The 112,192-nt window shown below is 33.7% G+C and overlaps 10 protein-coding genes and 2 pseudogenes across 18 annotated transcripts; 7 read left to right on the plus strand and 5 right to left on the minus strand.

Annotated features, from left to right (window-relative positions):
• Positions 1-5,511: 5,511 nt before the first annotated feature.
• On the minus strand, positions 5,512-24,704 carry LOC128175890 (glycogen phosphorylase, muscle form-like). Of its 4 annotated transcripts, none has more exons than XM_052841753.1 (16): positions 24,364-24,704; positions 19,093-19,194; positions 17,376-17,558; positions 17,078-17,209; positions 16,401-16,512; positions 15,686-15,768; positions 15,133-15,276; positions 14,265-14,306; positions 12,287-12,526; positions 11,895-12,058; positions 11,336-11,552; positions 10,865-11,071; positions 10,103-10,452; positions 9,123-9,257; positions 7,862-7,928; positions 5,512-7,573 (listed from the first exon to the last, which is right to left on the minus strand). In XM_052841753.1, exons 1-16 carry the CDS (start codon positions 24,610-24,612, stop codon positions 7,391-7,393), a joined length of 2,610 nt encoding a protein of 869 aa, XP_052697713.1. In that variant the 5' UTR covers positions 24,613-24,704; the 3' UTR covers positions 5,512-7,390. The 4 variants fall into 4 exon arrangements, with proteins under 4 accessions (XP_052697713.1, XP_052697712.1, XP_052697715.1 ...); XM_052841752.1 differs by lacking the exon at positions 9,123-9,257 and adding an exon at positions 9,306-9,440 and having other exon boundaries at positions 24,364-24,703; XM_052841755.1 differs by lacking the exon at positions 14,265-14,306.
• On the plus strand, positions 24,680-29,315 carry LOC128175891 (prolyl-tRNA synthetase associated domain-containing protein 1-like). 2 transcript variants are annotated; one of them, XM_052841757.1, is made up of 3 exons: positions 24,680-24,810; positions 28,182-28,279; positions 28,751-29,315. In XM_052841757.1, the coding sequence occupies exons 2-3, from the start codon at positions 28,193-28,195 to the stop codon at positions 29,171-29,173; spliced, it is 510 nt and encodes a 169-aa protein (XP_052697717.1). In that variant the 5' UTR covers positions 24,680-24,810; positions 28,182-28,192; the 3' UTR covers positions 29,174-29,315. The 2 variants fall into 2 exon arrangements, with proteins under 2 accessions (XP_052697717.1, XP_052697716.1); XM_052841756.1 differs by having other exon boundaries at positions 24,752-24,892.
• Positions 29,316-31,570: 2,255 nt separating this feature from the next.
• LOC128176644 (ribosomal protein S6 kinase alpha-5-like) lies at positions 31,571-44,930 on the minus strand. The gene is made up of 16 exons (XM_052843111.1): positions 44,761-44,930; positions 43,945-44,013; positions 42,208-42,426; positions 40,660-40,775; positions 40,394-40,504; positions 39,283-39,366; positions 38,895-38,998; positions 38,302-38,446; positions 37,770-37,931; positions 37,389-37,511; positions 37,146-37,222; positions 36,900-37,044; positions 36,442-36,612; positions 35,997-36,200; positions 35,614-35,764; positions 31,571-35,341 (listed from the first exon to the last, which is right to left on the minus strand). The coding sequence occupies exons 1-16, from the start codon at positions 44,828-44,830 to the stop codon at positions 34,587-34,589; spliced, it is 2,706 nt and encodes a 901-aa protein (XP_052699071.1). The 5' UTR covers positions 44,831-44,930; the 3' UTR covers positions 31,571-34,586.
• Positions 44,931-51,841: 6,911 nt separating this feature from the next.
• Positions 51,842-54,551, minus strand: LOC128177587 (post-GPI attachment to proteins factor 4-like). The gene is made up of 2 exons (XM_052844354.1): positions 54,449-54,551; positions 51,842-53,364 (listed from the first exon to the last, which is right to left on the minus strand). Exon 2 carries the CDS (start codon positions 53,297-53,299, stop codon positions 52,094-52,096), a length of 1,206 nt encoding a protein of 401 aa, XP_052700314.1. The 5' UTR covers positions 53,300-53,364; positions 54,449-54,551; the 3' UTR covers positions 51,842-52,093.
• Positions 54,552-54,754: 203 nt separating this feature from the next.
• Positions 54,755-68,859, plus strand: LOC128175832 (ATP-binding cassette sub-family C member 10-like). Its single transcript, XM_052841676.1, has 18 exons — positions 54,755-54,875; positions 55,061-56,706; positions 56,883-57,110; positions 58,470-58,629; positions 59,654-59,823; positions 60,197-60,448; positions 60,562-60,660; positions 60,877-61,066; positions 61,358-61,594; positions 62,112-62,196; positions 62,441-62,603; positions 62,773-62,988; positions 63,473-63,600; positions 63,857-64,026; positions 64,264-64,421; positions 65,735-65,988; positions 66,334-66,577; positions 66,789-68,859. The coding sequence occupies exons 2-18, from the start codon at positions 55,150-55,152 to the stop codon at positions 67,032-67,034; spliced, it is 4,557 nt and encodes a 1,518-aa protein (XP_052697636.1). The 5' UTR covers positions 54,755-54,875; positions 55,061-55,149; the 3' UTR covers positions 67,035-68,859.
• Positions 67,101-72,431, minus strand: LOC128175836 (ergosterol biosynthetic protein 28 homolog). Its single transcript, XM_052841683.1, has 4 exons — positions 72,149-72,431; positions 70,899-70,989; positions 70,294-70,412; positions 67,101-70,129 (listed from the first exon to the last, which is right to left on the minus strand). Exons 1-4 carry the CDS (start codon positions 72,297-72,299, stop codon positions 70,023-70,025), a joined length of 468 nt encoding a protein of 155 aa, XP_052697643.1. The 5' UTR covers positions 72,300-72,431; the 3' UTR covers positions 67,101-70,022.
• Positions 72,432-72,542: 111 nt separating this feature from the next.
• LOC128175835 (tubulinyl-Tyr carboxypeptidase 2-like) lies at positions 72,543-78,144 on the plus strand. Of its 2 annotated transcripts, XM_052841680.1 has the most exons (11): positions 72,543-72,980; positions 73,148-73,239; positions 73,363-73,419; positions 73,777-73,851; positions 73,958-74,129; positions 74,465-74,510; positions 74,668-74,747; positions 75,147-75,230; positions 75,754-75,807; positions 76,461-76,564; positions 76,984-78,144. In XM_052841680.1, the coding sequence occupies exons 1-11, from the start codon at positions 72,684-72,686 to the stop codon at positions 77,093-77,095; spliced, it is 1,173 nt and encodes a 390-aa protein (XP_052697640.1). In that variant the 5' UTR covers positions 72,543-72,683; the 3' UTR covers positions 77,096-78,144. The 2 variants fall into 2 exon arrangements, with proteins under 2 accessions (XP_052697640.1, XP_052697641.1); XM_052841681.1 differs by lacking the exon at positions 75,754-75,807 and having other exon boundaries at positions 76,984-78,138.
• Positions 78,145-78,270: 126 nt separating this feature from the next.
• Positions 78,271-84,355, minus strand: LOC128175833 (protein angel homolog 2-like). 3 transcript variants are annotated; one of them, XM_052841678.1, is made up of 5 exons: positions 84,237-84,355; positions 83,332-83,801; positions 80,092-80,315; positions 79,609-79,678; positions 78,271-79,473 (listed from the first exon to the last, which is right to left on the minus strand). In XM_052841678.1, exons 2-5 carry the CDS (start codon positions 83,738-83,740, stop codon positions 78,542-78,544), a joined length of 1,635 nt encoding a protein of 544 aa, XP_052697638.1. In that variant the 5' UTR covers positions 83,741-83,801; positions 84,237-84,355; the 3' UTR covers positions 78,271-78,541. The 3 variants fall into 3 exon arrangements, with proteins under 3 accessions (XP_052697638.1, XP_052697639.1, XP_052697637.1); XM_052841679.1 differs by lacking the exon at positions 84,237-84,355 and adding an exon at positions 83,952-84,139; XM_052841677.1 differs by lacking the exon at positions 84,237-84,355 and having other exon boundaries at positions 83,332-84,141.
• Positions 84,356-86,444: 2,089 nt separating this feature from the next.
• LOC128177077 (DDB1- and CUL4-associated factor 4-like) lies at positions 86,445-90,547 on the plus strand. Its single transcript, XM_052843606.1, has 5 exons — positions 86,445-86,781; positions 87,461-88,254; positions 89,089-89,256; positions 89,365-89,479; positions 89,833-90,547. Exons 1-5 carry the CDS (start codon positions 86,460-86,462, stop codon positions 90,021-90,023), a joined length of 1,590 nt encoding a protein of 529 aa, XP_052699566.1. The 5' UTR covers positions 86,445-86,459; the 3' UTR covers positions 90,024-90,547.
• A 9,539-nt stretch (positions 90,548-100,086) lies between these two features.
• Positions 100,087-101,348, plus strand: LOC128178186 (uncharacterized; annotated as a pseudogene).
• Positions 101,349-101,479: 131 nt separating this feature from the next.
• Positions 101,480-109,337, plus strand: LOC128178187 (transmembrane protein 229B-like). 2 transcript variants are annotated; one of them, XM_052845231.1, is made up of 2 exons: positions 101,480-101,620; positions 108,715-109,337. In XM_052845231.1, the coding sequence occupies exon 2, from the start codon at positions 108,715-108,717 to the stop codon at positions 109,216-109,218; it is 504 nt and encodes a 167-aa protein (XP_052701191.1). In that variant the 5' UTR covers positions 101,480-101,620; the 3' UTR covers positions 109,219-109,337. The 2 variants fall into 2 exon arrangements, with proteins under 2 accessions (XP_052701191.1, XP_052701190.1); XM_052845230.1 differs by lacking the exon at positions 101,480-101,620 and adding an exon at positions 106,593-106,692.
• Positions 104,872-106,365, plus strand: LOC128178185 (uncharacterized; annotated as a pseudogene).
• Positions 109,338-112,192: the final 2,855 nt, after the last annotated feature.

Below are 112,192 nucleotides of genomic sequence, written 5' to 3' on the forward strand. Positions count from 1 at the left end.
GAGTGTTGTCATAATACTGGAAAAAAAAAACAACGAAGGTCGACAATCGATAACGTGATACACGATAATCGACAATTACTTCCACGATAATTGCCGACCGACACACAATAATTGATTACTTAATGCACGATAATCGGTGACTAGGTAGATTGCAGGGATGATATGTGCCAATCGCGTACATCCTCAGTAGCTATGGTATCATACCAAAAAGAATGCATGTTCTCTGCATGTATGCTGGTATAATTTGTTATGAAAATAGATAAATTGGCCTATGCTTTTTTCATTTTTTTTTAATAAACCGATTCAAATATATCATTACAGGTGCAGGTATACGCGTTTGGAATTGAGGTCATTGACCGATACCGACAGAACCACGAGTAACAAATATCGAGATTTGACAAGCTGTCACTAAATATCAAAGAAACGATAATATATATTCTATTGATGATAAAACCCCATCTTCAATCTGTCCAACTTTCCATCGTTTTACTAGTTGATGGCTTTAGGGTGTGCCATTCCAATAGCCATTAATTTATCAGGCGAAAGAAAAAAACCTGCGTTTTTTTTTTTAAAGAAAACCCTGTCTTTGTAGCATTCTTAAAGGTCGGCAAACCAACTACAAAAGCCTCCTGGTGCCTGTTGGTAGTAATGTCAAGGGAGCTAATTTACTTCGCTGTTTACCAATTTTGTAGGGATTTCAATGCCTCAGAGGAAGAAAACTGGGGGTATTATTTCGCAAGGATCATATATCTTGTAGTTTTGTTAGGAATTTTCTAATAACTGAACTGGCTTATTTTAAGAAGCCAAAATTCGTTAAAACAAAATAAATTAACAAAAATTTTAAGAAACATGATACGACGGTGCATGAAAAATCCAATAGTTTTCAAAGATATAGCTTTGATTTAAAATAAAAGTAAAATACACGACGAAAGAACTGCTTTTGGATGGGGGATATCACGGAAATTTCACTGATACCTTTAACTATTGGTTCTGAATTTCAAGCTTTAAAAAAAGAGAGTGTAAACGAGAATGTATATATGCCAAATTCAACTATGTTAAATTCAAGGGAATTTATTAATTCGCAATTTAATACAGAATGATTCAGCCATGCTAACCGAGAGGACAGCAGCAAAATGCGGGTACTTATGGTTTTCGGAATCTTTCATGAACCTGACCATGAAAACGTGTAGGTACATGGCAATTTTCCTGAGAATACGCCTTTGGGCCTGTCTTTCCGGAACTTAAATGGATCTAATTGCGGGACTTAGCAGAACAAAAACTGCTAGTCAATAGAAGGAAATCGCGTCACTGAGAGAAATGAGAGGCTGTCCAGAGACTTTGTAGCTATTTAAGAGTGAAGGAGCGAGAGACCCTATGCTTGAAGCCATCTAGGATACCTTTGACCTCCAAGGTAAGAAAGCATTTTGCAGCATTGCTAAATGCAAGTTAGTTCTGAAAGAATAATGGCATTGAATACTTTTTTTCAATTGGAAATAGTATGATAAAATTAAAAAAAAAAACGGGAATCTTTTGTAATGGTTTTCGTCCTATTAGATTGTTTTAATAGATTTATAAAAAGATGTGTGATTTTTTCTTCCAAATGAGATTTTTTTCAATATAATTATTCTACTACGTTTGTTTTTAATTGAGAAATAAAAACGGACAAAAGCTTTAAAAGTGGTAAGTCATCTTAGACGATTGAATTATCTAAACCCCCTTGAAAAAAGAAGTAATATAGATTTAAAGCTACAACATTTCCATTTATTCTTTATAATATATAAGATCATGGATACATGTATAAAGTTTAAGGTGGGTCTCGTGGTTTCCTTAATAAAAAAAATCCATCGCTCTTGTTATTTATTTCTAATATTGTAATAAAAATTGTAATATTACTAGTACAAAACAGTTGTATTTCAGCCAAAGGGACGGTTTAAGTTCCGGATTCTTGCGAAATTCATTATTTACATGTTTATTGAAAATCGTTACTAACCTGTGATAGAAACTGTGGAAATTAAATTGAAGTTAAAAAAACATTTATAAGAATTTTAACCTTTCCACTTTTTTCGGATAAAATAGAGGGAAATCGGTCGTGAAAATTTTAACCCCCCCCCCCATCTCCCGTTAGGCGATGCCACTACCCTTTTTGGGAGATAAGTTTTGCCACCCCCTCCCACCTCCCCTTCCTTTTGAAAAATGATTCTGCGTGTCTACAATATACTAAAACTATATACTGCCCCAGCCAAACTAATAGATAATTGGACATGAACCTTTGCAATATGTCATGTGTATAAATACACACACTATGGTGGTTGGATGAAAAAAAATTCTGAAAATATCGCACGCTTTAGTCACTACACACTGACTATTTTTCATTTATTCTTACTATTTCCAATACAACAGTAATTATTTTATTAAACCAGAGCAGAATCATATATATTATTTTATATTCAGTTCGACAATGACTATTCGCTATAAGTTTTGACAAATCTCCTGAGTGAGGCTGAAAGGAACAAAAAGTTAAGTCGCTGAGCGTTTTGAAAATAAGCTTCATACTGTTTTTCAGAAAAAAAAGGGGGGGGGGGGGGTTACTTTGTATTTGATATATTGTTACGAGCAGGACGCTTCAGGTTTAAACGTACAAGTTTTCGGTTCACTCCAAACCCTTGGGTTTATGGGGAGCGGAGTTTTACGTGTTGTTCTAGACCAGAACCGGGTACGCGATGTCATGAACTGTCATATTGTTGTTAAATTAAAGTAAAACCAAATCTAAAGAATTAATTTTATTTTATACCTTTAATGTTACATACCCCCTTTGCTCATTCAGCAATTGACCATTTGTATGATGAAGTGCATGGAACCTTGGCGACGTCTCCGTATCTGTCCAGTTTGGAACAGCATTTTCCTAACTTGGCAGGCACGTAGCATCGTTTTTGAAAGTGGAGGGGGGGGGGGGCCAGACTCATCCAAAAAATCTTAACAAGCAAAAAAGAAAAAAGAGAAATTTAAAGTTTCCCAAAATCTTCAAAATCCTAACCCGGGGGGGGGGGGGGCAACTACATGAAAATACAATTTTTTATATGTAAATTTTAAAAAAAATGTTGCTGCGAGAAAAAGTGGGAGGGGGGGGGGCTGATGCTACGTGCCTGCTTGGTCGCATCATTAAACTAAATTATCTAAAACTTTTTTTTCTTTGTCAAATTTCAAATCCCTTTTTCAAGATCTGATTGTCACATAAGGGCATTACAAGACTTTAATTGTTGCAATCATTGAAAAAAAAATACAAATGATTATCAAGTATATAATTTGTGTATTAAACAATGCGTCCTGTATTTTTATGAAACAACAAAACAAGTTTTAATTGTTAGTGTTTAAATATGTAAGAAGTTCTAAAACATTGCATTGTCCATCAAAATGTTACATTAATTAAGATGGAGTCACAACACATTTTTCCATATTTAGCAGTTGAACATGGCACGCCCAGTAACACGCTGATTCTGTTGTCATTGATTTATTACGGCAATAGAAAGTAAAGAAAAACTACTCAGTTGATATATATTGTAACTTTAGGGGGAGATGCTTTTTTATGATTTATTATTATCCAGTGTTGCTATAATATGAATTTCATATTTATTGGAGAAAAATTAATTCCAACAATTAAAGCATCTAAAGACAAGAAGTAAGACTAACGAAACTGTGATATCGTAACAACATGCACTGGTGAAAAATATAATACATGTTTATACATGTATTATATTTTTCACCAGTGCATACAATACACCCAATTATGTCTTCCCTCCTCGCAACCCACCTTGTATAACAACCCATTAACAAGACAACAGAATACCAATCAGTGACTCTATTTATTGGTAATTAAAGGAGCAAATACGATAGGCCCACTATTTTCACGTTCCTACTAGTTCAAACTAGTACACTAACCTTATCACTCAGTCGGTAGAGCGTATGTTTACAGTCAATCCCCTGCTTTGTATCACATATTTAGAACAAAGAAGATGGGGGAATAAGTTAGCGCAAATGTCCATTTATTGGTTTAGTCGTAAAATACACTTTCAAATTCATTTTTTTCCAATTCAATATACTAGTTCAAACTAGTACACTAACCTTATCACTCAGTCGGTAGAGCGTATGTTTACAGTCAATCCCCTGCTTTGTATCACATATTTAGAACAAAGAAGATGGGGGAATAAGTTAGCGCAAATGTCCATTTATTGGTTTAGTCGTAAAATACACTTTCAAATTCATTTTTTTCCAATTCAATATACTTGATAATATAATACAAATTTACACAAGGATAATTTAAAACTTTATTCAGTTTGGAATACTTTTAACAAACAATAAGAAAAAACAATTAAGTCATAACGTTTTGTTGGTATCAAACCAACAACCTAAAAACCCTAGTTCTATAAAGACACATATCGGTGTTCTTACCACTGAGCACTTTTAGTCATAAAACTACGTTGTTTAAATGCTTTACTAGTATGCGACTTTGGTCACGAATTTTCGGACTTGAATCATTTTCTAAAACATTCAATTGATGGGACACAAAATGACATTTTTAAAGTATAGTGGGTCATCTCTCCACGTTTTTGTTGATTGAAATCGGTTTGATTTCCATTAAACCTTATTGAGGTTATGATAAAAAATATGGAGCCCAGACCCACCCTAAGAAAAGGTACTGTACTTGAGTTCTTTGACACGCATACGCCAGTTTAAATCAATCTATTCAAAGTATTTAACATATCTAAAGGTTACAAATCGATGTTATGTTAAATATACATTGTTTTCAATAATTTAATTCAAAAAAATAAGATTTGCTAATATTTTGATTTTACAGTCTTATAACCTTCATTAGTAGTATTTTAGTAGGCATTTTACACGCCTTATTCACCGATCTTCTTTATATTTCTTTGCAGATGAACAACTTATACCGGTCCCAGCTAATTAGCATCATCTGCCTGATGATTGCAGTTGCCATGTGTTCACCATTAAATCTTGCCTGTGACCCCAGGTCAGCCCAAAGGACGTGCCTGATTGGTTGTTTGCGATGTTACGTAGCATACGGTCCAACCTTATACAATATGGAGGCCTGCTGCATCGACTGTAAGTTAACAGGTGCGCCTATTCTGGACGATGGACCAGACATTTGTTCCGATAAATATATTCAAGAAAGCTGGCTTAGAAGATATGGCTAATCAACCACTCGGACCGTATTGGACCCGGATATGTTTGCCAAAATGACAATTTTCAGTGTACTATATCAGTATTTAGTACATTCTGCGATTTCTTCCTTGAGGCAATGTACGGCACAAAGAGCAAATAACTCTTGAATTCCAACACATGGATAAACAAAGAGACATCATTCCAGATAAATGTTATTCATCTTGCACTATTTCATTCATTAAGAATTTAGTATGGACGCATATAATTCTAGTTGTCAAAGATAAATGCCACCAACCTCTCTACTCCATAGGGATGAATTATAAACAAGAAGTAATGCTTATATTATGCTTTTTCAAATATTGTATAATATTTCATTGTGAATGACAAAATGACTAATTGTACAACAATCCTTTTAAAAAAGAGACACAAAAAAATAACAAAATATATAAAAAGTTAAAAGCAAAGAAAGTTGTTTATAAAGTTGATTTGTTTTATCATAAATACACAGAGTACTTATGATGCATACATTGATTATTAAAAAAGTAAACTTTATAATGCCATACAGTATTTGTGTACATGCAGATAAATCGCCTTTACACCTTTACAAAATAAGAGGCATTGTCTATAGGTAGACATTGACTAAAACTTGTACACAGGTGAAGTTGATTAAAGACTTGATCTACAGGTAAATATTGACTTAAGGTGCATCTACAGGTAGATAATAACTTAAAACTGACTTAAGACTGGACTTACAGGTGGATATTGACTTAAAACTCAATCCACTGACTTAAATTCTGAGAGGTATCAAAAGGTTTATGTAAATATAGGCTATAAATATAAGACTTGAATTTAAGGAAGATAAAACAAATGCATCAGTCATACATGGTTGATAAACTTCCATCTAGAAAAAAAGCATTTTAAGGAAAACCAATAATATATACAGATTCAAGAAAAAGAAAAATACCAGAAACATAATATTACAGTCATGCAAGGAGAATGAATACAATGTGGACAGAATAGGTATTTACTGCAGTTCTCTGTATTAGATTCAAACCTTTTATAAAAAAAAAATGACCTGATCACTGTGCCTACCCTTTAACAATGCCAATGTGTAAAGAAACACACTGTAAACAATTCTATCTGAACTGCTGAAAAAAAGAAGTAAAGCATGGATTTGCGAAGAAAAGGAATGCTTAGCACCACAAACACTTTTTCATGAACATAAAAATAAGCAGATATCAAATATTTGACAATAGTTACTAAATACAACAAAAACTATATTTCCTATTCCCATAAATATCTACGAAGCTTGTGTTTCAGGGGACTGGCCATTTTCTTAGATATTTTTTTGTATTTGCTGCTTGCCGAATCAATAAAGAAAACATTAAAGCTTTGGATAACATACAGTGTCATAAACAAAAGTATTTATCAAATAACACAAAAATAGATATTTATAATATGTTTTAAACAAATTAAGCTACACAAGTGCGTTTTTTTTTTTAAATCTAATTTTTAGTGTTTATTTTGAGGTATTTAACCTTGGAATACATGTTTTTGATTTATATCATGCTCAATTATTTACAAGCTTAATGACTTTAAAGTCATATCTTTATAATGAAATGTTTAATTCTTGGAGAAAAATCATTAAAGGAGCAATTGTTTCACTAAACTGTACGCTATGGATTTAATGCATAAAATACCATTGATGTGCATTTTATGGGGTAGTGTGAAAAATACACTAGCCTAATAGATTTCAATTTAAAGATAAACTGAAATTTATAATCTTCAAAACCTATGATCATGCAAAGATGGAAATTCAATAATATCACACAAATTTTCTTAAATTTTATATAGATTTTGAATGAAACTGTTTAATACCATAGTTTGATTTACACACATAACGACACATCAATAAAAGCACTAAAAATGCTTAGACCAGGACAAGTCAAATGCTCTACAGACCAGCGAAATTTTAATTACAAGCTGATGCTTACAATGTGATGCTACCACAGAGCTGAGTTTGTCCAATGGCCTGACAACAATTTCACTTCAACTAAAACACCAGTATGTCAATCTCTACTGCAATTTTCCTCATCCAGTTACATGTAATATTGCTAAACTTTAATATAAGACCTATGTTAATAAATTCCACAACAAAGCAACAACAGAAGTTTAAAAGTTATATTGTTTCTAGTGGCTATCAGCTGAGATCTCATTTCTTCTGTGGTGGTTTGCTATCCATTGAGTCTAGGCCCTCGTGTGGGGGCGGCAGCTTAATATCATTGGGTTCCACTCCCCAGATGTCCCTTGCATATTCAGAAATTGTTCTGTCGCTGGAAAATTTACCCGACGATGCAATGTTGAGGACACACATCTTGGCCCATTGCAGAGGATCCTGAGGAAAAGAATATTTATTTAGATTGAGCATGTATCATCCCCATTGCTCTATATCAAGCAGTAAATAAGTAAACATAAGTGTATAGTTGTTTATAAATAGGCAAAAAAGTGGCAATTTTTGAATAAACATCATATTCTCTCCCATGTTCTCATGAGTTTGATATACCAGGAAATAAATACAGAAAGCAGTTACTTGGGTGGGATTGTTAATTCACCTTAAGTATTAGTTCCTCAGCTAAAGATTTTAAAAAAATGGGATGAATATTGTGAATTCAAACCAACATACCTTGAATACTTCACTGACGCTGTCTTGGCACTTGATGTAATCTTCATAATCTTTTAGAAGGCAGAACCTAACATGGAACAATAATTAGGTGGTAAACATTTCTTGCTGATAAATCTAACAAACCTCAATAGCAGTAGCACATTGTAGAAAGTTAACATATACATGTATTGCTAAGGTACAATTTCATGGTTAAAACATTATGGAAGGGTGCAAGATGTTTTCGAAGCAAGAATTGAGGATTTCGCAGGCTGAAATATGAAAAAACCTGCAGTGTGTATCAATCAGTAAGTCAAATTCAATATAATACCTTGGGTCAAAGAACACATGTGCATTGTAATAGCTCTCAGTTTCACACAAAAGTAAATCACCATCAGACTCCACTAGTAAGTATAGACATTGTCAATTAACACTTGGAACTAGAGATTGCACTCATCTATTATCAGTTTGTTGGAGGTACATGTAATCCAGAATCATATAATTGCATTAACTGTGTCATGCTCTTTCCAAAATTGCTAATAGATCCGTGCAAAATTACATTTCGGTATATACATGTATGTTTTCTGCAGCACCGTGCTATGATAAATGCTATACAGGCTGTAATCTTTATAGTACCTGGAACCTAATAAACACATTTTGTTTAGTTCTCTGCCCACAGGATTTATAAAATGAAGAAATTTTGATTAAAGAAAAAACTTTTCTTGCAGCTTTTGAACACATAAAATCTAAACTAAAGAAATCTTTTATGCTTCATAACTTGGAACTTGATGATCTCATCTTCACAAACCAAAGACACTCTCAACATGCCCATAAGACTGTAGTGTAACATAAGAGGTAGCAGTTGACATAAATTTCAGGTATATGCTATGGTATATTATTTTTCACTTAACAACTGGATTGAGTGGCACTGAGGTGAAAAATAGGAGAAATAGTTCTCTTAGAAATGGGACCACCCAGTTTAGCAAAAGCATGCAAGCAATTAAAAAATAAGCAAATAAAAATCAGTCTTGTAAGAAACATATTCATATTGATTTACATACACCTCACATCTCACCAAAAACATCTATTTTGCCACTTAAGATGTGGTTGTTGATTCACTTCTTTAAAATTGTTCTTCACCTTCTTCACATGAACATACAAGAAGGTACTTCAAATCTCACAGCAATAAGATAAAATAGCTATTGCATAAATATACTCCAACTTGAGTTTTGATCATGCTATTGACAAGCCACTAACAAAACCACACAAAGCCAGCCCAGGCTACCTGTCCGGCCCCATGACCGAGTTGTACAGGTCCCGGAACAACCCCGGCTTGTCCGGCGAAAAGAACCCCGTGTACAGCTGATCAAGTACCAACCGCAGGTCAGGGTTTGTCTCGTAATAATGGCGGGGGTTGTAGCTGAAAACAAGAGGACGAGATAGAGTCGAGATCTAGAGAATATGTTACCTGTCGTTGTACATCACAGAGTTGTATATATCAGTGAACATGCCGGGCTCCTCGGGAGAGAAGAAGCCCCCCTTGATCTGGTCAAGCACCTGCTTTAAGTCCCTGTTACGCTCGTAGTATTCTTGTGGGTGGTACCTTTGAAATAAGTTAATAAAAAAATTGTGAAATTAAACCTTCCTCCTAGTGGTTTTGTCAGAATCTTTATAGGGACACAATACTCCAAACATGAAATTCAATATGAGCAATGGAATTAAAAAAACCCGGACAATGTTCCTTTCTTGAACTTTTGTAAGAAAAAATTATCAAAATCTTATCCAAATTTTACATACGGTTATAGAAGTCTTTGACAACATCAAGAACTAGGTACTTTTTATAATACATGCATATGTTCCCCCCCCCCCTTTCTTGTTAAAAAAGTTGTTTTCCAAGATAGTTCAAGTGATAAAATTCTAAATCTGCCATATAAGCTCATTTCATTTGGTAGATATGAAACTTTGAGCAAATTATCATGCTACATCAACACATTCATGCTTGGGTAATTTTGGGAGGAGCTCTTTATTCTAGACAATCATAGGACATTAACTCACTTCCTGTCAAGTTTGCAGTATTTAAATTGTAAATAAATATATAAGAAACCATTCTTAAAAATAAAAGTGACATTACAGTTAAATCAAAAATATTCATGGCAACAAATGTTCAACTTTGAAATATCTACATGACTTTGAAGAAATAAAAAGAATGCATGTAGTAATTAACAACAAAACAAACCAGATAAAGTGTGTTCAACAGCTACTTACCCACTGCGCTTTAGTTCCTCTACTTCATTAACCTTCATTCCAAAGATAAAGATATTTTCATCCCCCATCTCCTCTCTCATCTCTACATTAGCACCGTCCAGAGTTCCGATAGTCAGTGCCCCGTTCAACATGAACTTCATGTTTCCTGTCCCAGAAGCCTCGGTTCCTGCTGTCGAGATCTGTTCGCTGAGGTCAGCTGCCGGAATGATCTTCTCAGCCAGCGAGACACGGTAGTTCTCCAGATACACCACCTTGAGACGGTCCCCGATGATTGGATCGTTGTTGATGACCTTGGCTACACTGTTGATCAGCTTGATGATCAGTTTGGCCATGTGATAGCCAGGAGCTGCCTGTAATATCATAATGTCAATACATAAGCAAATCTCATTTATATACTTCTACACAAGAAGTAAAATAATAAGTATGCTTCACATGAATATATTATGGCTTAAAATCATATTTAAAAAGAATGTTTTTTCTTAGCGCAGAGCCCATAAGCTTTACACCAGAATGCAACTACTTATAGGATATACATGTACATGTTTGCAGTTTCATTTCACAGTTCATTTGACACAAACAGTGCCAACCTTCCAAGCTACCAATGCATGGTATCTCCCATTCCAGTAACTTGCCAGACAACCAATAAGGAATTCAAGCTAATTGTTTCATTAGCAAATGAGAAAACTAGAGCACAAACTTGGTTGAAATCATCTCTTAACGAAGATACAAGTATATCTTAAATATATCTGGAGACAACCTTACCTTTCCTCCGACCATGATAGTCCTGGGAACAAAGGCCTGGTTTGGGTCACGCTTGAGGCGGTTGTAGAGCGTGATGATGTGGAAGCAGTTGAGCAGCTGTCTCTTGTACTCGTGGATCCGCTTGACATGGATGTCAAAGATGGAGGACGTGTTGACCTTGATGTTGTAGTTCTCCTGGATGTACTCGGCCAACTTCATTTTGTTTTCCTGGTGACGAAAATGAAAACTAATTGCTCAACAGTCTGATACTAGAACCTGCATGAAAATTCAGGTGGGATGCACTGTGTTCTAACACACTTCATTACATCCAAAGATAAAATATGGTGCAAATATCAAATTCAAGATCTTACAACCTGTTCCACAAAAAGAAATATGCAATTACATGTATTGTTATCTCGTAATCAGTATTGTTAATTAGTTTCTTTGATTTAAGTGGCAACGTCTTGTTAACAAATGAAAATAAATCAAGACCTGTTTGACTTTGATGATGTTCCTCAGGAAGTTCTCATCATCAGCAAACTTTTTGAGATTCTGTAGTTGGTACAAGTCTGTGACCCATTCCTCCCCGATTTTCTCTGCGATAATGTCTGACAGTCCAGGATTGCACAGTAACAACCAACGACGTGGCGTGATCCCGTTTGTTTTGTTTTGGAAGCGCTCTGGATACATCTCGTAAAACTCACGGAACCTAATTCAAAATCAATAATTTGATAAACAATTTCAAAATTGTTTGTAAAGCTTCACTGATACTGTGGTTTCATCAATATTTGTCGAATGCCAATTTCGTTGATTTTGTTGTTAACTTGATCCACGAGAATAAATGTTCCTTAATTGAAGTGTAATTTATCCTAACATTTTGAATTATAAGGATCATTGGCCACAAATTTACATATCCTTCAATATGTGATTTCATTGAATCCACGAAAATTGATACCCACGAATATGCACGAAACCACATTAAAAATTTTCAAATCTAATTTCAAATCAGTATTGTGAGGCTGATTATCTGTAATTTTTTTTCATTGCTTACGTTTCGCTCTTGATGATTTCTGAGTGTAAGGCTGCCACTCCATTGACAGCGTGCGAGCCGACGATGCTGAGATACGCCATATTGATCCTCTTCTCTCCATCCTCCTCTACAATGGACATTCGTCGCATTCTGCCTGCATCACCTGGATATTTTTTTGCTACTTCCTAAATTGTCAAATTTATCTTAATTAAAATGAATTTTATATCAATTTACATGTAAATGTCAATGAAGAATAAGCTATGACATACATGTGCTATAATAATGTTTGGAGAAATATGACATATTGGCAATCATCTCTTTTATGTCATTTAATTATCTACTTGCTAAAACCATATCAATAGGCCCTGCGATAGAGGCTGAGCAGTTCTGCAGCTACTGGAAAAGCAGTGTACCTGGAGGAAGTTGTGGTTGATCAGGTAGATAATCTGCAGGTGGCGGGGAAGGATCTTCTCGAGCATGGACACCGGCCACCTCTCCAAGGCCTCAGGGAGGACCGTGTGGTTTGTGTAGGCAAATGTCTTCACCGTGATTCCCCAGGCCTTGTCCCATGGGAGTCCCTCAACGTCCACAAAGATCCTCAGTAACTCGGGGATAGCCATGGACGGGTGGGTATCATTCAGCTGAATGGCCACCTACAACAGATATTTTACTAATGTACATAACATAGACGTCTGCTACCAGGAATCTGACCATTATATCTACCCAATACATGTATATGGAAAAGGATATCTGCTAGAGAAGTAACAGTTTAGAAAATTACTTCATTAATTTGATTTTTTCCCTATATTGAAGGCTATGTCAATAATATTTTTGATTGTTATATAATTTGATAAATATTTTTTGAAATATGAGAGAATTATATGTAGTTTCTTTGTTAGTAGAGATTGATAAGACCACATAAAATTGAAATTTAAGTTCCGTTTTGAGGGAGCCGCATTGCAAATTTTATTGTATTTTTAAAGGCAGGATCTAGCAAACGAGAGATGTCTACAGGCTTATGAAATTCACTATATAAATTTTTTTCAATGATGCTTTACAACATTAGCTTTGTTTGATAGGGTGTACCAGGGCTTAAATTTCTGGTAAACACAAAGAAAAATCATGTTTTTAGCAGTTAGTTTCTATGTGATATGAAGGAAATAAGTACCATAACAAATCTTCGAGTTTTGTCCATTTTTACTAATGAAATGCATATTTAAAATGTTTAAGTCTCTTCAAAAACAGCATTGAACATGCTCTTGACCTCCCCTTTAAAAAGTTTGTAATGCCGCTCCCTATTCAGAAAAAAGATTCTGCTTCCATTTTTGCATTATTTGGAGCATCTTGTGTCTATTATCTATTGCATTATCATCAAGAGAATACAGATTAGTTTCACTTTTGCTTTCATTTCCTCTAGTCCTGTCATGCAAAGTAAAGTCTTCCGATAATACCGGAATGTATGAATTTAAACTAAACCATATCTGCAGTATTGATATAAGCATTCCAGAACAAGCGAAAGTTATGCTACCATTGACAATGATAGAAGGGTACTCTGAGGATTGTACATTCCTTGGCTGTTTACAAGGGCGTGGAATCATTGAAATTTGATTTAGAAGGTTGGACATTCCTTCTCTGTCGCCGTAAGAACAACATTGTATAGCTGCTGCGATAAATAACAAAGATGCATCAACGATACATGTTTTTGAACATTTTGTAAGATATACACTTTGGAACCTAAGATTGCCAATGTTTACTTAAATAAATGCCTCCCTTATCTATTTTATTACCAATAAAAAAGGGGGAAAAAAGCTACCTGGCGGCCCTCATCTATTTTTGAGAAATTTGGCTTAAGAACCATTATTTCAATTTTATGTGGCCTAAATCAATACTGAATATACATATATATATATATATATATTTATATGCTAGTTCTCATGCAAACATCTCAAATGTGAATCTGTTTTCACATCAGGTGACACCATCATAATTGTCATACTTTTGTCTAAAATTGAAGATTTGAGGTTTTGGCTTTAATTTTAAAATAAAGTACATGTATGTAATATTTAAATTTTCACATCACTCTTTTCAACATATAATGCATGCCAAACATATACAAATATAGGATTAAATGATTCAAATCAAACAAATGTTATACTGAAAAAAAAGATCAGCATATCGAATTAACATTATAAATAGCCAAGAAACAAACTGTAAATGATTTTTTTGAATGCAATCATACAGATCATAAAAAGGCAGACATGTACTGTAAAATCAAAGTTAAATATACAAGATCCTCAAATTCAAAATCTGTAGTTTGCTTCATGATGAATGCAATCGAATCACTCAAAATTAGCGCAAAGGGTGTTAGTATAAAATGTGAAGTCGACGAACCTTCTCTGCAAATCCATACAGAGTATCGTTTGACTCATTGTCCTACAGAACACAATGTTAAGGCATGCGCTATTATATGGCATATTAATTGCTAGAACAAACTAAAGAAATATTAGTTGATTATTCTTTATGGAAGGGGAGGGGGTATACTGTTAATCATTACTATTTTAAGGCATATCAAGTACTAGCTATTTAGTACAATTCAAAGAAATATTAGTCAATATTATATTTAATGGGGGTGGGGGCATAAATCAGTAACTCGCAAGCATTAGATTTAAAGTATTGGTAGCTTAAAAACACATGTGCAACTATTAATTCAAAAATAAACTCCATGTATTAATTCATCTTTCTTTTAAAAAATAAAGGTGAGGTATTGATTCACCTTTCTTTTCAAAAATAAAGGCGATGTATTAATTCATCTTTCTTTTCAAATCAAAGTTCTCCACTTTTGGCCTATACATGTAGGTATGGTTCTAGTAAGTACATGTTTGTATATGAATTTTTTCAATAAGGGGTTGGTTTTTCTCTTTTATTTTGGCATGGGTCTAGAATATGCAATACATGTACTTTCAGAGAAAAAGAGCTCTTTTATTTTTGTTGAACTCCTTTGGGGCTCATAGACTAAAATTAAAAGACAATCCCCATCCCCTCTCCACTGAGATGCACCTTTAAGGACTTGATTGCTTAACAGTGTTAATGTGGTTGATGCACTTTTAACAAATCTGTTAGTGTCTTGTTTTGGAATAAACATTTTTCCCAGTAATATAGCAAAACAACAATGTTAGGTTATACATGAACTACTTGTAACGGTACATGTATCTTCAAGCAAGCATTAATTTTTATCAAAACATTAAAATATCTATCTGACCTTGTCTGGAAACGACTCGAAGGACCTGCGGACCGGATCCCGACTACCAAACTTGGACGACTTGAATCTTCTGAGGATGTCCTGGAGAGTGGCTGCTACCAGGAAGTACTCCTGCTTCAGGCGGAGCTCTTTGCCAGAAAAGAACTGTCAACAACAAAAAAATCCACACACGCCTGCACAATGTACTGTACAAAAACTTATCTTGAACACAATATTTGCCAGAGAGGAACTTATCAACACAATACAGTGGTCTGCACAATACTTTGAAATCATGTAAGAGGGGGTCCATTTTTATGAAAGTTAGACATTTCAATTCTTTAAGAGGGAGATATATTATGGTATTGCTTGTACATGTAATGTATATAGACGTTAATTAACATTTCGCTGGGTATGTTATTCATTGGTTCATATCAGGAGGTATAAACAAAATTTTGTAATTATATCAAACATACCATCTTCGATTTTTTTATACAGCATAGCAGCTCTAAATCTGGACAGATACATACAAAATATGTACTTCACACAAAACTTAACATTTCAATATGCTACTTACGTTATCATTGGGGTAGAGAACTCTGGAGATGTTTTCCGCCTGGTTTCTGTCACAGACAGCATTGATATACTCGCCATTGTTGACTGAAAGTACATTTCAGCTACGTGTAATTTGACTTACCATAAGGTATAAGTGTATGAACTAGGTAATACCTAATCAATAATATAATTATATGTGAGGGAGTTATGAGATTTTGCTTGTTTAATATTTTGGCGTGGAAGATGGGGAAGGGGCAAAGGATAAACTAAGTATATCTTTGCTGCACATATTTTGATATATGCTCATACCTGTATTTCACTGCATCCCTTAATTTTTACATTTTGCAAACAAAACATACCAGATGTTATCCACTGTTTATCTTTCAAAATTTCTTTTTTTTTTTTAACAATCATATTACCTGGTAGATATTTGAAGAGCTAGAAACTTAAACAAATGCATATACAGTTATGAATTATGATACTACATGTACATGAGTAATTGCCCATGAATCATTTTTGCTGTTGAAAAATCAACAGGAAGTCTGATTGAAAATTACTCATGTCATTTCCTCTAACGTGTGCATTTTTTTAATGTGTTCCGACAATCTTCCTCACTTCCTTGGTCTCTAACATCCTGCACTTACTTCCTGAAGAAGCCCTTAGCCAACCTATGTTACTCTGACAAGATGAAATGTTAAACAATCTGCTTTATACAGAGTACTGGTATATATACTTACAGAAGTGTAGATTGAAGCTGTTGGGAGCTTTAGCTGACCACAGACGCATGGTGTTGACCGTGTTGTTGCCGTACCCCGGTATAGGACTGTCAAAGGGCATCGCAAACACAACCTGTTAATACACACAGGCTCGTACAACTAGGCCAAATGTCTTCTCTCATAACATGTAGTGATCACATTATAATGTTACAGTAATATTGTTGAAATAGAAATATTTGATTTAATTCCAATTACTTTCAAGAACCATGTTGAATTCAATAGCTAGATTTGTTGCACTTAGAGTGAACAGTCAAGGATAGCTTTAATTATTAAACTGTGTGTGAAGTAAGACAAATGATAGGCTAAGTACTGAAATTGCAAGGGTCAATCTGCATCATAAGAAAAATCATTAAACACTGTGTTTTCTCGTGTAATATTTTGATCAGTTGTTAGTTTACACAGCCTGTTTGATTTATAGAAGATTCTCTTTACTTATATCTTGTAGTGCATTATGCATGCATATAATTTTTTATATACTGGCATTCCTAGATATTACATAATTTCTACTTTGAACTACTGGTAATTTCATTACACACAAAGCCCCAAAGCACATGTATCTACATACATGTACTGTATCTGTTGAATTCAGACTTTCTATACAGATCAACAATGTTGAAGTGAGCAGTAAGTCCTCCTACCTGAGTGTCCACCCACTTGACCCCTGAGCCAGTGTCCTCTGTCCGTCCATAGAAGTTGACCGGTAGTACGTACTCTGGTCTCGACTTCTCCCATGGATTTCCATATCTCAACCACTCATCAGGTTCCTCAACCTACCAGTATTAAAGTACAAATTATTAATAAGAATATTTCATCAAGTGACTATCCCAGAATATCATAAAGAAATCTGTTTGTGTCTCTAACTGTTCTGCATTGGTATAAATACATAGACATTGCATGTGCATGCTTAATGCAGATCTACGTTCATTAAATAATTACCTGCCAACCATCTTCAATTTTCTGGGCAAAGATTCCATAGTCGTATCTGATACCATATCCATATGCCGCTAGTCCGAGCGTTGCCATGGAGTCCAGGAAGCAGGCTGCCAGCCGACCCAGTCCTCCATTACCCAGACCAGCATCCTCCTCGATCTCCTCCAACTCCTCAATGTCAAGGCCAATCTATGACAGAAATACTGCATCAATGATACCCCTCCCAACAGTCATTCTGCAAACATCAATGAAGCTGCCTGTATCAGTCATACTGCTTTACCAAAAATTCTTGTAAGGCCCCTTAAAATTAATTTTTAGATTCTCATCCCTGCCCGCCCCTCTGAAAATGGGCCGCCCCAATGCATTTTATTTTATTTTGGAAAAAATTGTGTGGAAAAAAATTGGGGGGGGGGGGGGGGGGGGGGGGGGAAATCGTGCTTGGTATACAAAAAATTCCAAAACATTTTAATGGCTGCCTAAACATGTGGATTCCAGTCATGTTTCTTATCATATTAAGGATACAAATGTCTTCATGCATTAACAGTTAAGTCGAAATAAAATGGAATTAAAAGATTACAAGTGGGTTTGTGTACTCACATTAGCATTAACAATGGTGAAAAAGGTGTTTTTAAAAAAATAATAAATAAAATCCATCCACCCACCACATATTTTTTGCAAATCAGGATGAGAATCTAAATTTATATTAATTTTTATTAATTTTATATGGCCTAAAGCAATTCTTTTTAAAAAATAAACCTCAATGTCAAAGCCAATTTGTGACAGAAAGCACTTATAACTTTCAACACTAGCTGTCATAAATGCAGTAAAGCACACTTATAATGAAGGGCCATAACCTTTCAGTTTTGGTTCATTAAAAACATCATTTGTTATGTTCATTTAGATAGTTAGAGATAAAATGTAATAATGAGTTTTAGACAAAAGGCAATGTGAAACTAACTTTGCTCCAAGCACTGAAAAATAGCTTCCCTGATTGAAAATGGTTTAAATTCCTTTCTATAACACCTTGAAGATAGGATTGAACAGGAAATAAACAGCACACTTTACAAAACTAAGACAATGATCTCACTACATCTATAGTATCATTCAATTTTTCAAAAATTCAATTGAAGTAAATTAAAGACAGTATATTTTTTCTTAGAGTATAATGGTGGGTTTTTTTTTAAATCAACAAACAATGAACATGATGAGAACAGAGATCTAAAACAGATATCATTTGATAGCATTATAATCCCTTTATGTCGCCTTGTATTTATACCCGGCCTGCTCTTCACAATGCTCAATACAATAAAACTCTTAAAATATTTAGTCTTCATTAAACACCTCAAGGTTCCTGATATGCTTTGTACATGCATTACAAATTCAAAAGTAGATTTTAAATATATATACAGCAGTTGAAGCCAAAATCTAAACTCCCATGATCAATGGAGTAAATGCATACTTCTCCTAAAATCAATGTAAATATAATACCACTGCTTTAACAATTGTCAACAAAGGTCAGTCTGTTGCATGAAAGATTAAAGCTTGCATTGTGTTTGTAAACACTGTCTTAAACCCATCGCTCGTGAACATTTTGCAAAATATTCAATAAGGCACACAAAAGTTCAGATTTTAAAACTGGCCCAAGAATCATTTTGAGGGAATCTCAAATGACAAGAAAAAAACCCTCTTTAAATGTCTGAGGTCTATAAAGATGATTACTGACCTGATAGAGGGCCTCATCGCAGGCGCTCTGAATGCCCAGGTTCACCATGGTGTTGGACAGGGTCCTGCCCATGTAAAACTCCAGGGACAGATAGTACACTCTCTAAAATTACAAACAAGTATCTCATTAAAGCAAAGAGTAATTATTAGAGCTCAATATTCTATATTTATAAGTTAGTTAAAAGAAAAGAAATATTTTAAACAATTCTTATTTTTAATTTGACAAGTCTCTAAATGTTGTATATATGACCATCTAATAAGTAAACATAATTATACAATATGTATTGCCATGATGTACAGCCATGATGCATAGCATGCAGTTCTGGGCCAAGTTCCAATAATTGGTACAACCTGCTGAGCTAAATACCCAAATTAAACTGCAAGTTTTATTTTTCGTATCTTATGCCCTCAGTCTGACTGTCAACACAGAAATCTTTGATGTCATTTATTTCATCAAATCAACTTAAATTAAAAAGAACCAACAAAGAGCTAAATATCCTAAAACTTAAAATGTTTTAAACAGATTTCCATTCAAAAAATTAATTATCAAAAAGCGGAATATTCTTGCTATGACTTCTTACAAACAGATATCACTTTAATTTGGTTTACTAATAACATAATTTCTATGAAGTGCTGTGTGTGACCATCTAATATAAACATAGTATCTGAACTGCCATGATGCATAGCATGCAGTTCTGGGCCCAGTTCCAATAATTGGTACAACCTGCTGCGCTTAAATAAACTGCAAGTTTCATTTTAGTCCTATATCTTTTGAACTAGCCGTCAGCTTGCAAATCTTTGTTTGCATGGTGTGATTTTTTTATTTGCTTTGTGCAGTAGTAAACATTCTATTCAAAATTTATGTCTTCAGTAGACCTATTAAAAAACAATACTTGTGAGCTGGTATTTATCTACCACTTGTTATTTCTCTGACAACTTCGTATCCATATATACAAGAATACCACTGAGCATAAATGTCCAGCTAAAAGTAATTTATAATGCTAATATATTTTTAACAACAAAAGACACATAAAAACAGAGAGGTCAATGTACAGATTTACATATTGTGTGCATGTTCTAAACAAATTGGTCATTTGTCCACACTGTCATCTCCTGTGGTCCCTAACATAATGTAGAGGAAGATAATTTTATTAAATAAGTTTTCTTATATCCCCCCTTCCATAAATCAAAGGCGCCTTTTTGGACTAATTTAGATATATCAAGCAGTTTTTTAAGTGACATGCATGTATGACCCTAGTTTATTGTGCAACTAGTAGAGCAATGTTACTTGCCCACTCTGTATGTAGTACACCTGACTCCCAAACCTATCTGTCAGATGCGGGCACTTGAAGAAGTACACTATCATTAATTACACTCTGGTTTATCAGTTTCTTCACACACTGTTTTGTTCAGCCACTTTATATCACAGCTCTTGTAAAATACTGATATTATTAAATGCTTATGGATTTTGCAATCTAATTAAAATTAGACTTGTAATTCCGCTCCTCTACGAGTCTAATTTTAATTAGATTGATGGACTTTGATGATGGATTTTTTAAATGTTTTATTCTAAAAGCAACAAACAAACAATGTACAATAAAACAGTTACGATGTATTTGACAAGTAGCAATTTAAAATCTACAAGAAAAACTGATCTTTCATTATCAAATTTATTTAAAAAAAAAAAATGACTTTCATTTTCTGTAAATATATAATGCTTTGAGAATCAGTTTCAGGGAAATCTGATAAAATGATTTACATGTACCACCGTCCACCTAGTCTCTGTATAAGTTAACATTGAGTTCCTCTTCCCCATTTACATATATATAGGTTCCCAGACCATTTGCAATTTTCTAAATACATGTAATAATAACCAGTGTTTGCCTACATCTTTGTCAGTATTCTTGCCATTCATTGTAAAAGTTATATTGCTTTGAGACTAAAGAATGTCACAACCTATTTTTCACTTGTATTCCCAATGCAATATTTGAGAGCATTGTCTTCGAAGTAATCCTTTATAAGCCTTCCCATATTAAGGAGTACCGGTATTTAAAATCTCATCTAAAAGGCAAAGGGAAAAGGACAAAATCATAACAACATACATGTTTTATACTTTTAATATTAAAGATGAGATTTATTTCATATTAAGAATACATGCACCAATAAAAATTCCATGCACCAAATAAATGCAAGTTTAATATCATATGTATTGGTACATTAACTAATGTGGGTTTATACTGAAGAAAACCAGATATGGGCTGAAAATCTTATAGTCTTAAAATAATATAAATAGAGAAGACTAAATGTTAAGTACTTTAAAAACAGTAAGTTTACTTTCAGAGTCTCTATTTAGCATTGCAAATTTGGAATGTTTTCAAAAAATTGGTTTAAATAGCTGATCTTTGTCCACTGTAAACATTACCTATATCTTTTTTTTAAATTTTACATGTTTTAATATGTATTGGTTCTGCATTGTGTGTGTGTGAAATTTACTTATTTACTATTCCTGTCTATACAAATAAATAAATCTTAAAATTGATTTGAATCTAGATTGACAGGATTTTCAACAGACAACTTTCTCTCCATGAAAAAATTCAAGCATATGACATAAAATCAGCAAAACTGGTCATTTTTGTTAACCTGAGTGACTTTGGTGACATAGTAAATCACTAGCAAAAAGCTGAGAAATTGACGCATTAGAAATTGTAAAATAAATTATACTAGATGACTTGGTTGCCACTTTGTAATAAAGCTGAAAATGTCAAGTTTTCTGATAATCAATCTGTGTCGGAAACTGGAGTATTGATTTCCCTTCCAATACAACCTTACAATTACTGAATTCCTAGTTTTCTCATTCAATACCACACATACATGTAACATTCATTTCTACATAACTTGCAGTCATCTGACCAAATGCCTAACATTTATTGATGCCACTCAAATTGAAGTCCATCTAATTATAAACTTTATATCAAAACCTAATATGCTTTATTGAAAGCTCTAAATCAACATTTTCTTAGATAATTTCCCAGCAGCCAAATTTGATACAATTTATCTTTACCTACTTGTACATAAATTTTAGTTTGATTAAATTTCTACTGTGATTGTAAGCTCATTTATTTAACATTATTTGTACAGTTACACTGCATGATTTTTACAAATCGCAGGGCTTTCGTACCCTATTTAGGGTAGTCTAAAATATCTGACGTTTACCGGGCTTTTTTAACAATTCTTATATATAATTTCACATGCCAGGAAAATGTCAGAACCGGCGCCATTTCAAAAACTGGGAATTGGCAGCCTCTAACTGGAGGGGGCATTCTCGGCTCAATTTTAATGTTTCACTTGCAACTGATTAATAAAAGGCCGATTTTACTACTCAGTTATATAACTTTTATGGTTCCTTACATCCCATAAACAGGCTGTTGAACACATTCTATCAAACTATTGAGATTTTTTTAAATTTTTGTTTTTGAAATCTTGCAAGAAAAAATGTCATCTTCATCAACACTATTGTTTATCAGTGTGGTTATCAAATTGTGCAGTAAAATTATATTTTAAGCTGTATTAATTATTGAGTTAAAATATATATTTATTTTAAATCAAGCCTGTTCTGATGTTTTCCTGGCAATGCCATGTAAAATATCAAAATTGTAAAAAAAAAAAGTCAGGAAAACAATGGATATAATTATTTCAGACTAGGAATGGGGCTGTGGCCATGATGATGTGGAAAATAGCAACCTTTTTGTGAACTTTTTGGATAATCATCATACTTTAAAGTCATGATATATTGGGTTACTGGTCTTTCTAATCAACTAATTTTTTGTTTTGCAATACAGAAGAATATAAATAGCAAGTTTAGTTATTATACATACATCTAGCTATACTGTAAATTCATTATTTTATGCGAGTACTTAATTCCGCTGTTTTTGTATCAAATCATGAGAATATAAAATTGTGATCTCCAATTTTTTGTTATAATTTCCTATAGTTCAAAATTGTCTGAAAATTTTTTTTAAAATAAAAGCTAGAGTTTAAGGTAGTCCTATACTCGGCACTAAATGGGCTCAATCATTACAAGCTTAGCTTTAAATGATAAATATACATTCTAGCAATACATATACACAAGACAATATGTATGTTTACATGCTAGTTTGTTTGTTATCACCTCTCAGACGGGTGTACCCCCTTGCGAAAATTATTGACAATTATGAAATTTGCCAGACGTCCGTTTTTCCTAAAAATAATTACCAATTTTGGGAAAATTAAAACTGAACATGCAAAATAGAGTATAAATATTCATTTAAGCCATATCTCATCAATAATTTTGCGCAAATTTTTGTAAGTAAGTACGCTTTAATGACCTGATGTATCAGAATACAAAAAATGCAATGCTAGTATCGCGTTTGGTAATTTTTTAACTATTTTATGGACTCAAACTTAAATTCATGGTGTTTATTCTATAGATTGACATCTTAGAAAAAAGATTTGGTAAAATAAATTATATGTTGACGGATTACTTTTCACGCTATAAGCTCTAAACCAAGTAGACCCTGACGAAAAAATCCGTAAAAATCACATTTTGCTACAGTTTTCTGCCTAGATCTGTCAACAATGTTAGATATCATTTAAACATTAATTGATTGACGATTGATTAAATGCGAAATAGCTTCTGTCTCTAAATTTAAACCGGTTTTAGTGAAAGAAAAAGAAAAATTCGGGGGGGGGGGGGGGGTCAAAACAAAGAAGATATAAGCATACCTGAGATCCTGGTAAATCAGAAACTTCGTTTTTCATTTTACTTTAACAGAATCGAGTTTCTCAACATTATTCATTTCTATCTCTCATATAATACATATATTACCGTTCTAATTGCTTATTATTGCCATTGTTTACAACAGCGATGTAGAGCAAAATCAATACCGGGTATCAAAAACGCTTTGTAAAAGTCGAACCAATATTGTAAAATCCGTCTTATGACGTAGTGCGATACTCGGACTACTTTAAAATCTCTGAAAGTTGCTTCTCGATCATCGAGATTTAATTTGTTAAATCCATTAGTCGGCCATCTTCTTATATATGTCTTGCAGGTCTAGAATGAGTTGATGAATTTGAACTGATTTAAATATAAACATGCATTTGGAATCAAACTGCATTGCTTGCACTTGTTTCACACATGTAAGCAGGTGCGTGCTATACTCAGATACTGCTGTTCCATATATCCATACAAAAACCGACAAAAACATAAATGAAAAAGTTTGCTACAACTCACCTTTGGGTCCTTCTCATAGTAATGCTGCTGGGTACGGATCCAACGCCCCACCAAATAATCTCGCACGGTGTGGGCAAGAGAGAGGTAGTAGTCTCGCGGTGTCGCCACATTTCTATCTTTCACAATCGTGTAATGCAAATGGCGATTAAAAGCCTTTTTGAATTCGACAACATTTTCCACGGGAGCAATACCACGAATACTGATTTGCTTTCGCTTCTCGTGGTCAGTTTGTGGTTTATAAGTGGCCATGGTCCGATGCACGAAATCTACTTCTTTGGCTGTCTGCTTCCTTCTCGTCCCTTCGTCCTTGGCCTACCGATTGCACTCAAGGTTGTTGTAAAATACAAAGCAAGCCGTAAAGAACAATCCGGATAAACAAATGTGCACGTAATCCCTCTGACTGTGTGGTTGTGCTTATTAACAAAGTTTACACTATATATCCTAAAGGTACGTTAGATCAAGAGCATCCTACTGTATAATGTGTAAAAGAAGGTCTCAGAAATGAATAGTTCAACCAGTGAATTCACAGGTATACAATCGTCTACCAACTAATGTAAACAAAAACACAAGGGGTACAGTAAGGTTAATCAGTTAATAAGCACAGTTATGGAGGTTGTCTTGGATAGTTGACCAAAGTTTATGCCTTTAATGTTCCCCACTATATAGCCTAAATTAATATATATTTCTTGAACCAGCTGGATTTTTAAACCAGTGGATTCTTTGTAAATTCATAAAAACCAGAAATAACCAGTTATATATTAATTCTATTGAACTACTGATTTGCATGCTTCTTAATTTAATGACTATAAGACTTTAGGTGCTAGCCACTATGTAAGATATATGGAATAAAACAATGAAAATCCATGCACCCACAATGTATAAATAATACAATATATGTCATATATAACAAACTCATTTATCTATGATGGATCATCATGATCATATAAAAAGATAGTAACAATTATATAACCATGCATTGTCATTAATAGCTGAAACACTTATTATATTCAGTCCCAAGATATTTATACAGCACCTTTGGACAAAATTTAATCAAATAAACATACCTGTGAAAGAAGTGCAATTGAAATCAATAAAAGGGAAAATTTCCAAGATCTTTATCAGTTTATTGACACATTATCATTTTTCACCCAGAAAAATTCGCAGGAAAGAAAACAGATTTCTTACAGAGATTTATATTGGGGAATGCTAATATCTTTTCTCCATTCAGAAGTCACTAGCGCTCGGAAAGCCTCGCGTAATTTTTTTCAAAGTTATCATCCGGGTCTGCTGCCAATGGCGTAGCTTTCATATTTTGTAGTACGGAAGCACATGCTTCCACATTGTTTTGTAAAAAAAAAAAAAAAAAGGCAAATAAAAAAAAAAAGAAAAAAAAGGCAAATAAAAAAAATAATTAAAGTATTTTAAACATTAATATGAATATTGAACACAAATAAATTAATATAAAAAAGTACCTTTTTAGCCGCATACAACGTTGTCGAAAAACAGGGCGAGGCCCAGGTCTTACGTTTGTTCAATTACAAAGTTTTATTTTATTGTTTCGCTTGTCGCTTTGTTTTATCCTAATATTTTCAAATGTTTGGAATTGCTTGCATGTATGCCCGTAACTTCAGCAACCGCAGAACACTATTTCAGTGTCATGCGTCGCTTAAATACATACATCAGGTCAACAATGACGGGACAAAGAATGTCGTTTTTAGCAACTATACACATTTACAGGCAAACCAGTCAATGTAGCAGCTGTTATCTCAGGTTTTGCTGAGAAAAAGCAAAAACGACTTGCCTTTTTTTTCAATAAATGAAAAAAAATATAAATTGTTCTTCTGATATTTGTATATTATTATTTGCATACAATTCCATAACCTTAGTGACAGGTTGACAATGGTTATGAATAGATTATCGAGAATTAACGGAATCTTAAAGTTTAAATATATAATTATTTTTTGTATTATAAGAGTATTTTTGTAGACAAAAATGTTAAAGACCAGTAGGAGAGAAAGCACAAGACTTATTAGATAAAAATTAAATTAATCTCGCCATAAATCAGACACTACTTCACCTTTATCATTCATTTTATGATGATGATGAAGAAAGCATTTTAAACATAAAAAATGGGGTTATTTTGATGAAACTCCTTTATCTGGATACTCAAATTTAAGTGTCTGAAATGCTGAAAACACGCCAGCTTCCGGGGCCTTTGCCATTTGTCAACCCTAAATTGATAATCATAGTACACTAGTAATTCACGACTATCCAGAGAAATGGGGTAATCTATTTGCAATATTTTGCCAAAAAATAACTAAGTTCAAAAGGTGGTTTTTTGTTTAATTAATTATCAAAATTCTAAATCGAAGTAATATGCACATCTCTTATATTTGTACAATTGATCTGCAAAACTGTAGGAGAAGTTATCAGTACAGTAGGGGTACCCTTTTTGCACCCATCCACCATTTTCACCATTTCAAAACCAGATTTTTCTTTCAGAAAAGCCGGTTAACAAGTACCATGTATTTAGAGAGAATATAAGACAACGAATCGCGTCAATTTTAAAATAACTAATGTATGGTGTTCATCAGAGAAGAGAGCAATGTCTGTTGTGGGTCCCCACAAGGTTCATGTTCCCACTGTTTGTACACTCAGCCTCCACAATACTTCCTCCTGACTACAAGCTAGCCTTATTATTGTGTGACCCAATTTGTAAAAAAGCAATTTTTCTGTATTAATGTACTATTGCAGTAAAAGCACAGTTTACCAATTTATTACAAGGCTGTATGTGTAGAATAAAGAATGTTCCTCTATTCCCTGCCTTCTCGCTCTTCGTGACGTAAAACAAGAAATTTTAATTATTTTATGGTTATATACTGGTAATTACAATGAAAATACCTACATCTACAACATATTGTACCTCACAAAATTTTTTAGAGAAATTCTCTGGCAACCTTGGGAGTTTACCTTATTGCTGAATAGATCTATCCTATGAATTTAACAATTATGTAGCCCGTACAGCAGTACATGCATTTTCTTGTATCAAGATTTTTTTTTATCTCAAATATATGAGTCTTTGCCAGTTATTATTATGACGTTGTGTATTACGAATGTGTACCAGGTTGGACTACATTGACTGTGGATATTGGCCTGGGTAGCTCAGTAGTAGAGCTGCGTCTGATTTGGAATGCAGATTGAGATCTAAGGCTCGGTTCCTGCATGGATCTATGCATGGTATACCTTCCTCCTATATACCTTTGTATTAAAGAAGAAGGATTTTTGTTGAAAACTCTTCGACCTATTGCATGACATATTTTGAGGTATACCACATCACAAAGTGTGGTTTATAAACAAACAGCATCCAGAACAAACAATCAGATGAATGAATATTGTGTAATAGAAAAGGAGGAATATTGAAAACATATGGCTGGACAGGGAATCGAACCCGGGACCCCTGTAACTCTAGTCAGAAGCTCTACCACTGAGCTACCCAGGCCAATACCCACCATCCATATAGCCCCAACTACTACAATTGAATAGATAGTCAATTCTTTGAAAAGACATGGACTCTTAATTGCATTTTATGCAGGGCTTCAATACCACTTATTTCTACCACATGACATGAACCCATCCAGGCCTTTGCCTTTTTTCCCCAAAACTTTATCATAGATGTGTATGCCACCTGATAAAATACTGCGCCACACAAGGATGATGAAAAAAATACATTAAAGTTTGCATTGATTAACAAGCAATTTAGCCCTTTTTATTGCAAAGAAAAATTGTGTGTGCAATAAAACTCCCCTTTTCTTTTAAAGCTACAAGGCCAATGTCCTCTGCAAAGATAGGTAAAGAGGAACTGCTGAGCAAGCTTGCTGAGTGGAATATAGAGACAGAGACAGTAGAGCATCCCCAGGTATGACCAGGTAGATACAGGTGAAAAGAGTCAGGTGACTAAAGGTTATACTTGAACTAATATCAGGGTCTTAAAAGTCAGCTTTATGCAAATTGAAAATTCAGGCTGTCCAATAAAGGTTAAATGTTGGGAAATTTAATTTCAAAAGAATTTATCTTGTGTGTGACCATATAAAAGATCTTGGGATTTTATGAGATGTTACATTTGAATTTTATAAATTTAGAAGCTGTATAATCTGAACTAAAGATCTTCTGTTATCTACCATCAAACTTTGGCTTTGGACGACTGATGATCATATATAATGGGGGAAATGAAATTGTATTATTTGTTTCTTTAGAAAGGAAATAAATACAAAATGGCAGAAAAGTTTAAGGGAATTGACACACTTTGACTTTATATACACATAGAAAAAAGGACACATTGGCTTGAAAAAAAGAAAGAAATAATTCTGCTTTAATTTTCAATTTACAGGTATTTACTGTTGAACAAGCTTTACCACACCTTGAAAACACAGAGGGTAAATTTGCGAAAAACTTGTTTCTGAAAGACAAAAAAAAGAGACTCTATCTTTTCTGTGCACCCCACGATGCAGACATTAAACTAAATGACCTTGCCAAATTGGTTGGGGCCACAGGAGGGTTAAGATTTGCTGATGCCAGCATCTTAGAAGAGAAGCTCGGAATCCAGGAAGGGTCTGTCTCTGTATTTGGAATCATAAATGACACTGAAAATGAGGTTAAACTTGTCTTAGACCAACGCCTGCTTGATGAGACATACACCAAACTGGGATTCCATCCAATGGTGAACAGTGCCACCACCAGTATATCGCCTTGTGATCTTAAAATTTTTATTGACAAGACAAACCATGAACCTCTCATTGTGACCATCAACTAAATAAATGTGTAGTAAATGTTTTTAACTAAATTACATTTGTAATAAAAAAATGTCATTGTCTTTACAGATTTAAAAAAGATGTCAATACTTAGATTTTTATAATTTTCACCAGTTGTTCAATTAAATATTTAATTACATGTAATGAATTTTTTGCATTTTTCATTTTTGGGAGTTGATTTTAATCAACTCTCCTATGCAGTTACTCTGGCAAACCGGAAGTGAAACAGTGTTTGGACCTAAGCACAAATCATCACCGCTGACAAGATTTAGTTCTTGAAAATAATCGATAAATTCGATGTAATGTATCTTGAAGCATTGGTTTTTAAGGAAACTTATTTATGAATACCTTGAAAATAGTCAGATGTTAAATAGTACAAACAATTTAGATATTTTTTGCAGTCGTATGTATTCATACGCCAGAGTTCAATAAAGTCTCGTTCAACCATCGGCTGTCTCTGTAAATCTCCGAAAAGCAGAGAGTCATTCTATATATAGAGGTCGCATCATCAAGCTATCACGTGACCCGGTGGACACATTCTCTAGCTTGTTGGAGATTAACGGAGACAGCCGAGCATCTGGTTGAACGAGACTAGAGTTCATTATTGCTTGGATCCATACAATTTTTGGAATATTTCGATTACTTATACATAGTTTGATGGAATCAATTCTATCTTTAATCATTACACAACACGATTCATACGGGGTTTTTGTCAAAATTCTTGTTAGAAAAGTCCGAGAATTCATATTATAAAAATGTGCATAATTCAAAGACAGATTATAAACTAAATTGCCAAGCAAAGTAACATGTCATTGATTTTAAAATGAATAATAATCGATAAAATCAACTCCCGTCAGTACTTCAGTACTTTGATTTAACTAGGCAACATTGACATGGTGACCATCTAAAAGGGCCTCACTTAAATAATGGACAACAGGATGAAAAGAATTTCAGAGAATTTTGCTTTGACCTTTACCTATAACTTCAAAATTTTCCAGCTGGATATGTACTTCTAATTCAGTCTCATAACCCCTTACATACAGGCATTTTTTTAAAATCTGAACAAGATTAAGCAAATGGGAGATAATCTAATATGGTCCACAACTGATTATAAATATATCTGCTATGACCTTCACATTGACTTGGTTCAAGCCATTCACGCCATTAACTGTTTTAAAGTAAAGTATAAGCCAAATAGGCTAATGAAGAGTATATATATGCTTAAAAAAACAATTTTTGTCTGATACGATATGACCTTGACACTTGATCTACTAACATTATTCAAGATTACTGCACACCCTTTAATCAAACGTACCATGTTGGTGAAGTATGAGCCAGATTAGAGCAAAGGGAGAGAAGATATGCTCCAGACAAGAATTTTTCATATAATTCTGGTATGACCTTCCCATTTGACCTTGAAAATTGGTTCAAGGTCACAATACACCCTTTACTCAAATGCTCTGTTTATGTGAAGTATGAGTCAAATAGGGCGAAATAGAATAATATATGTTCTGAAAAATTATTTTTGTGATGTCGAATATGACCTTGACCCTTGACTTACATACTTCACTCAAGGTCACTGCATACTCTTTCATCATAGACACTCTGTGAGTGAAGTATGGGCTAGATTGGACCAAGGGGATAAAAGATATACCCTAGACAAGAATTTTATTTATTATTCTGCTATGACCTTAACCTTAGACCTAGCAACATGGTTCAAGGTCACTGCACACCCTTTACCCAAATGCACTCTGGGGGTTAAGTATTGATTATGTGATTATGAGCCAGATTAGGCCAAGGGGAGAGAAGATATGCTCTGGAGAAACGATATCAGATGGACAGGCTGATCACTATGTAGGGCCCCTGCAGAGCGGGGCCCTAATAATTATGTAAACCCTGCTTGCACCCAAGCAATACAATATTTACGTCATTGATGAAATGTATAATTAGAATATACATTACACACTTAAATCGTTGTCACATACAAAGACCTGAAAAAGGTTTCTATATAACCATAAATTCCTTTTATAAGTGTTATCTATACGCAATTATTTTTCAAAGGTTTATGTTAAAATTTTGGTGGGACATAAATTGAAATTCTTTATGGCCATAAAATTGATATAAATCTACGTTCATCAAATTTGAATTTTGCTGTACCAGTTTATTATACAAAAATTAAACATTCAAACCATTTAAAGAAAAGTCTTAGTTTGTAAAATCACAATAGAAGCTAGCTGTTTGTATTAGCTCAAATTCCTTGGAATCTAAGATTGTTGTCTGTTTGTTGGTCACTAAAAATATAGAACATCAAACTTACACATTTAATGTGAAGCAACATGGATATCAACTAGGAAATGGGATAAATTCCAGTTATAAAAATATAATTAACAGTCTGAAAGTGTCAATTTTTGAAATTTATTCATTTATTTTTTATATCCTTAAAAATACAAGAGTGAGAAGATACATCTATAACAAAGACTTTTTTCAACAATGATATTGTAATGAACTACACAAAACATACATACAACATGAGAAATATACAAATCATTCGACATTGCAGGACAAAACCTCGGCAAAACAAACAAAATAAAGATTCTATAATGACTGCCTATGACAGGAAATCAAGCTCCTTAATTTAATCCAAATATCACAGAAAACACAGACTTGCCTCCATTTCTAACAAACATAAAATCATATACCAATATAACAATAACAATTCACCACTTCAGAAATAATCTATATGGTAATTATAATAATAATATTATAATAATTAGACAAGGTATAAAAATAAGTTTCCATTATAAACAGTAAAACACAATCTGCAAAGCTCTCTACATCTCCAAGTAGACTGAATGTGCATTTTTTAACTAGAAATTTTGAGCCCTGTATATATCAAAAGAAGAGAATTAAAATATAAATATGTATCTTAAGACATGCAATATTCTATGCGTTTTCTTTTCCAGACTTCAACAATAAACATGAATAAAAACTAACAATATACTATTCCAAATAGAACAACATTCTATACCAGATAAAACAACATTCATACATTGATAAATTTCACCAACAACTCGATCAGTCCACTCCTATTAATGCTTCATATTAACACTGTAGGGAATTATCAATCTACACATAACTTTGTTCAAGCAATGGAAGAAGGCGATTTCATTGATATGACTGCTACAATTTCATCCAGAGAAAAAGTTTAATTCAAGATATTGGTAAAAAGCTGTTCAAATACAAGCTCAGTCACCACAACTTTCAGAGAAGTCTTCTGTACATAGAATCAATATATACCAGTACCTCGGAGAGAAGTACATGGACCAAAAAACAACACTCTAATAATGCACCAATTCTTTCTCAGCACTGCATGTAGTCTCACTAATTTACTAACATTACGATGTTCAACTACAAAATGATTTGTATTGCACAGAATGAAAGAAGGTTACAAGTTATACAATAAACATATCAATACATATGACTTTAAATTCCTTCAAAAAGAGTAACAAATTTTACAATTAAATTTTCTCTCTCAATCAAAACCTAACAACACAAAATGGCAATTGAAACACAATGAGTTGCTATCACTGCTACTGTGTGGACCCTATATTTCTTTTACATGTAAACCTCCAAAATTCACTGAACTAATAGTGCAAATTTCCATTAAGATTTGAAATTCATTCTAAATACTGTAAATATGTACATCAATTAAGGGAGAATAAACAACTAAACAACAGTAATTTTTTTTCACACAAGGTATGAAATACAGAAAATGTTCTGCTCATTAGAATCTCAAAAAAGCTTTCAAAAATTTTGATTAAGAATTCCAATTTGGATCCCCAATTCTTCCATCAAAATTTTTTCAGATAGTACAGTTTTGAAGATAAATAATAAAACACTGAAAAAAGAAAATATTGTAAGAAATCATATACATACATAAAAATAGATGTGCTTCTTAAAACAAAGGAGAAAAGTTGTCTGCCCTTAAAAAGCCATATATTCACAGAAGAGGTATGAAGGAAAATGCTAATGCAAAGCTGCCATTTGGGATAACAGTCTTAAATTGGTTTGAGCAACTTTATTGGAATTACACAGAAGCATCATTTCATTTTGATGTATTTTGTCAAAATACATAGCATTACTAGCATAACATGCAAAAGAGTATGAAATTTCAACTCAAATTCAGAAATGTTTGATTCCGTTAAAACAAAATTTATGAAAACTTGCATGATACCTCCTTATAAAGATGTACTTGTATACAAATGTAATTGTTTTGCTTTTTTAAAAAGCAAATCTTCAATGCTTTCATTAGCGGTATTTTTCTTCAATCTGACAATACAAATATGCTGATATATGTACATTGGAAGATCATTTGTTGTTTAAAATAACTAAGTATGCATCAACTCATTTTCTTTGTAAAAGCAAAATTTCTTCCAAAAATGATTCAAGTATGCACAAATATGAAAGTGAAAATGTATAGTAAATCCTTTGTACAGTATAAAAGTGAAAATTCATGTACAAGAAATTCATATTCTTAAAACTATGGTAGTGCCATTTTTCATTGCAGGATTTTATAAGTACTGAAACAAGTTACATGTACAAAGAAATATATATACATGTAATAACCATGGGAAAAAATAATGCTCAAAATCATATCAATATAAAAACTTTTTTTACTGTACCAGACTGAGAAAAATATTGGCAATTCCACAATTTTAAACCTTCCAAAAAAATATCTTACAAATGAGTCAAAATTCTTCTTTTTTGATACCCCATCACTACCATTTGGGTATGTGTGTTCTCAAGCCATCAGAATCAATATGTGGATTATCAGTACCTTTGTAAATTGGAAAATGGGTTTTTTTCTAAACACGAGATTATCATTTACTGTATTTGAAATCAAGAATGAGGTACACATTCCAAAACGTCAGGTAATGAAGAATGGAGATCCAATTACATACATTAATGATCAGTTTAATCATATCGTAAATATAATAAACCTCAAACACATCAAAATCCATTCCAATGATGACTTCTATTTCATTATACATGCACAACTGTATAATCAAAAAGAGTATTTCTAAATTGATTATTGTATTCTATAAACTTTTCATGTATACCCTTGGTATTATGACAGTTCATAAAAAGTCATAGTTATTTTCCAATTCAAGCCTCTGACAGTTTTTTTTTCTAAAACCAAAACAAGTACTAAGATGACTCAAACTGTATTCCAATCATTAAAACCTGTATCAATTATATATTAGTAAAACCAATATAAAAGTCTCAACAAAATCTAAACATATATCTCAAAATAACAAGTTGTTCAAAACATTCTCCATGTAAATGTGGTAAAAGAATCACATCTCAAGGCAAGAAAAAGAGAATAATTCTATTCTAACCCACCCAATGAAATGATCAGTCATCGGGGATAACGATAGTGTCCGTTCGGGGTCTTTTAACATTCAAATGAGGGCCATCTCCATCTGAGTCATCATCAGACACAACAATGACACTTTCATCATTTCCGTCTTCATCTTCATCATCATCTATATCATCATCATTGTCTCCATCATCCGACTCCACACTCTCTAACAGCTCGCTGTGGACTCTTTTTGTGCCCCGGGGGAGAGGGGTGAGAGTTTTCTCTCCCGGATCGGAGTCTCCCAGAGAGAACTTTGGAGTACTGATGCTCTGACTATTCTCAAATATGTCAAACTGGCCAGAGTCGTCTAAATTAACGTCCTGAGGTATTTTGGGAACAAAGCCCATGCTACAGGTAGAACTGTGAGAAGTGCTAGAGGTACTGGACAGGTGTCGCACAGAGATTGGTGAGGACGCACTGTTCTGGGTTCCCCCTCCTGTGCTGGAATTGGAATTGGAGGAATCAGTCGAGTTATTTCTTCCCTCCCCTGAGTTGCGTTTCTCCTTTCGCCTTTTATACAGAGGAGCCCCTTCCACATTCTGCAGTCTGAAACCCTCCATGGTTGCCTTTTTGAAGGCATCCATTGTGGCGGAGAGTTGAGAATGAACCACTGTGTTACTGTGACACAACACCCCTGGGGTCCTGAGAGGGGTCACTGAGTACACTTGACTGTCACTTCCCATCAACCACTCACTATTCTTCACAGCTTGCATTGTCATTCTTTCACTGGCTTCAACAGTTAGCAAACCTGATAAATCACACAATGAAGTTTATTAGACATTACTATGTTTATCTCTTCCTTTAATAAGTTGAGATAAATGGCATATTTCTTTTTAGACAAGACCATTTTCATCTTTGCTCTTGATCAGTTGTAAAATATCAAGAACAGTTCAACAGTTGGAAGGAATGTTTAATTTTACTCAGATACTCAGATATCAACAATGTTCCATCCTAAATATGAGGGTGAGGGTGTAGTGCCAGAGCAGAAAAATGTCTCTAAACATTTTAATATTAATGTACCTTGAATCAGGTCCTTTGCTTTCTGGGACACATCCTTCCACTCTGAGCTTGAGAAATCAAACTGCCCATCTTTTATTCTCCTCATGATGGTAGAGGCACTGTCATTTTTGCTCTTGGTTTGAAATGGAACTTTTCCAGATAACATTGTGTACTGCAAGTAAATTTATAAATTTCAGTCAAAATAAGTCAAAGATAAGAATGCAACTTTCATATCTTTGAAATTATTGTTCATCCACACATGCGTGAAGGAAACACTCTATATCCTGTGTTTTTTTTTCTTTTTTAGGTTAAATCAAACTGCATGTTCAAAGAGCAGGAAAAGAGTATACATAAAATTTCTTCAATAAATCAGGTATGTATTGTTGTAAACAAAATTTACTGACTAGAATAACACCAAGACTCCATAGATCACAGGCCTCATCATAGCCATCCTTGGTTCCTGACATCTGTTTCATGACCTCCGGAGCTCCATATGGCAAGGTAAAACATGGTGTCTCCAACTTCTTCATCTCTGGTTTCAGGCGAGCAAATCCAAAATCGACAATCTTGATCTCTGCATCCTCAGATTCATCAACAAAGAGCAGGTTCTGGAACAAGAATTGATACACTCTAGTATGTCTTACAACTGTTTTCACTGATTTTATAAAAAGAATGCAACCAGACAGTGACTGTACACATATTTTGGACTTTATGTGAATCAAATATTGATAATTGTTGATATAACTGTACATGTATCTGTTATTCTTTTTTAAACAACAATTTATGACCTTGTTAATCTTAACTATTCTCATGTATTAATGAAATGTTTGATGCCGACATCCTTCTTACCTCTGGTTTTAAATCCCTGTGAACAATCCCTTTAGAGTGCATGAAGTCTACAGCATTGACTAATTTGAGCATGATATTACTAGCCTCTGGTTCAGTGAAACTTTTCTTTTTCCTGATTCTGTCTAACAATTCTCCTCCCTTTAGTAGTTCCAGGACAATATAAGTATGGAACTGAAAAACCAAGAACACTAGTAAGCACAAGAATAAACTGTAAATGCAAATAGAATAAAACTGTCACCTGAGCATCTTTTAAAGATGGTTGGTTGATAAAAGATGGACATGCTAAGCATTGACAAAAATGGTACTTGTGGACCAAGTGTGATGTGAAAATCAACCTATTAAATTCTAACACTGTAATTGGTTCTACCAGTCGTTTACACACTGCAATTTGATGAGAAATTTTATGTGTGAAATAAACATAATTCAATACTGGGTGTGTCTGGACTTCCAGTATTTACCTCATCAACCATGCTTTCCTGAAGAGTGACTATGTTTGGATGACCCTGGCACTTTCTTAAGAGGTTGACTTCCCGAGTGCAATCCAACCGACGAGAGACTATTTTCACTGCATATTGTTTCTGAGTAGCCTTGTGGAGACATTTACTGCAATAGAGTTACACCCATGTATAATATCCACTTCTTCAAAATATAACTTAACACTATCTGTTTGGATGAAAAACATGTAATACTCAATGATGTCTTACCGACATATAGAGAAGCTTCCATCTCCTATTGGCTTCTCAGACAAATCAATTTCATAATTTTGAAAAAATGCGGAGTTCTATAAAAATGAAGAAAAAAACCACTTGGTCATGTTAATGCTTCAAATTGTTTTACTTCAAAAATAGAATATTCATTTGATTGAATTACAAAATATGGGCATGAAAAATAGAGCTTTTACATAACTAGTGTCAAATATAATCGACTAAATAGTTAGATCTGGTTACCTTAAAATGACTAGCATATCTGATTTGAATATCTCTTGGTTGGTTTGAATTGTCATGACACAGTAAATTATTACTGATGGTATTCTCACTAAATATGACTGAAGGAGCCACATAAGAATAACCCTGCAAATAAATATCAAAGACATTAGAAACACATCGGTTATTTGCAGTCTAAAAGTCTTTTTTAAAGAAATGATCTATTAGAAATATCATTTATAGTACACGTAATATATAATTAATGTTTTGAAAATGATGATATATGTTTTAAAGAATAACATTGATAAAGCAAAAAACACATAAGATTCTGGTCCCTTCAATGGAAATGTCAGTAATCAAACTCTAATCAAGCTGTAACAAAACGGAAAAGACATTTTGAATTACCTTAAACATTTTCTCCACATTCATTGGAACAGCTGCAGGGGAGTCTTGGGGAGCCATATTTGTGAATTCAGTGGCAAAGTTACCAACATCAAGCTCGTGGGAAATTTTTGGCACAAATGGGGGAGGCACTTTCCTCTCTGCAAGATGCTTCCAGTTGAGACCCTTCAAATATACAATACAACAAACTTACATGTAATTACATGTACAAAGATTCTCGTGGTCCCTATTCATAAAATTGAGTTTTTAATAAGAGTTTTGTTTTAAAATGCAGATTTTTTTAGCTTCGAAACTTAATTTGATTTATAAAAACAAAGATCCTGTCCTTTCTACTAACACTCAAACATACACATATACATATTCACCGCGTAATTCTTATACAACACAAAATCAAAGAAAGTTAATGGTATCCAATTGTTTTTGCAATCCTCTTGTATGTCTTTTAGCTGTTCCTGTACTTATAGGCATTCTTGAAAAATATTACGAGGAGACATGGTAGACCTTAAATTTGTTCTTAATGTAAATTCAGTCTAACCTTGAAGAATTTGTGTTTTTTGACTTCCTCAGCACTTTTTGCACCAAGCCGATTTTCTGGGTTTTTAGTAAGTAACCGTCTGATGAAATCTTTCACTTCTGCAGAAAACTCCCGTGGCATAGGGGGCTCTGCTTTCAAGATTCGTCTGAAATGTTTAGTCAAAATTGTTTACAAGTAATCAGCTTATAAATGCCTAGCACTCAACTGATACAGCATAAATTTTGAATTGGAGAAGACGGCTGACTTAAGACTCCAGACTTACAACCATCTCACAAAATAAATCCAGATTTTACAGCACATACTTATTTTTGGAGGTTTATTTTAAAAGTAAGTAAAATGCTCCACTGTTGAAGACTTCTAGATTACAAAAGCCTATATCTAACAACCATAGATTTGATATGGCAGAGAATTTATCCAATTTTGGAATCTTTACATTAAATTTTACCATTTCAAGATCAAATAACAGTATTTCATCATCATTAAATTTTCTCAACTACATGTACCGATAAAATGCAAAAAATAGAAGAAGTGATAAAATCAAATGGTGAAAATGTTAAAAATTAAGTTTTAATGTGTAGAGTTTGATGCCATACTTTGATATTTCCGATTGTGTATTTCTTTCGCCATCCACTGTGAACGGTGAAGCACCAGTTAACAACTCATAGGTCAGAACACCGAGAGACCACCAGTCAACTGCCTGCAAACAGATCCCAGAACAAAAAAATTACATATCTATTCAATGAATTTTTCCTTAAAGCAAATGAATATCGAATTTATACATGTACTGTCATAAATATGAGGTGGTTTAAATTTAATATGTATAAAACCAAAAAAGAAATGAAAAACTTGTGAACATGAAGCTTCAATACAATTTTTAAAACATGAAATAACTCTATATGGAGTGTTGCATTAAAAAATTTATGCAACGACAAAAGTTCACCAGTCTTCTGTACTATACATATAGAATAGAAAAGTACTTACAAAGTCATGGCCAGAGCTGCCCCCTTCTACTACTTCAGGGGCCATGTATTCGATGGTGCCACAGAAAGAGTAAGCCCTATAGTTCTGGAGAACATATTTCACAAAATAAACAAAAGTAAATCACATCCATGTATTTTATTAACAGTATTTTCTGAAGAATTTTTTTTTAAGGTTTCTCCACCCTCGATGTTTTTATGGTTTAATCTGTGTAATTTTTGTTTAAATTTGATGATTAATATGCAAACAATCAAATTAAAGTTAAATATTGGTATGTTGCAAATATTTTGTTCATGCTGTAGGAGCTAACACAAGTACACTATCAGGACAGTTATAGCAACGACTGCTCTCTTATCAAACATCACATTTATTTTAACTAATTTCGATATAATAAAGCAATTTTTAAAAGAAATTAATCGCAATCCTTTATTTTAAGTATTTTAACATTTTAAGGCCATTTAAAATTGCCAGTATGAAAGCTATCACATTTACAGTGCATTTTGATACGATTTTTCAACCATGAATAAGTACAGTTTAGCAACATCAAACGTCTATAACTTTTGAAATAATGGTTCAAACTCACTGAAAATTGGTACATTTGTAATTCATTATATATCCTATCGAAATCTGCAAAGAAATGTTTACCTTGCCTGGTAAAAAATTATGAATTGTGGTCTCTGTCAAGTTTGCCAATATACGGTTTTATCAGTTTTTCACTGAATTCAGCGATTTCAACTCAAACTACTCTCAATGAATTGTTAAACATTGGTGTCATTTCACTATACATAGCTTAAAATGGGTTAAACACAGGTATAAATCAAGAAATATTGGCAAAACTATGCACCACATAACACTATTATTATAACCGATAACGGTAAAATATTCCGGATTGCTCACAATGACGTCACACGACAATCGAAAGACCTTAAGTAGAAAGCTAATTTGAATTGATTTTCCTCTTGGTGGACAATGATTAATTTGAAAGAATGCTGTAACAAAATAATATCAAAATAATTCCATCTGCTTTGTTTTATCACTTACTATGCTTTTACTTCAATTTATAGTGAATCTTTAATAAGTACATAAATCCAAATATATGTTTTGATAAACTTACTTTGTCCGAGGGTAAAAACTCTTTACTCAGGCCAAAGTCTGTCAGTACAATGTGACCCTCCGAGTCCAACAAAATATTCTCTAGTTTGATATCTCTATAGATAATGCCCAACTAAAAAAAAAAAATAAACCAAGATGTACATATGTAATATCCTTATACAGTAATTCATAGAAAGACTCAAGACAAATCAAAATCTAAAAACACTTCTAAGTTATAACCTCAAGTAAATTTTTTCCATTCTGAGACAGGAAAAAAACCCATCTTACTTTGTGAAGATTTTCCAGTGCTAGTACAATTTCTCCAATGTACACACGGACCTGGTCTTCAGTAAACTGCTCGTGTTGATTCAGATGTGTAAACAACTCTCCTCCATTTACATAGTCTACAGTTAGAGAAGGGATTCATACATTACAATAATTAAGTACTTGCAGCATTTGTAATTACAGTTGTTGTTATTACACTAAATTAACAGCATACATACCGAACATAAAAGCATTGCAAATTTACTTGAGTTGAAAAGATTTACAGTTTAATTAGATTAGAATGTTGGTAATTTTTCTTATAGAAATTTCCACGCTATTCATTCTTTACTATTTCAAATACTTTTGAGGCATGTTCAACAGAGCAGGTGTTCACAAGTACTATTAAAAATTCCCTGTACCTGCAGCACAAATTTTGGCAAGCACTTGTAAGCGCTTGCTCTGCTGAACACATCTCTTGTCTTATTGATGTTCATGGGAATCAATTTTTTGTGGATTTAGTAAAATTCAGTTCTGAGGATTATTAACGAGGCCGGGTCTAATTTGTTCTGCCCTAGATTTTTGGACGAAATTTTTTACATGAATTTCTGCTGATATAATTATTATTTTAAGATTAAAAAATAAGACATTTACCACACCGTTTGTTTAGGGGGTCATCTCAAAGTTTGTTAATCTTTAACATAGGACCCTATGGGATTTTGCTTGAAATGTATCAATTTTACATTTTTTTTAAACTTCTGCCCTAGGGATTCCTTTCCCTGCTCTACGTGTTTAAGTTATTGCTAAAAGACATCAAATGGTCAAATAAAAAAACCCGTTTCCCTCCTGGTTTGTTCCAGGGGTCTTATCAAAGTTGATTTTTGTATGCCAAATTTCCCAGATTTGTCAAAGAATGGCTATTTTTTTTTTACAAAGGCGGAAAAGATGATCTATATAGTATAATTAAAACATTCAGACATATTTAAGTAATAAAAGAATATATAACATCACATATTAAGGGTCATTAATATAAAATACATGGTTACTGTTTTGAAATATATGAATTAAGCTATACTTAGGCGGGTTAAGAAAACGCAACAGAAGGCTAGGCTTACTGAAACCACTTCACGTTTTCGACCCGAGCCCAAATATAGCTTATACTTCGAGACATTTATGTTTATTCCACAATATAACATTAATTTTACGCATCAAACGAGCTATTTTCATCAAACTTCGCTGAATATCTGCAGTTGAAACTATCACGCCATGGCGTCAACCAAGCAAAAAGATGACGTCACAATACAAATGAAACGCTGCGCGAAAGCGTGCGTACTCGTTCTGTACTCGGCCTCGTTAAATTGAGGGAGAAGAGTCCAACCAATAAAATTTGTTAATACAAATCTCTCTTTGACAACTCAGAAAAGATACCCATGAAAATTGGGGTTCAATGAATTTTGTGGAAACCACAATTACCAGTTGTTTATAAAAACTGACTTTCAGTCAACACTTGATTTCTTGCAATGCTGTAAGTTACTACCAACAGAGCAGGTGTTTGCAAGCACTCTCCAAAATTACCTAGGATGAGGTGCAATTTGGCCTCTGTCTGGAAGGCATAGTGGAGGCGGACTAGGAATGGGGCCTGCCTTATGGCCTCGAGGACCTGCCTCTCTGTCTTGGTGTGTTCTGTCGTCTTGGTTTTCTGAACGATGGAGGCCTTCTTCAAGACTTTCATGGCATACAGTTTTCCCTGGTCCTTTCCTGTTGTTTTTCTGACTAGGAAAACTTTGCCATATGCTTTGAAAAGAATATAATGGTGTAACAATACAATAATGGCTGATAGGTAGCAGGTATAATTGTAAATTGATAGAAATCACTAACACAATGAGGGAACATGTTGCTTGTGACATTAAGAAATGCTTGTAGATGTGTTGTAAATCTATTTAAATCATTTGTTCTATTGTTAACATATATGAATAACTCATACATAAAAGAGTTGTATGTACTAAAAAAATATCTTATATCTAGAGATTGAAATAATTCACCAGCAACTTTTGAAATTAATAATTAGCAATGCTATCACCCCACTGCTCGAGAGAATAAAAAATATATTAAAATTGTTTCACAGAATTCATCATTATTGCGGATCAGATTATCAATGAATTTCATGGTTTATAATTTGGAAGTACATGTATCTTAAAATTTGATATTGTTATGCACATGCATGTAATTGTAAAAGGGTATTCATAATTTTTTTTTAAAAATCCACACATAGATTTCTTTTTTTAAAAAGCATTATAGACTCTTATGGGTTAGAAATATTCATTGTATATTTTCTGAAGCATAAAAGTCCCCATGCTAACATGTTACCTGTACTAACCCTGTCTCGCCAAGTACCAGTTCATGCTATTGCACAACTTCACAATTGAAATGCAACATTAAAGGCCAAACATTTTTACCATGTGGTAAATTTCTGGTGAGGGAAAGGTGTAACTACTACAGGTGTGAATGCCTCCAGGACGTATAGTCCTCCTGCAGTTGCGAATGCTGCTAATCCATTTACCGGTACACAGGAAGCAAATTGATACACAGGAAAATAATAATTATAGTTATATTAATCCTAGTTGAACTTATTTAATTGTTTTGTTTTAAATGTTGCTGGTAAATCATGCAAAGTCATGATCCCCCCCCCCTTCCACCTCAGAAAATTTTAACTTATTCACTCTGTAGTAGAGCAATCAAAACTATATAGGCCTTCCATCCCACACCCCTGGCAAAACATTTCTGGATCCAAAGGCTTAGCCTGATATAATTTTAAAATGTACACATGGCTTAATTACGATGGAGCTATGGAAGCTTCTGTCTTCCCCATGGAAAGACCTTTAGTTAATTATTTCAAGATGCTCAGGGGCTACTGGTAATTATTCCCCTTTAATTAATATGTCATGCTAAGTTATATATATAATCAAGTTTATACTTTTGACTTATAAATGATTCTACATATATATATTTTTTTAAGTCTAATTCTAAAATTCCCCTTTTTACTACATGGCAGAGGATATCAAAAAGATTAATGTTGTTTATTGCTAGTAAACAGCATTCCACAATCCTGGGCAGAGCACACACTAAAATCATGTCAAAATGTCAATTTGAGTGCTATCATTTCAAACTGGATTAAAAAATATTAATATTTTGAAATTTGAACAAGTAACAAAAAAGGACAGTTGTGTGGCCTTTAATTGATTGTGAGAATAGGTACTTGGTGAGAATTGCATGGTCTTGGACCAGTAGTGATTTGGAATTAAATTCACTTACCACCTGTTCCTAAAACTTTCAAAAGGTCAAAATCTTTCATTCCGACTTTGTCACGTCCCTCCATGTTTACTACAATTGATATAAACCATGCTTTATGAAGATAAACTTCTTATGGATGCTCAAGTTCATTCAATTCGCCTAATAAAAACAAGTCACTTGGTGGATATGAACATTGCATAACATACTGAATTTAGTTTATAGATTGAGTGCCAACGTTTACACAAATATAGATTACAATTTTCTTGTAAAGTTTACTTTCACTTTCTATGTGCTCAAAATAACTTTTTGTTTATTAATTTATAAGCAAAATTTCAACCAAATTAGATTTAGAAATGCCACAAAAATTTGAAAGGTTAATCAACAAATAAAAAAACTGGATTTCTTACTAAAAAAATAATATTTAATTTTTTTTCAGCAATATAAAATACATTATTCTGTCAATGTAAAATGTTGATATCATTGTTCATTACACTAAATCGGCTTTCGCATTGCATTGGTTTTGCATTCAAATGCCCCAATGGCAATGACCAAGAGCAAGTGTCAATAACCGCTCATAGAATCTATAAATCCCTTGCTCTTTCGTGATGCAACAAAGATATTTAAATGCGATTTCACAACCAGCTGATGTCAATTTCCTCATTTGCAATTAAAACAAACAGAAATTTACCTTCAATGCATATATTCAGCATCCATATGCAAAAACGCACATGCAAAACAGTGCAAATTACGTAATAATAAGTTGTTTTGTTTTCAATCGAGCAAGTTGTAGTAAACAACTGAGTCAGGGGGGCATTTGCGCTCTAATTTTTCACCTACCGTTAACCAGCTCGTGGGTAACTGTTCCTCCCCCATTCCGGGTGTCTGACTGGGAATTAGCGGCCTCCATCTTCTTACGTTTAGCCGATCTTGTCCTGTTTACAACCCACAGGTGTTTACGTTAGTCCATGATCATCAGCTCGTTTTCGTCGTTTTTACCCACAATCCTACGCACTAAACGGAAGTTTATGGAATTTTTTTTATAAATAGAAAAGCACGTGGTAAAATGTCAACACACGATTAAAAGCTATTTAGCAATGACATGTAAATCTACCCTTTTGTGCAACTTACCTGGTACCTTTTCATTGGACAATTATACATGTAACTGCATGTCACTCGGTAAAACATATTCCCTCCAATGTTATTTTGTGGGTTTTTTTCTAATATCAATTAAACTTTTACATAGTTGAGATTCACCGAGAGACCAATGAAATGTTTTTTTTCTTTCTTTTGTTGATACTCTTACCCTTTATCTAGTGCGATTCCCTACAACCGGCCAAATTTGCATTCATACCACCATGAACGCATTCCACCTTTTCAGTTTACCATTACTAATGTTCACCATTTTGAGTGCTGTGCATATTTTACATTATTTATTTGCAATATATACGGCTGGCGTTCATGTACGTGGAAATGCATCAAATGATGCATCAAACCCCCGACCCCCTCCCCCCGATCCGTGTATGCGTTTTTTCTCTAAATTGGTCACATCACATGCATCATTGTCATGTATTATAGAAGAAAAAATACTTTTGACGGCTGGCCTTGCCACACAATCTTTGAAGTTGTCGTTCATTGATTAGTGTTAATTTAGGAACATGCAATCAAGTTCAAGTCAAGTTCAACCCCAACGATAACAACAAATTTTAAGTAAATGCAACGTGACTTTAAATACTCGATTAATTGATCACTGGCACATCAACTGGCTATTAATTTTCCATCCGAACCGACGACAATATGAGACAATGTGCAGTTGAGAGACCCCCCCCCCCCCCGCATTAACACGGTCATATAAGGACATACAGGGGCGATCGACTGCATACACATATTGCAGATTTATCTGATTCATCTTGCACTGCCTAGGGCAGATAATGATTCCCCTATGAAATCCTTGGAATCGTTTTACCCGTATATACAGCAATATAAAAAAACATTTTATTCAGACATGTAGCATAAGGGGAGTCAGTATGAGAACTGCCAGCCCACCCCCCGCCCCACTTACTCTCTTATTTTAAGGAAAATAAAAATATTAGAAAATTAACACCGAAATAACATTTTGAGGTGCTACGCACCCCTCTCTTCGGATTAGGACTTAGATTGGCGATTTTTTTCTCTGGAATGTTTAACCCACCAGCCCCAACTTTTCAAGATGACGCTATGTGCATGCCTGTTAATGTAAAAAATACAATCACATACTTTACATCAAATTAATTTACTTTTAATTAGGCCTATACTATTATGCGTTGTTTATTATTGATCTGATGACTATCCATCGGGTTTACTATGTATCCGTTTCACTGCTTTCAGTGTAAAATCACAGTGATTGGAAACCCATGAGTTCCGACGATGATCACCAACTCATAGTTCAAATTATTTATGTTCAGTACATGGGGATAAAATCAACTGAAAGAGACTATATTCCTTTGTCTATAAATTCATCTGAAATTCAAATTATAATTACCACACAAGCCAAGTAGCTAGTTATAATATTTCTGGAAGTGTTGTGGTTCTAATTATAAGCAAATTTATGATCGACTTTATAAATGTACGTTAATATATAAATAATCAACTTGAACAAATGTAGTAGTCTTGACATGCAACAATCAAAATGAAAAATAAATGATTTTATTAAATATAATTGTTATCACAAAACTACGCAACATGAATAATGTCCCTAAATCCATTTAATTTGAAATAAATATTTCCACGAAAATAAATTGTTATAATATCTTAAGTTTTGATGCAAGGCAATCTAATTAAAATTAGACGTTCTGAATCAGAACGTCTAATTTTAATTAGATTGGGATGCAAGGCTACGAACATTGAGGAAAGAGGAAATAGTTCGACGATGCATTTGCTCCTTAATATTTAACGGAAGCGAGTTCCTCGGTCGAATTTCCCCTTTAATGGAACAATGCCCTCTTTATTCCAAAAAAGAGGAAAGAAGATGGGTGAATAAGGCGTGTAAAATGCCCATATGAGGAATGATTATATACTGCAAAATTAAAATATCAATAAATCTGATAATTTTTTTTAAAAAATGATTAAAAACAATGTATATTTAATGTAACATCGGTTTGTAACCCTTAAATATTTCAAATACTTGCAATAGGTTGATTTAAACTGGCGTATGCGTGTCAAAACCTCCAAATAATGTCATTTTTATAACTTCAATGCCTTTTCTTTTATAGACTGGTTCTGAGCTCCATATTTTTATCATAGTCTAAATGCGGTTTAATGAAATTTAAACCGATTGTTTAATAAACAAAAATGTGGAGAGATGACCCACTATACATTAAAAATACCATTTTGTTGCCCAACAATTTAACGTTTTAGAAATATAATACAAGCCCGTAATGTCGTGGCCAACGTCTCATATAGAATTTAAACAACGCACTTTGTTGTGAATGAAATGGCTCAGTGGTTAGAGCACCAGCCACTATGTAACTTTATATAACTTATGTTTTAAGGTTGTGGGTTCGATACCACCAAAATTAAAGAATTTATAAAAAAAATTCTTATCGTTTTTTGAAATATTTCAAACTGAATATAGTTAGAAATTACCCTTTTATAAACTTGTATTATAACATATCAAATATATTTAATTGAAAAATATTAAATTTGAAATTGTATTTTACGACTAAACCAAATGGGCAGTTGCCCCATCTTATTCCCCCATCTTCTTTTTAATTGTTAGATATTTTAGTGACTTGGAATGCCATATAACAAACATGTATGTATGCGCGGATCCAGAACGATTTTCCAAGGGAGGAGAATATCACATAAACAAGCACCTGTGCAATGCATGTATCATTTAACCGATTGAACGTATATCGTATATCCAGAGTAATCGATCACCCCCTCCCCCATCCGGAAAAAAGATTTCCGTTTTAGATCAGTCACAAACTTTTTAATGCGATCAGATAAACGTTTTATACAAGGCAATTTTCTATGCATGCCATAAAGATACAAAAGCATCCAGACTAAGGACGCTAATACATAGCAACGATTTTTTGCTTGAAAACTTCTATCGAATTTGAAGATGTCTGGTGGAAAACAATTATCAAAAGCAGAAATGCTTGCAATTGGAGAGTCCAGAGAATCTTGGTGCGCAGTTGAAATGAAAAAAGAGCAGGACTGGTGTCGCAAACAGCGCCAGCATTACCCAGAGCAATTCAGCAGTACAGTGTTTGAGCAGCAAATTCCAGGATATGAACCACGATGTACATTTGAAGTAGATGCACCAACACACAGAGAAAGGAGGCATTACAAAGATAAATGTACGTGAAAGTTTATTTAAAAGAAATAAGATTTGCAAATAATTCTGTAAAATATCTTTCAAGTTTTAAATGAAAATATAATGATCATCTAAAAGAAACACCTATTATAAAAGATATAGATTTGAAGAAGAAAACATATAAATGCCACTACACTTTTGATGTCAGTATTCCTTACAATCTGATAAATGTATAACTTTATTCTAGGTTATTTGTAGCCACTTGGTAATGGTAATACATATTCACGGTGACAGACAACAAATGCTTTTTGTATAATGGCATTACAGCAAAATTTAAATGTATAAGACATAGTATATAGAAAGAAATATGTCAAAACATAACCATACATTAAGCATTAACAGGGACATATATATATATATCTGGAATTTTCTTAAAACTAAGAATTAATTGGCCATTTTTCAGTAACATTATATATATATATATATATATATATATATATATATATATATATATATATATATATATATATATATATATATATATATATATATATATATATATATATATATATATATAGAGTCTATTGATAAATCAAATAGAAAACATAATTTTTTTTCCAGAAAATTACACACGTACTTGTTATATATGTCTCTGGCATGAAATATTCCTTGAAAATGATACCTATGATAGAATAAATTTTTATTTAATATGTTTAGTTTAGAGGTATATAATTGCATGCATTGATATGTAAATTAAATTATTTATAGTGGACGCAACTATATTTGCAATTTTTTAATTTTGAAGGAATGGGAGAATTATTCAACAATAATAATAACATGTTAGATGAAACTAACACAGTAATTGCTTGATATATAGAATGTAAAAATTTAAAACCTAAGAAGGTTAATCAATAGCTTTTAGTTATTAATGAAACATAATTACAATGGAATGACAGGTATACATGGTCTATACATTTGCTTTATAATAGAGAGGTTGAGATTTAAAACGTGTACGGGTACGCGTACGTGTGTTAAAACTACACGTACACGTACACATTTTTGTAATTTATCAGTTGAGATTTCTTAACTTGTAGGATATAAATGTGTACGTAAATCGACGCAGTTTTGTGACATGAATTTATTTAGTTAATTCCAAATAAATGGTAAATTTCTTATCAAATTTCATGCAAATGAAGCTTAAAAATCTATATAATGTATCACAAGAATACATTCACTCATCAATAAGATTTTATTTGTTGTAAAAAGCTACACGTTTGTACTTACGTGTAGACGACACTCTACAAGTTTAGAGAACGTGTAGAAACCATGTCGTCACAAAAACTGATGACGTAATTCGCGAAGAATTTAGGTGGTTCCCCTAGTTCACGTACACGTACCCGTACACGTTTGAAATCTCAACCTCTCTATTATGACAATGCCTAACACATTTATTACATGTTTATTATCTATAAATCAATTAGATTTATAATAGAGATCTTATAAATAAACGTAAATTGCTTAAGTACATGTATTATCTAGTGTATTTTTTTTTGTATTTATACTGTAAACTGTATTTTGGAAATGTATTGATAATATATTTTACACAAAACATTAATAATAGATTAAATTTTGTGATATATCTTTCATGATAAATATGTCAACATATATAGTCATACATAGCCATAATAAGTCTATAGTCTTGCAAATAAAAACATCTCTAAAACATGTATTATATGCTTATAGTTGAAACATAATATTGATTTGTAATATTTATATTTAAAAACATAATTTTGAAACACCTTTTCATTACTATGTATTTAAAGCCTACTCTCTCTCTCTTTCTCTCTCACTCTCTTTCTCTGATCTCTCTCTATAGAATTCCACTGATGTGTAACTACATGTATATACTTATTGCTTTTCCAGATGAATGCCAGTTAAAAATTTAAAAATAATTCAACAATGAAGAAGGAAAGGACTCCACACCATAACTAAACAGACAAATATATATGACTTATTCATAATCAATAAGCAATTTGGCTGCTTTTTTTTGTTATGGATCAAAGATTTTAAAAAAAATTATAGATTGAAGGTTGATTGTCATTTATGTTATTGATCACAGAAGTCAGATTTTTTGATAAGTTGAAGCATTCATCATTTTGTTAATTAATATACAATGGAACGGATAATGTTTGTGAATGACTCAATATCTTATTATTAAGATAAGGCAATTTAATTATTCTGTTAAGAAGATTTGAATAAACAAGAGTATTATCATAGAAATGCACATATATGTATTGCACCAGTATTATTATACCTTTTTATATTGTGCTGTTTTACACCTTTCAGTATTACTTGTACAACTGTAATATAAAGTTTATACACCATGCTCTTTATACATTTCCATTCATTGTTATCAATTTTTGTTCTACACCTCTATTTAAAGTGTTTGCTCACAGCTCATATTTAATTAATCTAAAAATAAAATTTTGAAATTTGAGATATTGTTCATGTTCTGTATTAGATTTTTTTTTACAGTTGTTACCATAGATAAAAACCTTAAAAGATGTATTTAGTTGTTCATGCAGTCTCAATGCAATAACAATTTTGATAATTTAATTATATTACATTGTGATTTCAAATATTAAAAAAAACTAAATTCTGCATTTGATAGGAAATACATACATGTATGTATGCATGTTTAAAGAATACATGCATTATTGTGTAAAGTAAATTATTTCTGGCTTAGTACGCTTACTTATAAGTTGTTAAAACTTTCATGGTAGTCATTGAGATATTTCTGTTAGTGTTAACCCTATTCTCCTCCTTGAAATTAAGAATGTTTTTATAATGGCTGTTGCATTGTAACAATATTAATTACTTCTTCATACAACAAAAATTTTTACAAAATACACATGTATCTCTAAACTTGAAAATGTTATATATTCCAAAGCATAAGATTCAAAATAAAACAATCAAAGTTTTCGATTCCATTGATATGGTTTTTTTTATTGCACAAAAGTACATCTTAGATAGGATAAGTTCTTGTTTATACAACCAACAGATAATATCATTTATAAATGCATGATATGTAGTTAAACAATTTCTAATAAATGACAAGGATAACCATATACAATTTAATTACATAGTATTGTTTTAGCTTTGATATTCAATACTGCGATAGTATCACAATGCATAAGACAACAATACAGGGTTTATTAAAATTGCAGTCAGGTAGATTACTGTCAGACATCTTCTAAATGAACCAAAATCAATCAACTATACTGTTCACGATATACATCAAGAATACTAGTATATAGCACCCCCCTTGTTTATACAACCAACAGATAATATCATTTATAAATGCATGATATTGAGTTAAACAATTTCTAATAAATGACAAGGATAACCATATACAATTTAATTACATAGTATTGTTTTAGCTTTGATATTCAATACAGCGATAGTATCACAATGCACAAGACAACAATACAGGGTTTATAAAAAATGCAGTCAGATAGATTACTGTCAGACATCTTCTAAATGAACCAAAATCAATCAACTATACTTCTCACGATATACATCAAGAATATATAGCACCCCCCCCCCCACCCCCCCCCCCCCCCCCCCCGAAGAAAAAAAAAAAAAACCTGCAAATTTATCTTATGTACACATTTAAAGTTTCTTTACAAGCAGTCAAGCACCACAGAAAAATAATGCTTTGAAAAATTTTGTTAACAAATACAAAAGCAGCTATAAATATCTGCTTTAGGAAGCACCATAAAATTTTGAAACACATTATCAATTACAATCTTATGGAAAGTGTTTATTATGACTTCCATTTTTATCACTCATCAAATCATGATTGTTCATCCACTATCAAGTACCAAAAAATATGAACTCTTGTGGATCCTTTCGAGAATTTTTATGAATAGAAGTGTACATACCTATATGTACAAACAAGTTTGGCTCTATTTGATATGCTGTAAGATTTTGACTAGTGATGAAATTATAAATTGCTATGTCTGTATGATACTTATTATTTGCACCAGCTAAGTACTTCAACAATTCAGGAATGACCCATTTGGGATAAAACATGGCTGGTGTGCAGCACCCAGGTGATATGTTGAGGGAGTAAAACTGAGAAGCTAATCTACGCAACTCAAGAATATTTTGACGATCTAACAGCAGAGAAATTAATACAAAATAAATGGCACCAAAAACTGCAAATAAATGCTGAACAGATCTCTTTTTCCTAAAGGCAAAAACCAAAACAAAGCACCCCATTCCAACCATTCCAATTGCCACAACTTCCAAAATTCTTTTCACTTCATTGGCAAATCCTTGCCACTTAGGTGGATAGTAAAGCTTAATGTAAGCAAAATCTTTAATGGGGGGATTTCTGAATGAAGTAAGCCACTTTACTTTAAAGTTTACAACCTCCAGTGACTGTGGGAGAGGTAGAGTATCATCCTCCATCATCAACACATAATCTGGATTCATGGAATGTGCCAATTCTAAACAGAACATGTAGTCTATGGTTTCCTTTTGGTAAGTATCAAAACTGTGCTGTTGGTACAAAGACTTGTGAGGACTCTTTTCTAGATATGTTGTAAAATTATGAAAGCGATGTGTCACTGGTATATACTTTTCTAGTTTCTTTGCTTCTTCGTGGCCATATGGATTTTGATCAACGTTGCATATGAACAAGAATTTTCGTTTGAAAAAAGTATCTTCTTTCAATAATTTATCCATTCTTGCCACAGCCTGAGTAAGATACCCTAAGTTTTCATGATCCTTTCTCTTTACACTAACAATAGTCACAACTAGGTCAAGTTGGCCTGATTTCTCCATATCAAGGTAGAATTGCCTGGATGAATCTGGTTGTAATGCCCCAAAATAGGAGAGAGACCTATCATATCGCTTTGTATTGAGTAATTCCGCTTTCTTTGAGACATCATCCTTTTTGTTGTATACATAGTAAAATTTGGAGAATGGCAATTTGATACACAAAGGAGGAATTATCAATATGAAAGTGGTCACAAATAGAAGGAGCTGTAAGATAAGGACTTTGAATGGCCTCATCACCAGATCTCTGCATCCCTTATGTTGATTGAGCTGCAAGTCTCAAAGCCAAGGTAGTAATAAAGCTGAAATTGATTCAACAAAAATAAGAAAAGTTCAAGATCCGGCTGCAAGAAACAAACATGATCGACATATGAGAAACAGGATATATCTGTGTACATCCATAAATTTAATTATAAAAGGGGAGGCATTACATATTTATTTATAGCGAGCGAAGCAAGCTCTAAGAACCAGTGTGCGCGGGAAAAAGAACGAGCTAAACCTACAGTTCATCAAACAAAATTTTTTGTCTACGTCCCATAATGCTCTCTAATGTTTTCACCCGTGGTGCTATGCCAAAAATGGCCGACTTTTAACTCGTAATTTACGGTGACTTAAAGTTTGAAGACACGTTTTGAGTACCGCATATGCTTTGGCGAGACTCAGAAGATTTGTTACATGCTTCCATATCTCCGTATTGAGTCGAGAAACGTAAACGTCATGGATGACGTCACAGTGCAATCGCGCTATATTTCCCGCGATAAATTTAGAGGTGGATCAAACATCTGTAATGAGTGTACTGACTATTTCAGTATAGACTGCGATACCTGCCTCATTAACATATGATTTGTTTTTAATTCTTTTTAATATAGAGATTTTATGTGTATATACTAGCAAGAGCCATACTTTACTGTCATATCGATCCATTTTTAAGCTAATTGTGCATGCATGTACAGTAGGCAGGTAAGTATATGAGTAGGGAGGAAATAAACAATAGGACATTTTGAACTAAATAAAAAGGAATGAAATGAAAAAATAAACAGTTAAAAAAATTATGTAGATATTGCATATAGTCAGACCATTAAATTTAAAAGTGGGAAATTACACACCTACAAACAGGAACCGGGCTCTCTCTCTCTCTCTCTCTCTCTCGCGGGGTAGGGGGTTGTGCTGTATGCATCATAACCATTAAAATTAGTACCTTTGGCATACTCTCTTAAAAATTCTTTGACGTTCGTTGATACCTAAATAAAACTATAAGTTGACAATGATGCAAGGTGTGTAATTCTTGCTGCGCTCGCCAGAACGGTAGCACAGTAAAACATATTATTTTTATGATATGCATTAAAGGTCGAGATCAGAGACATGCTGAGATATATACAAACTTACAATGCAATGTATATTAGCAAATTTTTGATAATTTTGCTACTGATTTTCCCCCCACCAATTTGGGCTGTCTTGCCTGTACTAAAAATAAATACATCGGGCTTGTCATTCCGTTTTTTCAATAATTTTCCCTCTCATAAAATAAATCTAAATATATGGTAAATAATCGTTTAGCAGATTTGAAATAGTAAGATATTTTAAATATATTTGATATTTTTGTAAATATATTTGTAAATATATTTATCTTATGTAAATCTTATGACACCTTATATTTTCATGATTTCCGGGTTTTAGTGATATCTCGTTTTGGTATACCGAACCCGAGTTGAGAATGTAAGTAGATCAGACCGGTTGATGAAAGTAGAAGATGCAAGCACATGCGTTTATGTCTGGTATGCAGTATGACAAGTAGTAATTCTGCAAATTTGTCGTAGGTAACATATTTTTGCAAATGTTGGTGCATTAAATTTTAAGATATTTTTGTAGGATTCAATAATAAATCACGAAACATGTGCATGTAGCCTATTTCATTACTTATTGTAATTACTGGTACTGTATGCATGTAAGGTAATGGAATTTTGTTGTTTCTTTAGTACTTGTTTTTCTGCTTTTTAGGATTTCATCTAAGACACTATAATGAGTCGTTCGTGACCTTTAACAGTGTTAAATGGTTTATCACTAACTGATTTGCTCCAGATCAAAGGATGGAATTTTGGGAGGAAATTTGCAGACCTCACCTAAACACATTACCCTGGTATGGCCAGGATTTTGGATTCTGTTTTGAAGAGCTAGTGGTGATTTTACCTCCTCACGTCATTTTGTTAACTGTTAGTGTCTATCATATAGCGATTGCCAGAGGAGCAAGCATCGACAGCCATGTATACCCATTTCCTGCAGCACTGAAGCTGAGATTTTTATGTTCGTTATTATTAATGTTATCGGCCATTGCTGCTCCAACATTGACGAGAGTATTGACTGGAAATTTACTCAGTGCTGTAGACATTGTTATCTCAGGTGCTGTTTCCATTTGTTGGTTTATCCATTCGTTTTATGTGTGGAATCTGAAATATTTTATATGGAGAACATATAGAGGCCCTTTAATTAATATTTTGACCTATACTTTAACATTCATATCTGCTGGTTTTTTGTTACATACTGCCATTTTATCATGGATCCATAGACCTGTACTATTTAATCCCTACTTTTGTGTATGTGTATTTGTGTATTTTGGTTTACACTGTGTGTATTTATTATCACTGCTGCCTAATTCTCAAGATGGAATCAAAGTGCAATTGCATAGTCATAACTTAAACATTAATACATTAGAAGAGGAATCTGAAGAATCATTATTAGGAAGCTCAAGGACAAATTATGGTGCCATTACACGTGATCATAGTCTGTTAGTTGGAGAAGATAACAAATCATGGATTTCTAGAATAACCTTCAACTGGGTAAATCCATTGATGGTGAAAGGATCAAAACATGACATATATACAGCTGATGATCTCTTTAAGTTACCGCACAGATTAAATACTAATGATATTGAGAAAAAAATTAGTTTGAAGTTAGATGCCACATCTAATTCTATAAACCAAGAAGAGAAGGAGAGAAATATTAATGGAAATCTTTTAGGAAATGATTCTGGAATTCCTGACGTAAAAATTAAGTCTAAATCGGCAGAAAGAACGTTATTAAAAGCCCTTAACAGTATATTTGGATGGGAATACTACTCTTTAGGACTTCTGAAACTGACCGCTGATCTTGCTGGATTTGCTGGTCCTATCTTGCTCAATCTCCTTGTGTCATTTGTAGAAAACAAAAATGAGCCCGAATTGCATGGTGTTTATTATGCATTGGGACTCCTGCTTTCAACATTTATTGGGTCTATCTGTTCAACGCAGTTTGATTACAACATGCAAGTAGTTGGACTCAAAATCAGATGCTCAATAATCACAACAGTGTACAATAAAGCTCTCCGAGTCAGCAGTGTGTCATCATCAAAATTCAGTACAGGGGAGATAGTCAACTTCATGAGTACAGACACTGACCGGGTTGTGAATTTCTGTCCCAGTTTCCATGCATTTTGGAGCCTCCCATTCCAAGTGGGAGTATCCCTGTATTTGTTACACATGCAGGTCGGTTTGGCATTTCTAGCTGGCTTAGGATTTGCCATTCTCCTAATTCCTATCAATAAATGGCTGGCCAGCAAAATTGGACAACTTAGTACAGAGATGATGCTCCAAAAGGACTCAAGAGTTAAGGTCAGTAGAGCTCTCTAATGATAAAAAAAAACACCAAAATACAATGTTCTGAATATATTATCTGTGTAAAAAAAGAAAAAAGTTCTTTTTTCCATCTCAGACTCCATTAAAATTTGGGGCTTAATTGATCAGAGAATTTTTATTCTTTCATTTATCCAAAATACTACTCCTTACAGCTAATGACAGAAATTCTAAGAGGAATTCGTGTAGTCAAACTTTATGCATGGGAGGATACATTTCAAACTAAAATTGAGAAGCTTCGTAGTGCTGAGCTGAAGAGTTTAAAGGGAAGGAAGTATCTGGATGCAATGTGCGTTTATTTCTGGGCCACGACACCAGTCCTTATTTCAATTCTGACCTTCACTACCTACTCACTTCTGGGAAACACACTGACTGCTGCCAAGGTACAGCTCAAATAATTGCATTAAAAAATACAGATATACTGTAAACCAAGTTTTATTCCTGCCAAATTTATTTTGCAATTTACCAGCGATAAACTGGTTTGTGGCGACCTATATGTGTGAGTAAGATGTAGGTTATTTTTAAAATAAAATACCACGTACATTTGAGGACTTGTTAGCGGAGAGAAATTTAGTGAGGATGAGGCTATCACTGATCTTGCAACAATATCTTGCACATGAAAAAAAGTTAGTTTAGTATATAATTTTTCATATTTTGAGTACATTTTGCGTGATATATATATACATGTATGTGGTATTGGTACACCTGTCTTTACCTTAAGAACTTAACATAGCAATCCAGGTAAGACCAGAAACATTCCAAAATTAAACGCTAGGGAAATCGAATGCCACCTGTGAACAGTTTTGATGACTATTCACTATGAGCATGGTCATGGTAAATGTTGCTTAGATAAAATAGCAGGTTTTTTTGTCAAAATATTAAATTGATAAAATACACTGACAGAGGTATAACAATTAAAGATATCTCAAATTTCAAGATCATAAGACACATACCTTAAAGTTGTTATAAACCCCCAAGATCTAATATAACAGTTAGTAAGTACATGTACTGCAATATTTGAATCCAAGTTTTTATTGATGTTTGTGTTTCTATTACCGGTTGTATAAAAATGCAAACATTAATAAAAAATAGGAAATGGAAGAATCCTTTTGACAATATGTATATACATACACATATTGTCTGTATTTTATTTTAAAAAAGAATAAAGTCTTCATCAAGATTGACCTATCTACCGGGGTATTCGGATTCTTGAAAATTGCCTACTGACATAATATACTCTGCTCTAGATTTTCTTCAGAGTTTTTAGGTAACAGTAAGCCTAGTGACTTCATTTATCATGAATACAATATATAGTAACCTTTGTATGACATTTAATTCTGTTGTTGAATAGCAGAGAAAATTACAGTAGTTGTGTTAGGCATGCAGACAACTTAATTAATGTCTCACATTAACTCACTTTATATAATTTGTTTTATTCAGAGAGAGAGAGAGAGAGAGAGAGAGAGAGAGAGAGATATTGGCAAGAATGAAGGGTTATTTTTTTTCTCCTTGTCACATATTAACACACTTTATATGATTCATCTTGGTGGTGTTGATGATGATAATGACAATGATCACGATGATTTTCTGCTCTGGTTGTTGTAGATGTTCACCAGGCTTTCCCAAAATTGTTCAGTTAATTCACCTATGAGTTGATTATGCATGTAACAAACAGGACATCTCAATGATGACAATGTCAGATGATGATGGTAATGATGATGATTTTGTGTTCCTTGTTGTAGGTGTTCACCAGTCTGTCCCTGTTCCTGATGTTGATCAGCCCCCTCAATGCCTTCCCCTGGGTCCTGAACGGGCTGATGGAGGCCTGGGTCTCCCTCAAGAGACTCCAGTCCTTTGTGTCCCTCTCAGAGGTTGATCTCAGTTTATACTACTCTCAAGATGGTGAGTTTATGCATATAATAGTTCATGTTGAAGGGTTCAGAATAAAGTGAGTTGTGACCCAAATTTTTCAGTGTCAGGCAAGACTGGCAAGGCTTATGATGTATTAAAATTTTAGCACAGTGCACATCTATGTAATTTTGTTATCTGTATGGTATTGGCTAGCTGCAGATTAGCTTAATGGAAAAAAATTATCTGCAGCATGTATAACCAAATTTTTCCTACTAGCTACTAACATCAGCATTTCAAGATCAATGTTGCTTCATAAAAAATTAAGGAGAATTATGTAATGTTTGATTTGAATACATGTTTAAATGTATTTTGTAGTTTATATGCGTTTCTCTTAGTATGAATATATTTCATCCTTAACTGATAGTTCAGATATTGTCCAAGACTGAGTTGTTATGATCTTGGACTGATGAACTGTTGAACCAAAGTTACTTTAAAAAGTTGGAATATATTGTGATTGTCTTGCTCAGATCCTTGATCTGCTCCTCTTTTTTATCATCGCTACATAAGGATTTGAAGAAACACAGCTTGAGGTCACCTCCTGGTAAACTTTGTTCTGACCAATCACATCGTCAGTTCCATTCCTCAGCTACGTCTTTTGAAAGTTATGCCAATACGATCTTTGGATTCCATTAGGGCATCTAATATTAACTTTTGCTCCATCTTTATCTTGATGATATCGTGGGGTTTTTTTTTCAACCCAAAATTACTGATTGGCTAAAATAACTCAGGAATATTCTTAAACCAAAGTTCACCAGGAGGTGACCTCAAGCGCAATTTCTTCAGATCTTTGTGTATCGACAATAGAGTGGATCAAGGATCTGCTTTTAATCAGATTAAATGTCTTGAAAATTGAGTTGAGGGGTCTGAAGTACATGTTGCTATGATGCATCTATATGTCTTCATGTTAAGTACTTATACATCAACCCATTATTGAGAAGTAAAATGCATGATGAAAAAAATTTGACAAACTATCACATCATAACCTTTATGCTAGATAACTTTTAAATGGTTTCAGATAATTATCGTGGTAAAAAAGTACTGTGCATCAGAAATGGAACTTTTTCATGGGAGGAAGAACCGAACACAATGCAGTCAGTCAATAGCATAGAAAGCCGGAATGATAACCAAGATGAAGATTCTAAAGGAGCTCTGCTTTTGAAAAATATTAATCTTCAGGTTGAAAAGGTAACAGTTCATAGGTTAATATACTGAATCATGCCATTGAAGCTCAAGAAGCTGAATAATGTATTAGCAGCCTTTAAAAGAAAATGATTAAAATTACACTATAGTGGGAGCAAGGACTGCATTAAGACTAACAAAAGTGTAATATTTATTATATAAAACTAACATAGTCAGCATGGCAATACAACACTGCAGCATCATAATTTACATTTCAAAATATCAGGTAGCTGTAGAATATGATTCATCTACGGAAAAGTTGTCTCTTCCCTCTATGCAAGGTATTGTTTGACACTCAGTATAGTTTACCGGTAAGTATTTTTGTAGTTTTTGTATACTATACCCATGAATCATTTATGATGTTTGTATGTTTATTAAGGGTCAGTTTATTGGAGTAGTAGGAAAGGTTGGGTCTGGGAAAAGCTCCTTGCTAAACGCCATCCTTGCAGAAATGCAGCGAATAGGAGGTCAGATCTGGATCCAGAATCTGGAGGAGGGCTTTGCCCTGGTCAGCCAGGAGTCCTGGATACAGCAGTGTACCATCAGGGACAACATTCTGTTTGGGAAGCCATGTGATTACAGGAGGTATGAAAAGGTACTGGAGGCTTCAACGCTCGCTGACGATCTAAAGGTAAAATTACTAAATTTTCTGGGGTTTTTGGGGTTTTTTTTTTTACAATTGTTGCATCTTTCTATTTGATATGCAGACAATGTCCTTTACTTAATATGGCAATGCTTTTGTAGGTCTTTTCTGCTGGAGATAAAACAATGGTTGGTGAGAATGGTGTGACCTTAAGTGGTGGACAAAAAGCCAGAGTGGCCTTAGCAAGGGCATTGTACCAGGTAATTCAACAAATGGATTTTTTGGTAACTTTCTGACAACTATGTAGTTTGATACATTGTTCATTAAAAAAAGATAAAAAGATTTTTTTCTTTTCTGTTCTGTTAATTTAAATAAAAGTCTTTAGGATCTATGTAATACAGATCTTAATTATTCAGTTAAATGTACTCCAGCCTTTTTGTGATACATTCAATTTGCATAATATTTGTTTGTGGTAGGATAAAGATGTATATTTACTGGACGACCCCCTTGCAGCCGTAGATGCTTATGTTGCTCAACAGTTGTATGACAAATGCATCATGGGTATGCTCCGAAGGAAGACCAGAATCCTTTGCACTCATCATATCAAATTCTTGGCTGCAGCTGATGTCGTTGTTGTAATGGAGGATGGTAGAATTTCCATGATTGGTAAGATTATGTTTCTTTTGTAGTTGTCTTTAATGAGTTCAGTCTACAATATGTATACTCTGTACTTATGTACAGAGTTATTTAAGCCCAATTTTATACTTTTTATAATATAATTTCACCTCAATTTAAATTCACCCGGACACTTTATGTTTAATTTATTTCTCTATTTCTCAGTAAGCCTTGCCATTTTAAAATTCGGCCACTGGCAATAGGAGTTGAATTAAAATTTCTTTGAATACCAGTACAATGTGCACAGCAATAAAGAGGAAAAAATTTTTAATTTTATGAAAGGAAGTCCTTCTGATGTACTGGATGAAGACTTTCTGACAGAAAACAAAGTGACTGATCAGGTTACAGAGGAACGTGTGGGAGCTAGCGATGTGACAGAAGAGGAAATGGAAGATGAGCAAGTGGAGGAAGAAGGCATGGAGAAAGGAGTTCTCAGTCTGTCGGTCTACAAAGCGTACTGGTCAGCCGTAGGAGTGTGTCTGGCACCCAGCATACTGACTGCTCTGTTTCTCATGCAAGGTAATTGTAACATCTCAAGACACTCAGTGAATACATTTCTTTAATTTGTTACCCATATTATGAGTTGTTCACGTTAGTGGTACATGCCACCATAGATTTTCCTTAATTATGTTGATGACTTTAGAACTTTATAAAAACTTTTGCACCTCATACCCCTGGCTACGACAAAAAGATGAAAGATTAAAAAAAAAGATGAAATAATATTCTAGTACATGTATCATTTAAGATATGTCTGATTTTTCCCCCAGTTTTCTACAACTCTTAAAGATTGGGAATAGAAAAAGTAAACAACATGTTGAATGATAATCATATCCCATCACTGATAGATTGGTGGGATTTCTGCTGAATATATTGGTACTTGCACTAGCTAGGTACTTGGTAAAGCAATGTGAAAAAAAAATGGGGGGGGGGGATTTGTTCAGTTTGTCTGTACAAAATCTGAATTCATCATTTATGGTAGTTAAAAAATACAGTAGAGTTTGTGTGTGATATATTAGAGCATCCTGTCTCCTTGTAGCATCCAGAAATGTGAATGATTGGTGGTTGTCTTACTGGGTGTCTCACTCTCATGGAGCCAGTAACAGCAGTGCCAATCACACAGGGTAGGTAGATGCATGTATCCCCAACAAGATAAGTACAGAGCATTAGATCTGAACAGTGCAAGCCATATACAAAAAGTTCTGCTCACCAGTCCATAATTCTTGTCTCTCTCAAAAACCATTGGCTTGTTGGATTTTATTGACAATCAGTATCATGAAGTGGGTCATTTTGATGAATTATAAAATGTTTAGGTACCTATTACCAGGTATTTATGGATTGATTGACTTATGCTTTCACTGTTTTCAGAAACACTACGGACTCTGATGACATCCAGTTCTACCTGACAGTGTATGGGGCTCTGGCGGGTGCTAACTCTCTCTTTACGCTGATGAGAGCTTTCCTATTTGCTTATGGAGGTATCTGTGCTGCACAGTATCTCCATACAAAACTTCTATCTGTGATATTAAAGGTCAGTAAATTAAGCTTAAATTATGTTTATTTTGAACATGAAAGTAATTCATTTATGCAGGCCAAATTAATGTTAAACTTTGTAAATATTACTATAATTCTTTTTTATTTATTGACACAAAGCTGGATATTTTTATTTTATCAGCTGATTTTACTTGCATGTATTCCAGGCTCCAGTATCTTTTTTCGACACTAATCCAATGGGCAGAATCATCAACAGGTTTTCTTCAGACCTCTATACAATTGACGATTCCTTGCCATTCATATTAAACATATTCTTGGCGCAGCTGTTTGGAATTCTGGGTACAATTGTTGTCATCTGTTATGGATTACCATGGTTCACTCTTCTTCTCCTGCCTCTGGGAGTTGTATATTATAAAATTCAGGTAAATGTTAAAAATTCACTATACAATGAATCGTGTAAGTTTTATTCAATCGGAAACACTTGCTGAATTTCGCTACAGTCCAAAGAATGTCATCTTATCTCATTATTGATTGTTGGAGACAAGTGCATACCAAACTTCCTGAATTGTAATGTTATTTCTTGACGTGTCTTTATTATTTGCCAGTTATGAGTCATAACCAGCTTGTACTGGTGCATAAAGTCTAAAAAAATACTAATAAAAGCAATTCTTTAATGAAGAAAGGATCATGATTTAAACAATCAGATACATGTACATGTACTGGTATATACCCTTCTCTTAATTCAAGGCTAGAAGGTCTTACATTGATAAGATATCTGATATAGCTCACTTTTCACAATGTAGTTTCACTGTTTCAAAAAAACTTGTGCATTTACTAAAGTTCCATAGAAATCCAAACTTTCAGGCTATCAAAAGAAATCAGACATTTGAATTTCTTTGATTTCAGCATTACTACCGACACACCTCCAGGGAAGTGAAGAGGATTTCCAGTGTTTCTCTGTCCCCGGTGTATGCACATTTCTCAGAGACTGTTACTGGACTGACCACTATCAGAGCATTCAGAGAGAATGACAGGTCAGTTACAGGGATTCTGATGAATTCAAACAATTTACAAACTATTTAAAGGACGGTAAATTGCTGTAACGTTAACATGCTGGGACATTTTGATGAATCAAAGGAAGTTTTTAGGGATGAATTGAGTGAATGTTTAAAAACAAAACAAAAATACCAGAAATTTAGGTTTAAGATATTTTAAAATGCTTGTGTTATACATCTGTATGCATATAATTTGTCATAAAAATGTTTTTAGTCATTTCCTTTGAAAACCCAGGTTTAGGAAAGAGAATCTGGAAAAGTTGGATTTGAACCTGAGAGCACAGTACAGTGGGCAAGCGGTGGCAAGCTGGTTAGGCTTCCGACTTCAGATGATGGGTGTTGTCATGGTGACAGGAATTGCATTTATTTCTGTTCTTCAGCACCAGTTTCAGGCTGTTAATGCAGGTTTGTGACTACTGGTCCATGCAAAGCAAAGTTGGAATTCTAGTCATATAGGCCTTTGTCACCTTGTAACAATCAATTTATTAACATCATGAACAAAAAATATTTGACAGTTTTCCATTAAATGTTCACAATTCAACACATTATATTTTTGGAAAATATTTCAGAATTCAATTTACTTGACAGACTTTGTAAGATGTGGCTTTAATTCACCCACTTTGTTCTCCCATTCTTGCCCAGGTCTGGTTGGTTTGGCGCTGTCCTATGCATTGTCAGTGACCAATCTACTTAGTGGAGTTGTGAGTTCATTCACGGAGACTGAGAAACAGCTGGTCAGTGTAGAGAGGGCCCAGCAGTACCTCAACATTCCGTCGGAAAACCTGCAGGGCTCACTCCTGGTAAACTAATCTTTTCCACCCCTGCGAATGTTATTGTCATTTAAATTTTAGACCACGTGGTTTTATTTGACCCTTTCAGTTTCGCAGTAAAAATCATGCCTCGTGTTTATAGTCTATTTCATAGAATCTAGGTATTTGTAATCAAATATGAAATCTAGAGGTTTATTGATTTTAAACTTTATCTTCATTAGTTGGTGGATAAAATGTGTTCTAGAATTAAATGTGACAATACAAAAATATAGTTTTTGTCTGCTGTTACAATAATTAACATGCTTTAGTAGAGATCCCCCATAGGATTAATTTTCAATCAGCGCCTGACCTAGTAATAGCATCAATAGTGAAACAGACTATACTATTTTATGCAGAATGTTCCTTGAAAATGGCTCGATAAACTAGGTTTTTTTGCAAAACAGACACCCATTATTTTTCTAAAAACATGGTATTGCACACTACAAGCATCAAACATGGCTACGATTTTAATAAGCAACCCAATGTTTATATTTTCAACCACTCTACACGTGGTTGAACACGGACGATAACTCTGTTCTGAATATAATCGTTTTATATAAATAACCTCTAGACGATGAAATAAGACATGCATCTTAAAAGATTTTCATGTTTTAACATAAATCAAAGTAGGATATGATATGAAAAACAACCAGTACTTAAGTATTTTGAGAATATTATCTGAACACTTATACTTACGCTCGAAATTTCACAGGAACTGAACAAATCTCGGTGAAGTCCCGTGAACTTTCATTCGAGCACCTCTGGATTTATTACATACTTAGCAACGATAAAGAAAACATTCCGAACACATTCGCAGAGGTGTTTTCTGTGCCATCTGAATTAAATGATCAATGACCTAAATAATACACAGTTACAATGTAGTTTTGCTTTACAGAAAATTTACCAGTATGTAAAAAGGGCATACATTTGAAAAGATTACAAGATATTTTTATAGTGAAGATAGATTATTGTACTATATTTCACGAAATTAATATTCTATAAACATACCTAATATGAAACTCCAACTGAGTGTTCTTTTTCCATTTGAAATTACTTTGAGGAGAAATTACCTGTTTAAATTACATCATTCAGAATGTACTGTATACTTGTGTTAGTTGAGTGGAAGAGAATTAGAATGTTGTAAGAGAGTAGGGAAGCAAAATTTTAAAAATTTTCAAATAAAAAAAAAAAAAATAAGAAATAAATACATTTTTTTAATTTTTTTTACACCTGTTAATAATGAACTTTGTTTTACGCCCACTCTAAATAAGTGATAATTAAGTGCATGTTTTTCATTATTATAGGTTTCACCATTTTGGCCAACCATTGGTGTAGTTTCCTTTAGAAATGTGTACCTGAGATACAGGAGGGACCTATCAGATGCCCTGTGTGGGGTTACATTCTGCACCCAGCCCAGGGAGAAAGTGGGCATTGTGGGCAGGACTGGGTCGGGCAAGTCCAGTCTTTTCCTGGCTCTGTTCCGTATTGTAGAGATACACCAGGGGGATATCAAAGTGGATGGAAACTGCATCAAGTATCTTGACCTTAAGGATATAAGGTAATACTTTGCGAGGTTGTGGGATGAGATCAAATTCATTAAAATGAATGGAAATGGGAGATAAAGAGACCCACAAGTTTATATAACTTCCTAGAGAAGTTCATGTATCTTTTATATGTTGGACTTTATATAAGTATTTGAATATTGAGTTAGGATATATGTTTATCCCATTTAGTTTGGAAAGGGAGAGGGAAGTCTTTATTAAACCAATGTGAATTTAGTTTTTGTGAAACATTTAACTTTTGTCCTTTCCACTTAGGTTCATCTAAACTTACAGTGGTAATGTTTTTTTTTTTGATACAAAAGAAAAATTTAGGTATGATGCTTTTTTATTCTCTTTCCTAGGAGTCGCTTTGCTGTCATTCCACAAGACCCCTTCCTCTTCAGTGGGTCAGTGAGAGAAAACTTGGACCCTGCCAGTGTTTATGGAGATGAGGAAATCTGGAACTCTCTAGGTAGATGTCATCTTGTGTCAGCTGTGGAGAAACTGGGCGGACTGGAGGCTGACGTGGGGGAGAGGGGCAAAATGTTTTCTGTGGGACAGAAACAGCTGATGTGTTTGGCAAGGGCCATATTAACAAAAACGAAGGTACACTGAGCAGTTTTCTGCAAAAATCTTGCATATAATAATTGGACCAAATTTGAAGTACATATACATGTACTTCTATGAAACTTGACTTTTCCCCCAATAGTATCATTTCTCTAAAACATAAAATGAAATGTAGTTTTGTCCACTGTGAAATGATAAGATGGCATATTTTTAATGTTATGAAATAGAAAACAAATATTTTATTTTTTAGATACTCTGTATTGATGAAGCTACAGCAAGTGTTGATATGAAAACAGATGCCTTGATTCAGGATACAATACGAGAGGAATTCAAGGACAGCACTGTGCTTACGATAGCACATCGTCTGGACACCATCATGGACAGTGATCGCGTGCTGGTCATGAAGGAGGGAAAAGTGGCCGAGTTCAACTCCCCATCAGTGCTGCTAAAGGATTCACACTCTCTCTTCTCTAAACTGGTGTCTGGTAAAAATTGAAGACTGTGATCAAATACAGAAGGTCTTGTCTTTAAGTCATTATGTCTCAATATATCTGGTTTTAACTTTTTTTCACATACCTAAGTTTCTTTTATTAATTGGTCATGTGATTAAATACACAAGGCTTTGTTTTAAAGTCACTATGTATGAATTTATCCGGTTTGGACTTTATTTTTTTGCACATACCGATGTTTCAATTATCAATGGATCATGCAATTAAATACAGATGGATTTGGTATTAATTAAGTCTGCCTGTCTGAATTTATCTGGTTTGAACTTATTCTTTTTGCATACTGGTGTCAAATTGTTAAATTCATCATTTGATATTTCTTTTAAAGTATTTTTACATCACTATTTGCATATTATAAATGAAGAAGCAAGAGGTATATGTAATTTCTGTACTTTTCTTCCACCTTTCCATGCACGATTTTTATACAATGTACATATATACAACTTTATTCTGGGCATGCAAGATACACGTACCTGAGAGGTCACTTTATTGACCCCTTGCAACTGAGTCGTTTTCATGTATCTTAAAGAAAAGGGTGCATGCATAAATTTAAAGAAGTAATAAGGTCCCATGCAGTGTAATACCTAGCTGTGTGCAATATGATTGAAATTTCTTTCATTCTGTTCATCCTTTCAGACTTTTAGACACCCACGTTCTCTGGATGAGGTTGCTCTGCTTTGTAGTGTCCTCAACTCCTCCTTATTATCAGCGTTTACATCAATATCTATACTTACCTGCATCAACTTTTTGCACTAAAGCATAGATTGCTTACCGCTGGTTGGAGCAATCAATCAGCAAATTTTGATACGGTACTTGTTTTTTGCTGCGAGTTATTTCATGCTAGACATTGATTTCAAAATCAGATGTAAATGCTAGTTCTTGTAAATGTATTCTTACCTATCTATTCAGGTGGAAACTAGTCATTACCACTGGAGTATAAAATATGTGGTACTAGTATTTTACACATTTTGTTTACGTTGTACAGTGTCAATTAAAAGAATGGAACAAATTTGTCCTTATACATGGGGCAATGAACATCAGCCATTTTGTATCCTTAGCTTCATTACTTTCAAGGAATGGAGTGGTTTTAAGGCAATACTGGGTTCACATGTGATATCCATGTTCTAATTCAAGATGTGCATTTGTTTCATTTGAAACACATTATTCTTTCATTGTTTTAAGGCAGTGATGTCAGGAGATATAAATGTGGAAACAGCTTGGAGTTAATTACAGTACACTTTAACCCTAGCTGTTATGATGTACAACTGTGATATTTTCAATTAATCATGATCAATCTGTATAGAGTGTGGTGGGACATATTCAGAGAACTCAGTATTCCTATTTTTTTATTTCTTTTATTACCAGTTACTAGTTTTGTTTTAATACAATGCCTTTGTGATATTTTCATTTGTTTTCTGTCAATTTATAGCATCCAGTTTTTACTGTGTGCTGTTGTGTATGTTATATATACACTATATATACATTGTATGGATACTTATTTAAATGGGTATAAAATGAATGTAAAGGTTTGTATACTTTTTTTAAGTTGTCCATAGAGTTTCCTTAGTATGTTTGCTAAATATTAGCTTATTTTTGCAAAGAAACGCGTGTTTCAAACAAATGTGAACGTATTGTCATGAAGCTTTTACATAGGTATTGTTAGTTTCAAAAACACTTTGTCTATCTCTTGTTTAAAGACGTGGGTATAGCGCTTTGTTTCTTCCTTCTAAATGAAGGGATTCTGTAGGGTTCGAAACACTTCAAAATATAACTGTGTTTTAGACATATACATTGTATAAACTTTAAAAAAAATCAGTCTCAGTTTTATCATATATTTTCTTTCCAAGAGTATTATAAAGAAGGAGTTAAGATACTCTTCAATGATTTTCAAACAAGAGTGGGCGATTTTGACAAAGTCGGGTTTTTTTTATGTAATGATTGACGTATTGTCGATTGATTGGGGTTTCATTTTGAACTATATAATACAAATGTAGTAACGTTTTTGATAGTGGCACCTTTTGTTTTAATGAATGGAAGTGAATATTAGTATGTGGGCCTTAGTATAGTAGACGATAGGAATATGAAGAAATTAAATAGAAAAGAAAGGACTCGTTCACATATCACGTGACATTTTTAATATATCACCCTTTAAAATGCATGTATGCATTAGTATATAAATAGTGCCTGTTTGGGAGGGTAACAGTTGAAATTGACACCCCGAGGAAACCATTGTCAACCGACGCGAAGCGGAGATTGACACCCCGAGGAAACCATTGTCAACCGACGCGAAGCGGAGGTTGACAATGGTTTACTCGGGGTGTCAATTTCAACTGTTATCCTCCCAAACAGGCAATGTTAATTTTATTATACTGAATGTCTTAATTTTACAGTTTATTTTTACTGCTTTTATATAGAAATGACGTGTATTCTACGGCGAACCGTACGCGCATAATTTACGCGCATGTAACAATTCGTTGTTACCCGTTGCTAAGTGTGTTGCTAACGCTGAGGGTAATAGGCTGAGGGTAATAGAACGGATTATCGACTGCGTCTAAACCAATCAGATTTCAGTATTTAACATGAAAGTATAATAATGAATAATATGTCATAGACAATCAGGTCGAATGTATATCACGTGACCAGACAAGTAACATTATGAATGGTAATGCGAGTTCACACAAAATCCATTTATAAAGAGGACGGCCAACTGGACTTTTGCATCTTTTAAAAAGTTACATATAAGCGCAGTGGGGTACATTGTTTTCCTTTAACATATAGATTAATAACTGCATTGACCAGCTGAAGAAAAAAAATGTACACAATTGCGCTCATGTTTTTAAGGGCTTTCAAATATGGCTAAGCACATTTTTATTTTTAGACATTTACTTCAAAGAAATACTAATTGTCACATGCAGTTTTAACCACAACTATTCGAATTTTTACAACAATAAAATCCGTGGCATTTACACGAATCACAGTCAATACTTTTTCTTCCGTTCATGTTTTTCTTGTTCTGTCCTATCCGATGAGGATGGTTCTAGGCGCACAAAGTAAAACCCCAGCAACAACAATATGATTGATACACCTTGCAAAAAACAAAAATACGAAACTCAAAACAGTATGGCAACTAGCAGGCTTTTTATAGATAGTTTTTTTTAATTTTCATACAATAGTTTGGCCTGTTTGATACGTAGGTACGTCCGTCTGTTGATCCGTCTGCTCGAGAATATGAAATAATAAAGAACTTACCAGATAAGAAAAGATTAAGAAGAATGTAGAAGTTCACACTTGCTGATTTGAATACAAATAGTTCCAGAAGAATGTTCCCAAACAATAATGTAAACGACAGCAATGTCAAGTTGTAAATGCTGTGAATAATGAAATTTTGTTTATTGGAATTAAATTACACATGTTTATTGGAATTAAAATACGGATACTTCAGGCACGTAACACCAGAATGCTGGATGGTGGGCCTCGACCTTATCAACCGTCCGTATTCTTTCAATCATATAGAGGGACGAAGTTTTAACGAATTGCATTCTACGTAGTCCCGCCATTTTTATTTTGACAAAAAACTCATAGAAAATTCATAGGAAGATCTATGCATGAATTCAGAAAACTTCATAAAATGGGCGAATCTAAAAATTAAAGGTTGTTTTTAAAACTGCAAAAAAAAATAAATAAATCCTAGTCACTTGTGACATTTCGCCATCAGTTATTAAGGGGGTTATTTCATTTATATTTCATTGAATGCATGGATTTGAAACATCGATGATATATACTAAGAATTCAATTAGATGTTTCCGTTCACAAGTTTGAAATACAAGTGGATGCAAAAGAACTTGGTATCGAACCTTTTATTGTGAATATTAATCGCACACGAGAATCTTAAAGCTGCCAACAAAAAGAGGAGTATTCCGTAGATCCGTCCAAAGGCAGGATTAGCTACAAAAAAACATTTAGAAAATATTTGTTTACACACAAGAAAAATACACAATGTAAAGAATTGTTTCATGTCAATGTATTATTTTACATGCGGTATATATATAATACATCCTGTATATATTATATTTACGCAGATTCAGCGGTAATTCGCAGAATTTTTAACCAGCGCGTTTCTTTAGTCAATTATACAAGAACAATTATAGGGAATCAACGCATGAACAAGAGGTACCCAGTCTCTTACTGGTACATGTATATTGTCATCTTCCCACGTCAAGGGTTTCTGAACCGCCCCGCTTCTCATCAGAGACCCTTGACTTGGGAAGATGGTATAAGCTGTTGTTCGAAAACTTTTTTTGACTTTCATCTGTAACCACATTGTAACATATCAGTAGCATTATCGCGATCTAAAATTTTGATTCTTGCATTTTCAAATTGTTTTAAATAGTGTCTTTGTGAAATTCTTGAATCTTGCAAACTGATATGATCCTTACATAACTGGCGCACCATCCAGTATTTTATACTTGACAATTAATGTTTAATTAAATCGTGTCGGGAAATCATAACTAATCTTTGGATTTATATAGCCCTTCGATCTCCCCCCCCCCCCCCCCCCCCAACAACCAAATGTAAAATTCCAGTCTATGTCATCAGAATCAATCTAACTATTAATACAGGAATCATGCAAGTCTTATTATTGCTGAACAATTATAATGTATATAGCCCCAATGTAACTTTTTAAAGTGTTAGAACCATTTTAACAAGTCCTTGGACTTTCAGTAGGATGTAACTATCTATTTCTTGCGTCCAAACAAGTTAAAATGACGCTGGTTTCAAGCGAAATATACACCGATTGCGTAGCCTTAGCTCAAAAGCCAGACAAATCTTGTTGATTTCAAAGAGCCATGATTGAGTGGCCTACAATAAAATAGACAGGCCTACGTCACAAACTATACCCAAAGTCCAAGCTCCTGTTAAAATGGTTCTAATTAGGTTAAAAAATTGAGGGGTGGCTACATTTCATGCTGATTTTATTGTAGCTATTTTTTCCGGGTGTCCTCAGCTTCTCATAATATAAAAATCTATTAAATAAATGACAATTATATCCCACATTTAAATAGACACCATTGTAGGCCCCTACATGTACTTCAGGCAGTCTTACCGTAATGTTGCGATAAAGTATAAAATTGCGTTGATAACAAAGAGTGGTTAAGAAAAAACTGAAATGAATCTCCAAGATTTACAATCGACATGACTGCAAACCATATACGAACAATATATGTGAAGTTAAACTTCTTCACATTTTCATTCATTGTTTACACTGACTACAAAACTGAGTTATTTCCCCCTGTCATTCACTTTACGTTAATCGTAAAAACTATCACTGATAATAGTAATTTATTGTAAATATATAACGTGTTCAAAACTTTAAGAGCTGAAGCCTTGTAAGTAACATAACGATATTTAGTAGCTTAAGATCAAGATAAAATGTTAAAGACGGAACAGAGGCAATTTACGATACCTTCGTAGTCATCAAGACGTTTATTTGATGCAATCGACAAATTAAAGGTGCAAGTGTATTTACAACCTAGACGAACACTAACGACGACGTAAACAATATTTTGACAGCTGTCAGCGTCTTTTAAATTTAATGATATGGGATTAAAAAATTTCGTAAGATAACTAACAGTTCATTGATGGCATCTGGAAAATCTAAATCTGCAAAAGAAGTAACATCGGTATTTGGAACACTGGTGCGCGTTGCAGAACCAGAAGATACAGGGGGGCCGACGTGTGTGCGGGTTAAAACCGTTAAGAAATCCGGGAAAGAAGAGGATGTGCAAGAGGAAAATGGAGTGTTATTTTGGGTGAATAAAAGTGGATTTCCAATTGACGATAAAACATGGGATAGAATGTGGGATCATGTGGCTCGCATACACCCAGACGGGTATGATGTTATACACAAAGTGCGCGACAAAAAAGACTTGCCTTCAGTAAGTAAAAATCATGCCAATTTGCATGCACTTTTGGGGTTTAAATTCAAAGAACACATTATTTGTTTATTGTCAATAAAATTTCATTTCATCGCAATGATGTGAACAGAACAATATTTCTTTATCAATAATAATATGTTCATGGTTCTGTAATTTTTATTTTGAAGGTTCCTATTCCACAAGCCCCTACAAATTTCTCTGCATCAGTTCCAATTTCAGAGCGACTGGACAGAATTCAAAACTACATGAGGACCCTTCAGTGTGTATATCCTTATACATGCAGTTATATAGTGATATTAAAATGACCTTTTAAAACTGAAAAAGGTCTTTTATTGTTGCTTTTAATTAATTAGCTGAAAACCATTTAAAAAACTTTATGCAGGTATAACCACACAGGAACACAGTTTTTTGAAATACGAAAAAACAGACCTCTCTCAGGGTAGGTATAACCTTTTTGAAATCACAGATACTTGTTTCTCTGATGAAGTTTACCTAATATATAGTACATGTATAATAATGTATACAGGGAATTATTTGCCCTCATTTTATTTTTGCCCTTTTGCCCTCGTTGTCGGCAGGCAAATTTAAGCCTGGGTCAATTCCAATGTCCCATATAATCTCTCTTTAAACACAACTATGTCTGGGCGAATTCAAAACCAGACGAAACTGTTTGCAAGTGCATGAAGGGCTAAAATAACACAAGGCGAAAATAACCCTGATTACACTAGTACCTGCCCATTGATGATGAAACAATTCAATAACTTTTTAAATATGGTATATTTTTCTTCATTTATAGATTGCTAGAATCTGCAAAAGAAATGATCAAAGAAGCTTTGCCCATCAAATGTCTAGAAGCTGTGATTTTAGGAATGTATCTTTTGCGGAAAATAAATCAACAGTAAATTTTTTTCTTTAGTCTGGTAACAGTGTAGATAACATGTATATACTATATAGAAATATTTCCTTAGTTTAATCAGATATCTAAGTAATGGATTTCTAGGTGTGGAGAGATTTCCTCTTAGTTTTAAGAGTGTGTTTGGAGGAAATGTACACAGGCACGTTGTGTTAGGGATTTACTATGCCGGCAGCTATGGAACAATTGGCATGAGTCGGCGAGAGGACCTCATGTACAAACCAGTAACATTTAAAGTAATGTTAATATTCTTGTAAACATGTTATTAAAGAATTGATAATTATAGTATTTTGAATAGCATTGATATTTAATGGTTTCTTCAAGCAATATGTTGTGGGTTTTTTTTTGGTGGTTTTTTTTAAATTTATCAAAAGAGCATATATAAATTTGCAAAATTATCAAATCTATTTGGGAAATATATACTTATGTAATTCATTTAAAAAAAAAATAATTTCACTTTTGACCAAAGTAATTGGTATTGATTCAAAGAAATGAATTATTAACAGCAAGGAGATCTGAACTCTGTCTTGTACAATATATATACATGTATAATGTTCATTTTTTTTTCCAGAGTCTTTCTGATCTTGTGTTTGATTATGAAAAGTCATATAACAAATGTAAGATCTCTCTCTCTCTCTCTCTCTCTCTCTCTCTCTCTCTCTCTCATAACTCCTTGACCACAAACTTTTCAAATTACATAAAATTATGATAAATTGTTTTAAATTTTAAAATAATATACTTAATTATGTTTAAATGCACATCTATTCATTTCAGTTATGCATGATGTGAAGAAGGTTAAAGTTGGTATGCCTATTCCACATGACCCCCACAGTTATGAATTCATTAATTGGAAGGTATTTATCAAAATTGTATCATCAAATGAAGAAAAAACTACTTGTATTAGATCTTAGTTATCATTTTTGTGAGTGTTTTGATTATTGATATATGATATGGCTTTATAATATGATCTTGATATGACTGAAAACTTGAAAATATGTCCCATTAGACAGATATGTCATCTTTCTGTGTACACATGCATGCATAGCTAAAATTAAGCATCTTTATCATTTCCAATCCAAATACATTGTGCAAAAGATATATTTTAAAGGTAGTTGATATATTTTAACCTGGATATCTAGAATCTTAAGATAAGTTAATCTTTCAGTCAACCCCATCAAGTTAAAGATAAGGAGGTTTGACTGTATATGCATGTAATTGCTCCAAGATTTACAATGTTTTCATCTATATCATAGGCAGTTACCGTCAGCCCAAACAAAATGACAAAGAAGGAAATGACCAAAGATCTCGAGTTCATGGCCAAGGAGATAAGAACAAGGGTAATTTTTGTTACAAATTGAAAATGCATATTTTTTCCTCCTTTCAATTCAAGAATTTCAAATTCCAGCTGTTATGAAAATTTATTATTCAATCTACTGCACTGCCCCATCCCCCTCCACTTCCAACAAAAAAATAATGCTCAAAACATTTAATTAATAGTGCATGCTTTATAAAGTGCTTAATAGTTAAAACATAAAAATAAGGAAAATGGCATTTCAAACAAATCTAATCCAATGCATGAAGGCCTAATGAAAAAAGGGTTAAGGTCTTTACTACTACAAGTACCAGTATTTTCTGCATTTAAAATAAAAGGATACTTGCAATAAAATCAATACAAGAATTTAAATTAACAATGTGTAATCTTTTACGGTAAATTAGAATACAAAGATGAATATCCAGTATCATAATCAATTGTCACAGACACTTTCAAGCCAAATATGCCAGCAATTGTCAAAAATTTGCATTGATACCATTATAACAGCATGCATGATTCAATATTTCACATTTTATCCATGATTATAGTGTCAGGCTAACTGTGACCTTCCTCAGGTCAAACTTTACTCGTCTAGATCTCAGGTAATCGAGCGTACGTCTGAAATAGATTTGCTGCTTCATTTTTTTAAATATGAAGTGAAGGGTTTTTTTTTTTCGTGAACAGTCTGTATAATCATGTCATTTCTTATACATTATATCACCTATATTTAACAATACATGTAGCTTTTAAATAATTTTTTTTTTAATTACATGCTAATCAATTTGCTTTGATGAGTGAAAATGTTTGTTAATGTTTCTAATCATAAATTAGGAGTGTTGTCTGAAAAAATTGGTAACATCTTATAGATTTTGTTATTAGGTGATTGAAGTTTGGCAAATTATTTATGGAACCTTTCCAATTTACTTAATTTGATCATGCTGAAAAAGTACTTTAACTCACTGGTAGTTCTTAATCTTATAGTTATACCGATTGTACAGAATATATGTGCATATAAAATTTAGTATTTTAAAAAAATCATTGATTTAACTTTGCTCTATTTTCATCTTGATACATTCTTTTCTTACATTTCTTCTCCACATAATTACGTAGATTTAATTTTAATTTGCATATTATTATTACGTATTAACTAAAAGAAAAATGTCAGAAAATCAATCAACCAATTATGTAACAACTTGCATAATTAAAATTTCAAATACTTGAGGTAAAATTTCATGGATTAATTTCTATTTTACAGGCTAAATCTTGGACCATTACGCTCCATTCTCCTCGGAAATCTTCCGTTGAAGCACCAAGAGATACTCGCACTAGTCTACAGCAAGCAACTAAAATATATAGGGCGTAAGTCAAATGACTATTAATTCTGCATCCCGCAGACACTTTCATTAAACCTAATGGGTATAGCATATTAATCCATGTCCCAGATTTTTAAATGAAAATTCTCATCAACAGGTTTCATTAAATTGTATTTTCCTCTTTTACACCGCTAAATATTTTTGAATTTTAAATTCCCCTCCTTTGCAGATATAAAATAATATAATTTCAGTATGAACTTGGTGTTATTTATAGAAGGAACTCAGATAAAAAAAAAAAAAAACCATCCTCTTTTTATCAATTAGGATGTCAAATCTTTTCCTTAATTCCTGATATCTTAACACACTCTTTATGATATACCCCCAAGAAATTCCTTTGTAAGCAAGTTTTCAATACTATAGTGTATACAAATTTGCTTAAATTGAGGTTTTTCTCCCATAAAATAGGCATACTTCCATCCCTGCTGAATCTGGGACCAAGAAGAAACCACAGAGCACTGGTTCATCCCAGACAACCTCTACAGTGGCAGACTCCTCAGACTACCAGCTTCGTATTTAGTTTTACAAGCTTTGAATTTAGACCTTCCAAAACATTGTTGTAGATATGTTTACCCAAAACATTAGCTTAAAATTTACTATCTACTGTACAATACTTTTACAAGCTTTAATGAATTTAATTTCTACAAAAGATTCAACTTTACATATTAATCTGTTTTGACCAGATTAATTTGGGTTTTTTTTTTTTTATTGACAAACAATCATCTTGGATGTGTTTTACTATACAAAAGATTTTAATTGTATATATAATTTAATAAATCTTTGTCTGTAGCTTAATTTGAACGACGGTAAATCTTAGACAGAATTTGCAAGTACATGTATTTTTTACATCCTCATTCAACTTTCTAAATTTTGATCAGACTTTTATGTTTGGCATAGCGCCAGAAGAACAAGTTAAATGGACTAAAGAACCTATTGCTCATAAAGCGGATCAGTCTTTACTACGGAATAAGCTAATAAAATTAAATTTGTTGAATAATAAACATATTTTTTAACTCACATGTATTAGTAATTTTGTTGGTATACTAGATCTAGGTGATCTGCAATATTTTGTACATTTCCATGACTACGATTTGCAAGCAATAGGTATTTCAGATCACAAGACCTCATATAAGAAAGTCTTCAAATTCAATGATTGATAATAAGTGCCAAATAAATATACAGCTTCTTGCTATTAACTGTGATGCATGTGAATATCAAATGAAATATTGTGTGAAGTGTTCGTAATGATTAAAGTAAATTAAGGGAGATGATCCATGTATACCAAGGCCCATCCTAGCCCAGTCAATGCCCCCCTACCCCATTCCAACAAACTACTAAGGAGAGTGAATACTTTAACTTATTCAAAATGAGAGTGAATCCTAATTTTTCAATTGAAACTAAAAGGAGGTATTTTTTACCATCTAATCTTGCCACAAAATAATATATTTTTATAATATCAGTTTATGGTATTTTTTTTAACCATGCGAGGTATTTTGAAAAAGCAATTTATACCCATGTAGATATAATCTTAATTGTTCTGATTAACCATACTGTGTGTTAATTTGTTAAAATTCAAAATATTGAATTGTATGTATAAACAAACAACACATTGTCTAGTTTTATCGTATTTTTATGTTGTTTATCTTTTGGTGAATATTTTTGTCAGATATCAATAAAATTATAAAAATCAAACTGTATAGTTGATTCTCTCTTTAAATTTTCAGATCACTCAAAGTACAATGTACCAGTAGTAAAAACATCTTTTTATGTGATTATTTTTTAACATCACAGAGTTGTACAGAATGTATCAAAATCTAACACTGCATATTAATAATCAATAAAATAAATATGATATTGGTTCTAAATTTGAACCTCTTTCTTCTGTTCGTAGGAATTTATTCACTATTATTTTACACATTGTCACTTTTGGGAAATCTAATTGAATATTCAGAGTTTTTTTTTTTGGTCACGTGAGAAGAAATTTCACCATTAATGGCATATGATCGGATGGATTTTGAAAATTTGGTAAATTTCCGACGGAACTGATCTCCCCTTGAGACAGTAAGCCCAAACGGCCCAACAGTTTGATCCTGCCTTCTTGGACATTCCTATTACAGAAATTTCCCCTTCTAGATTTACTCTCCCTTCCGTCCACTGTATAAAACACATAGTCTACGACGGAACTATCAAAAGGACTAGTTTGTGTTGTCACCTCTGGCTCTCCTGTCCTTTCGATGAAATGTTTGTAAGCAGAGATCAGATGAAATTTATGCCACAAAAAGCCAGAATTCTGAGACACCTGGGGAAAGTGGAAATGGTGATAGGGTGAGCTATGATAAGTGTGGAACTGTCCTTCCAACACTGGACTTTCCCTCAACATTTTCACATGCTGTTCTTCTAGATAGTGACACTGGTCAGAGATTGTTAGATTTGAAGGAATCAAGCCCATGTCCAATAGCTTTCTACCTTTACCGTACCTTTGGGCAGAGATACCTTCTATTGGTAAGCCATGGTACCTCAGATATCCCTGTGAAATGAATTTGTACATGAAGCTATGTGGACGAGCATTGAAATCTCCACACAGTATAACAGGTACACTCCGAAAGTCGGGTATCATGTGGTCTAACTCTGCCAAGAGTTTCACTAATTGTAAAAGTTTAATGTCCCCTCGTTTAGGGTTGTAAAGCAGGTGTGTATTTGCCACACAGAATCCTTCCTGTCCGTTTAGAGGTATGAGTCTTAGAATTAGACCTACATTATCTCTGTTGGTAAGTGAAGAGCCTTCTTGGAAGTAGTGGACATGCCTTGCTTCTTCAACACTGAATTTGTCTTTCTTGTAAAATGTAGCACAGCCATCCACCTTTCCCCCCGTTCTTCGAAGATACTCGCCTTCATATCCTGCAATAACGATACCAGTTTAACACAGTGTCAATCATATATCATGTACTGTATTATTGAATAGATAAGAAAAATGATTCACAATATATTTAACATATATATCTTTTTATATCATTAATATTGTACTCTACATACCTAAGGCCTTGAGTTGTGGTATGTAAAATTCTTCTAGATGAGACTCTTGGACCTCTTGCATACATAAAATCTGAAATGTTGAAGATAAATGGTGATAAATAATTGCTGCTTGAGCTAGCATGTCTGCTACATGTACATATAGTACATGTACCAAACAGGTATTATTTGAAGTACAATTCATTTATTCTATCCCTAATGGACATCGGCAGGTACCATTATTTTTTACGGTACATGATTTTTTTTATAGATGAAAGATGTATTTTCTATCCCAAATTGTGGAAATGCATAGTTCTTGTCCTTCTGCTCTTTATATTCTTGTTGATAAGTTGCATAAAAATTGAATCCATATCAAATGCATCTCATTTGAATAGTTAATAAATTTTGTTTACAAACATTTTCCAATTTGAAATGATCCCATTTGATAAATATTACCAGACCAACATCTGGGAGACCGAAGGCCATGAACTGATTTGTTTAACTTACGTCGGGTTGATGGACACTAAACTCCTGCAAAAGTTTCTGTTTGCGGTACTCCCAGTCCAGAACTTGTGTGGGGTGGTCCCGGTACAGGTACTGGTTGTCCAGGAGAAGATCCTGGGCCAGCACATTGTAAGACATCAGAGAGAAGGGAAGCCCGTGATGACCCCTTGTTTGGCATACCTTACCAAAGGGAGTTAACTCCCACTCTCTATTTCTAGGTAAGGAATCTGCAAAAAACAATTACCGGTAAACTTAATTCAAGATGCTTCATTTTTAGCTCACCTGAGCTGAAAGCTCAAGTGAGCTATTCTGATCACATTTTGTCCGTCGTCCGTCTGTCCATCCGTCTGTCTGTCCGTCTGTAAAATTTTTACATTTTGAACTTCTTCTCTAAAACTGCTTATCCAATTTCAACCAAATTTGGCACAAAGCATCCTTATGGGAGGGCGAATATAAATTGCAGAAATAAAAGTCCGATCTGTATTCAAAGCGGAGAAAACCTTGAAACTGTAGAAAAAGGGGGTGCATTTTTAAAAATCTTCTTCTCAAGAACTACCGAGTTCAATTCAACGTAGTTTAGCATAAAGTATCCTTATGGGAAGGAAAATATAAATTGCAAAAATTAAGTGCTAATTCTGTTTCAAATCTGAGTTATTACGAAAATAATAATAAAGGAAAGGCGTGTTTCAATCAGTTTAATAGCTTCGGGCTCGGCATACGATAAAATGGGTAGGCAAGACTTGGCCTGAGCAAAACAAAAGATTGGCAGGTATTAATCTGCCAATCTCATTAAAATTTCGGGATATTACATGGACCAGTATATTTGTATTCGCTGTAAATATTGCTGCAAAATAATGCGTATTTGAAATTGACAATTGCCGATCTGCCCCGGCTTTTATTTTGCCACGGCCCGGGTTTGCATACCCATTTTACCAAGACTCGTATTCCATACTTCTAAAACGAGGCTCTTTGTTTAAAGCAGCCATGACATTATACGAAAAAGGGTCGATCTGACTATGATGAATTTGCTTGCTATGCAACCGTTCACGTATGAAGGGAAATTTTTGAAACATGCAAAATATATTGGTGCCAATTTTGTGAAGTAAATTAAGGCTAAATATTTCAATGCGTTGACCGTTTTCACACATGACGTTGGTGTTAGCTAGTTCTGATTTTCGTTTCGTTTTCATTATTTATGCTTTGTAACCTGGGAACTATCGTCTGTATTTCGTGATTTTTACGTATCAAATCAAACAGAGACTTCGGTAAATCAAACAGTTAACTGTTTACCTGCGCAAATTAAGCAAAATCTGATGTAGGGGTACTGAAATACAATTCATTCTATCGGTAATTCGGCATTATCTTTTGCGTAATGGTAAATTAATGCAATGGGTTTTGTTGAGATGCTCGGCATTTTCTCGAGTTTATTCAGTTTAAATAGAGTTTGATATCGCTGACAGAAATATGTAGGTATATACATGTATATATATATGATTCATTTCGAAAAAATAAATTGTGTTCTTTAAATTATTTGTTATACATGTAGTGCATGTTTCTTGTGTTTAATTGTTACCCTACAATATCTATTTACTAACCATATTTTAGTGTAAAGCTTCGAATTATAAGCAAGATACAGAGATTTTCTCACAATTCTATGTTTGTACACAGATCTTAAAAGCTAAAGATTAAAAAAGTAAAAAATTTGTCAATATTTATTACGAAAATTTCAAAGTCTGTTCTTCCAGAAACCAACTTATTGAATTGTAAACTTAACCTTTTAGCTCACCTGAGGGTGGGGCCACAATGGGGGGTCGAAGTTTAACAAATGAATTATAGAGTAAATCTTTAAAAATCTTCTACTCAGAAACTAATCGGCCAGGAAAGCTGAAACTTGTGTGGAAGCATCCTCAGGTAGTGTAGATTCAAAGTTGTGAAAATCATGACCCCCGGGGGTAGGGTGGGGCCACAATGGGGGGTCGAAGGTTAACATATGAATATAAAAAGTAAATCTTTAAAAATCTTCTTCTCAGAAAATAATCGGCCAGGAAAGCTGAGACTTGTGTGGAAGCATCCTCAGGTAGTGTAGATTCAAAGTTGTGAAAATCATGACCCCTGGGGGTAGGTTTGGGCCACAATGGGAGGTCGATGTTTTACATAGGAATAAACAGTAAATCTTTAAAAATCTTCTTCTCAGAAACTAATCAGCCAGGAAAGCTGAAACTTGTGTGAAAGCATCCTCAGGTAGTGTAGATTCAAAGTTGTGAAAATAATGATCCCCAGGGGTAGGGTGGGGCCTCAACAGGGGGGGGGGGGGGTCAAAGTTTAACAAAGGAATATATAGGGTAAATCTTTAAAAATCTTCTCAGAAACTAATCAGCCAGATGATTCTTTATAATTGTTAAGACTTTAGCCCCAGGCTCACGAGAAGGTTCAGAGTTTGATGTACGTTTATATCCCATATATAAACTATTGTTAGGGATCTTTTTGAGAACTGCAATACTCAACATACGATATGACTATAAAATCATCCTGTTAGAAAAGGGACTAATGATTATAAACATGAGAATATCCAGGGGAAAATGGATTTTATTTATACAGGATCTACATTTATTATTGTACATTGTCCAGATAGTTTGTATTATGACTCCATTGAGCTGATTTTATCATACCTATTGTTCCTCAGGTGAGCGATGTGGCCCATGGGCCTCTTGTTATTGTTTGCCGATATCTATTTTTATAAATAAACAATGTGGTGCTAGTAATCTGATATTTTTTCAATTTGTCTTGCAATGCAATCTCTTACACATGTACATAATATAATAAGATAAGCAAATGTCCAAATTGTAACTTTTCCCATTCTATGCTTTCTATGGTTCAACTGTCTGTACACAGTCTCTGAGTGCAAAGAAACCGGTAAATCAAGCATCATAATAACATCCACAAACAAGTGTGATCCAGTTCAAGCCTGCAGCTGCATGCTGTACCAAGCTCTGACACTGCACACTGCTTGCAGTTATTTCAATGACAAAGGTAGTGAATGAAACATTATATATGTTATATTTTGGGTATTTGTACCGGTATTCATTTACTGCCTAAACCTCTATATATTTCAAATTCAAATACAAACTGTCAGTCTTACTACTCTAGTAATCTGAGGGATAAAAATGTGAATTAAAAAAAATTGCTACCTTTCAAATTAAGAATAGTTAAAAAAATAGATAAAGAATGAAGAAATTGATATACCTCTTGGTTCAATGGCAGGTTCACTCCGCGACCTCTTCACATGGCTTTGTGGTTCATTTCTCTCTACCTCTGCATCTAATCCAACTCTCTGTTTACTTCCAGGTGCTAGTGGTCCCTTCTCCAGAGTCTGCACTGGTTTGTTGGTTCGCTTGAAATGTCTAATTACACCTTGCCCCGCCTGTTTTAATGGACCGAATGGTCGAAACATTGCATCAGAGAGCCAGTTTTCTCCACCATTCACTCCACGTGAGGAACCACTGTGAACCAGATTACTATCTAACTGTGGCCCTTTCGAAATCTCATTTATACTCCTCTTATTGTCTGTATGGGTTGGTGGGGGTGTATTGGCTGGTTGGTCATCTGTAGTCAAATCAATGACATCCACTTTTTTTGGCCTGATGGACGACATATGGGCTACTCTCAACCGACACCAGCTTCCTTGTAAACAATTCACATATCCCACTGTGTTTCTACAGTTCAAATAAAATATTCGTAATTTCATGATGTAAGTTTTTTCTTTAAACACTGAACAGCTTATAGGGCCTAACTATATTTAAATGTCATTTCAATTCCTTGCATCACACTTTGAAGTTACATAAACACTATAATTTTCTAATTACTATATCCACTATTAACACTGATTAGTCCTTCCAATTTGCTAGTCTCAGGGGGTATGAATGATTGTGTATTCCTTCTCGTTTCGAAAGAACATGTAAACATGGTGAACAGCTGATTACCGCATGTTAATTTCCTGACTGTCAAGGTCTAAATTCACGAGGTCATCGACTGAACTATGAGTGTCAATGAACAAAAACTGATTTGCTCAGTGAAGGAATTGTTCAATGAGGATTTCAAAATAATTTGAAATTCTTTTTTTTTATAGGAGAGAGAATGTTTTTGCTAACCTTTAGGATGCATGAAGACTGTTTGTTTTGTTTCTTCTTGTCGTTCTTCTGAATATTTTCCCTCCGAACTGAAGGGTACGGTTAATGACCGACAATGACCCTGAGTAGAGAAAAGAATAAAAGATAGGACAATTATATTGTGAACTTTTTAATGAATGGAATAATAATGTCAAATTGTTATCATGTACGCATGTAGCACAACTTTAATTTATTTAAGCATTTAATTTATTACAGTGTGTATCCATGCGAGAGAAAAAATTTAAAGGTTGGTCTAATTACAGAAAATGTACAGTTTGACTTTGTTGTCATTTCTTCGCTCACCCTGAGAGAGAGAGAGAGAGAGAGAGAGAGAGAGAGAGAGAGAGAGAGAGAGAGAGAGATGAGAGAAGAGAGAGAGCATATGCGAATATCATATATGCACACTGACGTCACTATAGTAAACACCTACTTTCTTAAATTTTCGGGGGGGGGGGGGGGGGACATCTTCCCAAGAGTTTCTGATCCGATCCGCTCTACGTTTATGTAGAGCGGAGCGGATCAGAAACTTTTGACTTGGGAAGATGGGGGGGGGGGGGGGTATAATTATTTTTCATAATATTTTACTTTTACCCTCTGACCATCGATCTAGACCCGCACCTCGACATGTTGTATTAAATTGGGAGCGGGGACAGACCCTCTCCCTTAATATCATGACAAGCGCATAAAAAATAATCGTAATATTTCGCCAAACATCAATTACAAAAACTTGGGGAGGGTAGGAGGTAGGTCGTTTCGTAAGTCAAATGATACGCCCCCACGTCCCAAAATTATATAAATATTGATTAAATATTTTTTATTAAATGCAATAAAAATCTGCTGATATAAATTACACTAAAACACATGTAAACTTTATACAAATGTAACAGAGACAGTTATTGCCTCTGCTGGGGTTTGAACCCGGGTCCTCTGGCACGCCAGTCCAGCACTCTACCGATCGAGGTAAAGGGTTAACCCGCTAGCCAGAGCTAGTAGGAATGCCATATACCTGACTCTACCACACAAAGTTATGTTTTTTTTTTTTAATTGAAGGAGCTTAGATTTTTACAGCATTGATATAATTTACATTTTTTGACAAATAGGGCCTTTTAGAAAAAAATTCTGACAACTTGATACTTCAAACCCATATTAAAATGAGTTCATCGGCGTAGCTAAGAGTTAGAATTTGTTAATGTATAAGCATTTTCTTTTCTTTTAATGTCTTTTCTTTTTTGCCGATCAATGGGTCTAGGGACGGGTCAAGGACCACATTTAGTTTGGGAGTTCAGGAGCAACACCCTATAATCCACCCCTCCGACGGAAGGCTAGTGTGTTTGCGATTTGAAAACCATATTTAACATAAAGGAACTTCTGAGTCTCTCTAAAAATGAAATTCATTTTGAAGATGACTTTTGCCTACCTTCTTAATGAGTCCTGAATGTTGATTTCGAATGCCATAATTTTAAACTATTGCAGATTATTACTTTTGTCAGTTTAGTGGTATAACACATGCATTGATAACACACGCCGGCACCTGCCGTTATTTATTTTTCTCGTAATCATCTCCTAATACTTAGTAATAATTGGGGTAGGGGTATTTTTGTATTCTTTTATTGCGACAAAAATAAAAAATGATAGGTGCCCGTGATTTTGTACTCTGTTAATGTTAATAGCGAAAATGATTTCATCATTTATTTTTCTCTTTTTTTTTTTTTTAAAAATTTACACTTTTATTTCTAAAATTAATTTCGTGGAGAAAAAAAAATGAAATTTTTCTTTATATCCTGTGAAATAATTTTGCAAGCTGAAAAACTTACTTGGCTTTTTAACATCAAATGCAGGAATTATTTTTAAATCAGTAATTTTATCAATTTACATATTGAGACAATGCTTTGAAAATGCTTGTTTTCAATTAATTATTTTGCGGAAAAAAACAATGTACATACACTGTATATGCTTGTGATATACTAAAAAGAGTGAATTAGAAATATAGATTATACATATATTTTTGTACCCATATATTGCAGCTTTTTAAATATTGAATCGAAGTAAAGTTAGTGAAAATACCCCCCCCCCCCCCGCAAGACAATTAGAACGCTCACTTTAATTTTCTTTTAGGAGCCAATATGTACACTGTTGTGCAACATTTATCAACTTTTTAAACAACAACACAACAACAACAAACAGAATAATATCTGAGACGGGCTCATGTGTCCCTTTTCGTCATGCGCGCACAGAAATAAAAAAAATATTTATGCGAAACTGCAAAATTTAGGAATGAAAGTGAAAGTAGAACATGTTTTAAACTTCGAATTGCCAATTGGTATGAAACCACGACACTCTCAACCTGGGTGGAATAAAACTGGAGGTAGGGGTCAAGATGCAAGGGAGCAAAATCCAACCCACGGTCGCAGAGGAAAGAGACGATGGCGGAAAAAACGAGATTTCAGACCATCTTCCGGAGAATCATCGGGTAGTGGCGAACATCTGGCAGAGGGAACCTCTAGCTCCAGTACAAGAACAGACCATGATATCCTTTAAATGGTTACTGACTTATCAATACATGTAGCCTACGTGGCATATTTACACCAGTGCATGCATGAGTATATGCATTCTTGGTTAATAGCATGCAGGTCCAGTACAATCACTAGATTTATCTGTTTATAGCTACGTACATGTGTAGCTTGAATTACCTACATAGCTTTATTTACATACCTAAAGTAGGTTTATTTAGGTACTCTCTTACTTTTATCTTAATTTAGCATTTGTACAAAAAGTCACACTTAGCATGCTTAGGTCCATCAATAATTTTCAACTTTGAACTCATGATCTTAAAAAAAATTAAGAACAAATCACTCTTGAAAATGTTGCAGCTCTTTCAGCACAATTGCAGTAAAAGTAAAAGTAAAGGTTTTGAAGCTATGTATAACTTTTTGTGTGACCAAATGAAACAACAAAGGAACAGTACTGGTTAACATGATAATTGATTAAGAAATAAAGTAAAAGTGGGTCATTGAAATGAATTGCAAATATCATGTTATGATCAAACTGTTAGGTAAAACTGGGGGGTTTTTTTCAACCAACACATAAAAAAGTGTTGAAAAGTTTCCAGGGGTATGAACTTTGATGATCAAGTAATCAAGTTGTAGAAAAACCATAGAAAATGCATATGTATTCCTCTCTTCGTAGATTTTTCTTAACATTCATACAAATACCAGGGTTCTATTATGACCCCGAGAAGAAAAGATATTTCAAAATCCAGCCCAATCAATTCTCTAGCTTGGGACATACAATAACAAAACAAAACATAGAAAAGAAGGCACTGGAAACAGAAAGAATTAGGAATCTCACAAAACAAACAGATAAAGTGCACTCGCACCATTTCCTAGAACTGATGAGCAAACAGGAGATGGGAAGTGTAACAAGGCTTCAGTTTCAAAGATATTTCATCCATAAGAGAATATCATGCATTGAAAATCATCCTAGTCAGACTTTAAGTGCTTCATCGATTCATGGGACTCTGGAGCATCCAAAAGTGATAGGACTTAACTCTAGCCATGATAAACTCATATCAATGTGGAGTCTTTCTAGTAGTCTAGCCAAATGTATTAATATGGTTGACATTGATGTGAGTAATACTGGAGATATAGTGATAGATTTTGACAAACCCAGTCTCAATTTGTGCAATAGTGCTTCAAGCATGTACTGGACAGAGAGGAAAAAGTCCCTGCCTTTACATTTACTGTATACAACAGGGCCGTATTTTGGGAATGAAAGCTGTACAGCTCATATTTGTCAGGTTTCAAATGAAGGTTTGTGTGGGACAACAAATTCCTACAGCATCGGCCAGCAGTATGTGTGGTGTTGTGCCCTGGATCCAGACTATAGGAAGTTCAGTATTGGTTGTGAAAAAGGTGCTCTTCTTATAGAGGTGGAAACAAGACGACTTTGGGAGATCTCGACTCACAGAGGTGACGTCTCCAGTATAGTCTTCAGTCATAAGGTACAATATATTCAACTTAAATGAGATACTCTAAATTGTATCAAAGTTCATGTTTTATACCATTCATTATATGATATGATGATATGTCAGATTTATTGATATATTGATAGATTGCATCTGAATTTTAATGTCCCATTATTTAGGAAATTTTGAATTGTAACATAAAAGTTCTTTCATAAAATCACAAATTGATTTTCTCTTTTATTAAGAGTTAGCTGAAATTTCATTGACCTGTTAAAGAAAATGCGATACCTAGCTGGGGCAAAAAAGTATTTAATTAATATTTGACAAATTGCTGTCTGCAATGGCATATCAAAAGAATGTTTTTACAGCTTTTTATTTCATTCTGAGTATTTATTACCCCATGGATACTGTCCACACAAAAGAAAATCAGGTTTGCTGTCACATTGAGAGCTTTCACTTGTTAGTATGTAATTCAGTGACGCATTGATATGGTACTTGAAAACATTTTAACTGATATAAATTAAAATTATGTGCAGCATGGTTTACAGGTTATAAGTGTTAAATTCAGTTAGATTTGATTCACATGATCTAAATTTATATACTTAGCCAGCCTCCCCTCCCCCCCCCCCCCCCCAAGAAATAGGATTTTGAAGATTTTGGGAAACTCTAAATTTTCCTTTTTTTTTTTTTACTTGTCAAGATTTTTTGGATGAGTCTGGCCCCCCCACTTTCAAAAACGATGCTACGTGCCTGTATGTTTAATGAAAGCAGCAGTCCTACGTAAATAATTGTAGTTGTTGTTCATTTTAGTACTTTATTGTTTTATATTTAATGAATGAAGTAAGGGAGAATATAAAATTTTGTCTTTAGATCCCAAGCACCCTCTACTGTGGGAACACAAAGGGATCTATTTTTACCCATGACACTCGCAGTCATACTAATCAGACGCTGAGCCAGCCGAAAATGACAGGAATCGTAACAAGTTTGCAGTTAACATGGGATGACATCCATCTTCTAGCCAGTGATGCTCTTGGAAAAGTGTGTATTAATTAATTGGCAGATGTATTTCTCAAGAATTTGATAAAGTACGTAACACATTGTAAATCTGTAATTTTGTTTGTAAAAAAAAATTTTGTTTCATTGAAGGCCTTTTTATGGGACCTGAGAATGAAGAGAGTTCTAGTTGAGTACACAGGAATGAAGAATAAGGGAACAAGAATCCCAGTTTACATGGATGATGCAGAGAAACTAGTGTATGGATGTAAGTTCATTTTTATTCTTCAATGTACATTGTAGACAGTAAACTCTAGCCTAAGATGATATATACTGTAGAAGCACATATTTCGTTGGGTTAAAATTTCGTTGTTTTAAAACAAAATTTCATTGGCATTAAATTTTGTTATATCGCATCAACATTGTATTTATTAATATTTGGGTTAAATATTCGTCATGGATTTAATTTCATTGATTTATACTGACAACGAAAGTAACAAAATTGAATCCCCAACCAATATTTCTGCTCCTACAGTAGTATGACATCCTTTCTTGTATATAGAGTAAGTACGAAAAATATACTTTTAAGTGTACTTTTAAATTATTTCTTGATTTTTTCAGGTGATTTAGAAGGGTACACCAGATTTTGGTGTAAAAATTCCGGGAAACTCCTAAGGACCATTCCCTCCCCGGTGCAGTGTTCATCAACGAGTGTACCAGTTGTGTTGTATTCTGAGACCTGGGGCAACAGAACAGGAAACTCAGCCCTGCTGTTAGGGGCTGGAAATAAACTATATGTTTATAAAGTTTAAACAAATGCCCTGTGTAAAGTTCAAATCCATCTTACATGTACATGTATAAGGCATTTGTATGAATAAGCAACAGTTCTGATTTGAGTTGAAGAGCAGAATTTGAATCCTTGTTATGCCTGACACAAGATATCAGTGAAACTTCAGCATTATTTCAATCTGGGACCAATTTTTTATTCTTTAAATTTTGAGAAAAATTAAACTCTCATTTGTGCAATTCTAGATGACCTTACCTTAAGATAATGCATATATTTTAGCATGACTGATAATGGTAAATGCACCAACATACCACTATATTTATATTGAATATCATTTTCAGGAAAAATGAAAAATTCAAAAGAATTGCAAATAAGTAAAAAGGTGTTTGTATGTTTATACCAGTGTAATCTTATAAAGGTTATCTATGGCATATTTTTTCACTTTAATTTAATATCAATACTTCGGTAAAGATATAACGTTTCTTCAAGGTTTCTGCAAATTACACAATTGAACTTATTCTCGTTACAATGAAATTCTTTTTGACCTGGGGGGGGGGGGGGGGGGGGGGGGAGAGAAAACGAATCTTTCGATAACCCCATATAAATTTGGTCAAATGATTCTCTTTTTGGGTTATGGAAGACAAAGGAGGAGACAGGTTGAGAGATTCAGATACAAGTTAATTTATGGAATCACAAAAATATGCCGTAAGTGCAGGTTTAAATTACAAAATTACAAACAAAATACCAGATTTTGAAATTTTATTGCACGTGAGTATTTGCTGTCTTTCTGCGCTCACTTCCAGCATGATTGTAAACGCCTTGTCTTGTGTGAATAATTACAGAAATACATAGATTTATGTAATATACTTTTGTAGTGGACGTTACTTAATTTCATAATATTTAAGGAATAAGGAATCATTCTTTGGGTATTATGAGGTGATAATTTCGGTCGGGGCGTGATCAAATCCAATAAAGCCCGAAGGGCTTTATGATTGATTTGATCATGCCCCGACCGAAATTAGCACCTCATAATATTCAAAGAATGATTCCTTATTACTTATATTTGCATGTACATGTATATAATTTTAATCCATTGTACGATTATTGATTATAAGTAAGCAAATCTCGCTGGTGCCCCAATTATACGCCATTGCACTTATGAGTTATATAGTACAAAATCGATACGTAGTGTTATCACAGGCAAAGGCACTGAAAAATGTAAATAATTAAAAATAAATTAGCCCCGATACTCCATCAAAGAACATTGATGCTTTTGTTTGTTTAAGTTTTATTCTTATTAAAAATCAATATCAATATAGAAATGTATATAGACCTAGTAGCCTTTTTCCTGGGAAACTGGTTACAACTGGTTAAAAAGTGCCCCCCCCCCCCCAATTCTGGAGAAAGAATCAAACATCATTTATTGTTTTTTGCAATTTTTTGCAAAATTACATTATGATAATGGTGTGTACACGTAAATTTTAAGTATCCTGTACTACCGGTGATTGACTTAAAACTTGAAAGTTCAATGGATGGAATCCATGCCCTGCACCCCAGACTTCCCATTGGAAGGGGGGAGGGGGTTCAGAGTTGAGAGAGTCGGAAACCAGGTCAGGCATATTAAAAAAAAATCAATCCCAAAACAGAAAGGATTTTCTTGCATATAATGACTGGGGGTTTTTAAGGTTTCGGTAGCAGTTTCATTGTTCACGCTGTCACTATCCTATTGATCTTGTATCAATGGGGTGTAAAATGATATCTCAAATGCATGTGTAATTATAGAGACGTCTCAGTTGTTCTATTTTTATGCGTGTATTTTCCAAAAAATAAAAATGTAATGTAAAATGTGGCTTAGGAAGGCTTTGCAAATATCAATTATGAATAAACATATTATATACAATATTAACACACGTTGAAGAGACAGATATGTCAAAGAAAATTGTTTTCAAGATAATAAAATGACAATACGTACAGGCAATGGTGGTCCTGTACCACTTACTTTTGATTGGTAACCGGTGTACCAAAATGTCCATCAAAAGTTACCAATCGAACAAAAATTATTTAATCCACCGAAATCTTAACCTTTTTTTAGCTCAAATATTTAGGGCCGGGTTATCTATGGGTATTTGACTACCATGTGACATTGTTTATCCATCAAATATTTTTAAATTTAGATTTGATGTGTACTGACCAACGAATACAAACAATGAATGCATGATAAACAATATCTTACTTTTAAATAAGAAAAATGAAAATAAATTGAAAAATCGATGTTATAAAGGTGGCGCAATACGAAAACCCATCGATTTTCTTTATATTGAATACATAAATAAAACTTGATTTAAAAAGTATCAAAGTACTATGAATAAGTTGCTTATGATATCCAAAACCATGGTAACAAAAAATTAATTAAGATATTAAACATCACCAAATTTAGCCTCTTGAAGTCATGTAGAAAATTATTTAGGTGTATTAAAGATATAAAAAGTAAAAATTTATCACGGTACGTAATATTAATTTTCAATTTGTTACCTCGATAATATATATACCAAACAAATTATAAAAAAAACAAAAAAACCACGCTGATTTGTCTTTGAAAAAAGTCTTTAAAATTTTCAATGGGTTATTTTAACTTATTTATGAAAAATATATATAAAAGGCCTTAAGGTTGCTCTATACACCAACAGTTTATTCCAATTTTCAAAAGAAGACCACAAAACATATACTTATCAAATATTAAAATGATAGGGATACTACATTGGCGGATCCAGAGGGGGAGGGGTTCCGGGGGTCGGACCCCCCCCCTTTTTTTCTGGGACATAATTTTTTTTTTTATCGAAATAAAGTAATCCTCTAGTGATCTTCAGCATCCGGTGTTTACTACACTGAGTAAACGTGTGGAAAATAAAAAAAAATTAAGCAGTATCTTTAAAAACACAGATTTATAATAACATCTACAATGTATTTAATACTCTATTTCTTAAAAAAATCGATTATAGTTCATACAGTTTTGAACTTACAGACCAGCGAGTAAAACGACGTTTAAGTACGCGTACGAGTACACGCATTCGTTTTACTTATAAAAGCCGCTTTCAAATGTATTGTTTAATTAATTAACTTAAGTAATCATAATAGATAAGTTTTAATTCGTTTTATACAAAAATACAAAGAAAAATACAAATGAAATTACATGATTACGTTACTTATGCGGATTATGCCATTTTTCTGGAATGCTAGCTACCTTCCTAACCACATGAAACGCAATAGAAAGCTTTTTTTTTTGTTTCCAACAATCGGAAATTCTGTCACAAAAATACCGTGAAAAGGGTTTATATGTAAACCATTATGAAAATGCACAACTTTTCAAAACTCTCCTAAATAATTATATGATCGCATCTGTACTAGTGCCGGATAATGTAGCGCACCCACTACAGACATCACATCAAGTTCCCTGGGACGAAAATTGCTTGTACCATTGTATTACACATGTACAATCTATTCAGCAGATAAATTATCCCCATTCTTTTGTCATATCCTATCATTTAGACCTTTATTTAAAAAGGCAATCGATAGAAATCAAAATCGATAAATAGTTCAGAATCTTAACATTAAAGACACACTTGCATAAGAAAAATTACTAAAAAAATCCATTTTTATAATAGTTTGTCGTAATTAGTCTGAATTATTTTTTGTTTCTTAGTGTTTCTTTTCTATTAAGCATAGACGCACGTTCTCAATGCTGGAGACTTGTTTTTTTTTAAGGCTAGAAATTATGCAAATCTTCCTTTCCTAAACCAAAACTGTAAAACGCTCAATAATGCAGTGCACTCTGATGTTAGAATAGCAATGAAATAGATAGTGACGAGATAAATGTTTATTTTAACGCACGGAATACGTTCAAAAAGTCCTTGTTATTGACAAATAATGAATTTTGCACGTATTGATTTTCATCAACTGGACCTCCCCCCTTTTCCAAATTGCTGGATCCGCCTCTGTACTGTAGGGTTTTTTTTAAAGATTTTTTTAATGTTTTTTATTTGTGTTTTTGTAAAATAATTTGTAAACATTTCACTATTAACAAACTAAGAATTTTTTTTGTCATATGATGGATATATCCTTCGGACATATACCACATTACTCGTAAGTAATGAATTTTCCAATTAAATTAAATATATTCATTTAACAATTTTTTCAAAAGAGCGGTCCCCATACAATTCGCCTCAGGTTAAATCAGCCAGTACCGGAATATTTCATGCTTCCAAATATACTTTTTTGCGTACTGTGTCATCAAAAGTGGTGTATAGAGCCGGCTTAAATTTGAATGTCTTTACAAAATACACACCATATATGAACATGGAAATCCCTTACTAAGGTAGAAAATGAAATTTTATTGGAATTCTAAAAGTTTTTAGCACAATTCAGCTCTATTATTTGTTGATAAATCATTAAAATGTATTTATAGAATAGTACTAGTATACCTGTTCACAAACTTTCATGTATAAAAACTTTAAGCATTCTTAAGCAACATTAAACGCTGTTAATATGAAAAAAATGAAAATCGAGTAGTAAACATGGTTATTGAGAAATGTGTGCTCTCTGAAAACGTCATAGCAATGGCAACCTTCTCATGCAGCGATTTTTACTTATTACAGTAAAACTCGTGTAGATCGTAAGCAGACACAGCGAAATAATGGATAGATTGAAGTTTTGCAGATTCCTCGGTAAAATTCTTTTAAAACACAACATCAATTAAACTTTTGCGGTTATATCGAGCTCTGATAGAACAAGTTTTTGTATTAAATTAAAATGTTGCTCAATTTTTTAGCTCACCGAGACGAAGTCAAGGGGAGCTTATGCTATACCCCCGGCGTCGGCGGTGGCGTCGGCGTCAGCGTCCGGACCTGGTTAAAGTTTTTGTTGCAGGTCCTGTATCTAAGCCATTACTTGTCCTATCTTCACCAAACTTGCATGGATGATGCATCTGGACCTAATTATGGACTTGAAAGACTTGGATGCTGAATCTGAGTCCTAAATTTCAGATGCTGGAGGAGGTTAAGGTTGTTGGACCAGGTTAAAGTTTTTGTTGCTGGTGCCCTTTGATAGCAATATCTAAGTTACTGCAGGTCCGTACTTCACCAAACTTGCATGGATGGTGTGTCTTATGATACTGATGCACCAGACAGGCTTGAGTGCTGAATCTGAGCTATAGGTTTCGGATGCTGGAGGATGTTAAGGTTTTTGGAGCAGGTTAAAGTTTTTGTTGCAGGTGCCCTTTGATAGCAATATCTAAGTTACTACTGGTCCGTACTTCACCAAACTTGCATTGATGGTGTGTCTTATGATACTGATGCACCAGACAGGCTTGGGTGCTGAATCTGAGCTATAGGTTACAGATGCCTAAGGAGATTAAGGATTTTAGAGCTGGTTAAAGTTTTTGTTGCAGGTGCCCTCTGATGATTATTATATCTTAGTTACTACTTGTCCTAACTTCACCAAACTTCCATGGATGGTGGGTCTTATGATACTGATGGACCAGACAGGCTTGAATGCTGAATCTGAGCCATAGGTTTCGGATGCTGGAGGAGGTTAAGGGTGTTTAGAGCTGGTTAAAGTTTTTGAAACAGGTGCCCTCTGATGATTACATCTTAGTTATTAATTGTCCTAACTTCACACAACTTCCATGGATGTTGCGTCTTATGATACTGATGCACCTGACAGGCTTGAATCTGAGCTATAGGTTTCAGATGCTGGATAAGGTTAAGTTTTTTGGAACAGGTCACATCTTTAATAGATAATAGTACTATTTCAAACTTGCATAGTTGATTAAACTGTAATATGAATGAATCGCAGAGGAAGCTTCAGATGCAGAGCTTGATCTCCATTATCAAGGATGCTAAAAAATATATCTTAGTTATTACAGGTCCTTACTTCACCAAACTTGAATGGATGGTGTGTCTTATGATACAGATGAACCTGACAGGCATGGATGTTGAATCTGAGCCATAGGTTGCGGATGCTGGAGCAGGTTAAGGTTTTAATTGCTAGTGCCCTCTGATGATGATATCTTAGTTATTTCTGGTTCGAACTTCACCAAACTTGCATGGATGATGCGTCTTATGTATACTGATGCACCTGACAGGCTTGAATGCTGAATCTGAGCCATAGGTTTCGGATGCTGGATTAGGTTTAGTTTTTTTGGAACAGGTCACATGTTTTATAGATGATAGCTTGCATAGTTGATTTAACTATATTATAAAGGAAACGCAGAGGTTGCTTCAGATGCAGAGCCTGATCTTCATTATCAAGGATGCTAAAGAAATCTCCTACCTCACTCAAACCTGCTCGATAGATAGATGTGTTTGTTGATAAATGATATAACATGATTCCTATGATATAATATTGTATGGTATGAAACAATATTGTTTAATATGATACTATATAAATAGTGCCTGTTTGGGAGGGTAACAGTTGAAATTGACACCCCGAGAAAACCATTGTCAACCGACGCGAAGCGGAGGTTGACAATGGTTTTCGAGGGGTGTCAATTTCAACTGTTATCCTCCCAAACAGGCACTATTTATTTTGTTATACTGAATGTCTTTTTTAAAATTTTAAAGAAAATTTTACTGCTTTTATATAGGAATAACGTGAATTCTACAACGAACCGTACGCGCATGATTTTCGCGCATGTAACATTTTTTAATGTTACCCGTTGCCAAGTGCGTTGCTAACGCTGAGGGTAATAGTAAATATTATTAACTGCGTCTTAACCAATCAGATTTCAGTTTTTAACATGAAAGTATAACAAAATATAATATCAAATGTAATATTATATAAATAGTGCCTGTTTGGGAGGGTAACAGTTGAAATTGACACCCCGAGAAAACCATTGTCAACCGACGCGAAGCGGAGGTTGACAATGCTTTTCGAGGGGTGTCAATTTCAACTGTTATCCTCCCAAACAGGCACAATTTATTTTGTTATACTGAATGTCTTTTTTAAAATTTTTAAGAAAATTTTACTGCTTTTATATAGGAATAACGTGAATTCTACAACGAACCGTACGCGCATAATTTTCGCGCATGTAACATTTTTTAATGTTACCCGTTGCCAAGTGCGTTGCTAACGCCGAGGGTAATAGTAAATATTATTAACTGCGTCTTAACCAATCAGATTTCAGTATTTAACATGAAAGTATAACAATATAAAAAGTTACATGATACAATATGATATTGTATCATTTTTTTTGATATTTTATGATATGATATTGTATCATGATATTGTTATGTATAGTATTGTATATTATGATACAATATTGTATAATATTATATTGTATTTTTATTTATTATTTTCTCACATGATACTATTACATAAGTTATTGCAAAATATAATATTGTATCCTATGATACATTATTGTATATTCTATAATATTGTATCATACGATATTGTATAATATGATATTGGTTTCTGTAATATAGAATTACATCACATGAAATTGTACTATGTGATAATGTAATATTATATTATATCGTATCATACAATATTATATAATATGATATTGATATATAATCATATCACATGAAATGGTATTGTATGATATTGTAAAATACATTATTGTATCATATGATACAATATGTATAATATAATATTGTAATATATAATATTTTACTTAATCACATAATATTGTATCATTTAATATGATACAATGTTGTATCATATTATATTGTATCATATGATACAATATCATATTATGTATCAAAAATGATACAGTATCATACAATATCATACTATATTATACAATATAATATCATATGTTTCAATGTTATGATGTATTTTGTAATATGATATTGTAATATAATACTATATTGTTTTATATATTATGATATTGTATTATGTGATCAAATACAATAATGTTTAACACAATACAATGTCATATCATACGTTACAATATCATATCTCATCATTGTTTATTATGGTATTTTATTGCATTATATGATATATGTTGTAAATATGATAGGGTGCAATATTTAATTTTATATTATTGTATTGATTAACATATGAAGATATGATTATCATACAATTTTTTAACAGATGATATACGATATTGTGTCAAAACAGAATCCATGAATATCCAAGATCATAAAGTATGATTTTCATTTAATATGATAAAGGTGGTCTCATAAAGGTGAAGTCTCATAAGGGCGATGTCTCGTCTCGGTGAGCTTTGTAATCTGTGATTACCTATGTTTCATAATTATTTGGGGTTTTTTTCACGTATAGGTCCGAGTGTAAGTGTGACCCTTGGGAATCAGATAAAAAAAACAATCCCGGAGAAATATGGAATGAAGCTTAAACGGGGTCTGCCCAGTAGCCCAAAGGTTTATTAATTCGAAGGTCCAGTACTTTGAAGGTTCATTAGTGTGAAGGTCCACTAGTCCAAATGTTCTTTAGTCTGAAGGCCCACTAGTCCGAAGGTTCATTAGTCCGAAACTTGATGTAGTAAATGTTGTGAAGGCTAAACAGGTCAGGTTTGATTAATAATTTTTACATTAACAAGTTCTTGGAGGTCTAGAACACAGAACAATACGAAAGAAGAATACCAAAACATGAATTGTTATCTTTATATATAGGTCTGCAATACCATTTCGTTGTGTTACCCGTTGCCAAGTGTGTTGCTTACGCTGAGGGTAATAGAACGGATCATCAACTACGTCTAAACCAATCAGATTTCAGTATTTAACATGAAAGTATAATTAAACGAATTGTTACATGCGCGTAAATTATGCGCCTACGGTTCGCCGTAGAATTCACGTCATTTCTATATAAAAGCAGTAAAAATTTCTCTAAAATTAAGACATTCAGTATAATAAAATAAATAGTGCCTGTAAGGGAGGATAACAGTTGAAATTGACACCCCTCAAAAACCATTGTCAACCTCTGCTTCGCGTCGGTTGACAATGGTTTCCTCGGAGTGTCAATTTTAACTGTTACCCTCCCAGACAGGCACTATTTCTATAATGTACATGTATGCAGATGTGTTGAAGAGTTGCAATAAATATGTTTTAGAATAACATCTTTTGGAATGAGAATGAGAATTTTAATGATTAAAAATTGCATGTTTAAGAATAAGAATAGCGAAGATTTTGAATAGAAGATGATGAAACGTTTTACACGCCATAGTAGTATTTAAATGACCTAATAAGTCCGAAACGAAATTATACTGAAACAAAAAGCGGCCGGGGAACAATATATAACATTGAAACAAAACGAATCCAAAAGAATCTTCGTGAATTCAAGTCGAAAAAAAAATAAATCAAATTTATAGAAAGTGAAAAACAAATGAATAAAAAATGTACCAATATTTTGAAAGGAGGGAAATAAACATTGTATTTTAGAAGTAGTGTGCGGGTTTGTTTATCTGAAATTTAAAAAAAAAATACAGATTTTAAAGGGGTAGGGTTAAAAACGTAGAACTGAATGTGCATTGAGACTCTTGGAGAATTGATACTTGTTTGCAAGTACATGTACTTAATTTGCAGTAAATTAAATCAAAAGCATACACTTAAATTTTTGGTCTTAAAAGACAAATTATAATATTAATTAACTGGTTAAATTCGAATCATTTTTACTACTTTTGCATTTGAATGACGAATTCTTACGAAATAAATTGATAGATTCAATTAATTCCTGGAAAATTTTAAAAACTATGTACATGTACTTGTGATGCATTCAAACTGATGAACCTTCGGACTAGTGGGCCATCGAACTACTGGGCCTTTGGCCCAATGAACCTTCAAACAACTTGGCCTTCGGACTAATGAACCTTCGGATTAGTGGCGTTCGGACTAATGAACCTACGGACTATTGGACCGTTACCAACTTAAACATAGTGTACAGGAATTTCAGTTTTAAGAAAAAGATGACAAATGTTAAAAAGTTTCCGTCAATATGATTTTTGATCACTTGATCAAATCCTGCAACGTCCGAATGATTCGCCCTAAAATATGAATTTATTTGATCTACTATTATTTGGCCTATCCATATTTAAAGTAACGCCAGCTTCTTTCGCTTTCGAAAGCTAAATATATATGCAGGCAAAATTCCGACTTAGCGGCAATAAAACTACTACGCAGTTACACAGAAAGGGTTTTTAAAAGGTATCAGCCATCAAAGAGTATGGGAACTATTAGTTCTACAACGAGTTCTGTTGAACAAGATCACACAGACTTGGCTTTACTTTTAGAATCGGCTAAATTTGGGAAATGGGAAAAAGTATGGGACATTTTAACGAAAAAGCCGTATATGGTAAATTGTTGTCCTGAAAACCGGCGTTGGACCGTATTGCAGCAGGCTGTCTGGCATAATAACACCGGGGTAGTCACAAGACTTCTACAGATGTCTACCATTGATACATGCTGCAAGGCAAAAGAAGGTAAATCTGAAATTGGGGATGACGGGGGACTCACAGCTTTGAAAATTGCCGAAAAATTCAAGTATGTCGAAATTTCTAAACTATTGCAAAGCTTTGTCAGTGATATAGGATACCAAGAGATTGACACGTTTCATCCATGCCGTCAAAATATTCAGAACCAGGAACTTGGTCTGCTTCGTTTAACCTTGGCGGCGTACAAAAATACATTTCACCCAATGACCATTGATCCTTCAAAACCCATTGCTGCTGTTTTAGAAGACATCTTTGTATCAATGAATACTACCGAAATGTGGAAAACCGTCCGAGACAAGTTGTCAGAGTCCGTATTTCTGTCTTGTGAAAATTATAGTGAGGAAATCAAGAAATGTAAAAGTCGAGAGAGTTTTTTCATGAAGATCGTAAATGTATATACCTACGAGGAAACAAGACTGTATACTCGAGTTAACACAGCCCTAAGACGCCAGAGATCGCATGGCTTTAGACCAACTGCAGAAGATTTGGCATTGGGTCCATACATATTGGTTTATCAACTTCTGCTTCTGTATTGGGACAAACTTGGAAAGGAGTCGAGTACGACATATCGTAAAGTCTTACTTACAAAAAATCACCAAGAAAAATACAAAAAGGGCGTTAAATTCGCGTGGCTCTCTTTCGTGTCCAGTTCCGTGGCTTACGAGAAGGCAGTGCCATTTCCAACGTGCGCACCGGAAGAGGAAGTCACTACTCACTCGACTATGTTTATTTTTGATAATACATGCGTGTGCCGGTGGCAGCCACGAAACATAGAAAATTTTGCCGTGTATAAAGAAAAAGAGAGGGTGTACCCTGCAGGCTCGCACTTCTTGGTTACCAACAGAACCGACAAAAATGGCGATATCCGAATTTATCTTAAACTGCTTTCAAGTTAAACTTTTAAAAAGATGTTTACACAGTCAATTAATTTATGATAACCGACTTTGGTTTGTGTTACATATACATGTACATACATTTAGATATTAATTTAGTGCAACTGTTGGGGATGGATGTAGCCAAAATGGCATTGACAAATTAAAGAAAGATCAGTTTTTCCCTGCCTGTATTGCTACAGATCGAGTTACCAATTATTGCTTCAAAAACATCCTTATATTTTGAAACGGGCTTGGAATCTCTTTCTGCACTGAGAAGAAGGACGTTTAAGCATACCGCCTCATGTATGTACAAGATCTACAATTACTGTGACCTAGACTGGCAATGCCTGTCTGATATGCGCGATGTACGACAGAGACAGAGGACCAGTCTAACTGTGTCCCTGAATGGTTATCTCATTTTATTCCTACAGTCTATCCCAAGATATTTAAATGCTGCGCATTTGGACAATTTTAGTACACATACCAAATAAAATTGATGAGGGGAAAAATTCCAAAAGTTAACTTCATTCACGCATTATCATTTTTCCCTCGTAAAACTTCACAGGAACGAAAACAGAGTTCACCGAGATTTATAATTTGGAATGTTGATTAGTCTGGTGCCCAACCCCGCCACTGCGTTTTCACTTCGTTTTGGGGCGAATACCAGACCTTTTCTCCATTCGGAAGTCACTCGGAATACCTCGCATATTTTTTTAATGTTATTATACGGGTACCTTCATCTCTTTAACGATTGAAAATCTCCGGAGACGACTAGTATTTATGTTTAGCCGTGTATTGAAACCTGACAATTAAGCTACATGTAGAAGGGGCGTTTCAAATCGGAAATATTTGGATTTTTACATATTATTGAATGAACATCGTCTGAAAGAAGAAGTATCTATTATGAATATGAAACGATTTAAGAAAATATGCAGCAAAAATATCTAGGGACAGACTACTTTGGGTAACGATTCTGCATACAGAACTAGGAATATTGAAAATTGTAGTTTACCTAAGTGTAGAACAGAATCATTTAAGAAATTATTTGTATCGGACACAATAAAATTGTGGAATGCACTAAGTATTGGAGTAAGAAATTAAACTTCCATACAAAGATTTAAGAATTCATTATATAAATCTAAAAGTATAGCTAAAGCTACCTCCGTTTTTTACACCTAGTAGGCGCAAGCTAAACATACATAGTAATAATTACGTACCAAGCCAAGACCCCATTGCATACTCAATTGCAATTTACACAAAATGAATATCACATAATAATATTAATCTGCTACAATTAGACAATTTTCATATAATTAATACTTATATTTTATTATGGGGCGATGTGTCATTACATCCATTGATATTAACAAGCAATTATTCTCAATTGTACATCAACGAAACTAATGGATTCATTTTATACAGTTCAGTTATGTGCATGTTTCTTAAACTCGTAGATATCGTGTAGTTTGCTGTTTTGTAATTACAAATTCATATCATGTTATAACAGTTGTATTTTTAAAAAAAGATTTTAATGGTGAAGACATCGTAAGTTGTTAGAACTTGTGTCCTAAGCATTTGTATACACCTGTATGTTATAAATTAAATAAACAATAAACTATGTTCAAAGTTCAGGCTTGGGGTAATGCTAAATGTGATGACAATGCATTGCAATGCATTATATGTTTTCAAAGTAATGTGTTATGTCACAAATTTAGCATTACAAGTAATGGTAATATAATGCATTACTTTCCAAAATCTAGTGTAATGCTGGCATTACATGGCATTACTTTGCACTACTAAGTTTTTCTATCTTTAAAATTAGGATGAATTGTTTAACTGAAATTGTATTTGACTAAAAAAAATGTTTTAAAGAAGAAAAATAATTCTAAAGATAAACATATTTTAGTTGTATGATTTAAAAATAATTAAATAAATATCCATTCTTAAATTGTCAATATAACTAGCTATAATAACATCATTAACATTTAATTAGTGTTGTTATTAAGAATTTTAAATACTCCAATTAGTTGTGCATTCAATGAATTCTTTACTGTGAAGAAAGTGTCAACAACACACAATGCCCCCAGGATAATCTAAGTATCAAAACAATCTATTGTTTTGTATCAACACCCCAATCCCCACCCTTCTTTTAACTGTGTTCCATTAGAATAGAGAGCAGACATGCACCCTTAAAAGCAAACATGAATGCACTAAAAAGAATGCACTGGCTGTCTAACCATGATCTCTGGAAGCTTAAAAATTACTTCCAGTATTATAATCCATTTGAAAATAATCTCTCTCTCTCTCTCTCTCTTTCTTTCTCTCTGTTGTATATTAAGTAAAATAGATTGGACTGATAGAAAATACAAGATTCATGTATTTTTTCTACTATTGCCTGAACGACCATATCTTAGATTTTCAAACCCGACAGGATGCAGTAAAAAGATGAAACCTTTGAAACTTTGATGATCATAAAGTGCAACAGCAATCTTGTATACGTCATTAAATTTTACCTGATAGTGAACATGACATGTGGATATGTTTAAGCGTTTTTTATAACTGAAACATTTTCAAAAACTCTTTATTCAGCTTTTAAATTTCTTTTTCAAAAATTATTGACTTTTCACAAAGTAATGGTAATGTATTACTTTACTCATGTAATGGTAATGTAATGCATTACTTCAAGAAAATTAAGCAATGGTAATCAAATTCATGAAGTGATGGTAATGTAATGCATTACTTTACAATAATTCACCCCAAACCAGGTTCAAATCAAAGTTCCTGTGAAATTTCGAGCGGAAGTATAAGTGTTCGGATAATATTCTCAAAATACGTAAGTACTATACTGGTCGATTTTCATATCATATCATACTTTGATTTATGTTAAAACATCAACATCTTTAAAGATGTATGTCGTATTTCACCATCTAGTGGTTTTTTTAATTAAACGATGATATTCAGAACAGAGTTATCGTTCGTGTTCAACCACGTGTAGAATGGTTGATAATATAAACATTGGGCTGCTTAATAAAATCATAGCCATGTTTGATGCTTGTGGTGTGCAATACCATGTTTAAAAAAAAATAATGGGTGAATGTTTTGCATAAAAACTTAGTATATCGAGCCATTTTCAAGGGACATTCTGCATAAAATAGTATAGTCTGTTTCACTATTGATGTTATTACTAGGGCAGGCGCGCATCGAAAATTAATTCGGGGGGGGGGGGGGGGGTCTCTACTACGCATGTTAATTGTCACAACAGCAGAAAAAAACTATTTTTTGTATTGTCACATTTATTACTAGAACACATTTATCCACCAATTAATGAAGATAAAGTTTAAAATCAATAAACCTCTACTGCAGTAGAATTTATATTTGACTGCAAGTACCTAGATTCTCTAAAATTGACTATAAAGACGAGGCACGATTTTTACTGCGAATCTGAAAGGGTGATCTAAAATTTAAATGACAATAACATTCGCAGGGGTGTAGCATTTGTCCTATCCATATTTAAATTAACGCCAGCTTCTTTCGCTTTCGAAAGCTAAATATATATGCAGGCAAAATTCCGACTTAGCGGCAATAAAACTTCTACGCAGTTACACAGAAAGGGTTTTTAAAAGGTATCAGCCATCAAAGAGTATGGGAACCATAAGTTCTACGACGAGTTCTGTTGAACAAGATCACAAAGACTTGGCTTTACTTTTAGAATCGGCTAAATTTGGGAAATGGGAAAAAGTATGGGACATTTTAATGAAAGCCGTATATGGTAAATTGTTGTCTTGAAAACCGGCGTTGGACCGTATTGCAGCAGGCCGTCTGGTGGAATAACGCCGAGGTAGTCACAAGACTTCTGCAGATGTCTACCATTGATACATATGGCAAGGCAAAAGAAGGTAAATCCGAGATCGGGGATGACGGGGGACTCACAGCTTTTGAAATAGCCGAAAATTTCAATTATGACGAAGTTTCTAAGCTATTGCACAGCTTTGTCTGCGGGATAGAAAAGCAAGAGATCGACACGTTTCATCCATGCCGTCAACATGTCCATAACCTGGGGAACTTGGTCTTCTTCGTTTAACCTTGGCGGCGTACAAAAATACATTTCACCCTCTGACCATTGATTCTTCAAAACCATTAACTGCTGTTTTAGAGGACATCTTTGTTTCTATGAATACTACCGAAATGTGGAAAATCGTCCGAGACAAGTTGTCCGAATCTGTATTTCTGTCTTGCCAAGATTACAGTGAACAAATCAAGAAATGTGAAAGTCGAGAGAGTTTTTTCAAGACGATCGTAAATGTATACACCAACGAGGAAACAAGATTGTATACTCGAGTTAACACAGCCCTAAGACGCCAGAGATCGCATGGCTATAGACCAACTGCGGAAGATTTGGCATTGGGTCCATACATATTGGTTTATCAACTTCTGCTTCTGTATTGGGACAAACTTGGAAAGGAATCGAATACAACATATCGCAAAGTCTTACTAACGAAAAATCACCAAGAAAAATACATAAAGGGCGTTAAATTCGCGTGGCTCTCTTTCGTGTCCAGTTCCGTGTCTTACGAGAAGGCAATACCATTTCCAACGTGCGAACCGGAAGAGGAAGTCAGCACTCACCCGACCATGTTCATTTTTGATAATACATGCGTGTGCCGGTGGCAGCCACGAAACTTAGAGAAGTTTGCTATGTATGAAGAAGAGGAGAGGGTGTACCCCGCAGGCTCGCACTTCTTGGTTACCAATAGAACCGACGAAAATGGCGATATCCGAATTTATCTCAAACTGCTTAAACCAAGTTAAACTTTTGAAAAGATGTTTACACGAACAATTAATTTATAACAACTGGCTTTGATTTGTGTTACATATACATGTATTAAATTATTTAGTGCATCGCTACATGTAGTTGATTTCTCATATTTTGCATGACCTTATCACTTTAGTTCCGTCTTCTTTATTGTACATCACTGGGGTCCATGCCAAAATTGGTCAGAATATATCATATAGAACGTTAATATGTGTTAAATTATCAATCAATTATTATGGTGTAATGCGATTTCAACAGTTCCATATTAAACTTTCATAGCATTCAAAAGTTCCTAACACCCCCGGTTTTCGATTCACACCTTAATGACGTGTTTTTAAAATCAATAGAAAGACATCGAATTATCATTAAATTGATAGTAGAAATACTTCAGTGATATGGGTTTTTTTGGTTCTTTTTTTTTTTAGATAGGCATGACACTCCGGAAATATTGTAGTTCTCCGATTTTTTTCTAACGTTTACTCTTCCTCGCTTGTGTTTACATCGGACACGCAGTATACCAGATCTATTGCATTCATGTTTACCAGGTGTTTATGAATACAAAGTATGTATTTACTGTTTCACTTGTATCATTAATCAATCTATACCTAAATTATTATACAGAGAGAAAGTGAATCAGTTAATATTTAAAATTACTTGGTCGCTTTGGCTACGAACGGGCTTAGCGTAATGTAAATGTAACCGTTACCTTACCTTAGCAAGCTTAATTATAACATTATTTTGGACCTTGTTTGTATGAAAATCCCGTAGGCGATGGTGTACAACTTGTATATTATAATAGATATAGGAAGATATTAATCTTTGCACACCATTTAATAGAAATGTTTTTACAGCAAGAGACTGGGTAATGAGTGGGCATTACCGGGAAATATTATATAGACCTATAGTGTTATACAATGTATTTATACATTATTGTTTATGAGTAACATAAACAATCGTGGATTTCAATGATTTGTATCTATGTAATATGCGGCATGTTTGAGCATTATCGCGACAATCCATTATTAAGTTAAAATTAAATGCCCTTGACAATTTCAAATACATTATATAATTCGTATATATATGTAGGCCTGTATTTTTAAATGACTATATAGATATGGAAAAGGGGGAGGGGGTCTTCATTATTGGACAGTTATTATATATACTTAGAAACTGCTATTTACATCCTACCTCACTGCTACGAAACTTTGACCAAGTCAGATTTGAATAATGACATGAAATTATATATAAGGACATCCAAGGCCTATGTAAATTTCGTAGGTTGGACTTTGATACCCCAACACTGCAAATATGTTATTAGCTTACGAATAGATTAGAAATGCTTTTAACATCCGTGCAGATACTGGGTAATTAGACCTGATGACCATTGCAAATCAATTGAAAGGGACTTGTATAATTAAAATTCATAGAAACTATCTCATGGCCAAGTTTAGACAGAACGTCCGACTCCATACTTTATTTCATTAAAATGGTGGTGGTATTTCGATATTTTTGATTTACTCAGACTGTTACTAGTCAAATCTTTCATGTGTTTATACCCGAGTTTTATAGGTTACACGATCAGAAATACACACTTTAATCCTCAGACTCGCACACCAACATGATTGCATATTCGGATTTACAAGTTATAACGTGTCTGGATTTTTGAACACGATTACCCTTCATAACTGGGGGAAAACCCAAGACCTATGTCAGATTATGATTGTCTGTCATTCAGTGTTGTGTAACTTTGTAAGATTCGCACATATATAAAATGAGCCATTGAGCTCTATCAATGATAGAGCTCAGCAATTTATATCAAAAACATTTGTTATCTAATAGTATACAATTATTTAATGCTTGAGCAGTCAATAGACCAGAATATTTTTCCCGAGGTGCAGGGAACAGCTCAGTATGATCTATTGCCCGAGGCCAACGGCCGAGGGCAATAGATCATACTGTGCTGTTCCCTGCACCAAGGGAAAAAATTCTGGTCTATTGACTGTTCAAGCATCAAATAATTGTTTTATTACCTAATTCCTTTTTTAGTTTTCGGGGTTTACAATTTGCAAATTACAGATGGTTTTCGTGCGATTATGCAATATACTCAGATTTTATTTTCATCTTTTACATGCACAAAACATGTTGCATGCATTACAACATATCAATTTAATATTAGTTTACACAAAGAAGGGGGAGTCTTCAACCCAGTAGATTTTAAATAGTCTTTTACCCTATATAAAGCTTTAAAACTTTTGATTATTTGATACTCCATGCATTTTGATAACAATGAATTTAGTTTCACCAAGTACTAAAAACAGCGTCTATGTAAAGGAATATACATTCCCTGAGAACTATCGAAAGGATGTAACATTAACATACCCGCGTTCTGAAATACGTTGCCGGTCCAATAGATCGCAGTCTATTGACCGGCGGTCCAATAGATCGAAGTCTATTGACCGGCGGTCTAATAGATCGCATTCTATTGACCGGCAGTTCAAAATAGACGCAAATATTTAATTTGTAATAAAACAACAAAATCCCGTTGATTAGGTAATAATTTACAATATTCACTTGTATTTTACAGATGTCTGGCAGCGAATCAGAGGTAAAGCCAATCTCCATCTGGTGGCGTTTCTACGTGTACGCCGTCCATGGATACGTCACAGAGATTATGTTTACCGCCCTCTGGGAATTTGTGGTTAACCTCAACTGGAAGTTTCCCGGAAACACCAGTGTCTGGGTGCTGTTAATTTACGGACTCTCAGGCTTGGTGGTTGAACGGATGTACTTCCAGTTGAGAGATCGAGTTCCGTTTGTTGCGCGCATACTCATCTACACTCTTTGGACTTACCTCTGGGAGTTTTCCACGGGGTTTGTTTTGAAACAATTTGGTGCTTGCCCCTGGGACTATACGCCGTTTCATGGAGATTTCATGGGAATCGTAACACTAGAATACGCCCCTCTGTGGTTTATTGGCAACATTTTAGGAGAGCTGATTATCATGAAATACACATTGCGGTTGTACTGGGGACCAGAGACCTCTCTGCAGCCCGTCAATAGTCGCCACAGTATACGGAAGAACCAATAGCTCGAGTAAATGTGTATATTTTAATCATTGAATGCTCGTTGACCAATACTCATTTCCAACTCCACGTTTTTCTTAACACATTGTTACATGTGGTTTTTTATTAAAATTTTATTCTTATGCAATGTATTCATGAATAACAAGTTCCATCAGGAAATAACTCGAATCATTCCGGACAAAAAGACATGTTGATCGTGGTTCTTTTGAAGCATAATGCAACTTGTTTTACACAATTTTAAAAAGTGGGTTTTAGGTGGTTCAGGCAGGCATAGAGAGTAACGGGCATTGGAGAAGGAGATGATCGCTATTACTCATCAAGTACAACAGAAAACATTTAACTTTGTTTATATAAAATACTTTAAAAATTGCACATTAACTATCAGAGTTGCATAGATAGAAGGGCCAGAACTGGGCATGTCATCAGTAATGTTATGAAGATAATTTACAGGAGGTATATATTACAACATATTCAAATTATTTTCTTCTTTTATATTTCCTATGAAAAATGATCGTGAACCCGAATCACTATTTCACCAGTTTAAATCTGTTTGTCCGCGAAAAATATAAGCAGTTTTCTAGCCTTTAATTGACATAAAAAGTAAAAAAAAAATTTAGTAAGTACTCTAAAATTCGCCATAATTATGAAGTTAAAATCGATCGAAGTGTGCCAGGTGAACCTTCCATAAATATAGTAGAATTTGCGGTCCGTAATCATGCGCGGATCTAGAGGTGGGGGAGCTAGGTGGGTCGAGAAAAATTTATTTAATTTATATAGTAAAATTATCGCAAATATGCCTCGGACCCCCCCCCCCCCCGGAAATGTTTTCTGGATCCGCGCACATGGTAATTTTATGGAATAACTGAAGAAAGAAGTATGATATCAGATTCAAAGAGGGATGTAAGTATATAACCATTTTTGCAACGGGTCATAAAGAAATATGAATCATTGCAGAAAAAAACTAGAACTGTCCTAATGGGACTAATACCCACGCAAGGCTAATTTCAAATGGGACAAATAATTGAATTGAATAATTTTTTTGGAACACATACAAATAAAAAAAAGTTTAGAATTGTATAAAAAAAAGTTAACAAAGAAAAAAAAATCAAATTGTCAGAATTTCACTGTAAATACATATGTATAACAGTAATACATTTACAAATTTATGTATCTGATGATATTTTTTTTATTTTAATTGTTTTAAAGAAAAACCAACAAAATGACAATAACCCCTCCCTTTGCAGTAAAAGGAAATACTGGTAGCCAAGCAATGCTCTTCTGTTGATAAAACTTTGAATATCTTTCTAATAAGAGTCTTGCAGATGCAATTAGTTGTTTCAAATTTTCCCCACTTTCTCCTGTGGTACAATGGAACTCCATATCAGAAAAATGATCCCACAGGACTATGATTTTCTTTGATGAGCTTGTTAAATTTAATAAACTCCCAAAACATTACCATAATTACCATACTATGTAAAAAAAAAAAAAGAAAAAAAAAAAAAAAAAAAAAAATTTAATATTACAAACAATTTAAAAATTGCCAAAACACTACAATCATATCAGTAATTTTGAATTTCATTTAAATTAATGCCCTATAGGTTCACTTCATCAATTTACTGGACTAATAATTAAACAACTTCTAAAATTAGTTCACTTCTTTATTAATAATAATATTATTGACTAATGAATTCAGCCACACTTGTCTTTGATGTTCTTATTAGCTCCTATGAATTAATCTTTGACAAACAAAAATTTTGCATTGTCAGTTGATAGAATACTTATAAAAAATAAATTTTGTTAAGACATACAGACAAAAACCCTCTATCTGGATGTATTTATATAAATATATTATAGAGTGTTTTAATACTACCGGTATTAATTATTAAAATCTGTAAGAATTACCTCCCTTACTTTTTAACACCGGAACAAGGAAAATGAAAACAGTCATAAAATCATTAAATCTTGTCTGATCTTAAAACAAACTGCAGGTACACATCTTCAGATGGTGATCAACATATGTACAAATTTTCAGACTGTTCCATGCAGTAGTAAAACATTCTATAGGGGGGACAAAGTTGTGTCTACAGACAGACAGACGGACAGGGTGAAACCAATATACCCCCCCCCCCCCTAAACTTCGTTTGCGGGGGTATATTTACATGAATATTATTTTCCTGAAATGTTCACAATCTTCATAACCACATGAAACACCAAGTAAGGCTATTTATTTTATAATTCAATCACCTAGAAAACATTTTAATGATCAGAATTTAAGAGACCATGTCAGTAAGCATTGACTTCGCAAGGAAAGTGAAAATTTTAAAAATCAATTAAAACCATACTAAGTCATCGAAGGAGAAGCAAATAAAATATTTTTGACAAATTTTGAGTGATATTTTTTTTGCTTGGTTACCATGACAACAAAACGAATGTTTTTGTTCCATATTATCTATTAGTTTACAAAATCCTTGAAAAATAGGGGTCTAAATATACAAAATGGGCCACTTTAGAGTTAAAAATATTCCTTTTCAATAGTTTACTTAAAAAGACAGTTAATATAATTTAAATGGAATTATTATTCAATGAAATGACATCATAGTTGCTATGACAATCTGAAGAAGATATGTTTTACTAGATACAGTATTGTCATAAAACAAATACTTTTTAGAACGCTTTTTTTGGTTAAAACAAGAAACATTTTATTTCGCCCATTAATAATTCAATGTGTTCGTACGCAACTTGCACTTAACATTGTCATTGATTACAATGATTGCAGGTACGTAACGTCGTCTTTTTAAAAGAAGGGGAGGGAGCAGACTTATCCAAAATCTAGACAGTAAAGAACAACCTAATCTGCCGATCTTCAGAATCTTAATTCGTTGGAAGGGGGTAGGGGTGGTTAATTTTGTGTATTTCAGTATAATTTTCATATGCTCCCAAAAATAAGTGTAGGGGGGATCCTTCGAAATTCAATTTCCT

This window comes from Crassostrea angulata, chromosome 3 (assembly GCF_025612915.1).
Source record: "Crassostrea angulata isolate pt1a10 chromosome 3, ASM2561291v2, whole genome shotgun sequence".
NCBI classification, from domain to species: Eukaryota; Metazoa; Mollusca; class Bivalvia; order Ostreida; family Ostreidae; genus Magallana; species Magallana angulata.

Bases quoted from the DNA above. Each gene is read 5' to 3' on its own strand.
- LOC128175832 (XM_052841676.1), top strand. From the start codon at position 55,150: ATGGAATTTTGGGAGGAAATTTGCAGACCTCACCTAAACACATTACCC. The intron at 60,661-60,876 runs GTAATTCAACAA...TGTTTGTGGTAG, and splicing joins TAGCAAGGGCATTGTACCAG to GATAAAGATGTATATTTACT. The intron at 66,578-66,788 runs GTACACTGAGCA...TTTATTTTTTAG, and splicing joins CCATATTAACAAAAACGAAG to ATACTCTGTATTGATGAAGC.
- LOC128175835 (XM_052841680.1), top strand. From the start codon at position 72,684: ATGGCATCTGGAAAATCTAAATCTGCAAAAGAAGTAACATCGGTATTT. The intron at 72,981-73,147 runs GTAAGTAAAAAT...TTTATTTTGAAG, and splicing joins ACAAAAAAGACTTGCCTTCA to GTTCCTATTCCACAAGCCCC. The intron at 75,231-75,753 runs GTAATTTTTGTT...CCATGATTATAG, and splicing joins CCAAGGAGATAAGAACAAGG to TGTCAGGCTAACTGTGACCT.
- LOC128177587 (XM_052844354.1), bottom strand. From the start codon at position 53,299: ATGAGGCCATTCAAAGTCCTTATCTTACAGCTCCTTCTATTTGTGACC.
- LOC128175891 (XM_052841756.1), top strand. From the start codon at position 24,865: ATGAATAGTTCAACCAGTGAATTCACAG. The intron at 24,893-28,181 runs GTATACAATCGT...TTTCTTTTAAAG, and splicing joins TTCAACCAGTGAATTCACAG to CTACAAGGCCAATGTCCTCT. The intron at 28,280-28,750 runs GTATGACCAGGT...TTCAATTTACAG, and splicing joins AGACAGTAGAGCATCCCCAG to GTATTTACTGTTGAACAAGC.
- LOC128176644 (XM_052843111.1), bottom strand. From the start codon at position 44,830: ATGGAGGCCGCTAATTCCCAGTCAGACACCCGGAATGGGGGAGGAACA. The intron at 40,776-42,207 runs GTAATTTTGGAG...CTCTAACTGTAG, and splicing joins CAAATTGCACCTCATCCTAG to ACTATGTAAATGGAGGAGAG. The intron at 39,367-40,393 runs GTAAGTTTATCA...TATGTTCTCCAG, and splicing joins AGTTTTTACCCTCGGACAAA to AACTATAGGGCTTACTCTTT.
- LOC128175833 (XM_052841677.1), bottom strand. From the start codon at position 83,833: ATGAAATTACGAATATTTTATTTGAACTGTAGAAACACAGTGGGATAT. The intron at 79,679-80,091 runs GTAAGTTAAACA...TCAACATTTCAG, and splicing joins TTAGTGTCCATCAACCCGAC to ATTTTATGTATGCAAGAGGT. The intron at 79,474-79,608 runs GTATGTAGAGTA...TCGTTATTGCAG, and splicing joins ACCACAACTCAAGGCCTTAG to GATATGAAGGCGAGTATCTT.
- LOC128175890 (XM_052841753.1), bottom strand. From the start codon at position 24,612: ATGGCCACTTATAAACCACAAACTGACCACGAGAAGCGAAAGCAAATC. The intron at 16,513-17,077 runs GTAGGAGGACTT...GTGTATTAACAG, and splicing joins TCAAGTGGGTGGACACTCAG to GTTGTGTTTGCGATGCCCTT. The intron at 10,453-10,864 runs GTAAGGTTGTCT...ATGATATTACAG, and splicing joins CTATCATGGTCGGAGGAAAG to GCAGCTCCTGGCTATCACAT.
- LOC128178187 (XM_052845231.1), top strand. From the start codon at position 108,715: ATGTCTGGCAGCGAATCAGAGGTAAAGCCAATCTCCATCTGGTGGCGT.
- LOC128175836 (XM_052841683.1), bottom strand. From the start codon at position 72,299: ATGAATGAAAATGTGAAGAAGTTTAACTTCACATATATTGTTCGTATA. The intron at 70,413-70,898 runs GTTCGATACCAA...CATTATTCACAG, and splicing joins ATTAATATTCACAATAAAAG to CATTTACAACTTGACATTGC. The intron at 70,130-70,293 runs GTAAGTTCTTTA...GTTTTTTGCAAG, and splicing joins TCTTAATCTTTTCTTATCTG to GTGTATCAATCATATTGTTG.
- LOC128177077 (XM_052843606.1), top strand. From the start codon at position 86,460: ATGTGTCCCTTTTCGTCATGCGCGCACAGAAATAAAAAAAATATTTAT. The intron at 89,257-89,364 runs GTGTGTATTAAT...GTTTCATTGAAG, and splicing joins CCAGTGATGCTCTTGGAAAA to GCCTTTTTATGGGACCTGAG. The intron at 89,480-89,832 runs GTAAGTTCATTT...TGATTTTTTCAG, and splicing joins AGAGAAACTAGTGTATGGAT to GTGATTTAGAAGGGTACACC.